The 144,179-nt window shown below is 37.4% G+C and overlaps 2 protein-coding genes, 3 long non-coding RNA genes and 2 pseudogenes across 7 annotated transcripts; 3 read left to right on the plus strand and 4 right to left on the minus strand.

The window, feature by feature from the left end:
- The first annotated feature begins 25,048 nt into the window (after positions 1-25,048).
- On the plus strand, positions 25,049-29,545 carry LOC110934228 (uncharacterized mitochondrial protein AtMg01280-like). The gene is made up of 2 exons (XM_022177409.1): positions 25,049-25,526; positions 29,457-29,545. The coding sequence occupies exons 1-2, from the start codon at positions 25,049-25,051 to the stop codon at positions 29,543-29,545; spliced, it is 567 nt and encodes a 188-aa protein (XP_022033101.1).
- A 2,589-nt stretch (positions 29,546-32,134) lies between these two features.
- On the minus strand, positions 32,135-35,593 carry LOC118491238 (annotated as a pseudogene).
- A 3,480-nt stretch (positions 35,594-39,073) lies between these two features.
- Positions 39,074-40,938, minus strand: LOC110935343. Its single transcript, XR_002589056.2, has 3 exons — positions 40,907-40,938; positions 40,330-40,395; positions 39,074-39,150 (listed from the first exon to the last, which is right to left on the minus strand). It is a non-coding gene; the product is annotated as an uncharacterized LOC110935343 (long non-coding RNA).
- A 9,606-nt stretch (positions 40,939-50,544) lies between these two features.
- Positions 50,545-52,103, plus strand: LOC118491629 (ethylene-responsive transcription factor ERF113-like). Its single transcript, XM_035989543.1, has 2 exons — positions 50,545-50,665; positions 51,901-52,103. The coding sequence occupies exons 1-2, from the start codon at positions 50,545-50,547 to the stop codon at positions 52,101-52,103; spliced, it is 324 nt and encodes a 107-aa protein (XP_035845436.1).
- Positions 52,104-55,190: 3,087 nt separating this feature from the next.
- LOC118491239 lies at positions 55,191-56,156 on the minus strand. Its single transcript, XR_004890923.1, has 2 exons — positions 55,624-56,156; positions 55,191-55,450 (listed from the first exon to the last, which is right to left on the minus strand). It is a non-coding gene; the product is annotated as an uncharacterized LOC118491239 (long non-coding RNA).
- Positions 56,157-61,167: 5,011 nt separating this feature from the next.
- Positions 61,168-69,901, plus strand: LOC110935344. 3 transcript variants are annotated; one of them, XR_002589057.2, is made up of 9 exons: positions 61,168-61,280; positions 61,383-61,479; positions 61,775-61,844; positions 61,914-61,970; positions 62,300-62,389; positions 64,025-64,218; positions 69,136-69,262; positions 69,350-69,448; positions 69,540-69,901. It is a non-coding gene; the product is annotated as an uncharacterized LOC110935344 (long non-coding RNA). The 3 variants fall into 3 exon arrangements; XR_004890924.1 differs by having other exon boundaries at positions 61,775-61,970; XR_004890925.1 differs by having other exon boundaries at positions 61,174-61,280; positions 61,409-61,479; positions 61,775-61,970.
- A 45,636-nt stretch (positions 69,902-115,537) lies between these two features.
- Positions 115,538-117,546, minus strand: LOC118491237 (annotated as a pseudogene).
- Positions 117,547-144,179: the final 26,633 nt, after the last annotated feature.

A 144,179-nucleotide genomic window follows, 5' to 3' on the forward strand; every position in this document is an offset into this window, starting at 1 on the left:
CATAACCACTAGAAAAAGGAAGGGCGAGAGCGGATCTCCCTGCCTCATACCCTTACCACATCTGAATAAAAACGTAGGCGCCCCGTTAACAAGGACCGACGAAGACGCAGATTTGAGAATACCCCTTATCCACTTACACCACCGCTCCGGAAATCCCATTTGGGATAAAATACTTAACACAAAGTTCCAATTTACGTTATCGTACGCTTTTTCGAAATCTATCTTAAGAAAAAACGCTTTCTTCTTACTCTTTTTAATCCAAGAAATGATCTCATTGATGATTAGGGGACCGTCTAGGATGTACCTGCCTTTAAGGAAAGCCGATTGGGAGTCCGAAATAACACCCTCCAGGACCAATCTCATCCTATTCGCCAAAGCTTTAGAGATCGCCTTACTAATCACTCCGATCAAATTGATTGGCCTATAGTTATTGAGCGACACCGGGTCCGGAATTTTGGCAATTAGAGCAATGAAAGACGCACCACAACCATCACTAATATCACCATGATTGAAAAACCAATCAAAAATTCTATTAAAATCCTCTTTGAAAATTTCCCAAAAGTGTTTAATGAATCTGAAGTTAAACCCATCCGGGCCAGGGGCCCGATCGTCACCGCATTCGAACACAGCATTTTTGATTTCAGTCTCAGAAAACGGCTCAACTAACATATTACCTTCCTCTATAGAAATCCTTTTAATATTATTGCACTGTAACGGCGGCCTTTGCATATTGCTTTCTTTGAATTTGTCCCGGAAAAAATTAAAGATCTCTTTTTTAACTCTAACCGGTTTGGTGCACCACTCCCCCTCGATAGAAAGGCCATGGATGTTGTTCGATGCTTTCCTATTGTTGACCATAGCGTGAAAAAATTTTGAGTTCTCGTCACCGTCAATGGCCCACTTTAATCGCGCTTTTTGTTTAATGTCTGCTCTTTTTCTGTCGTCGATCTCTTTAATAATTTTCCTATTTTCCGACAAAACCCATTTTTCTTCTTCCGAAAGCTCCCTCAATTCCATTTCTAATTCCAATTTTTCCATCTCAGAAAGAGCCAAAGATTCACTTTCCCTCTCCTTTTCCAAGAACTCATCTCTCCATGCTTTAAGAGCCTCCCTGATCCGAGCAAATTTGGTCATAAGGAAGGAATCAGGAGGGTCAAAATGCTGCATACCCTCAACTGCCGCTTGAACAGACTCCTCAAATCCTTGCTTCCCAATCCAAGAATTGTAGACTCTAAACGGCCGAGGGCCGTAATTAAGACTGACCAACTCTAAAAAAATAGGGCAGTGATCGGAAAAACGATTGGACACCGCTCTAACACATGCGGAGGGCCACTTATTAAAAAAATCCGGGCACACCAAGAAACGGTCTAACTTGCTTAGTTTCTTACCATTCTCTCTTATGCACGTAAATTTCCTTCCTTGCATCGGATACTCAATCAACCCGTTATCATCAATAAAGTTATTAAAGTTTGAAGCACACACCGGTTTGAATTTCGAACGCTTCCTTTCTTCACTATATCTGACCGCGTTAAAATCCCCAACAATAACCCACTTCCCCAGCGAGTGGTCAATAATGTTCGAGAGCTCTCCCCATAACTGCAGTTTTGACGCCGTATTTTGGGGAGCATACACATTGATAAGATTGATCGGCTCCCCGCTTCCGACCACCGAACCCTTTAACAAAATATAATATCTCTGTTGAATACTGGACTCCAGCTTGAAGATCTTAGGATCCCAAATCCAAACTAGACCGCCCGATAAACCCTCCGAAGCCGAACAAACATATTCAAAATTATTGTTGCCCCAATATTTCGAAATCAAAGATCTTTGAACAGAATTGACCATAGTTTCTTGAAAAGCAATCATACTGATTTTGTTAGACACCCGTAAATTCCTGACCCAAACAGCTTTCGCCTCCCCAGCAATACCCCTAAGATTAAGAGACATGAAATTCATGGTTCCACAACATTCATTCCTTCCTTCCTGACAGTCTCATTAACCAGATCAATGTGGTTTCCCAAATCAACTCCCACAACTTTTCCCAAATTTATCGTATCCCTGACTTCTTCGTGAAAAGACATAGAATGATTATCACTTACCTCAAAGTTCTGTTGGTCGCCCCTGTCTTCCGATCTCGAAGCACCGGCTACTGGGTTCTGAGATAAAGAATCCGTATGAACTTGACGAGCCTGATCGACCTCATGCCCCATGATCCGATTCGTACTAGCTTCGCTCCCGTCACTCTTCGAAGGGGAGTTCTGGCAGCTGACTCCAGCGACATAATTCAGATCAAAAGAGAATTCCTGGTTTTCCCTAATACGCTTCCTTGGCCTTGGATCCGAAGATGGGCTAGCATTGGGCCCACATGCTTGTTTTTTGCTCCTGGGCCTATGCCTTCTAACTTGTAAAGTGGGCCTACCCATATTAAAATAATTACCATTGAAAGAAGAACAATTAACCTCCTTGGGAACCCAATGGTCCCCACCACGATTATCCGGTTCCCCTCCTTCCTTGGAATTGGGAGCACCATTATTCCCACATGCATCGACACACTTATCCAGACCTGAACCGCCGCCATTAAACAAAGCATCCGACTGTTGGTATTCCGTCGCCGGAGGATGACCATCCGGCACCTCATTCCCGTCCCTGACATCTTCCGATCTCACCGGAACTCCCTCTTCTTCTTCGTCCGAACTTTCCTCTCCCTCTATACCATCCTCTACGTTCTGACCTGCCTGCTCGTCCATTACATGCACCTTCTTCACCCTTTCCTCTTCAAACATACAGTCAGGAATCCAGTCTTCAGATTCTTCCGATACCCAAATCTTGAATTTCTTATTTTTCCAAACGATTGAAACCGATTCAGAGATTCTAGCTCCTTGATCCACCAACACACCGACTACAGAAAAAGAAAGATCCCAATCCTCAGGAGAGAGTTGAGACCCCTTAATGACTTTCCCGAACAAGGAAGCAGTGTCATTGAAAACTTTGTTTTCAGCCAAGTGAAGAGGAACACCGTAAATTTTCAGCCAGGCCAATCTCTCATAAGCCAACGTCTGACCGGACCAAATATCAAGACAATCGAACCATTCCTTCCAAAGGTTGACATTCAGAACTAATACAGACGCATCAATGTCATCCTCCAGAGATATCATCATGTTAAGGCCCCCGAGATAAAAAAGTTTGAAACCGTTAATACCAGCCGAGTTGAGGTTAACCTTCAGGTTGATCAGACTCTCAACGTCCTTGGCTCTTCCCACCACCGCTCTGCCTTGCATGTCGAAGAATGCACTTGTCTCACTGTGAACTTCCACCGTCTTATCATTACCTAGCTCAGGGACGTCCAGTTTCGAACTCGTGTTAACATTGTTCATCAAGGCCGCTGAAAACGAACAGCCACTCCTTAAAAAAGCATCCTTCCTGTGACCTTCCATATTCAAGTCTCCCTGTCTCGAGAAAGAATGTGGCTTCTCTGCAGGGCGGCGATGCTCCTCCCCCATGTCATTCTCCCTGGCAAATCTAGCGATGTTAATCTTGAGTTTATAACCTCCCAAGCTGAGGCCCTGAAGGTTCCGTTCCATTTCTTTCCAGTCCTTAACCCCCTTAAAGCTGACAAAGCCAAACTTCAGCCCTTCTTTAGATCTCTTCCTAGCAATGAAAGAGCCGGCAATCTCACCGTAGTTGCCCAGAAAGGTGGCCAAATCCCATGGACGACATCCATCGGGGATGTTTGCCACATAAAACTTAGTTATCCTTACAGCCATAGACCAAGAAAGAAGGAAGAAGACGAAGAAACCGTAGCCGCAAAATCTGTCGCGAATGGATATGTCCGAAAGCCAATCTAGGATGAAAGGTAAAATCCAGGAACACAAACTCAGTGTGTACCGATAAGACCTCGCATGCTAGGTGATTTACGTCGACATCGTCGAGCAAACAGGAAGCCGGCCGGTCAGAGAGAACTACACATGCATACAACAAAATGGGTGTTGTTAAATATATCAAAAAGTCAACTTTTGAGGAGAGAGAAGATGGTAGGAGAGAGAAAACGGCTGTCATTAATTACCCAAATCATTAATTAATATTTCTATTTTATTTTTTAATTATTAATTATAATCATTAGTTTTTACCTTTTATATTATTTTTTAAGTAAACATAAAGTATTTTTTATACAATCAAACTTTTATGTAATTAGTTTTCTTAATCTTTGTTATAACACACATAGTTGACAAATGTTTTTGAATAAATTATTTAACTTTTAAACGAAATGAAGTTGAATAAAATGTGGCCTAAAATGTGTAAAAATATTAAAAGACAACAGCTTATCATATAAATGTTTTAGTTTTTTTAATTTAAGATGGTTAATATATAAAGTTATGGTGCTTCGTATCAGCAAAAACAATTCTAAATAACATTTATAAAGCTATGGTGCTTTGAAAAAAATAAGATAAATGTCTTTGTTGATTATAAAACGTATATGAATGGTGGTGGAGGTGGGTGGTGGCAGGAGAAAGCTGGCGTGGAGGTGGGTGGTGGTGGCGTTGGAAGTCGGTGATGGCGGTGACAATAGTCACTACGGCATCTATAACAATAGTGTTGTCGCCTCTGAGTGAGTAAATAATAATAATAATAATAATAATAATAATAATAACACTGTGTAAAATTAAGTTTTTTATATGTAAAATTCATGGTTCTTTTTTCCTTATTTTTATGTTATTCCTAATGAACCGGTTATGTATATATGCGAATGGATGTATTATCTAGGTATCTACTTTCAAACAACAATTATTAAACATTTCGTCATTATTTTATTTATTAATAAATCCATCTATATGTTGGTGAATAATAGCTCTACACACGTAAATACATTATAATAAATCTTGATTATTTATTTATCAATATTGATATTAATACTAATAATAGTATAACAAAATATAAAATATAAAAAAGTAACAAAAGTATTATAAAATAAAATAACATAAAAAAAACATAATCATTACTTTTGACTTTAAAATGATTTTTTTCCTAAACTAGTGTTGGTGAAAAAAATATTTACCAAAATAGTGTTCCTTGAGAACTATTTACCAAAATAGTGTGTTTTTGTTTATTTTGGGTTATACCACTAAAGATAAATTTGTATTTCATTTAAAAACTATAAATAATTTTGCGAGTTAACACAGCGCAACGTGCGCGTGTGGTTAAATGTTTTTACGTCGTCTATTTTTTTCCATTTCACAGGTTCATCGTAACGCTCGGGTCCTAGATCGACTTACTTATTTTTATATGTTTAACGTTTCGGTTTAATTTTTTCGCATTAACACGCTGCAACTTCAGTGTTAGTGGTCGCTGGTAGTAGTGTGGCATTGGTGTGCGCCCCCGCCTTGTGGCGGGGGCGCTTAATACTAGTTATATATCATTTTGCTGATATTTGAATAACAAAATAAACTGAAAAATATTAATAGGTAATCCTATATGCATCGTGTGTGTATGTATCATTTTGATATCTTTGTTTAGACTTTTCTGTACACCAATTTGATTCTTAAAAAAGAAAATTCACAAAAGCTTAATTAGTAATTAGCATACTAATGTTTTATTTAACATGTACTTGAATTTTTTTTTTTTTTTTAATATCAATTGTGTTTTTATGTGAACTTCCTAGTTTAAATTGCTACTCATTTAGTTGAGGTGCTTGTTTTTCGACATCAATACTCTTTTTTCAAGTTGGTGCATAGATATAAATTTGAATTTATAAAGCATAAAAAGATCTAAAACAGTGAGCTGCAGGTTTGAAAAAAAAAAATATTGCTAAAAAATATAAAGAGTTAGTCAGAAAATTGAAATCATAATTAGGAAAAAACTCCTTTATAATAAAACATAATTATTACTTTTTACTTTATAATAAAATAATATAATAAAGTAGTTAATCATTACAAAATTATTATTAACTTTGACTTTTGGGTATATTAATCCTTGTAATGGGTATATTTATCACACCCCAACAAAATTGTGGTGGCTTGTAGGAAGTCAACAAATATCATCATCATCACGTGGATGAGCAGGGGATTAATTTACAACATAAGACATCATTATAATAATCATCCATCACACTTGGCAGCCGACATTAGCAACATTAATTGTTCTATCATCAATATTAATCATCATTCATTTACCCATTTGAATTGGGCCGCCACACATTGGGGAACATCACATTTTTTTTTTTAAAAGAGAACTTCATTAAACAAACCTCAAGCCCGAAAACAGAGCGGGGACAGAACAAAGCTTACAACAATAAGAAATTACACCAATCCAACCGTGAGATATGGTTGTTTCTAGATCTATGTTTAAACCATAGAGGCTGCCAAAAGATAATAATTTTTGTGAAAATACTTTGGAATGAAGTTTACCTTTCAAAAAAAAAAAAAAAATCATCATCATCACATCATCGTAGAGGCTGCCAAGAGAGAATAATTTTTGTGGAAATTATTTCGCAATTTTCATTATTATTGTTATCACAATAATCCACAAGATCAAGAATATGCCATCAGCCGTATTTCAAGCCTTTGAGGATCAATCAACCGTGATGAGCGGCTAGTCTTTTTGTGGTTTCCTCCGGATGGAGGGTTTTTGTAAGTTAGACAATTTTATGTGTTTGTGACAATCGTATAACTTGGTGATCTAAGCATTCGATGCTTTTCACCTTGATTTGATTTGTTGATTGTAAACGTTGCATTTATTTAAACCTTAATTTCTAAGCATTCAGTTCCCGAGAGTTCTAGTAATTGAGATATATTTGACATGGGGTTAGGGTTTGTAAATTGTAATTGATAATCATTCGATAACCTCCCGTTATGTATTGACCGGAGTACTTAGTCGTTGGTTATCACAATTGATGAATTAAATTAAACACTTATGTCTATGTGAGTGTTTTGATTAAACACATAATTGAATCTAGTTGCAAAACTTGAAATCTGGAGGAACCATCTTTTCTCTCATTGAATTAAAACACAAATTTTTATTCGTTAATTTAGTTATTTCTCACAATCAAACAAACTGATTTTCCAATTCTGTAGTAGTTAATTGAAACTTTTCATTACGACACTTTCCACAATCCTCCTCTGGTTTGATACACTGCTTATTCTATACTAATAGTTTAAATAGGTTTTTGCATGTCACTAACGACAGACATCACATTTCGAACCTTTTCAATCAACTCAACACACATTCAATTCGGAAATAAACCTGTCAAATAACAATTTATTGCTAAATGTATAACAAACGACATTAAATTTCATACATAAGCTACGTACAATTCTAAAATCTATAAATAAAGCTAAACTAACGGAATACTTAACTCCTGAAAAAAATTCGGCATCAACGTCTTCAACAAAATCTCTATATCATTATCTGTAGCCTCTCCTGTGTCATGTCACATCTAAAGAAAGTAAATATAAAAAGTTACAACAAACATCAACGGTAACTAAAAGCAAATAGAAAAAAAGTTTGGCTTTCAACATCTTCAACAAAGTCATGTATAACTAGTAAACCCACAATAAAAATAAAGTTAAGATATGCGTATGAGCATATATAACTAGTAATTACCCCACAATAACAATACAAAAAATCATAACGATCCTAACAACTGCTGTATAAATAATTCAACCTTAATGTTCTTACATATATATATATATATATATCTTCATGGATCTTAACGGAGCTTTGCATGCTGAAAAGGTTTGAGAGTCAACAAGCAAACATATAGTAGTGTTAGATACAACCTAGATGGTTTAGGAACCAATGACCAATCATCATCGCCAATAAATGAACTTATTCATCTCCTATCATATATATGTGTGTATATATTTTGATTATAAGTTCTATTTCATTTAATGATACGGAAATTACATAAAAATGAAAGGTAAACGGGTAACACGACGTGATACGTGTAAAATGACATGTTTAATTACTAAATGTGTATTTTTCTTTAAAACTACTTACACGGTCATATTTATTAAACGGGTGACATAACATGATACGTGTAAAATGACATATTTAATTACTAACTATGTATTTTTCTTTAAAACTACTTACACGGTCATATTTATTAAACGGTTACATGACATAATACATTTTACCTGTCAGTTGAATAACATGAATAAAATGAAACACGACTTATTTACACAATTACTATGTTTTCACAATCTCCTACAATAACACATTGCAGAAGTTAGCTGATATTCCCATAACCGGGAAACACTCTCCTTGCTGCTATGTTTGACAATTCCCACGAGTGACATTTCCCATGTGTGCACGGAACTTGAATAAAAATTTAGTGTCGGCCAGACTCTCAAAAGCCAAATCGGTGTGACTAGACTTTTAAAAATCCAACATTTTACACTATAAAAACAACGTTTTCGATTTTTTTTTTTTTGTAAAATTAGCAATAAAAGCAAAAAAATCGGTAGGGACCGGGGCACCCCGGCCCAATAAAGATCTCCCCTTGCACGTGTGCATGCATGCTTTGTATGGATGCTTCATGCCTGTCACACTTACTTGCCATATTATTAAAAACTAGATTTAATCCTTGCGCGCGTTGCGCTGCGGATACCGTCACGATCACCCGACAATTTAACCCCAGCACACCTCTCATGTTCCATTTCCGTTCACAATAAATTCTGTCACCGGATTCTTTACAAAACCAAAAAGCCCAGGTGCAAATATATTGGTAAATGTATGAGAGAATATACAACATAGTACAAATGATGTTAAAAATGTAACATAGAGGGACGCCTATTAATAGTATAAATCCAAACACCTTTCCATTTACACTAAACTGTAAGGGGTGCCTATTCCTTACAGGCCTGTGAAATTAGTACTAATAAAATAATAACATAGAGGCATGCACAGTTACCCAATCGAAAAGCATGAACCCCAGGTCCAAATCATTGCCATCCACGACCACGGTCTTCGCATAGTACCACTTCCACTACTTCTTTTGCCAAAACATATACGGATATCAACCCTCACCAACCACTGCCACTCTCGTCTTTATATTTTCTTTTCCAACTTTTGATCTTATATTGATCCTGTAGTGAGAATTGTGGAAGAAACATAGCAAGTGATGCAAAGACAACAAATTGATTTTATATAAAATTATAAACAAACAGTATTCACTTTTTGAGTTTGTTATTAATTAGAAGAGAGGAGGTGCAACTTTAGACAACTTATAGAGCCTCGGATTTCGTTTCTTAGATTCAGAAAATGACAGGAGCAATTATAATTTGGTTTCCTCAAATGGTTCCAAGCTGAGAGAGGGTAAGGCTATGCGGTATGGGCCCGTCCCCTCTCCCGTTCCCATCCGGCGACGCCACCTACACCATACCCCCCCCGGTCCCTGTCCTTTTCGTCGCTTCTTGGACGTTGGAGACGGAATCATTTGTGGGGCCCAAGACCAAAAAGTAACCGTTATAAAAAAAATTAATTTCTAATTTAATTTATTTTTTCAAACGGTAATAATTCAAAAAAACACCCAATTCACTCCCACTTTTATAAATACTCATCTCCTGTACACATTTTTTCACAACTTTTCACCCACTACAATCACATATCTCTCTCACATTTTATAACCCCTCTTCCCTTTTTATAAAAACTCATCTATTCTTATACCATTTTTTACCCACTACCACCTCATCTACCTCTAAAAAATTATCATGGCTTCACCTTCTTCCATTTTTTCAATTTCTTCCATTTCTTCATCATCTTCGTCTACGTGGTATTCTTCAACTTCGGAAGAGGATGCTATTATGCATAACATGGTTATGAACGCGGCTCAGGTCATCATGGCGGGTGATGAAGCGTCGTCCCAAAGGCTAACTAGACGAGCAAAATTAAACCGAGACCAAGAAGGTATTTTAGTAACATGGTCATTGAAGACGAAGGTAGAGCGATATGCGAGTACGATGAAAATGCGTCTACTGGAAATTCTGTTCCAGTTAGTGGGGAACAACAAGATTTGAACACGTTCGCTCTACGTAACGAGTACACACATCATAACCTACAAGCGGACTTGGTGGAGTACATTTGGAACAACGCTCAAAACGAACCCGACCACGATATGGAAGACGAAGACTAGTAGCTTATTTTAATATATTAGGATTTAAGTTTATCTTTTTTTTTTAAGTTTATTTTTTTTAAGCTTATGTTTTTTTTTAAATTTTTTTTAAGTTTATGTAATGTTTTTTAATATTAATGAAAATATTTTGGTACTTTATTTGTTAAATGTTAAAAAAAAGTAGAAGATTAAAAAAAACAAAAAAAAAACATAAAAGTGGTGGGGAGGACTATGACTAGGACCATCCTCCCATACAAGTGGACAGAATAACAGAATAAATGGATTGAAATGGTTACGAAAGTAAAACCACATGGACTGAAATAGTTACCAAAGTGAAACCACAGGGACTGAAATCACAATTTTTAAACTAATGGACTGAAATAGTGATTTTTGACAAACCACGGGGACGAAAACAGTAATTAACTCCATAAATTAATAAGAGCATTCACATCCAATCCATCAAATTATACATACATTCCACTAAAAAACAACTCCTATATCAATATATTTCCACTAAAAACAAATACTTTTTCTCTCTCCTTTCAATTAAATAATATTATCATTACCTTTTTCTCTCACTTCCACTCACAACCACTTTCAAAATATATTAAAAAATTATAACGGGTGAACAGTGTCCCCCTAAATATACAGATGAACAGTAACATTTTCTCTCTCATCTACTCACAACCACTTTTTATACCCTTTATAATATAAAAACCTCTCCTCACATAATTTAATGGTTAGGATGTGAATGCTCTAACATGTAATTATTATCAAGTTTAGAGTTGGCTAGAGATAATGATATTTCAACTACATAAGTTGACTACAACTTATGGTCCATAGGCTACACAAAAGATAACACTGGTTGAGAATTGAGGGACGCCAAAATTGTCAAAATTTAAATGATATCGAATGAAAACTAATTACAACTCGTTGTGTGACTCTCTAATTTTTTTTACTCGCTTCATGTTAAAACCATACTATTTGGTAGGGGTGTGCATGGGTCGGTTTGGGTTGATTTTGACTCAAAACCATAACCATAACCGCGATGTCGGTTATTGGATAACCATAACCATAACCGATCGGTTATGGTGGTTATGGTTATTCGGTTTTGATGGTTATAGCGGGTCGGTTATGGTTGGTTAACCGTGTATTTAGCTTAGCTAAAAAAAGCTTAATTTTTTTTAACATGGAATACATTGTTATTGCATATTTATATATACTAGTATATTACATAATATTAAAAAATACATATAATCTATAATATTAATACCAATTATTATTGAATATTCAAATAAAGTGATATCAAACATTCCACAAGTTCAAATAAACATTCAATCAAAACCACAAAATGATATGAAAAACCCATAAGCACTAAAAATCTTGAGTCAAAAACATCAAATATTAAAAATGTGGTGAAAAGTCCTAAATCCTAAAAATATTTATTATATATCGGCTCGGTTCGGTTATGGTGGGTATGGAAAAAAAGATAACCATAACCGAGCCTCTAATTTCGGTTTTCAAAAAAACCATTAACCGACCCACCGGTTTTTACCGGTTTTTTATTCGGTTTTTTTGGTTCGATTTTGTCGATTAATTCGGTTATGGTTCGATTAATTCGGTTTTTTGCACACCCCTACTATTTGGTCGTTTAAAATTAATATGATACATATTACATAGACCCACAATTTAATGGTGGGCCTTCACATGTGCAATGAGTGGGATCACAAAAGCCCATACATGTTGCATGGCAGATTTCAACGTTGAGATGAGCCGCATGGGAGTAGGGATTGGTGACTGATCCACACGCGAGGCCCAACCCAATTTTGAGAATGCTATGGAATTTAAAATACAGGGAACATTACATATATCCTTTTATTTTTAACCCAATTTAAAACTGTATGACGATCATCGGAGAAGAAAAGAAAAGACGTTGACAGTTCGTTTGGAAGAAAACCCTAGATATGAGAGCGATTTTTCGATTGTTATCATTCGGTAAAGGGCGTCGGAAATGAAAGAAATCAAGTACAATAAGCATTTTGAATGTTTAGTTTCTAACTGTAACTATTGCGTGATTCCTTGTTTTTTTGTTTACTTAGATAGTTGAATAAGGGAAGATAGATAAAAACCCCAAAATGTGCAAGTGGTTTGAATGGTATCATTTAGTTTCATCTCTCTTATTTGTTGTTGGTTTTTGCTTTTTCGATGAGATTAGTTATTGGGTTTGATTGTTAGAGTTTGTTAAGGTTATTTGATGTATTGGAAACAATGATTATGTTGTTGACCCCTGTATGTCTACGTTTAAGAGAGGTGGGCGTAATAAATTCAGGGCCGCAAGTGAATCAAACACTTTGATTTTGTCGGATGACACGGATGGGATCACTGGCAAGGTTGAGAGTGATACGTTTGTCAATGTAGATAACGAAATGCAGGTTGAAGGGTTTGGGGCAACCCAACGAACCATAGGTAAGGATATAAAATGATTTTTGTAAAATGCCACTAATTAAAAAAGGACTATTTATTATGTTGTGATAGGCATTCGAAGCTAGGAACATCGAGGTACAAATTCCTAGAGAATAAAGTGTTATCGTTGGGTTTAGAGTGTTAATTTTTATCGATTCGGTGTTTTTAAAAAATATGGTTATGAATGGTGATGATAATTTTTTAGCCAAAAGAATCTTTAAATATTGCTACCACATACCCTAGAATTTCTCTTTACTTCTGACTCTCTTTTTTACATATTATTGATCAAGCAAAACACAGAGCTTTGCTACGTACTTGGGGATGAGCATGTAAGTCAAACTTACCTAACACACACTTATACATGACAAAACAGGTTACCTAGATAAAACATATAAGTAGGTTGTTTCATGTTTGGCTTACTTAAGCAAAGCATTTAAAATACTTATTTATTTTAAATTTATTATTGGATATAACAGTGACGGAGCTTGAACAAAAGTTCAGCGGTATCTCAAAATATTTTTTTACCGCACATTCATAAAGTGTAAATTAAAAAATTACGACAATAAACAGAGTCGACTCTAATAAGAATCCCTAAAAATTCTTGTTGGTGGTGGTGGGGAGGGGTGAGACAAGAAAAAATGCCACCCCCACCCTTCAAAAAAATATATATTTATATAAGCCTATAAGCTACATCAAGCCGGTTTCAGGAAAATAATGAAAGGATCATGAAAATTAATCATATAAGTGGTAAATAAGCAAATAATAATAATAATAATAATAATAATAATAATAATAATAATAATAATAATAATAATAATATAACATAATTAAATAGGCTCATAAAAACAAAACTAAAACTAGATTTTGTATAGCATTATCTAAACTAAAATTTGCAAGCAATAAAATTAAAATATTTAAAAAAAAAGTGAACTTTTTACTTAAATGGACTGTGACCGTAACCTACTTAGAATAGGAGAATAGGAGGAAGCTTAGAAAGGAAAAAATGTTATTCTGTAACCAATTTTGAAAGTAAACAAAATATTAGATTTACTAAGTCTCTTTTAAGAAAAAATCAAGGTACAAAAATGATAGAAAAACAAACAACTATATAAATATTTTAAATCAAATAATATATAATAACTTAAACAATTTAATAATATAAAAAAAATAAAAAATCAAATTCAATATGCATTAAATTAAATAATAAATAATACTTAAACAATTTAATAATATAAAACAAATCCAAAATCAAATTCACATATACGTATCAAATAAATTGAAACCTTTAAATATAATATTTTAAATTTTAGAAAAAATAGTACTTGAATAAATAATATTTACATAAATTAATTATATAAAACAAATCCAAAATCAAATTCACATATACGTATCAAATAAAATGAAACCTCCAAATATAATATTTTAAATTTTAGGAAAAATAGTACTTAGCTTTTAATTAATAGAATACTTAAAACTAAATTACTATACGTAAAAGTAAAAGGTATAAAATATATAATAAAATTGTAGAAATATTAATTAAATATTAAAAGAAGTTGTTTTCCCAGTAAAAATAGTAAAAATACGGGGCATTAAAAGAAGGGTACTCTTCTCAAATATATTAAATACTATAAGGTGCTATTTGGCAACATTTAAATGGTTAAGTGTTGAACCAGTAATAAATCAAATAATATATAATAACTTAAACAATTTAATAATATAAATAAAAAATCAAATTCAATATGCGTTAAATTAAATAATAAATAATACTTAAACAACTTAATAATATAAAACAAATCCAAAATCAAATTCACATATACGTATCAAATAAAATGAAACCTTTATATATAATATTTTAAATTTTAGAAAAAATAGTACTTGAATAAATAATCTATACTATATAATAAAAGAAACCAATAAGAGGACACATGTTATTTATTGAAGCCATCTCTACTTAATTTGAAAATTTAAATAAATATGATAAGTATAAACTAAAATTTACGTTTAAAATAAAAAATGTATTTTTTCAAATATTATATTTTAAAAATATGTTCCCGTCTTCCGTTTATCAAGAAATAATTTTCAAAGGTAATATTTTCAAAATTAATATGAAGGTAAATATGATATGAGTATCTTTGGTTTAATATATGTTGAATAATATTAATAAATTTTCGGATAAACCAAATAAAATGTATTTTTTCAAATATTAATATGGAGGTTTTTTATTTTAAAAGCATGTTCACTATTATCTTTCTCCAAACTTTATATATTTTATTACTTAAAAGTTTACCCATCTTCGTTTTTACGAACAAAATTCCAACCGAAAACTTCGTATTTGATACAACATGTATAAGTTCTTCTTATGTCATTAGTAACTTTTTTTCTTATAATTGTTTTTTATAACTTGAGGTATTAATAGTTATTATTCATGCTGATATTTATTAAACAAATAAAATATTAAAGGAATATTATAAAGTTATTTGTTTGATGAAATTAATAAATACAAAGAGTTGCAGAATTGTGTTTGTTATTTGGTATCAATTAGTCTTCGTCATAAAAACATTTACAAAGCTATGTTATTACACAAATAATCTTATCAAAAAATAATCTTTGAAACGTACAAAGCTACTAGGTGGTTATATGAATTATAATACACTTGTGTTTTGCATTCTCATAATACAAGGAAATGTCAAAAAGACTAAATGCTTAATTGTTCTTCTACAAAAAACCTATCAACGAAGATACCTCAAACTGTAAGTTTTTTTTTATTATCCACATGTTTTATTTGTAAAATATAATGTAACACACGTAAAATAACAAAAATACAATATATGACTAATTCTTTTGTAGGTAACAAGGAAAGAACTTTTTTAATCTATCATTTCAAACCCTACCCTATGATATATATTAATATGTTTTCTAACTTTAACATTAAAAAAATAATTATTTCTTGCATTTTGTACCCTTGGCAATGCTTGTACTAGCGTTGTCGAGAGACCTAAATTTAAAGAGCTGCTTTGGATTATCATAAATCCAATATGATACGTAAACAACAAATTCTAACAAGATATCATCATCAAATAATAATATTAAACAATAATTTAACTAATTTTATATCATCAACGATTTAAATAATGTTTATCCTCATTGTTTAAAAAAGGGTTTACAATGTATTACAATTTATTTATTAGACATTTTCAATCTTGAACATGGTGAGGATTTTATTATGCCTTAAAACTTTAGAGTAGGTAGACTAAAATTGGATTTCAATACATGTTAATTGTATCACATTTTAATTAAGATTGTATTAATAATTTTGTAATTATATTAGGATTTTATTATGTTTTAATTCTTTCATATTTTAACAAATAAATAGCACATCAATGTTAGTTTTTTTTTTAAAACATGTCTTAATGACTATATATGTAATACACAGGTTTATTTAACCCGTGTAATGCAATACACGCGGTTTTTAAAGATATAACTTTTTTATTATTTATTTAGTATATAAAACAATATATATTCAACCTGTGTAATACACGGGGTTTTAACCTAGTATTTAAATAATTTAATTATATAAAACAAATCCAAAATCAAATTCACTATACGTATCAAATAAAATGAAACCTACAAATATAATATTTTAAATTTTAGAAAAAATAGTACCTTAGCTTTAATTAATATAATACTTAGAACTAATTACTATATGTAAAAGTAAAAGGTATAAAATGTATGATAAAATTGTAGAATATTAATGAACTAATAAAAGAAGTTGCTTTCCCAGTAAAAATACAAAATACGAGGCATTAAAAGAAGGGTACTCTTCTCAAATATATTAAATACTATAAGGGGCTATTTGGCAACATTTAAATGGTTAAGTGTTGAAGTAGTAAAAAGTCTGAACTATTAAGTGTTGAACAAGTAAGAGGTCTGAACCATTAAGAGCCTGTATAATGCTTAACCGTTCAGAGGCAAATGTCTGACCAATTCAGATTAGAGGTCTTAACCATGTCTGAACCATTCAGACATTTGCTCGTGAAACAAACAGTCTGAACCATCAAGTGCTGAAACAGTAAGAGGTCTGAATCATTAAGAGCCTTGTTAAGAGGTAAACAAACAGCCCCTAAACCTTCTTCATCTTCCTCATACTTTCCTTCACACACCACCTCCATCGACTTGCCAATATCAAAAAATAAAATCATAGATCGCTACACCTCACAATCCTCTTTTATTTCAGCTCCACCATTGTTCTTTTTTCATCCGGTTCAACACGAACATTAAGGGGTATCCTAATATTTTTTAGGGGTATCCCGTACATAAAACACATGAAACCGAAAAAGAAATTACACTTCGAAGATAAAGTTGAGAGGTAGCACGGTCAACCCTGCCACAATGCTAAATCCGTCCCTGGGATATAGAGTATATGAAATAACATGGAACCAAACCCTAGCACAAACTATGGCATTCTTAGTTAACGATTTTTGTTAACATCTTACACCAGACATGCCGATTCCAGACACAGACACACAACTGAAGCAGAAAATTGAAGAATATGTAAGGTCACCATAAAGGATGCAACATAGTGAAGAGATGAGTATGCAAAGCTGCTTTAAATCTTCAATTCGTTCAGCAGATGGTATCAGACCTTTGATTAGAAACTACTTTTAGACTATTATTTTATTTACATCAAGTTTTTAGTACTAAAACATGAATTTACCTATATATTAAAAACTGAAATTAATGAACAGTAAATAAAGGGCACACAGGTAAATAGAGGTCACACCTCTCCTCCACGTCTGAGAAGAGATTCTGGTCACGCGTCTCATGTGAAGCCCCAGTATAAAACCCTAAACCTTCTTCACCCCACACACCGCCGATTACATGGAGAGAGAATGGTAGCCGGCCATGTCCCGTGTGTGTGCCGGAACGGCGGCGTTGCCTATCACTGGTGGTGTGGTGGTGACTAGAGAGATTATCAGTGTGTGGTGGTGCCGGAATCAGGGTGCGGTTCCGGTGGTGACGAAATCAGGGTGCGGTTCCGGTGGAGATTAGCGGTGTAGAGGAGCTTGCCAGGATGGCTTGGTAAGCAAGCAAGCAGTTATGTAGGCGCCAACTCCTAGTTCTTTCTCTTCTTTCTTTTTTTCTCGGAAGAATAGAGATCCGTTCGCAACAAGCAATGAAATACTAAGCGCACTAGCTCCCCGGCAACGGCGCCATTTTTGACGTGACCGTGTCGTCCCGATCAGTCAAAAACCCAATTAAACCTAGGTAGCTAGGGTAAGTCGGGTATCGAATCCATGAAGAGCAGGTGGTCAGTATTGCACGACCCGTTCGACTAAGTAGACTATTTACAAAAATGTACAATGTGATTATGAAGCTTGCCATAATACCATTAATCCTGTTATTCGAGATGTTAGCGCTTATAACACCATGAAAAAACGATGAGTTTTCATCCCCTTCTAAGGCCCATCGAACCCGAGCTTTTTGCTTTAAATCCAAGGACTTTAATCTATCGAGCTCCTTTAAATAATTCTTACATTGTATGCGCTGTTCCAGTTCAGCTGTGTTTAGAGGTCGATAATCGGCCAAAACCTCCAAATTACCAATTTCTTTCTTAATCCCATCGTACACCCCTTCCACCCTCTTCTTCTCGAATGCCACCCACTCCTATATCCGGTTTTTAAGGAATTTAAGTTTCGTAGCCAGGCCCACGTCGGCCGGGCCGTTAAACTTAAATATCCTACATTTGTCGTTTACAAACTCTACGAACCCCGGCATCGCCATCCAAGAGATAAAAAATCGAAACGGAGTATGACCGAAGTCTGAAGGAGTCGTACTCAACACCACCGGGCTATGATCAGAAACATACCTAGACAAAGCAGTGACGAAAGTCGTCGGCCATTTATCCCTAAACTGCTGACACACCAAAAACCTGTCGAGTTTGCTCAACTTCTCCCCCGAGTCAGACATATAAGTGAACTTGTGTCCACCCATTTGGAATTCAAATAAATCTGCCACCTGAATAAATGAGTTAAAGTGCCACGCATTCAAAGCAACATATTCCGAATTCAACCTTTCTTCCGGCACCCGAACGTTGTTGAAATCCCCCATCATGACCCACATACCCGAAAAACTATCTTTGATCTGTAACAATTCTACCCACAAGCCCCTCCTGCTAACCGGATCATTTGGAGCGTAAACGTTAACAATATTAAGTCGGTCACCTGGACTCCTGGATAGCCAATTATGTGCAGCCCACACAAGTCCAATAAGGTTTTTCGTATGTTGACTTTTGTGTCCCTTATGTCGGCCCATTAAATGATGATGTTAACTTCTTGTTGTGTTGTTCTTTTTGAAAATCAAGGCCCAAATGCCCTCCAACTTCTTCACGTGAATATGTAGGATGATGTGATGTTGTTGACTTGAATGATGATAATTAATTAAAACCCTCCATTCCACATAAATGAACTCTAATGTTCCTTCAATCCAAGATTGAAATTGATGTTGACACCAACAACTTTAGTGCACGTGGATGTGATGTTCCCCAAAAGTCAAAGATGATGATGACTTGATGTTTTCTTTTTTAACTTGCTGACCCTATTACAATCGTAGACTACAATCTCAATTTCATTCATAATACAACTTTCACCAAATCACAATTGGCCCCTAGACTTTATTATTCCATGTTACTTGCAACTCCAAGTTAGAGGTCTACAAAAAAACTGGTTTTAGAACCGAAACTGAAAAAAAAAACCGAAACTGGTTTTTTTTTAACCGGTTTTTTTTATAACTGGTTTTTTTAACCGCCGGTTTTTATACCGGTTACTATTCTTGATTTCAAAAACCGGTTATTAACCGAACCGGTTATTAAAAAACCGGTAAAAAACCGTTTTTTTTTGGGAAAAACCGGTTAAAAACCGGTCCCAACCGGTTATTGTTTTGGACCTCAAAAACCGGTTAGTAACCGGAACCGGTTATAAAAAAAACCGGTTTTTATTTTGGGTGGAAAAACCGGTTTTTTTTAACCGGTTTTTTAAAAACCGATTAACCGATTTGTACACCTCTACTCCAAGCTAGCATTTGGCCCGAAACCAATCCCGTTTAACATGATATCTCTTTAATAATCATCCGTGCTTGCCCCGTTTCATCACTAAACTCTCTAACTTCGTCATGTTACGCGTTTTACCTGTGAAACCACAAACAATCGTAGTCAACATATTCAAGGCACATTATCACTTAAAATATAATAAAACACGTATTATACCCACATTAACACACAAGATTCACACTCTACATCAGAAAGATAGATTGTTGGTATGGCTGCTGCTACCAAAAGCACACTAAGTTAGTCACAGGTAGAAACCTATGAGCTCTACTAGCTCTCCGACTCTATAAACTGAACTTTTATTTCCCGCCGTTTCGCCCCTTTACCCCATCTTTCTTGCTTGCTATGAGCATTACTACTACTCAGAATGGTCTTTCTTTGCCGGTTGCCGAAGGCTCTTAAAACCGACAAAATGACCCGGTAACGTTGCACTCCATCGGCTGATTTAGCACTAGTAGCATCAGCGGCTTGGCTTTTCGGACTGAAGGAAGAATCCTAGGGTGGAAACATGAATAAACGGATAGAACCGATTCAACAGGGACGGAAGCTGACAAGCGATAGCCAAGTTAGGTGTAGGAAGGAAGATAAGCATCCTAATCCTCTTTTTCTTCCTTAGCTTAGTCTGCTCTTAACACTTCTCGGCAAGTCCAATAAAATACAGACTCTTTATGACTCAAAACCCCCAACCCACATCGTACCAGATCAGACTAGTCGCTTTGAGATCCCTTTCGCCATTTGAAGAAGAAGAAAGAGATCTTGCTGTACGAGCTCTATTGCCCGAGATGGATGTGGAAAACCCTGTCTTTCTTTCCATTAGTTCAGCCACTCTATCAATACCTATAGGTGAAGCAGCGGATCGGGCAGTGTATTTATCTTCAAAAAGCCAAGGCGTAGGCCAAGAGCGAACCCTTCTTGATTCATCAGGGTCAGGAAGCCCACATCACCTAAGTCATTTTTCTGATTTGTCTGTGACGGCAAGTCGGGTGGAAGTAGAAGAAAGACGCCCCATAGACTTGATTAGTGAGGTGGCCACCTACCTACTACTAATTATCAAAGGCCAACGCAACGACCAAGCTCAAGATTCAGAATACAAGTTTTGAGCCTGTGAAGAAGGGAAGGGCTGATTTCTGAAAGAGCTCAATCAACGAAGGAAAATGAGCCCCAACCCCCTTGACCCAGTTTAATCGGTGACGTAGGGAAGCTGCTAGAGCCAGGCGAAGACGACCGTGCCTTGAACTTCCTCAAGCTTAGGCCCTAGCCAATACCATGGAATAAAGCAATGGATGGATGAGGGGGCAGGATGGAAGTTGTAAGTCAGTTGAGAGACTCAATAAAAAAACCTCGAAAAGGGAGGGGAAGACATCGAGATTGGTATCCGTACACTGATACTAGTCGGAAAGTCAAGCCCCGCCAACAAAGGCTAATCATCGGCTACCCTGTCAGCCAGATGAGCAGAGGCAAACAAATAACATGCCGTTTGGAGGACATATTCCCTACGTGGATCTATTATAAAAAGAGGGCCCGGAAAGTCTCATCGTCAAGTTTTGTTAGTGAGACCGCGATCCCCTCACTGGAAAAATGAAAGAATAGGCCCCAAGTCGATGATTCATTCAAAGATATAGCCTGTGTGCCGCGAGTAGGTCTTTTTGATGGAGATTCAGCTACAATAGAGAAAATAATTAGCTCTGGTTCACAGCCGAAAGAATCACAAGAAGAAGAATGATGTGTGTAAAATGCAACATATAAATTACATCAAATGAGGCATAAAACTAACCATTTTTAAGTACTAATGTTGGAAAAAGAGTGTTTTTGTCTTCCTTTTGTATTTTCAGGATTAAATGAGCTCAAATTCACAAAAGAAGCAAAAAGACAGCTAAATCTAACATAAATACAAGAAAAGGAACATAAGTGGATTGCCCGACCCCTCAACAGCATCCTCCCAAGCAAAATAGAGAAGGCAGAAGACTGAACACGCCCCGTGCTCAGCCAGCACGGGGCCGTGCCCAAGAAGCAGCAGAAAAGACAAACATATAGAAGCTTCTATTGCCCACCACGGGGCCGTGTCCAGCGGACACGGGGGCGTGGCGAAAGTACAGCAGGCGCATTAATTGTAATTGCGAATTACAATTAATGAAGAGAGAGAGTGTCAGACAAGCACGGGAGCGTGTCCAGCGGACAGGGGCCATGCCCAGCCTTCTGTTCAGCCTATAAATAGGAGTGCTTGGTTTCATTGCAACTCATCCCTTGGCACACCACCTCTCTCACACTTCATCCACCACCCACCACCATCACAACACCATCATCCACCACCATCATCCATTGTCCATCATAGAGTGTGTGAGTCGTCTCGGGATCCAAGATTGATCGTAAGAGTTCTTGACAATCAAGGCCATGTTTGCCTAAGTCTCTTACATCACTTGGTGAAGACAAGTGTTTAGTATAATACTTTTTATTTTCAATCTTTTGCACTTTTTATTTGGTTTTCTATTAATGACTTTAATAACTAGTTGCTTATGTTGAAGGTGATCTTTCCTTATCGTTTGTCCGTGGTGTCTTGGCATTATTTTTCTGTCTATATAAAATAAAAGATTTTCACCATTCATATCTTCACGGTCTATATGGAGGTATGTTGGCTACCTGGTCGGGGGTTAAGGGAACGGTTTGGTAAGGGTCTTGCCCTTGTTCAGCGTTTAGAGGTCCTGCAAGGGACCTGGGTCAAATTTAGTAGGATCTCCTTCAATGCCCATAGGTATTGGATGGCGGGGATCCAAACTCTTTGACCCCATCATAAGTTAACTACTATTAATACTATAACCCGGCTATTTAGGACTGTATCCCTGCTGACTCAGACTACTTAGTCGAGGGTAACGTCACCGCCAAAAGCGGGGCCTACCATAATTTGCATTAATAACTTAATTCATTATCTTCCAATAATCCAACCCTTTAGGATTGTATCCTTGCTGACTCAAACTACTGGATTGAGGGTAACGTCGCCTTCAAAAGAGGGGCCTACTACAATAACTAAGATAATCTCTTAAACAAGTGCAAAAGTGCGAAAATAATCAAAGGTTATACTAATACACGAGTCGGATCCAAGTGATTCATCTTGTCTATCTGTTTTTATTTTTATTTTATTTTTCAGCATTTAGTTAGTTTTATTTTCTTAGTTTAAAAATCTTTTCTAACTTTTTGATTTGATTAGACGTTGAGGATAAACCGGTACTAAAAGCTCTTGTGTCCTTGGACGACCTCGGTATCTTACCAACACTATACTACGTCCACGATGGGTGCACTTGCCCATATGTGTGTTTAGTGTTAGTAAATATCGTGTTTTATAAATGTAAAACTTGGCTAAAAGTGTAAAAAGGGCTTAAAATATACATAAAAAATATATTACACTGACACGCATCAAAGAACAAAATGCATATTCTATCTACCATAGAGAAAAGGACATAGAAAAGGAACTAAAGCCTTAGAAACGTCTGAAGCGTATGCTTTTGCCTAAGCTTCCCAGACTCTCTTTGAGCTTCTTGGCTCCCCTGCTTATTTTCTTTCTTATATAAGATAAGCGTGTTGATCTACCACGCTGCTTTTAACGAGGAGATGGAGATGCATCCTCGAGAACTAATATTGGACCGGGAATCAAAAAGGGAAAAAAGTAAAGTCTAAGCGCATATGGCACGAAAAGGAAATCCGATCTCGGTAAGAAACTATCAATCTATTTTTATTGATATCTTAATATATCTCGTTTTGATTTCTCTTTCGTTGACTCTCATAAAGCTGGGGATACCGATTATGGCTTTTTGTGACTCCGGGGATGTCACGGCCCCCGACCCGGTTTGACCCGTTTCAGGAGCCGCGGGACAGAAATCCCGTGGTATTTAATTTAGGCGACAGCGGAAGTCTTTTTAAAACAGGATCTTTTATTATTAAAACTGCTCGTTTACATAATTTGGGGATAAAATCCCATAATTTACAATAATGTGATTTCACAAGGAAATCTTTTATTTTTCAAAACATGTTTCTTTTATTTATTTACAATGAGCCACTTTTCTAAGCTGGTAGTGCTTCCTGGCACTTTTCTTTGCTCACAACAGATCACCTGAAACATGTTTGAAAAAGGTTTTGTCAGCGGGGAAATACTGAGTGAGTTCATTCAGGTTTTAGGAAATGACCCATAGTTATAAATTACAGCATAAGAGCGATTACAATGGTTCCTATCTTATCTTTGTCTGGCTTTCTGTCACAATGGTGACAGGTCACAATGGTGACGATGGTCATACCACTATTAGGTCAATGAACTCTAATAGTGACGTTGCTCCCTAGTAGGTCAATGAACCTAACTGGGAGAAATAGTAATGTGCACAATACCCCACTAACCAATAAATCAAGATATCCACGACTTAGTCCCTGTAATTATAACTTTTTGAAAATAAATTTGGAGTATTGTAAAACAGTTGATAAAAAGAGAATGACTCACATTGCAGATTTAACGAGCAAGATATAAGCCTTACTGATTTGCCTGTGATTAACCTTATTTAAATAATAAGGCACACACACACAATCGGGTTAGTGATCAATACAGCAGTTACGATAACTCACGAGATCAAATTCTCACAACGAACGACAAAGTGCAATACTTAAACATCCATCGATTTAACGACGAACGACAAAGTATAACCCTATGTGGGCGGCACTTAAACATCCATTGATCAGTCTAAAAATGAATCATAATAGCGACCGAGTTATTACCTTGATTGCGGCAGCACTTCGTGACCCGTGTGTGTTTTAAGAGTATACAGAGTATAACTCAGTGTGTAATTCGACTTTGAACGTCGTTTGAGCAGCATAAACCGACTGCCAATGTCTGCTATTTATACTAATTTTTGGGACTCGCTTACGGACCGTATGCCTGATCCCTTACGGTCCGTAAGCTAAGCAGTCTAATTATAGGCTGCCTAGGCTCGGGACTAGGCTTGCTGAATCGATAATTTGGACAAATCAGATTGTCCCAACGTTTTATTTAGATAACTATTCGACTAGGGTTTGCCACCCTTGAGTTTTAGGGGCCCTGATCCTGATTCCGTTTGTTCTGAAAATTTTAGGGCTAATGCAGAATTACTTGGGTGTCTTAATTAGGGTTTTCTTATTGACTAATTATCGTCCTAATTATTGATTTTAGTGACAGTTGTTACAGGGGATGATTCTAAGATTGAAGGGGGCGGGGCTGAAGCTTCCTCTTCGGCACCACTCCAGCAGGGGGAAGCTTCATCTCATACCAACCCTACTGGTTCACCATCTTTATCTGAATAATTTCCTATTCTTAGGATGGCATCTCCTGAACTAAAAGAAATGGAAGAACATCTTCTGCACGCGAGATGTCGGGCCCGTCCAATGCCAGACCTTCAAATCCGGCGCCTATTTCTATTTCGATCTCTACTATTTCTCAGGATACCATATGGGACAACCTTGTTCAAAAGAATTTTAGCTTGGAAGCATCCCTCCGTAATCGAGTTTTGCGCTTAAAACATAGTCCCTTTCTTCTGGGTAAGACGGTGGATCAGTATTGGTCTGACATAAAACTAGAACTTGCTGAGGCTCCCTCTCAGAGGGAGTATAACCGATTAATCGAGTTTGAGAATAAGGATCTCCTGATCCGCGAACTCAAACATGAGTCATTAACCCTTTTGAATAAAATGCTAACAGAGTATCCCACATTACAGGAAAAGGCCCCCTACAATCCTGAGGAATGCCTCATAGACTTCTTGAACGAGAAGGAAGAGCTGACCCCGGAATGGGATCCCGTAAAAAAGGACGAGCAAAATATATCATTATTGAAGGATATTCTAAGAGATTGTAAGATACATGGCCCTAAATCCTACTATATAAAAGAAATTCTGGATGCACGCCTACCTTGGGAACGATAAAGGATTGTGCCGGGAGAAAGAGTCTTAGGTTGGGTTTGACGACATACATCTTGGTATAGAATTCACTGAGATTAACTTTAGATATCGCGTTTCCGGTATAGCATTTACTTTTCGATATCCCGCTACTTCTGGTACAGCCTTTCCTGAAACAACCAAAACTGATTAAGAAACAGCAGTCGAAAGAGGCCTTCTTCTGCTTATTTATGGAGTGTTGCTTAGTTTGGCTAAGCCTTATATCCCGTACCTGGCCTTGTGATACTATACTTCCTTTCGAGTGCAACAACCTCCTCACCATCCCTTACTGCTTATGTTCTCTCTTTACCTTTACTTACTGGTGGGGCACCTACAAATCTAGTAGGAAGGCTCGACTTAACGTAGACAGATAATAAATCAATAGCTTTCTCTCCACCATTCCTTCATGAAAGGACTAACCCCCTATCCAACATACTCCATTGCGTAATGAGGGTTTAGGTCTAAGGACAGCTAATGAAAGTATTCAACGAAAAGATGTTTGCTTCAAGGGACAGGCCTTTATAAAATAAAAGGACCAAGACGAGAGAGCCCCTTGGGCAAGCAACCGCACAGCATCCATCCTTACCGTGGCACCATAACGCTAAAAGATTGACACTAGTCCGATTTGAGACTTAGGCTTGTGCGCCCTTAAAGGAGTACAGATAGAGTTGGCTTAATTAAGGGAAAGCAGACTCGCCTGCCACAGCCTAGTTAACTATTGGAATCAGGAGCTTCCGATCCCATCCCTTCAATCACCGTTACTCGATCCGAACTGGAACTGACCTGGAACCGAACTACCACACTACGTCCTGCTGCTGCTTCCCTGGTTTGACTGGAACTATTACTAAATGAGATTTCTGGACCACGTTGATGGTACCAGCTTGAGTGAAGGAAGTTGCAGTAGAAAGAAGAAGGCATCGTTGCCCAACCAATCAGATCAGTCACCGGGGAAAAACGTGGCAAGTCCTGATCTAAAGATGTTGCTTGGAGAAGGGCCTGCTGATACGTATGTTTTGCAATCTTTTCATTCAACAAGGAGTAACTCATAATCTGATACACACTTGATGATGCATCTTTGGTTAGAGGGATGTTCGTTTTGATTCCATCTATGTGCCAGCCGTTACCTTCCTTTCAGATAGGTACTTCCCTGCGTACTATACTTATCTAATTCTAGTTTCAAGCCGGACAGGAATAGGAATCTCGATTTCTTACTAAAGCTAACGGCTTGACTTGGTGTGAAGTTTTCATAGCATGGGCATGGGGAAAAGGACTCTTTGCATGAGTAGGCTGTTTTCAAGAACAGGTTTTACATGAATCTCTAGAAGGGCTTTCTCTGTCTCCTTAGGGTGTAGAACTCATCTCGGGCTACTAAAGAATGGGAAGAAGGTAGCTAGCAGCTTCCATAGCTGTCTGGGATAGGCCACAAGGTGAAGCAGAAGGGAATTCATGGACAAATTAGTTGTTCGGGAGTCAATAGACTGTTCGGAAGTAACTGATCCCACATTAGCATTAGTAAGGGAAGAGAAAGACCTGATTGACCTAAGGCAAGAAAGTGTAGCCCAACCAATAGCAAGTGAATCCGAAGAGCTCTTTTGTGTATAGTATAAAGGGCCTCTTTTCGACATGCATCAGATCCGGGCAGCTAGCCAACAGGTTGTTTTCAAATGTGCACATGAAGAAGAAATGTTGGGGAGATTAAGTGCCTAGCCCTAGCCTTAGATGGAGCAAAGCAGACTGAGGGCATTAACTGAGATCCGATTCCATTCCTTCTCTTTCTGTGGCATTTGTCCTGTCTTCTAAAAAAGTAAATTTTCTATCAATCTTCAGATAGAAGTACACCAAGCTAATCTCACTAGTCTTGACTTTAGCATTCTTTTCTTTCTTTTTAGGGGATATCTTAGCTATTGGATTAACAACATCAACAGGGCAGGAAAGCTGTACCAGGAAGCGAAGGGAATGAAGTAATGGAAAACGAATAAGGAGAAGAATGTAATAACTTTTTTGATAGGGAACGAGCGGAGCCACTCGACCTACGGGATAGGGCGTTAAACAAGGTAGGTAGCGAGAGGGTACATAGCGATGTACTAGCTCAACCGAGAGTCCGCGGGTAGACGAACGAAGTCAATCAACCAAGGGAGTTTTAGTGGAGGTTTGAAACCGCCCGCATTAGTTCAAGTAGTTGGACCACGTCTCAATGGCTTCTTGGACTAGCTTTTGACCTCGTTTCACAGTCAGAGCCTTCCCGTGGCACCCTTCGCCCAAGATTTGAATCAGGAGATTCTTTGCAAGCCTTTTCCCCTATAGAAGATCTCCCTTTTCGAAATGCTGAAAGTTCACTTCACCCAACTCTATACCGAGCTCTTTCTTCCCTGTTTCAGGATCGCTTAGAACAACCGGCTTCTTCACTCGTTGATTCCCAGATCTAAAATGCAAACCGGCTGCTTCGCACACCTCTCTAGCCAAAGACCGGCATTCAAGACTTGAAACCTTCACTTCAGTGGTTGTGTGCCCGAAAGTGCCTTTCTTTCCTTCTTGCCTGGGTTAAGCTCACTTGAGTTGAGCAGTTTAACGTTTCCTGGTTCGCTTTCTACCTTTGTTTTCGTATTAGAATCTCCTATTTCAACCTTCATGCCAAGCAAGCTTCATGCTGAAACTATCTTCCTTCTTTGTCTTTGTGCGAGACTGGGGGAGGAGTTGAGATCCGGTGCACGAAAACTCTTCTAAGAAGGAATGAGTTCCCACCCTTGATTGGTAAAATTGAAGCTATACCCCTAAAGTAGGGTTCTTGCCTTTCCGAGCTAGTTAGAAGTTATGCATCGTGAACTGCAGGGTTTATTGAACCCTCTCTTTCTTGAAACCCTTCTTTCTATTCTCTAATCTCGTATGGCAGCTTTCAGTTCCATCTTCAGTTTCGGGACATTGTTCCTATGCCTCTTTTAAGAGAAGCCCTTATATCGAATAATTCAATACATTTTCGATTTTTATATGGAAATGAGACAATACAGCCGAATTGACAGAAAAGAGTCTGAACTTGTTGATCAACCCTCTTTGTTGAAGTTCCTCCCTTAACAGTCGATCATGCGATCACACTCGATCTTTCCATCCGACTACACTCCCCTACTTCAATGAAAAGGGGTGAGGTTGTCAAATTTCAATGATGTGCCGCTCGTTGGCATCTAGTTCCCATTGCCAGCTAGATGTTAAAGAAGAAAATCAAACATTCTTTATTCTTTGAGGTACCATTCTGACAAAAGAATTGAGAATGTATACTCCGTCGCTATAGTTTCCGCTACCCGATTAGAATTAAGAATAAGGTAGTTTACTTGACTGAGAGGAGAGGAATACATAAAGAGCAAGTTTCAATATTAGGTCAAAATGTTCTTTCAACTTATATTAGTTATTAACTCTCTTTGGGAGACTCACTCAGGAGCAGAACGAGAGTTCTTTGATTTGACTTCAAAAGTATCAATCTCGGAGAAGTGCTTTCGTACCTTTAATGGCCACTGCTAGGGAGGAAGCTTCTACTTTTACTGCTTTCACAGAGATATCCTAAATAATGGTTGACATTTAGGTAGCGTATCACTTAGTTGGGAGAATGGCCCCAATCTCTTTTTGCTGAAGGTGTAGAAGCATTACCGTAGCCTCTTCTGTTGCTTGGCCATTTCAGATCGGAGCAAGGGATTCATGGATAGGTGTGTTTGATGCATTTGACGCCCTCCATGGGGAATTTCAATATAGGTGTGAGAGATCTTCCTTCGGTTCTAGTCAAGTATGGTAGCTTGAGGTCTCCTATTTCACCAGCCCCATTCTCATAGGGGAACTCTAATCCACTTTCATTTAACGACAGGCGATAAAGAAGAGGTAGAAGGGTTTTCGTTTCAGGGTTCTTTTGTGGACAGGCCTTTGCCTGTCGTTGGAGTTAGCGGGGTTGGATAAAACCGGTGCTTTTATCTTAAACGAATTTTCACAGGTGAGTGAGATCGGAGCGATCCTACTTTAGCAAATCCTCCGTTTTTTTACTTGATCCATTGACGCAATCCAAGAGGAAATCAAACCGTGATCGGGCTTGCCAAGAAGGCTCTTGTCTGCTATCTCGGTTCTTTCTTTCAATGAAAGTTGACTAATCTGAAATCGACATTCTTAGATGTCCACGTATATTTTGATGTCAGAGACCACCAATGTGGTTTTGGCTTTAGTAACCTTTACTGAGAATTGCAAAACTATCCCTTGGTCGAAGGCAACAATGAAGTTAACGATTCCAATTAAACGCTAGGCTGTGGTTCCTCAGTTCAGCTAATCCATTACGGGTTTCTGGAAGGCCTTTGAAAAGGAGAGGTTAAAAGAGCCCAATCCAGGTTTAGCTGTCTCAGGAAAGAGTTGCTTAAAATGAGTGTTCGAGGCCCTTTTCAGGCGTGTGCTTCTGATTATAAGGGTGGTTTACATGATCTGCTCGATACTCGAGATTTTGAATGGAATTCAATCGATCTTTAGCGCTAGCTAGAGATGACCCTCTTTGAAGATCTAGCCTCACATGGACTGCAGTGTTGAACTGATTCTAATCCTTAAGCTGATTGGAATCCTTGAATTCGACTAGGGAATAGGTATCATCTCATTTTTCGTCTGATCGTCTGCGTCTCGTGCTTAGCTTCCTACGAGCGGAGGAAAAGAGAAGCCTTTTTTCAAGTAAGTCAGGGAAGGAAGAAACTTCACTGCAGGGGAAAGGCTTATGTCACTCTCAAAAGGAGCGATAGACCAGATGATCAGCAATAACCTGATCTTTTCTATATGAAATTTGACGATCATAGCTTGATTATAGTCTGGATCCCATTATCCTTCTAGAGGAAGAATGGAGTCCAGGTTAGAGGACGGGGGAAGATTTATTCTTTCAATAGGCGTAGCTGCTTCGGATTTTACAAAAGAAAAAGGGAGAAACTCTTCTTATTACGATTACGTGAGTTTTGACTATTTGGATTGGGAAATAGCGCACTTCTCGCATTTAATGTGCCGGAGCGTCCCAAACAAAATAGTTGAAGTTGAGGAAAGGCCTTCACTCGCGCATCCATATGGAGATCAGCCTACAGGCAAATGAGAGTCTATGAGCTTGACTTCGCAAAGTTGACAGGAGAACCCAATGTTCATTTTCACCCGTTACCAAATCATGGGTAGGTTGTTAATGCAGGAACTCGTTTTTCGACGCAAACGAGACTTCTCTGTAGTAAATTTCCACATGAAAGCAATGCAATATTGAAAGTTCTGTTTGAAGCAGAAGTTATCCAGCAGGAGTTCCTTGATCCCGACCTCCAGTATTCTGGATATGATCCCGAAGAAGGAAATGGACCTGCCCTAGCAATCTCTTCAGCTCCTTATTTGTTGTTTATTGTTGGGGCTCGAGCTTCCTGTATAGCTTTAGCTCGATTTTGACGGATTTCAATACCCTTCCGATGAACTAGAAAGCCGAGTCTATTTCCAGGGGTCAGCCCTCAGGCACACTTCCTGAAATCGATGTAGATTCGCTGCTTGCCATTTTTCCTTCTTTTGAGATAGATGTTACGGAGCCCTTTCCCAGATAATCTTTAAGGATAAGGATTAGCCCATGTTTAGGGAATTGGGTTTGTTTTGTTCTTGATCACTGCCCTAAAAGAAAACTTTCGTTCAGTGACATCACAAGGGTTGGTTTGAATGCTTTGGGCAATTGGTAGGTGTCATCCGTCATCCGCACTAGAGCGCTTCTTCTTTGGGTCCATATGGCTAGTAGGGGTAGCATTGACTATTGGAGTGAGCCAATCCTTTCTTTGGTTCTTTATAGCAGATAATAAGTATAAACTCTGGGGGTATGATGCCATTGATTGATGCAAGTCTTTTTCCTTGTGTAAGAGATATTCCATCAAGTTTATAGAGACTGAAAGCTGCCTAAACTGGATCAATATTCAGCCAATCCCTTGCAGCTTTATCTCACTTCTACTTCTCGTGGGGCATTGCGATAGGAATGAATGCCCAGTATACTACTTGAGCCGAGTGATCACAGGTGGGGGGACAAGGTACTCAGCTGTGGAAGGGCACTGCCTCACATTAGTCTTTGTTACTCAGAAGTTGCGTCACTACTTCATGTCCTTCACAGTTCATATTGTGATAAGATGTGACCCAATCAAACACTTAATGTCTCGAGCTATACTATACTCATAGGGAGAGCTGCTCGGCGGTTCCTCACTCTAGCAGGCTATGACATGAAATGTGTAACTCCCAACGCAATGAAAAGTAAAGCCTTAGTTGATTTGCTTGCCCATTTCCCGAGTGGAGAATATGAATATGCACCTCCATCAGAGCAGAACTCTCAGCTGCAATATTGGAGGAAGCCAACAAATTTCAGAAAACTTGCCTCCAATGTAAATTCTACCCATGTCCAGCAGAATGTGCCTTAGAGCATTATATTATATTATGAAGACTTGAGAAAGCCCTATATTTATTGTATTTCTTTTCTAGATCACAAAATCCTCCCCTCTGAAACAAAAGATGTAGTTGGAATAAATAAAAGGGCATTTCGCTTCTTTGCTAAGCAAGGATAACTTTACAAGAAGGGCTATAATGGCCATCCTCTCCACCCCTCGAGAGGATGTGCAGCAGGTTCTCGAGGAAGCCCACGCCCCAGGACATATTGGCGGCGCAAAGATATATGATCACCTGATGACCCTGGGGTACTATTGGCCAACTATGGAGATAGATTCAGCAACATTTGTTAAGAGGTGCAAGGTTTGTCAACTACATGGCAACCTCATACATGCTCCAGCCGTGGAGCTCCCTACCCATTTTAAACTTGTGCCCTCGATTTCATCGGGAAAATAACCACTCCCTCGAGGGGAAAATGTTTCATTTTAGTAGCAACAGAGTTGTTCACCAAATGGGCAGAAGCAGTTTCACTACATCGAGACAAAACTCCTTCAAGTTGAGCCAATGCACTTGTAGCTTTCCAGAGCGCTGCTGAAGTCTGGGCGTACTCCTCGAGATGATAGGTATCAAATCTTGCCTTAGCCACTGCACCCAGCCTGGCATGAACCCATCTCAGATCAAACCCAAAGCACCCCTCCATATCTCGAACGTCCTTCTGAATGTCTTCAAAGACATCAGATGGTACCTCCCCCGTTACATAAGCAAAAAGTGTGAAAATTCTTGGGAAAAGCATGTCTACCGCGTATCCTCGAAGTTCTCTTCTCTGGGGTTGGAAAAAGCTTAAGGGGAAGCTGCCCATCCGTTATAGTTGCTTCAGAAAGAGAAATTGGAAGGTTGGGCGATCTCCTATCCTGTCCGGTCATTGTGGCAAGCGAATCTATTGAGAGATATATTGAGCCGGTAAGCGGGATTGACTTGCCGAATAGTGAGATGATGTCATGAAAAACGGCTGCTCATTTCGTATCTTGAAGAAAGTCAAGCAGGAATAGATGGCCTGCCCCTAGCTCTAACTAATCTCTCCACTTTGATAGCACAGGAGTGCTTGCTTTCATTCCCTGCCACCCGCTTCTATAACTGGCTATTCCTTATCGGCATTTCAAGACAAAATCTTTCATGATCCATCCCGGAATTGATAGAGAATAGTTGGGATATTCAACAGGGAGGGAACAGAAGGGGATGACATCAGAAGTAGGATCGTCGAACGGTCTTCTGGCTCCGTGGCTCCTGACCCTGGAAGATGGGATTCCGAGACCAGGACCCTTTTTCATCACTTCTGCTTGTTGCATACCTTGCTCCACTACTGTACGAATATCATTTCCCGCTGCAGTTTGAGCAGCAAACGGTGTCCCTCTTCTTGTACCCCGGAATCCACAAGTACCGACGGAGGCCCAATAAACCACCCGACCCTTACATCTGTAATAGTCACAATGGTATTGTTAAAGCTTGCTTGAACATGAATAAGTCCTTTTTCTACGTGCACTCTTGCGTGAACCAAGACGTCCATTCTTACGTGAACCAGTTTCTTTTCTTTTCTTTTATTTATTTTCTTTTTCTTTCTTTTTTCTTTTTTTGTTCATTCCGGATAAAACCTCCTTGAAGTATCAACTAATGGGGGAGGAATGAGATTATGCAACCCGTCCTTTCTCTTTTTTTCACAAATAGTAAATTTAGGATCTAATTCGGATATCAGAATACCATATATAACACAAAATTGATCCGCCGATTCCTTCGAATCTAGCCTCCCGGTCTGTCATTATACCTCGAGAAGTATAAATAATTACAATCCCCATCCCACCTAAAATTTGAAGATTTCGTTGATAGTTAGAATAGATTCGTAGACCAGGTCGACTGATCCGTTTTCAATTTTGAAAGGTTCTGTTAGGTTCTTAGTAGTAATCGGCGACCTTTTTTTCTTTTACTTCACAGAGCTTTTCGTCTCCTTAATAGCTGGAAGTTCTCCAAAAGTATGAAAAGCCAGAGGACTTTGTACCATCCATTCCGGTGTGGTTGGATTCTGTTCAACAGCCCAAGGACTTGGAGCGCATCTTTTGTTGTTTCCACTGCTTGAAGTGATTGTTACGACCACGAAGAAACGACAAATCCCAACTACATATATATAAGAGCCAGAACTGCTAAGGGCATTCCATCCAGCGTAAGCATCTGGATAATCTGGAATGCGACGTGGCATACCTGAAAGCCCTAAGAAATGCATGGGAAAGAAGGTCGGATTAACCCCGAAAAAAGTGACCCAAAAATGGATTTGACCTAAAGTTTCAGGATATGTTCGACCAAAGATTTTACCTACCCAATAGTGAAATCCTGCAAATAAAGCAAAAACGGCTCCCATAGAAAGTACATAATGGAAATGTGCAACCACATAATAAGTATCATGTAGAGCAATGTCTAGCCCAGAATTTGCCGGAACTATTCCAGTGAGCCCCCCTATGGTGAACAAAAAGATGGACCCTACAACAAATAACATGGGGGTTTTGTATTGTATCGAACCCCCCCCCCCCACATGGTAGCGATCCAACTAAAGATTTTGATTCCAGTGGGGACAGCTATGATCATGGTAGCTGCGGTGAAGTAGGCACGGGTATCAATGTCTAAGCCCACAGTAAACATATAACAAGAGATCCAGGAACACCTATACTGATCATGGCATAAACCATGCCTAGATACCCGAAGACCAGTTTTCCCGAAAAAGTAGAAACGATATGACTTATGATACCGGATCCAGGCAGAATGGGAATATACACCTCTGGATGACCGAAGAACTGAAAGAGATGCTGGTATAATATGGGGTCTCCCCCTCCAGCGGGATCAGAAAAGGTTGTATTAAAGTTTCGATCGGTTAATAACATGGTAATTGCCCCTGCTAGTACCGGAAGTGATAATAAAAGTGGGAATGCTGTCACTAGAACGGACCACACAAATAGGGGTGATCTATGCATAGTCATTCCAGGTCCACGCATATTGAAGATAGTTGTTATAAAATTGATAGAACCTAAAATGGATGAAATACCAGATAGATGAGGACTAGAAATTGCTGAATCAACTGCTCCTCCAGAATGGCTGGTAATACCACTTAAGGGCGGATAAACCGTCCACCCAGTGCCACTACCCACTTTTACTAAGGCTAGGCTTAATAGGAGCAAGAGACTTGGTGGCAACAACCAGAATGAAATATTATTTAATCGTAGAAATGCCATGTCAGGCGCACCTATCAGAATCGGAACAGACCAATTACCAGATCCACCTATCATCGCCGGCATAACCATAAAAAAGATCATTAAAAAAGCGTGAGCCGTTATTAAAACATTATAAAGTTGATGATTCCCACCAAGAATTTGATCGCCGGGTCATGCTAATTCCATACGAATCAGTACTGAGAAGCATGTGCCCATCACTCCAGCAATGGCACCAAAGATGAAATATAGAGTCCCTATATCCTTGTGGTTAGTGGAGAACAGCCATCGGACCGGATTTGTCATAAAATTGAGATTCTTTCTTGTAGTTCCACTTCTTGCTCGAAAAATGAGGAAAGACTTGTCGGAAATAGGTGGCTTGGTCCGACCAAGAAAGGCATGGGAGTTGTTGGGCATGAAAAAGAGCTTTTCGATCTTGTATCCGCTTGCTTCTATCTATAGAAAGATTCTCCTCTCCAACTGCTGACCTATTCACTACCAAGATTGACCTTAGTATCCGCCTTCATGCTTACACAAATCCTCCTTTTCTCCTTTATTCCCTGTTCTTTTTCCTCACGCTTCTGTTCCTAGGAAATTCGGCTTCCTTATAACATAACCTATAGAAAAAAAGTATTTAAAGAAAGTGTAATATTGGTATAGACTCACGGAGACTAGATTCTATTTTTTGCTGGATCAACTGTGCGGGAACTTGAAATGCAATTAACTAGCAAAAAGTGTGGGTTAAGAGCTGCTGTTGAGGCTCTCTGTTGCAAATCCTTTCTATACGTTATTTTTGATCCAATCTCGCACTTGGTCTGATCTTATTCTTTACTAATGGTTGTTGACTAAAGGATGCATGGGACTCTTTTTTCTCGTTGCTAGGCTTTCAACCAAGTGCTTTTCCATCTTAGGTGAACGAGCTACGATCTCGCAAGGCACTACTGTAGAGCTCTTTAGGCCTGCCGCTGTCTCAATCGATAAACTTTGAAGATTAGCCTACTGAACGATTCTATCTTTTATTTAAAAAAAGAAAAAAAAAAAGAAATTTCCTACTGAACGATAGAGATTATTATTATTTAATTTCAAGATTGATTTTCGTTGTAGAGTTCTCTCTGTCCCTCCGTCCCCCAATTAGCTAGTTGTCCCGTCCGTCGTCCAATCCCTCACTTCGTTTCTGATAGTCCATTAGTAGTCCCTACTGAAAAATCTAGCTGCAATCGAGCTAGCATTGAAATGGAAAAAGTAGAGTGAAAGTAGGACGAGGTCTGCCCTTACACTTCCTGTTAGTAGGAGTGGATTAGTTAGAGTCGGTCCGTTCTCTTGTTTCAGAAGCTAGGGACAAGGCTTCCTCCATCCTATTCAATAGGCTATCGAGCCTAGCCAGATCGGCAGCAGTAACAGTCTCTTTCCCAGGGTCAGACTACTCCATAAGATCAGCAGTCTAGCCCAGTTGCTTCCCTTTTAGGCGCTTCATCTAGTTAAAGAGTGAATTCAGGAGTTCCAGGCAGGCGATAGGGGCTTCGGGGGATAACATGAATCGTATAAGCCTGAACCCTATTAGTTATGTGCTTCCCCCTTCAAGAGCTGGGCTACTACCCTAATCAAGTTCTTCCTAGCGTATAGTATTGGGCAGATTGAGTCTTTCTCTAATATAGTACCTAATAGTTAGATTAAGCATTATGCGCAACTTTGATTATAAAGCATCCCGTTAATCTCTTCTCTTTCTGTCTTAAAGCTTCAAGCTTTTGCCTAGGAGCTCGGATTGCAGTCCTATCGTTAGAAGGCAGCATAGTTGGAATTTCTTCCTGCGGCGAATAAAGGAAGAGAAAGGGCTCTCTAATGCCTTATTTGTATGATATGATGCAAGCAAGGAATCCTATTAGAGTGATGCAAGTCAGCCTATAAGATGAAACCGAAGATACTAAGCCTGGAATCAGTCGCTCTCTTTGTCAATTTATCTTTAGCAAGAAGCCCTGTGAAAGCTATCAGATAATGACTTTATAGAGGTCCCTCGCTGACACGTTCATTTTTCTTTTTTTCATCTCTTTATGATGCTATCTTACTTTAGCCAGACTTCCTGCATTACTGTGATCAAGAGGAAGTGCCAAGGTCTATCCTTTCCTTAAGTTAAGAGTGAAGGACGGATACTGGCTCTTTAGGACTGATAGTAGCTGCTCTTCTGGTAGTATAGCTGGTAGCTCTGCTTATGGTAGCTCTCTTCTTTCTTATGAGAGAGATTCGCAATAGGGGCATTTCTCTGTAAGAAGAAGGCCTGTTACAGCGATCAGATATAGGGGATTTACTTCACCTTGAATCACTATCGAAAAATGGCTTTTTTTCAGCCGCTTTCCTATTTCATTAAGGTAGTTTGCTTACTTAGTGCTTTCGCTAAGGTGACGACTTGAATGAAACTTTCATTGTTGATCAGAGGAAAGGGAAGACCTCGATAAGGAAGAAGAACAAGAGCTACATTGGCAGGACTCTCTGCAAGTGGAAGGCCGCGTAGGGGTTCTCAGGAAGCTCTTTCCTTTATACCAGAAGGAAGATGGTCGAGGAGATCAGTAGCTAGAAAGCTCCTTTGGGAGAGCAAGGTAGCAAAAAGTATATTACAAAGTACATCACTATTAAGTCGACTACAGTAGTCTCATGAGCATGTAACTACATCCCCAAGCTTCAAGAGGAACCAAGGAGAAGAATACTCTGTAGTAGCAGCAGCAGTGGCCGAGCATCAGTCATCAAGTGAATCAGTAGATGCCCGCGCACGTGAGCAGCAATCACTCCATTGCAGCAAGACAAAAGTAGCATATGTCACATGGTAGATCATATCCAAGCAGAGGTGCACAAGAACGAGCACAACTTCACTCAGAACTTGTGACAAAGACTTGGTGTGCATCAGAACACGACTGAAAGCCCTTGCTACTTCTTCATTCCAGGCGAAGCTATCTTTATTCAGTAAATTGGTCAGTGGCTTGCTGATAACCCCATACCACTTTCAAAATTTTCGGTAATAGCTTGTTAAACCCAGAAAGCCTCTCAACCCCTTGACAGTATTGGGTTGTGGCTAGCTCAACATGCTGTCAATCTTGCTTTTATCTGCTGATACCCCTTCACTGCTTACCACATGCCCGAAATACTCTAACCTTGCCTGACCGAAAGAGCATTTCGATTTCTTCACAAACAATTTGTGTTGTTTTAAAGTTTCAAACACTATCCTTAAGTGTTGCAAGTGGCTATCTAGGCTGTCACTGTCAATCAAGATGTCATCGAAAAAAACCAGTACAAATTTCCTCATATAATCCATGAAAACCTCATTCATGAAAGCCTGAAATGAGGCTGGAGCATTAGTTAAACCAAATGGCATAACTATGAACTCGTAATGGCCCTGGTGAGTTTGAAATGCAATCTTGTGTATATCATCTTCAAACACCCGAATCTGATTGGTAACCACTTCTCAAATGAAGCTTTGAAAATATCCTGCTACCATGTAATTCATCAAGCAATTCCTCAATGGGGAATTTCTCTTTCATGGTGATGGCATGGAGTGCTCAATAATCCACGCAAAATCTCCAGGTATTGTCCCTTTTTTTCACTAGCAACACTGGAGACGCATAAGAACTCACACTTGCCCTGAGAATTGTAACACTCATCTTATAGTTTCATTTTATAATCATAAAATAGCGGGCTTTTTAAAACGAAATACATAGCTAACAAAAACTTAGTTAATAAACTAAGATGTACTTTATTATAGCATTTAAACATAGTCAACTAACTAGATTAAAATATTCAACGTTTAGAAGTGTTTACAAAACAACATGTTTTAAACTAGATTAGATTAGCGGAAGCATTCAAAACTTGTGTTCGGTTCTTGATTCCATTGCTTGATCAACATCCACAACAAACGAGCATCACCTATGGTCAAAACCACATTAATCGTTAGTTTTGACATCTTAATATTAAGTAAAAACGAGTTCTATTGCTTAAATAATGAAAAACAAACAAATTACTACCAAACTGTGAGCCACGGTTCAGAACCGTGGCCTACGGTTCACCCAGCTCAAAACAGAACTGCTAGACTGTGAGTCACGGTTCAGGACCGTGACCCACGGTTCGCCCAGCTCCAAACAGAATTGCCAGACTGTGAGTCACGGTTCAGGACCGCGACCCATGGTTCGCCCAGCTCAGCCTTCTTATATTTTTTTTTTCGCTTAATTCCTCATAACTTTTTATTTACATATCCGTTTTAGCCGATTCTTTTTCCTACGCGTCCGTAATTAAATTACCAATGCATCTATCAAGATTATTATATCAAAATTTAGATGTACAGGCAGAAAGTCTATAAATGCCTTATGTATTTATTTGACCCGTTTAGCTTTTGCGTTAACTTAACCACTAACAAATTTTTATGTCCGCAAGACGTATTTACCCAACATCCGGGGCTTATGATCATCGGCGTTTCATTACCAAATCTATGGTTTCACGCTCTTGTAATCCGTCATTGCCAAATGCTATTCGAAACACACCTTTACTGCTTACTAAACAATTATTCGACCCGTTTGGCTCTTTATGGAATCCTCCATTTCTAACTACTACCAAACACTTTCTAATCTAATTTTAACTCATTAAATCAACTAGTGAACATTGTCACTCCAACTAATACCAATCTTTATTCTAAAACACAACTTTGAACGATTACAATATCTAATTTGCATAATGTAACGAAACAAGTTACATACTTGCATAATTCATCAACATTAGTCTCTAACCATAATTACCCATTCCCGGGCTTGTCAACCTTAGCGTATCTCGTCCGTTCCATGGCTTACGCTTTTATAACTCAATTTTTAATGAGTGACCTTTTAGTCACTTCAACACTACAAATTCGACCATTGCTCGACCCGTTTGGTTGTTTAATGGAAACCACCATTTTACAACACACCAAACTTACTCTAACCAATATTTGACCTGTTTATTTATCTAGTGATCTTCATCACTTCAACTAAATACCAACTTCATATATTATACTAGTTTTAAAGTCTACTAACGAAAATACATAATTGAGCATAACATAACGGAACCGTAGTTACGTACCTTTAGAGCGCTCCTTTCAACGCGTGTCTCCACCGGCTTGTCCGCTTGAGGATCCGGATTCCTTGCCTATAGAGTTCAACCATATATTGTTTAGAACTCCTTTCACAACATATCACGCATAATTCATATCATCATTCTAATATGCGTTTTTATTCATAATTTTCTATATTTAGCCTTCTTTTAGGCATTTCAACAAACACCTAAAGGGCATTATTTTACATGGTTCATTATCAAGTTCATAACTTGTTATATAGCCAAAATTAACATCAATCGAACTATTTTATACAAATGTTAACCTCGATAAATCTGAAATCACTTCATAAATATCAGATTACACTAGAACAACAATCAAAATCCTAGTGTTTATCAAGTTTCACAAAACCCATTAATCACCTTCATTGGTGTTCATGGAATTTACTAGAATTAAGCATGATTTCAACATATACTTGTCTAGGGTTTACTCCTAGACACTATATTGTTCCTATTTCATCAATATCTCATACATGCATCAACAATTTTCGAATTCTCTAAGTTCATTCAGAAATTCAACTAGAGATTTCCCATAAAATTCACATACCTTATGACTCCTTTTCAATGGAGATCACTATTCCGTTCTCGGATTTTGATTTGGAATTGATCTTGACCTTCAATTTGTGAGATTTAGCATGAACTAGGGTTTGTAAGGGAACCCTTGGTCGCCCTGTTGTTGAGATCGACCAGGCACACACCTAAGTGTGTGTTTGGTGTGATTAATTTTGTTTTAATCATTCAAGTTTCCATTTCAACAACTTAGGTCCCTTAACTATCATTTGGTTTATATTTTTAGTGTTTTTAACCCACTTATAAGTCACTACAAGACTTTTATCTAACTAGGTTATTTTTAATCCTAGTTAGTTCACTTATTTATTTACCGGTCTTTTATTTAAAATAAAAGATTTACATTTTTGGGGTGTTACAAGAATACCACTTAACATCATCTCCTTGACCTGTTTTTCTATCTCAGCCTTTTGGATGTGGGGGTATCTGTAGGGCCTTACACTCACAGGCTCACTACCAGGTTTTAAGGGAATGTGGTGGTCGTGATTCCTCTTTGGAGGAAAAGGTCAGGTTAGTCGCTTAAGGCTTCAGCTTTACTCAAAGAAAAGACTTGATCCAAGGAACTATACAAGTATGGTGGGAGGGCTAAAGTCTTTCACTTCACAGATCAGATAGAGATCTACTTTTTATTCCATGGCCAGCTCAAGAAAGAGGCAGGCTAGAAAGCATACGATCTGAGACTCTTACCTAAAGCCAGTAGGGTGGAAAGAGGGTCTTAGAGTGCTGGCTAGATGAGATAAAGCATATCAGTAAGCGATTGAGGGACGGCGAATGCCTACCCTCAGAATAGTATACCTTCTAGTGATTCGACCAGAAGTTACAGACTTATCTTATCTATAGAAAGAGGTTGGATTCCTTGTCCGACCATCCTATCCTTAAAGACAGCCTTCTAGCTCTTACCCTTCTGCCTTTCGAATACCCCTTCCTACTTCTTCATCCTAGCTCTCCAACTGATTGTCTTACTCCAACTTTCATTTCAGTTACCGATTCGGCTATCCTCTCCCTTCCGGTCGAGCTAGTTTTTATTCCTCTATCTAGGCCAACATTCATTCTAAGACTTCCACCAGCAAGGGCTGAAAGAGAAGAGTAGGGGGTGGTAGGCTGTAACAACTGTCACTAAAATCCCTAATTAGGATGTTAATTATCTATTAAGAAAACCCTAATTGAGAAACCCAAGTGATTCCACACAAACCCTAAAATTTTCAGAATTTTCAGAATCAAGATCAGGGCCCCTAAAACTCAGGGGGGGATAAACCCTAGCCAACGATTATCTTCATAACTAATTATAAAAATCGAATTTTAAGAAACTGACAACACAGCCAGCCTACCTGCACGAAGGGCTACCCTATGAAAATAGGGTGGTCACTCGCGTAGCGCGACGGCTAAGGGGGTACCCCTCGCGCTACGCGACGGTGTCAAAATCTCAGTATAAATAGCAGGGGTTGGGACTTGAATTTTGGCACTTGAACGACGAAAATCGGAGTTACGTAGGTCGAGTTATAAGCAAAACAGTCCAACACACACACACAATTATCGAATCGCTGCCACAGAACAGGGTAATTACTCGATCGCTATTACGATTCAGTTTCCGGAATCAATACATTCAAAGAATGTCTAAGTGCCGCCCACATTGGGCTATGCTTTATCGTTGTCGATAATTTGATAATGAGCCGAAGCATTGTACTTTGTCGTTGTCGATAATTCGATATACGAGTTGAAGTACTATACTTTATCGTTTGTCATTTTGATAAATGAGCCGAAGTATTGCACTTGGACATTCATTGTCAAAATTGATCTCGGGGAATTATCGTAACTGCTGTATTGATCACTAATCCTGTTTTGTGTGCATTATTGTGAAATTAGAAATAATCAAGGCTAATCAGTAGGCTTATACACTGCTCGTTAAATCTGCAATGTGAGTCATTCTTCTTTCAATTGTTTTACAATACTCCAAATTATTTTCAAAGTGTTATAATTACAGGGACTAAGTCGTGGATATCTTGATTTATTGGTTAGTGGGGTATTGTGCACATTACTATTTCTCCCAGTTAGGTTCATTGACTTACTAGGGAGAAACGTCACTATTAGAGTTCATTGACCTAATAGTGGTATGACCATCGTCACCATTGTGACTTGTCACCATTGTGACAGAAAGCCAGATAAAAATAAGATATGAACCATTGTAATCGCTCTTATGCTGTAATTTATAACTATGAGTCATTTCCTAAAAACTGAATGAACTCACTCAGTATTTCCCCGCTGATAAAACCTTTTTCAAACATGTTTCAGGTAATCTGTTGTGAGCAAAGAAAAGTGCCAGGAAGCACTACCAGCTTAGAAAAGTGGCTCAGTATAAATAAATAAAGGAACATGTTTTAAAAATAAAGATTTCCATTGAAATCACATTATTGTAAATTACTGGGTTTTATCCCTAAATTATATAATGAGCAGTTTTACTACTAAAGATCCTGTTTTAAAAAGACTTCCGCTGTCGCCTAAATTAAATACCGCGGGATTTCTGTTCCGCGGCTCCTGAAACGGGTCAAACCGGGTCGGGGGCCGTGACATAGGCTTAGTAGGGCTCGAACCTACAATATCACCGTTGTGAGCGGTACGTTTCAACCAATTAAACTATAAGCCCATACGGATCTCTACATGCAATTCGCTCACTTCGGGAAGAGCGAACGGAAAGAGGAGGCCTTTGCTCTATCTGCTTCTTCCTCTCCCCAGGAATGAACAATTGGAAAAAGAAAAAGATTCTATATATCTTTTTTTTTATAGATAGATATAGAATTCTATTTATTATATATATATATATATATATAATTCTTTTAGAATATAGAAAAATGAAGTTAAGCAAGCGACCCTTTCGCGACTAAAACTGTCGGTACGCTTTCCAGCTCGCAACCGATCAAACGGGTGGAGGATCTCTATTTGCTTGCAATGCCAGCTCTTCGCCTTTAGTTAGAAGTAGAAGTAGAGGGCGCCGTTTGCCCCACACTTCATAAAAAGTAAAAAAGTATGGATGAAGTAAGAAAAAGTACATAAGGAATGAGAAAGGTGGATGTTCTTTAACTGTATACAGTTGTCCAACTACTTTCTTCCTCCGACTTCTTTAGCCACTTCCGGCTTCCCCACTTCCGCATCTGGGGAGAGCTTGCTTCGTGGCGGAGCATTTAGCAATGCCTGGAGAGGACTGGCTGTCTGGGGACATTTTAAGGGCTGGGCTTGCTTTTCATGAGATTGGGTAAAGGAATCGGAAATGGGCTCATAAGGCGGGCTTTTGGGCACACGGAAAAAGGGAAGTGGATGGAGGGTGCTTCTCAGCTAAAGTTGGGGGTGGGGTTGCTATAGTGGCTAGGGTGAGTTTTCCTACACGGCTGGACGCCTGGCTCTAGACGAAGCTAAGGGGGTTACCACCACATCCTCTCCCGATAGACTCGAAGCTCTTTATAGTCAGGCGTGGTAGAAAATCTTCTCTCAAAAAGAGACAGACCAGAGATGACAGAGGAAGGTATTCGGTTCAAAAAAGATACGACAGTCAGAACAGCTTCAGTCCAAAATTGACTAAGGACAGAAGCAAGCTACAAGAATTAGCAACCTCTTTCGTTTAATCTTAAAAAAAAGCAGCGAAGAAAACAAGACAGTAAGTTGTTGCGCTAACTCGCTAGCGCTAGCGCACTACGACTTTTCAGCCTCCTGCAGTTCATTCCATTCCCTTCGCTACACTCGACTTAAACCACCTACGAACTCACCCATAGCGAAACTTGTCAAGTAGGTCTTTCGAGCCTTTCCTTTTTTTTACAAATCCGGTAAGGTGGGGTATTATCCTTAAGTCTGCTTTATAAATCTTTAGTCGTCTTTCAGTACTGGCGAAGCTTTAGTTGAAGACCCTTCAGTGCCGTTTCGTTTGGTCCCCTAGGTACCTTCTCCGCACTTAGCTGTAAGCATTTCAAGTAGATAAAATCATAAAAGAAGAAATGGGAAGGAGTACTTACATTACGCGATGCGCTATTATTTGAATCCGAAGGTCAATCATTCCCAGTGAAGGTATGGGGGGAAGAGGAGTACGTTAGTCAAATAGAGGGCTCTCACGGGGGCGTAGTCCACGACTTTAGCCTTAAGCTTGGGCTGTAGTTCTTGTATTGGGCGAACCAAAGCGTTAAATAGCGTCGTTTAGTGGCGTGCACGGGGTAGTCGTCTTGTTGTGCTGGTAGGTGCGACTATGTGAGTTGAGAAGAATACATTGCGGTATGTGTGAGTAAAGATTTTCCTTAGTGATCCAAAGGAGTAAGTAGAGTTACTGTAGGCTGGCTTCCCCCCGTATACCCCCACGGATGCGGATTTCCTACCATTGAAGGAAATAGATCAAACTGTTAATCCCACCCACGCGATGCCCTACCTGATCCATATCAAATCCAGCCGGAGGTCTTCGAGCCTTGTTACGAACTAAAGTTCTAAAGCAAAACGCCCTCGCCAGCCCAGGTCAAAGGTCTCCCCGCTCTTTTTAGGGGGTTCGTTGCGGTCAGCAAATAAGCCCCGCGTCGTATCGATAGCAATTCAGATCACCTCCCAGAGCCTACCTAACCTAATTGTGTGTGAGCAATCAATCGTGACAAGTCGACCGATCCATAATGAAAGCACTTGTAGATAGAAGCCGTTTGCCGACCGGTGGACTCATCCACAATGCCGTTTAGGCTCCCTAGTTCAGTCGGTTGTCCGCCGCTTTTCTTTCCCATGCCGGGTATGGCCTTATGGGTAGCAGCCTCTCACAGAGATGGCTTTGTGGTCACCTTCTATTATGCTTGTTGGAAGGTTCGTCCGGGCCCGGGTCAACCCACCCTCAACTGAGAATCATGAGAAGTAGTACTGATTGAAGGATCGGCTTTGGAACAGGCCTATGTACGGTCTCTCCACTAAGCTTTGATCTACGCGCGCTAGCTTTCTCGGCGACTAATACCCTTCCGCAAAACACGCTTGAGTGGATGTATAATTTGACAAATATTTTGATCAAAGTTTGGATAAAGTTAAGCATTCGAAAAAAAATCTTGATACAGTGTATACCTTATTATATAACCCTACAAAAAGTAACATAGGATACTATTGACTAACTTAATAGTTGTCTCTTTACATCACACCCTTTAAATAATATCCATGAATCTAAATCTAAATTCTAATCAAAGACTCCTAATAATGCCAATAACTATTAATAATTTTAATATTGATATTAATAACTAAAATTTAATCTAATCCGATAGTATTAAATACAATATAATAATATGATATTATTAAATATAAATATAAGGGTGAATTACTTTTTGAGTTCCTGTGTTTTAGTGGTTTTAACTAGTTGAGTTCAAAAACAAAAAGTTTAACGACCTGAGTCTCTATAAGCATTTTCATTAACCATTTGAGTCCTTTTGAGTCCAAATTTTAACCTTTCGAGTCCAATTTTTTGGACTCAAATCGTTATAAAATGAACAAAATTGGACCAAAACGTTATAAAATAAATGGCTAGGGACTTAGGGCGTTAAACTTTTTGAATTTGGACTCAAGTGGTTAAAACCACTAAAACACATGGACTCAAAAAGTAATTTACTCTAAATATAATAATAATGACATACTTCGCATATCACGAAGACCGATATAAAAACCCAAATTAGTAAGGGATCGTTTAGCAACATATGAATGGTTAAGTGCTGAACCAGTAAGACAGGTCTGAACCATTAAGTGCTGAACCAGTAAGATGTCTGAACCATTAAGAGCCTATATAATGCTAACCGTTCAGAGGCAAATGTCTAACCAATTCTTATTAGAGGTCTTAACCATTCAGACCCTGTATAAATCTTAAATATTCAGAGACAAATGTCTGAACCATTCAGACATCTGCTCGTAAAACAAACAGTCTAAACCATTAAGTGCTGAACCGGTAAGAGGTCTGAACTATTAAGAGCCTCATTAAGAGGTAAACAAACAGTCCCTAAGGAAAAGATATCACTCCTAGATGCGGCAAAAAAATGATGCTATAACTAACCTAACATTAGTATTGCTCCATAATGCTATAACTGGCCTAAGATTAGTAAGTAGTTAATTTTTTTTTTTTGTTTTAATTCAAATTTAACATGTGAAAGACTTTTATGAGAAAAATGTAAAAGTATGTTGGTTTTATGGTATTTGCCTTATATTTATGTGAGAATTTGTAACTAAAAATTACATAAATTGCCTATCATTTTAATACATATGATTTTATTACTTCTTAAAATGGATAAGCATATGGTTTGATTTACTTTATTTGTTTTGCGTAAATCAAATATAAATATAATAAATGATATGTTTGCCTTTGAAAAAAAATAATTGCATTTATATAAGAAATGTGGTGCTACGTTTTTAAAAATACCTTTGAAAAAAATTAATTGGTGTTACGTTATTAAAAATGTTATTTTTTAATTATATACATTAGAGTAAATTACGATTTTGGCTCTTGACCCTTTTCGCCTAATTTTTTTTAACATATGAGCCCTAAACATCTTTATTTCTAACCCTTTTGACCCCTAACGTCTTTTTTTCTAACCCTTTTGGCACCTAACATTTATTGGATGGGGTTAGTGTTAGGGGTCAAAAGGGTTAAAAAAAAGAAGTTCGGGGCTCAGATGTTAAAAACTTATTTTTTTTGGCTAAAAGAGTAAAAGTGATATAACCACAGGGGCTAAAATCGTAATTTACTCTATACATTAATATTTCATATCAACACCACAAAAATATGTAAAATTATAACACTCGGATTTAAGTTTATATATTAGAAAGAGTGAAGTGAAGTGATTATTTCAACTAAATAGTTTTGTGATGTATTTATTTATTAAATCTATTAATTTAAACAAAATTTAATTAATTACTCTATATAATATAACATTTAGAGTATGTTCTTATTAAAAGTACTCAAATTACCTAATTTTTGCAAATTAATTACAAAATTGCCTGGTAATTAACAAGGCAAAATATGAGTAAGAATAGAGTTGTGGACCGTAGACATGGGATAAGAAATGTGGGGTCCAACACAACAAATAAAAGTTACAAACAAATTGTAATTTTGTTATTTTTAGATTTTGACCACCAAAATTTGTTTTTTTTTTTTTTGAATGGCTCAGCGGATAACCCCCTAGACGAATTCCTCTGCCCCCCGAGTTCGAGCCCCCCCCCCCCCCCCCAAGGTCCAGCCCTCACCAGACATGCGCTGGTTAGTACTCGAACCCGTAACCACCAAAATTTGTTTGCCAGTCAGTTTTGATCGCCCATTTTTTTTTGTCTTTTTCTTAAAGTTTTCTTTCATATCCCTTTAAGTTTCAAAGTTGTCATTTTTGTCGTCATTTTCTAAAAACCTAATATTAGTCGGCGTTTGCTTAACTTTACATGGTTTTATGTCCGACGTTGGCTTACTACTTTACACGGTTTTATGTCCTCCATGCGCGCTCTCTCGGGTTTGTCTAAAAACCTTATATTAGCAGTTTTGGGTCTTTAGGTTAAGCTTTCTCGGTAAAAAATTGGGTTTCTCTATGTTTTACGTTTGCTCGCGGTATAAGTTCGTGTTTGTCTTTGCTTACGTTTTACGTCACATGGCACTATAAATTCACATTTTTGTTTTATGATTTTTTTTTCCGATTTTAATCGTCATTTGCTTACTATTTAACACGGTTTTAGGACCATCGTACCCGAATGCAAGACGGGTTAACCACTAATGAATTAACGAACACATGTTTTTCAACCGACTTCATACACTTCAACCCATCAACATTTAAGAAAATAATATATTAACTAAATTAGTTTTTTATATTACAAAACGTTGTAACTGTTTGTTGTTCGATTATTAAATATAAAGTATAATTTCATTTACTACACCCATCGATTCATTAACTTTCCATCAAATCAGAAATTGCCAACATACTTTAGACCATAAGGTATGGTGGGGCTTGGGTTGGGGCATTGGTTGACACGTGGAATGGGAGCCCCCCACCACTCAAACCCACGCCCATGGGGTATGGTGGGGCTTGGGTTGGGGGGCATGAGTTTGGTTTGGCCATTGAGAGCCTGACATGTCACATACTAGCCCGCCCCACGCCCGGCTTCAAACCCACGCCAATGGGGGCCACGCCCAAAACTCACGCCCAACCCAAGCCCCCGGGGTGGTGGCTTGGGCGTTTTCAACCAACCCACGCCCCAACCCAAGCCCCATACCCCATGGCCTTATAACCGACAAAAAACATTACATCCAAATATTATCTATATATTAAGAAACCAACTCAATGAACAGTATATACCACATTTAATATTTTCATCTATATATTAAGAAACCAACTCCATGAATAGTATATACCACATTCAATATTTTCCACCTAGCAATCATTTTTTCATTTATCCATCTTCTATCAGAATCACAAAACGGAAACATGATATGTTTTTTAACACTTTTATTATTTTAATATATATTAATAACGAGTTGATGCTAACCCACGCGTTGCGGCGGGAATTTGATTATTTTCATTTGTCTTTTGTTAGTTTTTTTTTATTGTAGCTATTATATAAAAAAGCATGGTTTCCAAAGATAAAAATGAATGCAAGGTATATTTTGAAGTCTTTTTTGTTGATTATTTTTACCAATGAAAAAATAGATTAAATCCATGTCTTGTTTAAGAAAAGTAAATAAATGATGAAACATGTATAAAAGTTGCTTCAACTCCTGTATGATTACAGTCGTCAAAGTCGTTTCAGGTTTAAAGTTTGAATTGCTATTTACTCTAAATAAAGCGATGACATTCGCGATCATCAACTCTTCCTAAGCCTGTGTGACCTCGCACTTTTACATCTCCATCGGCTTCTAATTTGTTCGCCTATTGAAGCTACACCACCAGCATCTCCTCTGTTCTGACTGTGCTATTCCGTCGCGCAACACCATTGGTGATCACCTTTTCCACAACCGTGTAATCTCGGCTGCGGTTCAACCTTGACCATCAATCGGCTTCAAATCGCCAATGCACAGTTGTGAACTCGGTGGAGGTAAACCAACTTAGCAAAATTTAAACAAATATACATAAATGATCATACAATTTGTAGGTTTTTTATCAACGGGATCCAGACCTAGACATTGTATTAAGTTATCAAATAGAGTGAAAGAATCTTTAAAAATGGAAAATCATCATCACATTTATAAGCAAACATTGGTTATACTTTTAATGTAAACAAACATGTGTTTTAAATACAAATGAGGGATTCCATGCAACTTGAAGACCTATGCCTCTGAATCATGTTCAGCATTCCAGCAGTAGGATATCATTTGATTTTACAAGATAATCGCTTAATTTAGTGAAGTTGCGGAGTTTAAAGAGATGCATACTGAGCCGACAACAAGAGTTGAATGAATGAATTTTCATAAAAAAAAGGGATAAAACTCATCATCATCTAATATCACGTGGACTACTTAGGGGTTTTGGTGGCACCATTATTTTTGAAGCACAACAAAAGTCAACAACATTATCATTAGAATCCTTCACACATCAATATTTAGATGACCTTGGGGGACGCACACATTGACTTGAGAGGTTTCTTTTTGGGAGCATTACGTGGAATATGAGAGGGGATTTTAGCAGCAAGTCACGTGAACAAAGCAACATTATAATAATATCACATCATCACGTGAAGGACAGGGAGAAACAAAAGGTATGGGGCGGCACATGCAAGACGGCAGGAGGCAAGTCAACAAAATATATACATACGCATATTGTGGGCTTGTTGGCCGCCATCTTGACTTGGAGGTTATTGGGTAGACATATTAGGTGTGGACTTCCAAGGCACAAGTGGGCTGGATTGGATGCACTTCCTTCTTGGGGAGCCGTGATATATCATTAGCTCTAATCAAGGATCAACATCAACATTCTCACCTCTCAACCAAGTCGATCATGCCTTCAATCTCATCTCAAGCCGGTGATCGCGTCCACCCAACCATGAACGGCTAGTCTCTGCAGATTCACCCCCGGTGTAGATGTTGTAAGATTTCTAGAGTTTATACATTTGTATTTTAATTTGGTTTTGTGACAAATTGTTTAGTATTTGAAACTTATGATAATTGTCGTGCATTTGAATTGAATTTGTGAATTGTCGAACGACGATAAAGTTATGACTTTGCGAAATGAATTTGTGCACTTATGCCTTATCGTAGGTTAAGATTTACATGTCCGAGGCAACGAAGTGCATTACGGTCCGTTGTCTATGACGTTGATAGCAATTGGCACCTAAGCTTCGTGATAGTAATCCGTTAATCACTATATGCAATTGAATCAAGTTAAAACATGTAGGAACCCTAGGTCTTGCAATTATCGAACCGGGTGTGATCCGTATTCTAATTTCTTGTTTCAACTTTTTAGTTTAGTTTACAATCTTAATTAATCACACATTGTTTTAAGAATAACATCAAATTGTCGGTTCACTCCGATTTATTTTCAAAACCAAACAAATAAATAAAAATAGCAATCTTCATAATCACTTTGTACATTATTTGTAAATAGTCTAACTAATCGAACGGGTGGTGCGATACTGACCATATGCTCTTCGTGGATATGATACCCGACTTACCCTAGCTACCTAGGTTTAATTGGGTTTTGACTGAGCGAGACAACACGGTCACGTCAACTGGGCGGCGGTGTTCCACGCGTGGTGGATGGCCGACAACTGGGCGCCACGTCCCCCCTTAAAGCTAGCCATTAAACTAAAGAAGAATATATATAAAATATTGCTAATTTCAAAAAAAATAGTGTTTAAGCAATATATAATATTATATATTATTAATTCGGTGTCATCAAATCCTAAAGTGGCCATTTGCATGCATGCATGGTTTACTAAGATATTAATTAATCATCTGTAACGAACATGAAATAACCAAAATATTTTTTATAAGTTCTATAACTTATTGTGTGCATGATTTGATAGAAACAACTGTGAAGAGACATTACAGAGGCGTAACACAAAGACCATGGGGAAAATGGGCAGCCGAGATACGCGACCCTAACAAAGGGGCCCATGTTTGGTTGGGCACATTTGAAACAGCCGAGGCTGCAGCCGCGGCTTATGATCAAGCCGCACGTAAGTTCAAAGGGGCAAAGGCCAAACTCAACTTCCCAGAGCGTGTTTAAGGCCGCTCTGAGCTTCGTTACATATCAACAACCACCACAACACAACCGCCCGCTGCCACCTCATCACGGCCTCCAAATCCTACATCACATCAATCTATAGCCACAAATTATCCAGACTTCCTTCAGTAGCCACAACACCAATCTTCTTCACTGACCGTTGGATCGTCGTCAGTGTTTTATATCAGCCACACTACACCAATGATCCGGGCTTGTCATCCGATTTAGAGTCTGATCAACGCGTAGATTGGGGCAAGTGGAAAGTTGCTTTTGATCCCAATAGAAAGTCATGAGTTATGCCAATCAAATGCAAAGCTTGTATTATTGCATTTGGATTTATGAATCACTAGAATATATGTTTGTAGGCTGATTAATTATAGAAATATATGTGAGAGTTTTGCTTGCATTATTTAAGCATGCAAAGCTCCGTTAAGATCCATGAAGATATATATATATATATATATATATATATATATATATATATATATATATATATATATATATATATATATATATATATATAGGACAAAGATCCGTTAGGAACCACCCTTTATTGTGAGAACCGCGAGAACAGTGTGAACACAAACAGTAATAGCTAAAAAAATCTAAAAAACACCCAAAAATTTTATTTTTTATTTTTTTACTATTTTTTATATAAAAATCGCTACTTTTAGTATCCAAAAAAAAAAAAAATTTTTTTTAAAAAAAAAATTTTTTTTTTTAAAAAAAAAAAATTTTTTTTTTTTTTGGCTACAAAAGTAGCGATTTGAACATAAAAAATAGTAAAAAAATAAAAAAAAATTTTTAGATTTTTTTTTGATTTTTTTAGATTTTTTAGGTTTTTTGGGGGTTTAGTTTTTAGCATTTTAGCTTGGGGGGGGGTGGGGGGGGTTTAGGTTTTTGGGTGGTGGGGGAGGGGGGTTTAGGTTTTTGGGGGGGGGGGGGGTGGGGGGGGGGTGGGGGGGGGTTAGGTTTTTTTTAGGTTTTTTGAGGGTTTTAGTTTTTAGCATTTAGCTTGGGGGGGGGGGGGGGTTAGGTTTTTTTTTGGGGGGGGGGGGTGGGGGGTTTAGGTTTTTGGGGGGTGGGGGGGGTGGGGGTTAGGTTTTTTTTTAGGTTTTTTGAGGGTTTTAGTTTTTAGCATTTAGCTTGGGGGGGGGGTTAGGTTTTTTTGGGGGGGGGGGGGGGGTTAGGTCTTTTTTTTGGGGGGGGGGGTGGGGGGTTTAGGTTTTTGGGGGGTGGGGGTGGGGGTTAGGTTTTTTTTAGGGTTTTTTTAGGTTTTTTTAGCTATTTTAGCTTGTGTTCACATTGGTTCTCGCGGTTCTCGCAATAAAGGTGGTTCTCGCATGAACCTTACCCTATATATATATATATATATATATATATATATATATATATATATATATATATATATATATATATATATATATATATATATGTAAGAACATTAAGGTTGAATTATTTATGCAGCAGTTGTTAGGATCGTTATGATTTTCTGTATTGTTATTATGGGGTAATTACTAGTTATATATGCTCATACGCATATCTTAACTTTATTTTTATTGTGGGGTTACTAGTTATATATGCTCATTCTCGTGTACATATAGTTGTTATATATTAGGGGGAGGGGCGCTCCATTAGTGATAGTTTTTCATTACTCATAACATTCAATCAATTTCTGTCACGTCATCGAGCTTGATTTCGTCACCAGTGATAGATTTTACTAGGGATACCCATCACTAGTGATGGTTACTTTTTTATTTTTAAATTATAAATTAACAATAACAATTTCATTTAAATAAAAAAACAATACTCAAGGTGAATTATCCAAAACGTCCACTTCATTGTTTAATATTTTTTTTTCCACAATACAATAGTTTTCAATAAAATCAAATCAAATACAATACTCCTTCGGCCCCACCTCTATTTTTGTTTGTTTCAGTTTCACCATCAAACATTCCAAAAAAAATCCAAATTCATCATCCAATTTGCATGTTTTATTTATTTAACTTGAACCCTTTTCTTCCTACAATTTCTTTATTGCTAATTCAAGATTAATTCGTTTTAAGGTTCGTTTTTTTTTTTAATTTTTAGTTAACAGGGAAGAAGATGAGTGATCATGGAAACGGTAACAAATTCAAGTTTCAACGTGTGATCATGGCAACGCGTCATCAGTTCCACGCGTGATAGAATTGAGCGACGGTAGTATTCCACTGGGATCCATGCATGGTCACCGTGCCACCACGGAGCACCCCGTCCCCCTTATTATGTAAAGTCTTTGTAAATGTGTACTTTTTCATTATGCAAATGAATTAGTCTTTTGTTGTCCTCTTCTTTTCTTTGCATCAACAAAGATATCGTCACACAAAATAGAAAAGTCAAATGTGAGTTCAAATTCAACTATTCAAGCAGGAAAATTTGATGTTTTAAAGAAATTTTATGTAATCAAAATCATTGTTTTTGTGTCTTTAAAAAAAATCGTCTACTTCTTCCCAAATGTATATGTTTACTCAGTTCAAATTCAAGTAGGCAAAATTATGTGTTGATAATAGAAGAAACAAATTTTCAATTATTTAAATTTGTAGTTCTGAAATAAATCTTCAATTATTTAAATTTATAGTTCTTGATCGATGTGAATTCTTTTGGGCATTTGGATTTTCTCTCTGTAGCAAGTGCTCGTTGCGTAAGGAATCAATGTTATCATTTCAACTTAGTCATTCTTTTCATAAATAGTTTTCTGTGACGGTTCGTAACGCGCGTTGGTGATTCAATGTTTTAACGCTTATATTTTATTCGATTTAACAGTCCCACCGCAACGCGCGGGTTCTCGTCAACTCGTTTATTTATAAGAATCAAATTATCATCTTTTAAAGGTTGGCAAATTCATATTATTTGACAACTTTCTTTAGTGTTTGTATTGTAGAGAGTGGCCGTTACATCTGGGCCGGTGTGATATGCTAGGTGCTTCGTACTGTCTAAACTTAGCAACCATAATAGTGTTAACAAAATACTTGGTGAATTTGTCGAGTAGTCCTCAACATATACATAAGAAATAGTCCTAGCTTCAAGGGTAAGTAGACGTGCTTTAGAAGATGTTTCTAATGAGCCCTGCCTGCAAAGCGGCGGGGGTTTATTCTAATTTCCATTAAGTTTTAAAACGAAACACGTTCATAACCTAAACTTCATTCATACAACACAACCGAAATCTTAAAACGAAACAGGTTCATATATAAACTCAAATTTATTCATACAACACATGCACTTGAAAAAGCTATATATTTGTCCCCAGACTTCCCAACTTCAAAAGTCTCAAAACATCCATGATCACCAACTTATTCTGCACTGATTGGAAGCTGTAGAGAAGATACAGTTAGACTACGTACCATTTAAAAAAAACATAATTGAAACAACCGATTTACATGCACAGTTGGATTTTAATTAACTTTAACTTTACATTTTTCATTATTATCATCTTTATGAATTATTATAATACACGAGTTTCTAACCTATAAATAAATAGTAATACCTGAGAGATGAGTTCGTTAGACTAATCAGCAGGAAGAAGAGGACCATATGTGCAAGTCTTAATCTCCTCAAAAAACGATCTATCAACCGTTGCATTTGCAGTAGCAAATGTGAAGTAGAGGTTTTGGCCAACCGCTGTGACGTCGTACATATCTATCCATTCGCCCGTCGGGAATTGATCCTTATGGCCTTTCATCTCGAAAAGTTTACCGAAGGTGATCTTTCCGGTAAACACCGGGTTATAGTAATTGAGGTATACGAATTGTACGTAACATGGTTCCTTAAAGCGGATGGTGAAGTCGAAGGTGGGTGGCAAAAGGCCTGCAGGGGTTATAGTGAAAGAGTCGATGGGATCAGGTATAAGGCCGAGCGGAAATCCAAATAGTTGGAAAAGTTCGTGTAAGTTTAATACGTTTGGGTTTGGGGATGCAGCAGCTGAGGTGGTGGAAGGTGTGAGTGCTACAAGGGCAAGGAGGAGGAAGAGGAGAGACATATGAGAAGTAGTAGCCATGGTTAAATATATGTATTGCTTCTTATGAGGACTTGATAAAATGAGAGTGTAGTATATATAGGCAACAAAAGCAAGCTACCCTATGATCCATTTCAAAAATCAATATTTTAATAAGTATTATAAATCTATATAGCCTATGGCTTTAATAAGTATTTTAATACGTATTATATAGCCTATGGTTTTATAGCCTAGTGGCATCTTGGGGTGGGATAAGACTTTGGGACCAATAGGTCCTGGGTTCGATTCCCACAAATGGGGTTTTTCCCATATTTATTGGGTTTACTCCTGAATTGGTGTATAGGCATTATGCCTAGTGGAGATCGATATGATCGGGTGGTTTTTCCCATATTTATTGGGTTTCCTCCTGAATTTGTGTATAGGCGTTATGCCTAGTGGAGATCGATATGATCGGGTGGTTTTTCCCATATTTATTGGGTTTCCTCCTAGTGGAGATGGATATGATCGGGTGGTTCCGATGGTGGCACGATGATACTCCAGTGGTCCGTCAGTGATCCAACTTTCCCGTTCAAAAAAAAATTATAATCACGTTTTTTAATCTCTAACATATGTTTTAAATAAACTACAATTATGAAACAAGATCTGATATTCTGATATTTCCATATTATAAATTAACAACATGTATGTGCTTCATGTTGTTGTACCCTAGGTTTAGGGGGTATTTCAAAAAAGTTTGTAATATTTTTCACTTCTAACCCAAAATATCTTATTTTTGCAATTTAACCCCTTTGGTTTTTTACTTTTAACACAAAATTTTTCATCTTTTACAATTTAACCCCAATACGTTTTTACTTTCAACTTTGTCCCCCATAGTTTTCATCTTTCGCAAGTTTTTTTGTTTTACGTTTCGTTCAAAATTTTGCAAGTTAACACGCCACAACGTGCGTGTGGGGTTCAAAGTTTTTTCGTCTATTTTTCCCATTTGAGAAGTTTGTCGGAACGTACGGGTCCTAGATCGACTTAGGTATTTTTCTATGTTTTACGTTTCAACCTAAATTTTTCGCATTAACAGGCCGCAATGGGTGTGCATGGTTCAACGATTTTACATCTGCTTTTCATCCAGTTTTATTTTCTCCTTTTCTATTTATTTTGTTTTCATGAGTTTTTCGGCGTTGATCGCTGGTAGTGGCGTGACATTGGTGCTACTTTGCATGGTTTTATGTCCCCGCCTCAACGCGGGGGCCTTAATACTTTGCATCGTTTCCGTCCAATATTTTGTTTGGCCCAGTGGCCGCCCCTTCATATCGTCGACGACGCTAGTGACGAGTGCCATTTCTTCTTCATGGGTCCAGGATGTCATAGCGGAGGGGAACAGAGGCTTAGCCGGTGGGGTTGGGTTCGTTGGATGGGGGCGACCAGTGGGTTAACGTTGGGGTTGGGTTCGTGGGATGGGGGGACTAGTGGGTTGGGGTTACAATATATAGGGGGTGGTTGGGTGACCGGGTGGCGGTTTGGTGTCCCCAAACCGTTTGAATTTTAAATTCAAATTTTGAATGTCCGCTATGACGTGGCGGGTGAGCGAATGAGAGGCAGCCAGCTAGCATGGCCATACCGCCCCACGCCCAGCTTGAAAGCCAAGCTCCAAGGGCCACGCCCCAACCCAAGCCCACCCGAGATGATGACTTGGGCGTTTTCCCCCAACCCACGCTCCAACCCAAGCCCCATAGCCCATGGCCTAACAAGAAGAAATCGTTTTATATTGAAATTCAAACTAAAAAAAAATTGCAAAAAGTCAAATTAGTTAAAAAACCGTCTGACCTGAATTAGTTAAATAGTATTATTATTGTTCCAGGTCAAATATATTACTTGGTCAGCAATGTTGGGTCAAAGGATCATGTCAAATATATTACTTGGTCAGCAATCTTGGGACAAAGGATAAAAGTCGTCATCTTGGAACGAGCAGGAATTAAAAATATTAAAGTGACAAGTGCAAAGGTTCTTTTAATTGGCAACCATCTCCATCGTTTACTAATTTGGCTTTATAATTGAGGATTTAATTTCTTTTGATTTTGAATCTCTCTTTTTTAATTTTTGAGAATAATCTTAACCTAACTATCATATCTTAAAAACGCGTCAGAGTCGCTACTAGGCAGAAGAACCCAGTTGAGGAGTATGACAATTTTGGTAGGATAGAAGATCGACATATATGAGACACGTGCCTTCGCTTTTTGGGGGCACGTGTTAGATAGAAGATCTATAAGGCTATGCGGTATGGTGATAGTCCTCTCTTGTAGGATGATCCATCACGTAGGATCCACGTAGGATGGGTGTGAGGATGGAGAAAAGAGGATGGAGGTATGGAAATGAGGGGATGGACCTAAAATGTATATGTATATATTGTATGTATAGGTGTGTGAGAGAGGGGAAGGTGTGGTTTTTGTCTTCATATGGATCGGCTCCAGCGTCCCATACTCGACGCCGAGGACGAAGACGGTAGGGGGGAAATGGTTTTCCAGCGGTGTCGGACCGAGGATGAAGGGGGACGACCCCCCATACCGAGTAGTCTAAGGTTGGAGGGTGTGGTTGAGGCTCATCCTTGGAGGATGACCCGCCACGTAAGCGTCACGTAGATCGGGTGTGAGGATGAGGCAAATATACTACTACAAAACAGAGCTTTAGACGGGGTGATATGGGTTTTAAGACGGTGTTCAACACCGTCTTAAAGTACAGTGGTTTAAAATCATGTCTTATTAGACGGTGTTCAAACTAAACCCCGTCTTTAAATAAATGAACCCCGTCTTTTGATCCAAAATTTACCAAATTTATATTCAAAAAATTATTAAAATTAATACGATTAACACCGTCTTAAAAGGCAAGCTGGAAGGGTTTTTCTTTTTTTTTTTTTTTTTTTGCAGTTTTGTGTCTACTCCAATCCTATCCGAATCAAGCCGATATATACACCATTTCGAACCTTTTCAATCAACTCAACAGACATTCAATTCGGAAATAAACCTGTCAAATTACAATTTATTGCTAAATGTATAACAAACGACATTAAATTTCATACATAAGCTACGTACAATTCTAAAATCTATAAATAAAGCTAAACTAACGGAATACTTAACTCTTGAAAAAAATCCGGCATCAACGTCTTCAACAAGATCTCTATATCATTATCTGTAGCCTCTCCTATGTCGTGCCACATCTAAAGAAAGTAAATATAAAAAGTTACAACAAACATCAACGGTAACTAAAAGCAAATAGTAAAAAAGTTTGGCTTTTAACATCTTCAACAAAGTCATGTATAATTCGCAATGTTTGCTTGTTGACTGTCAAACCTTTTCAGCATAGCTTCTAGCTCAGCCTTTTTTCTTTAACAGTCCTATTCAATTTCTTTTCGTATTTAAAGCAACCATGTTTTTTCAACTTCAAATCTCGCTTTGATGTTTCCATAAGCACTATGTAATTCTAACTTGAAACATAACATTTATCCTATATTGAGTTTGCCCACACATACCTGAGATTGAATTAAGAGCACATGTCGAGAAAATGTGATTTAAATATGCAATTTGTCACAAGCCACCCAGAGTCTTAAAACCTTTAAAATAAAAATTGCCCCTGTACAGAAAGTTTTTTTATTTCTAATTAGGTTCGGGTCGAAATAACAACAAAGTATACGGTACAAATGTTCTGTTGGAAGAAATTTGGTTGATTTCATAATTTTGTTCAGCGATCTTTATACAATAGACAAGTTAGGAGGATCCTTGGTTTCTAGCTTCTTCTGTGTTGGAGGTTGCCTTTACATGTCCTATCACAAAGCCAGATGACCAATTAAGCTATTATATAACACAACTGATGGATTAATCATAAATAAGGTAAGCTCACATTAGGTTCAGGTAGGTAATCAGGCATCATAATTATTTGATCCTAACAGCTGCAGAAGCAAAACTGACACCATGAACCAGTTGATCTTTAGAATTTGATGCTTTTGAAAACAAGCTGGTATTAGAGGCCATTTTATCAATTCCACTGTACTCACATGTGTGCATTTATTATATATCATCATAATATTTTCATCATAAATAAGAATCAATATTTAAACCAATGCCCTTCTGACTATAAAAAAAACAAAAAAACAAAATTTAAAGCATATCTCCTCTCTCTAATATTTCTTGGAGTCTAACCCGCTTAAATGGTCTCTATCATAACAATTATCAAACATATACATTATAATATGTCAAACGTAAACATGTATGATTAAATATTTCTTAGTTAGACCATCAAATAAACAACAAACACTAGTTTGTTAAATTGAACATAGAATAGGGAATTATCATACTAATATCAAAACATAATCAAATATTTGTAGCTTTGTTCTAAATAAAGTAGCCCTTACATTATCATTATGAGCAATTTATGGTAAATGGGAAATGTTGTATAACTGGTCTAGAACAAGTGATTTCAAAGAAATAAACAAACCTAGAACCCGAGTTGAAATTGCAAGTTTTGTGATTGAAACCTGGATTAACCTCTGAATCGTATGAGAACTATCAGATAAACCTATTTACGGGTTCCACGCAATGATTTGTCAGATTAGACGGAGATCACTCTTGTTGGAATTGGATTTGGTTGAATCTGTGAATGAGAATACTCAAAACTCTTGTAACCGTATGCCTTTTTGTTTTAGTATGTTCCCTGTGTGTACGATCGAGAGTATCAGCCCCCCAAAAACAAAAAACTGAACTTCATATATGTGGCCAATTATTAAAATAGTGTGCATGGATTTATAATTCCATCATGGCCCAATTAAAACAGACCAAAAACAAAACTTCATAATATATGGCCGTTTTAAATTGACTTCATATATTAACTTTTGTTTTCAAAATAATCTATACAACCTAATGAAAGCCTTAATTAGGGGACACATGTCACCCATCTAGAGCCTCTATTCCTCATTTTCCCGCCAAAACACAATTCTCTTTGATGCATGGGTCATACGGACCCGTTTTGTAATATGGGTCATAATCACAGGTGCCTATATATTGTTATGACCCAAATAAAAACTTCACTTCTCATATTGCACTAGGGTTTCAGCTTCTTCACTACGCTTCCACCTCCCTCATTCACATTCTGCCTGCCTCCATGAAGAAACCCTAGCCGCCTCCCTATGAAGGAACACCACGAAAAAAGTAAATTAATTTATTCATCTTCTTTTTGTATAATTCAGTTCTAGATCCAAATGAATCAAGTTTTTTTCTTTTTTTTTTTCATCTGCCTTCTGCTCATTCAAGCTCACACTTGGGGGAAGAAATTTTAGGGTTTGTTAAAGGAGATGGTCAGAACTCAGAACGACGGCAATGGATTGGAATTTAGGGTTCTTCGATCTCGGTAAGAAATTCTAGGGTTTCGATCGAAATAACGTTGGGTAAGGAATTATTTGGATCGCTGTCTTTTCTATTTAAGGTTAGGCTAGCGTTGAGAAAATCGTAAATAAGATCACTATCTTCGATCTCTAAAGCTTATGAAACCTAATTCTTTCTCTTTATTTCCTAATTAAATATTGTTTATGGTTGGATGTGCCGATTTATTGTTGATTTTGTTAATATTTCTTTAGATTCTAACTGTTACAATTCTAAATAACAATGGTTATCCAATATTACGGTTGTTGATTCGCATTTCGCAGGTTTTAGGGTTTCGTGTTAACCAGGTAACTTCCTGGTCTGACTCATTTGTGTTTCATCAGGATCCAACAGGTGCTCTCTAACCCTAAAATTGATTGGCCTTTAATCAACATTAAGATTTTGATTTGTTTTTTTATGCAGGACTCAAGGCGCTTAATCTATCTGAATGAACGATTGAGGGAGAAAGCTCTTGAAAAGGTTACTTTTCTAGCCTAATACAATGCTAATTAGAAGATTTAGTTATTTGGTTTATTTAATTTTGTTGTATATATAACATACTGACTTGACTTTGGTAGTAGGTTAGAAGTCAATTTGGATTTAGTAGGGGAAATGTTCAAGTACACAGTGTTTTTAAGAATTATTAAGTTATTGTATGTTACAAGGCAAATGTTTGAAAGAATTATCTTTCTAGATTTATTTTGTTTATTCATGTTGCAAGCTACATTATATAATTTTGGTGTTGATTTGGGCTGTAGTGAAACTCAAAATATTATATTGATCAGTTCGTGTTTGCCCTTCTGTTGTAGAAACCTAAAATCTGGGACATTTTGAAAGCTAATGCATCATTCCAACAAAGCATTAGTGGAAAAACCATCCAATCAGTTGCCAGAATCAAGGTAATAGATAGTGCAATTACTTTAATGTTCTTAATTTTGATTTTACAATATTGTTTTGGTAAATATTATTATCTGTTCTTTGAATAAAAAAGGTGTTTGTATTCATGAAAATAACTTTTCCAAGACATTACGATAAGTAGACATGTATAACTGTAACACATGACACATCCTTTTTGGTTAACTATTTCTTGGCTTTTAAAGGCATTAAATATGATTACATATTGATAATATAGTTAGCCTTACGTATTTGTAGCTGAGATGGAAATTAGAGAGACAACATCATATGAAATGACATCGAGGTTAAAAGTGCGCTTGATCCTTGTGAGTATGATAATGTGACTTTGGGAGGTGACTCAATGCAGCAATATCGAGATATTGAAACTGATAGTGAGGTAGAGTACCCAATATATTGTGTTAATCTATGACTGACCCACTACATGGATGCAAGGGTCAAAAGTTTTGATTCAATTGTCCAATACATATACATGACTGACCCACTATATGGATCCATTTATTACGGTCATAATTTCTCTTTTTGAAGTCTATTTGCAATTTATACATTACTATAATTTTATTATATAAAATAATCATCATACAACCGTGAAACCATCCGAACCGGTCATCGGTTTGATTTCACGGTCGGTTTTTTTAAACTTTTGGTCGGTTGGTTTCAAAAGTTTAAGGCCGTAGTGAACAGTTCGGTTTACAATTTATACCCAAAACCTGTCGTAAAAACCGGACCAAACTGTATCTTTAACTATATTGTTGGAATGTATGAATTTATTGTATTGATTCTTATATACTATTTTTTTTTTCAAACGAGAATGTCTCAAATGGAATCCATTTTATGTAATAACTTTCTGGTTAAAATAATCATATGGATATGGATGTCTATTAAGTGCTGCTTAGGATCTTAACTTTCTGTTATGGTAGTTAAGAAGGTTATTGCACAATTTAATGTAAAATGCAAACTGAAGATTTTAACATTGAAATAAGCTAAAGGCAATTAATTATATGGGAGCACTAACAGAAGGGGCAATTACCACATGTAAGCATTACAAGAAAAGCTATATGTATGAAGAATGATCAACAAGAATTGGCCGGAATTGGAAGGGATTCTTTGTTCAATCATTTAAAAATATGCGTGGAAAGAAACAGAAGATCATGGACCTCTTTTATAATTTTAGTTTATGCATTTTATATAGAGGGCCAAACAAAGCTCAAAACCGTAAAATCAAAACGAAACCAAACCGTTAGCAACGATTTGGCTTGGTTCGGTTTTAAATTTGAACGGTTCGGTTTTGGTTTTCAATATTCAAAAACCATTACTAACGGTTTGGCTCACGATTTGACCTAAAAACCGTCAAAACCAGACCGTGAACACCCCTAACCATTCTGGTAACAGAGGGTTACGTGGTGTACTGTCTTTACCCGACTGTCCCTTTTCAGTGGCCTAGCACATGCTGGTAAAATTGCAGTCGGGATATTCATAATTATATTTACCTATAAAAGAAGACAAGGTAGCGATTAGAACTTTGCTCTTCCTCCCAAGTTAGTGTCTTAAGTTGAATTTCTTCGACTCTCATGGTTTCTGTATTTGAAAAATGGTCTCTTTTGACATGTATTTTTTTTCAGCTCTTGCTGCAGAGAAAAAAAATTATTTGACGCAAAAGTCGTTAATGGCTCTTGAAATGGAGAGCCAACAAGCCACCGAGTTCATTCCCGAGTTAGAGTTCACATTTACTTATCCCTTTTAGTCGAAGAAAGCAGTGCAGGTTGCGAGTCTAGCCAACAAGTGACTTTGAAGCTAATCATCAATAGAATGCTAGGTAGTATCATTTCTCTATATAAGCATATTTTTGCATCCATATATACTATTGCACATTACATTTCTTGAAATTAATTAATTGTTGAATCACATTTTTTTCGAAACATGAACTTTATTAGAATCCACCACACAACATGGATCTAAGGGTAAGGACAGGGTTGCCAACAAGAAAAACTATACAAGATTAAAACGACCTGACTATTAAGTAATTCATTCATTTAAAGGGACTGGGGTATAACTCTTATCGACATTTTAAGTCCACTGTTCTAAAAATCGATATTAGATTTTGGAGTTTGATTTTATAATCTTACACATATCAATCTTTTCATTCTGACCAAAATCTTGGAAAAGGGGCTGAAATAAAATGATAATTCGCCACATGCTATCTTATTCATGATATAATCCGCTCTTGATATTATAAGTTTTTCCCTCTTAATTTCCGGTTTTATTCACACATGCCTCGAGCGCTTTGTAACTTCTGTTATATTATATAACCCTACAAAAAGTAACTTGAGGTGTCTTAGAGTAACTCAAAAGTTGTGTCTCTTTACACATAACCCTTAACTAATACTCTTGCCTTAATAAACACATAACCCAAACCAACATGTCTCAATATACACACCCACTAATTATTACCTCCCAAACCAACATGTCCCAATATACACACCCCTTGAATAATACATTTGAATTAGTTAACACTTTTTTATGCTTATATATAACCCTACATTACATCACACCCTTAACTATTACCCATCCCTTAGGTTGCCTTATTCACATCATCGCATCCTTTCATAAAAGCCACCCATTCAAAATTTAACATACATCGATTCATTCAAAATGGAATAATATGCTTATAATAACTGATAACCAAACCGATGCGTCAATTAAACAAACCGACAACATTAAAATGAACATATACAAAGGCAATTGATGTTTTGTTTAAAACACTAAAATGAAATATTATATTAATAAACTACAAAACTAAAATTAATAAACTATGAACGCACATTATCAACAGAAATTAGAAGAAACATAATGAACGGAATTCGGATTTGAGTCGATGAACAAATTAACCGTCAAAAAAGTTACGAATATTGCTTTGTTATTTTTTTCAGAAGGTGACGTACAGAAATGCCCTTGAAGTCAAAACGACATGCCCCTACTATTATGTCGATTGTCGGATAACCGTCATCAAAATCCAATCAACCGGTGTGGATACACCAAATGAAACCGCCACAAACATTTAACTATTGGCGTCGCTTCATCACAGTTACCGACCAAACCGAGGCGTCTCCTCCTATCACTACTGTTTCCCGTCGTTCGCCATATATTCATCACTCTATATAACCATCGCCACAACCACAAAATCCACCGCTCATGTGAAATTTTGTTCTCCTTCCACGCCCCGAATACATTTTTTGGCTTTCTCCCCTCAATAAGTCTATCCCATTTGTCTTCATTTTTCTCACTTTCGAATTCATTCCACAGGTTTGTGTTTGTGTTTTTATATTTCTTTGATTGATTTTCGATTGCCTCATCCCTTCTTTGTTCATCGGGTTGGAGATTGCAGATGAAAACGAAACGATCACCGTTGGGAAGGCGTTTGGAATTGGGAACCGTAGATCTGAGGAAGACGGCGATAGGCGTGTCATTGTGAGAGACGGCCAAAACAATGTGCGGTCGTTGGAGATTTTACTTTCGTTGATTGCTTCGTCGTCTCTGACTTCCACTGTAATTTCAATCGCTAAAATGTCTGGTACTCCGGTGGCTGTGGTGGATATGTTGGTGAAGGGATGAGATGGGGGAGAACACAAATGGTGGCGGTTGTTGTTGTTGATTCAACCTTCTCCCATACATTAAACTTAATTGAAGTTTCCGAAAAAACAATGTTTTTTAAATTTTGTTGTTGTCTTCAAATATGTTATTATTATTATTATTATTATTATTATTATTATTATTATTATTATTATTATTATTATTATTATTATTATTATTATAATTATTATTATTACCATATTATAAATTATCAACATTGTTAGGCTATATATTGTTGTAATTAATGCATAGGGAGTTTTTCAAAAAAATTAATTGATTTTTCACTTCAAACCCAAAAGTTTTTATCTTTTGTAGTTTAACCCCTTTGATTATTTTACATTTGACCCAAAGCTTTTTATTTTTTGCAATTTAACCCTAACACTTTTTTATTTTCACCTTGGGTCACCATACTTTTTATATTTCGCAAGTTTTCGTTTTACGTTTCCTTTTAAATTTTGCGAGTTAACACGCCACAACGTATGTGTGGGGTTCAACATTTTTTTGGTCTATTTTCCCATTTGACAGGTCCGTTGTAACGCGTCTATTTTTCCCCGTTTGATAGATTCGTAGCAACATGCGGGTCGTAGATCGAGTTAGTTATTTTTTTCTACGTTTTTACAATTCAGTCTAATTTCTTCGCATTAACACGCCACAACGAGCGTGTGTGGTTCAACTTTTTTACGTATGCTTTTCGTTCGGTGTTATTTTTCTTTTTCTGTATTTTATTAATACGAGCATTTCTGATGTTGGTGGTCGTTAGCAGTGGTGTGACATTGGTGCTACTTTGCGCGGTTTTACGAACTTTTTTAACATATTAATTTTTTACTAATAATTTGTTTAGAATTTACCCTATACTTCCTTTACTTAAAAAACAAATTATTTACGTGCATATTTTTATGTACGTGTTTGTATAAATTTGATTTTCTCTACGTTTAGACGTAAACATTTTCCGGAAACGAGTTACCTCAAATATAATATATTTTCTTAAAAAAAAAAAATAATTTTTACGTGCATATCTTTACGTACGTTTTGGTATAAATTAGAGTTAGTCAACGATTCGACGTAAAATTTTTTGGGAAACGAGTCAGGTCAAATAATATGTTTTCGTGCTTATTTTATGGATGTTTCGAAATTTTGTTTCAAACTGAGTGGAGTCGAACTGTGGTTTCCTTTTTATTTTTTATTTTTTATTTTTTCAAAAGCTCTAATTAATCGCTTTTGGTTACACGTGTCAGTTTTTTCCTTTATACCCGTTACATTTTCTGTGTATGAATCGGGTCATATACACGTGTTAGTATTTTCTTTTATACCCGTTATGTTTTCTATGTACGAGTCGGGTCACATATAATACGTTATGATTGTACGTTATAAACTCGATTTACTTTACGTTTTGATACAATCGCAATGCATAGGTTACATTGAGTTCAATTGAATACGTCAAAATGAGTGTTTTCATATGGTTAACGCATCGCATACCGATTGAACTAATCGATTCGATGTTTATGATGTACCGCGTCGCAACGCGCGCGGCTGTTATTACTCTTACTAGTTATTATTTAATTTAGTCATTATGATGTAGCATGTATATAACTTCATTTTCGCCATTGCATTCAATGAAATGTGTAATTTTTTGGTTTATTTTAATATTTTTAATTCTAAAAATTAGTTATCATCAAGTAGCATGTACGTAATTTGGTGGAATGGATGTGAATGCTTTTAAAAAAAAGGGGTTTTTACATATTTCCCCCTCCTAAGAAGCCTTATTACATATTTTCCCAAACTTTAAATTTAATTACATATTTCCCCTTCCTAAAGAAACCTTATTACATATTTCCCCTTACTAAAGAAACCTTATTACATATTTCTCCAATCCCTAAATTTAATTACATATTTCACCTTTCTAAACCTCATATATTACATATTTATCCATTTCATTAAAAAACTCTTATAGAATTACTATTTTAACCTTAATGAGTTTATTAAATGATTAATTACATATTTCTCATTCTAATAAAATCAAATACATAAAAAATATAACATTAAAAATATGTTTTTTTTTTGCTTTTTTTTATTTTAACTCTTTATTAAATTTGAATTTAATATTTTTCGTTGGAACCATCTAGAAGTTTATTTTCACATTTAATTTAGAAAAAAACAAACAAACTCTAGTCGATTCAAGTACAACTGAACTATGTAACTTGAATTTAATCAATTTGGTAGAACCCTACAGATTCCTAACTCGAATAAAAAAAAAGAGATAATTTGATTTCAAATTTTAATTAGTAAACAACTAATATAACCCAGCAAACCAAAAATCAAATTTGCGTCTCGTCCCGATTCCGATTTATATTCAATTTACACAAGGAATAAACTTAAAAAGCAAAAGAAAAAAAAACATATTGTTAATCTTATAATTTTTTTAATAGATTTTATTTGAATGGGAAATATATATTTAGTTATTTAATAAACTCATTAAGGGTAAAATAGTAACTATATATGAGTATTTTAAAGAAATGGACAAAAATGTAATATATGTGCTTTAGCAAGGTGAAATATGTAATTAAATTAAGGGATTGGGGAAATATGTAATAAGCCTTCTTTAGGAAGGGGAAATATGTAATTAAATTTAGGGATTGGGGAAATATGTAATAAGGCTTCTTAGGAGGGGGAAATATGTAAAAATCCCTAAAAAAAGTTTTGTATGCTAGAAATAAAAAATAAAGTTGGTCAACCATCATCTCATCAAATACACAATTTCTTAAACTTTACAAAAAAAAATGTCATAATATTTTGGTCATGGTCATTGAACAGGAAAACCAAACATTAATTGTGACAAAATAAACGATAGCATTTTTTGGTGTGACTGAAACTGAAAATAATTTTTTAACTAATGTGCTTTAGTATAGTGTTGTAAGCTAGAGGTTAGGCAAAATGAAAAGAATGTGCTTGAACTTAAAAAAATCCGCATCTCATATAATGATACCAAATACATTCATAATCAACATCCCGCTGCAACGCGCGGGTAAGCGCTCACTTGTTTATCTACAATATTCAACAATTTAATATACAATATTAATATGCATATGTTTTTATGTTATTGTAGTGTATTTCGATCAATATTGTTAGGCTGGCTGGAGTTGAAGATTTACTAATTTTGGCTATCAAAACAGCTGAACAAGAGGTTAAGTGGCAGATAGGTTTCGTGTTAAATGTTCTAGGTCACACAATAGGTATTTTTTGCTGTCAAGTTTGACCAGAAAATTTACATATTTTTAATCTATATTATAATGTTTTAATCTATATTTTTTGCTATCAAGTTTGACCAGAAAATTTATAATGTTTTGCTATCCATGGACTTTCACCAACAGTGAAGTGAGGTATCATACAATTTATTTCCAAAGTTAGGTCATCTGAGGGTATTGCTGATAAGTAAAGGCTTGCACTTATGAAAATACTATGGTATATAAAGAATAATTTGTGTATCTTAAATTGTTGATTTTGTTATAGTTAGATGCTGGAAAAATGGTACTCTCTTCTTAGTGGAGGAAGTGGTTGATCCAAATAATACGTCTCGAAAATTTCTAGAGCACTTGATTGGTGGAGAAAGCGCATTACTTCGTGGAGGTTTTTGGTTGATATGGAGAATAACAGGGAGAATGTAAAGTAACCGAAAAGAGCGTATAAGGTCGAAGCAAAAGATGCAAGCGAACCGTTTTTGAAAGTCCATGGACGTCTATAGATCTTTTACATTTGGTTATGAGTTCATATGCTTTCATTATTCGCTTTTAGACCTGGGTCGAAATTACCAAGTAGTTTTCAAGTTGAAAGATTCTTTTCAAACGAGATAATGTATTTCCTTCATTTACTTATCTTTTCGGTTTTGTTAGATCTATAGTACGATGCTTCGTTGTATTTTAATCTTCAACTTCAGATTTCCATAATAAGTCCATACGTGTTTCTTTATGATCAGTGTAAACGTAGTTTTTTTTATAAAAATAAGAAAAATATCATTTCTCAACATCGCGAAATTCGCGGGTATTAGCACTAGTTAATCCAATAAATTGTTAATATAACAATCCAATTGTTAACTACAAGGCCCATGTAAATTAATTACATAACAAACTCAAATAATATTAGGATTAAATCGAGCCCGCACTCCCGCGTCACCTAACTCGTTTAGTCTCTAACATTATTTCCTCGATCAACGAGTTAATCTAATACCCTAAAATCCGTTGATAACAATCCAATTGTTAACTACATGGCCCATGTAAATTAATTACATAACAAACTCAAATAGTATTAGGATTAAATTGAGCCCGCACTCCCGCGTCACCTAACTCGTTTAGTCTCTAACATTATTTCCTCGATCAACGAGTTAAGCTCAGATCTAACAAAAACTCAACAGATATCACCCCATTCATGATTAATTCTCTAATCATACTATGTCTAACACCTTAGTGTCTAGACTTCCCATTGTACACTTGACTATATGCCTTAGCCAATGTAGCTGCACTATCACACCTGATAGAGATTGGTGATATCGGTTTCGACCATAATGGAATCTCATAGATTAAATTTCTGAGCCACTCCGCTTCTTTACCAGCTGCAGCTAAAGCCACAAACTCATATTCCATAGTTGAGTCAGTGATGCAAGTTTGTTTCTTTGAAGCCCAGGAGATAGCACCTCCACCAAGTAAGAACACCCATCCACTTGTGGAGGAATGATCTTCCTTATTGTTTATCCAACTTGCATCAGAGTACCCTTCTATAACTGAAGGAAAACCTGAATAGCATAAACCAAAGTGCATGGTTCCTTTTAGGTACTTAAGTAGTCTGTTCACTGCTTGCCAGTGTTGAGCGCTAGGGTTACTAGTAAATCTGCTCAACTTACCCACAGCATAAGCTATGTCAGGCCTTGTGCTAATCATAACATACATCAAGCATCCAATGACCTTAGAATACTCTAACTGTGAAACCGAATCACCAGAATTGGGCATCAACCGGATGCTAGGATCTAGAGGAGTGCTCACAAGAGAACAATTATAATGATTGAATTTCTTCAACACTTTCACAATGTAATGAGACTGTGTCATGGTTATACCATTGTTACTCATTTTAATCCTTATTCCAAGGATCACATCCGCCTCCCCCATATTCTTCATTTCAAAATTCGAAGACAACAATTTCTTTGTCTTATCAACCTGATCTTGGTCAGTGCCAAAGATCAACATATCATCTACATACAGACAAATAATCACTCCTTTACTAGAAGATTCAAATCTACTGTAGACACACTTATCAGCCTGGTTTAGAAGAAAACCATGAGATAAGATCACGTCATCAAATTTTTGATGCCACTGCTTAGGTGCTTGTTTCAAACCATATAATGATTTGATGAGTTTACACACCTTGTGCTCTTGTCCAGGTAATATAAAACCCTCAGGTTGTTTCATGTATACCTCTTCATCCAATTCACCATTCAAGAACGCGGTCTTGACATCCATTTGGTGAATTACCAAGTTATGAATTGATGCAAGAGCTAATAGAAGTCTTATGGTGGAAATTCTTGCAACAGGAGCATGTGTATCAAAGAAATATATTCCTTCCTTTTGTCTAAAGCCTTGGATAACCAACCTGGCTTTAAACTTATCTATGCTACCATCAACTTTCATCTTTCTTTTAAAAATCCATTTGCAACCCAAAGGTTTGCAACCAGGAGGCAAATCAGTCAATTTCCATGTATTATTATGCATGATAGAATCCATCTCATCTTGGATGGCTTCTTTCCAGAAAGCAACATCCCTAGATGCCATTGCCTGACTGTATGTCTTAGGGTCCTCCTCAATATTGAAACAATTTTGATACTGATGTTCAACCCCATTCCTGGTTCCTTCCATCAAATAAAGATGAAAGTCAGAGCCAAAAGACTTGGCTTTCCTGACCCTAGTACCCTTCCTAGGTTCGGTACTAGTAGATGGTACATCTTTGGTACCAACAGAGTTATTACCAAACTTAGTTACAACTGATGTTTTCAAACTATAAGGCATGTCCTTTAGTCTAGGCACAGAAGAAAATCTATCCTCATTGCCAAAATCAGCAGTTCTTGACTCAATCACAGTGTGAACAGAAACATAGTCATTTGGTTCTGTGACATAGAACCTATGAATAGGGAATGCTCACCATACCCAATAAAGATGCAATCAATGTCTCTTTCGCCTATGTTTCTCAATTTTGGTTCAGTTAGCTTTACAACAGCTCTACAACCCCAAACTCTAAGATGACTTAAGTTTGGTGCCTTTTTGTACCAGAGTTCATGTGGGGTTACTTTGGACTTTTTATTGGGAACTCTATTCAACAAATAACAGGCTGTTAACATAGCCTCACCCCAAAATCCTTCACTTAACCCAGAATAGGATAACATGGAATTAACCATTTCTTTCAAAGTCCTATTCTTCCTCTCTGATACACCATTTTGTTGTGGTGCATAGGGAGCAGTGGTTTGATGTATTATACCAGTAGACTGAAAGTAAACTGGATCATAATACTCTCCACCTCTATCAGTGCGAAGGTTCTTTATCAGACAACTTTGATGTCGCTCTACCTCTTGTTTATAAATTTTGAATTTATCAAGAGCTTCATCTTTTGAATGCAATAAATAGATATAACAAAACCTAGAGGCATCATCAATAAAAGTAACCGCATACTTTTTATTTCCAAGTGAGGGCATACTATGAAAGTCACATAAATCAGAATGAATTAATTCTAATACCTTAGAATCCCTTTTAACATCTTTAAACGGTTTCCTAGTAATTTTAGTCAACTTACAAGTATGACATTTACTAGAGTTTTGCATGTCAAAGGCAGGTATTAGGCTCATTTTAGACATATCTTTCATCCTGTAATAATTAACATGTTCTAATCTAGCATGCCATAGACGTGAATGATTCTCAACATTACTAGAAGATATAGATGCCATCCATACAGATTCAATAGCAGACGGGACATTAATATTAAGCATGAACATACCATTACATCATTATCCAAATCCAACAAAGGTTCCATGTCGGGACAAGATAAACTTATCCGACTCAATGACCTGTTTATAACCACAATTGTTTAATATAATTCCAGATAAGAGATTCTTTCGAATCCCCGGTACATACAACACATTATCTAACAATAAGTGTTTTCCAGACGTGAATACAAGTCTAACTTTTCCAACTCCTTTGATGGGCTCGGTTGCAACATTTCCCATCCTTAGTACAGATCCATCTTCAATTGGTTCAAATTCCTCAAACCATTTGAGATCCTTGCAAACGTGACTCGTAGCACCCGAGTCAACCCACATGCAAGCATATGATCTTGTACATAAAAGGATTCAGAAATGAACGATACATAATTCTCAACCAAATTATGTTTAAAAACCATTGGACTTTTTGAGTCCAATAACAAACCCGAAGACCGGGTTTCATTTATTTCATACCCCAATGGGATTTTTCCGACTTGTACACTTCTTGTGTTGGTACCATCACAGCTAATAGGCTGCACCTTTGTATTGAATTTGTTTGATTCAAAATTATTACTTTTTATTTGTTTATTATTCAAATCACAAAATAAATTTTGTTTCTTTAAATCAAATCCAATTTTTGTGTTTTGTGAATAATTACAATGTCCCGAATGACTAAGTGAATCAACTACAAAACTCATAGGTTTTGTCAAACTTAAATTGGAACTAGTAATCCTACCTTGTGAAGCATTCATATCTTTCAACCCACTTGGACCCGCTAAGTTAGCTTTGTTTCCACTAGTAATCTTCACACGACAATCTTTCTTAAAATGTCCTGGTTTGCCACATCTCTAACAACCTCCTTTTGGTTTCTTGTTGAAATTAATATCGTCCGAGTTAAACTTTCTTTTATTTCCCATCAACTTTTCTAATTTAGTAAACTTACTAGAAATATTACCAACCTATACACCGTGGCTATACGAACCAATGACTGGCTTTGAATTTGTTGATGATAAAAAAAGACGAATCAAAATTCAAGAAAATAAAGCCAATACTATTAATAGGTCCTGAATTCCAATAATTTAATCCATAAATTCCAAGATCCTAAAATCAACCTTCTTTTTTTTTTTTCAATTACAACCGTGAACTTGTAAATTCCAAATCCAATCTTTGCAACCAAAAATTCAATTTTAAATATAAAGCAATAGATTCAATCCCCAAAACAAATAATGATTTAATTATTAAAAGTTAAACTTTGCAAATTAGGGTTCTCAGAAAAACCACAGACTAAAATTCACGGCTAGAAAATCAAAACTTATGAACCTATAGTTCTAAAATTAAACTTGTGAAATCACGATAAACAAACCCAAATTAATTACTAGAACATGTGAATTAGGGTTAGTTCACAAACTACAGAACAGAAAAATATTCACTGTATAATATTTTTCAAACTTGAAATCACAACCAAACCAATGACCAAATGTAACCCGCAAATAGGTTTATCTTTGTTGTATAACTGGTCTAGAACAAGTGATTTCAAAGAAATAAACAAATCTGGAACCCGAATTGAAATTGCAAGTTTTGTGATTGAAACCTGGATTAACCTCTGAATCGTATGAGAACTATTAGATAAACCGATTTGCGGATTACACGCAATGATTTATCGGATTAGACAGAGATCACTCTTGTTGGAATTGGATTTGGTTGAATCTGTGAATGAGAATACTCAAAACTCTTGTAACCGTATGCCTTTTTGTTTTAGTATGTTCTCTGTGTGTACGATCGAGAGTACCAGCCCCCAAAAAACAAAAAACTGAACTTCATATATGTGGCCAATTATTAAAATAGTGTGCATGGATTTATAATTCCATCATGGCCCAATTAAAACAGACCAAAAACAAAACTTCATAATATATGGTCGTTTTAAATTGACTTCATATATTAACTTTTGTTTCCAAAATAATTAATCCAATAAATATATCTAATAAAGCAAACCATTAGGGGACACATGTCACCCAATGGTTGATGCCAAATAAGAAGCCATGTCATCATCCATGTGGCACACTTCATAGTTGAGGATTGAATGTAGCTTCTTTGGTAAGTTTTTAATCTCTCTCTCTCTCATCAATCATTTGCACTACCGTTTCAACCAGGATTAGAGAAGGCTTCTATTGTACGCTTCATTATACTCTCTCTCTCTATATTTCTCAATCATCGTTCCTCTCCTCAAACAAAACCCTAATCTGCCTCCAGGATCTCAATATGTCTCTTCTGGATCTCAGTCAACAATCGACGGTAATGTCCGAATCGTTGATCTTTTTTTTATGTTTGAGTTTGAATAGTTTGCCCTAATCGGTTTTGTTATGTATTGATTAATGTTATTTGAAGATCGATATCAGATTTCCAAAGCATATTCAAAGACCATCCAAATCAAAGGTATCAAAATCTTATTCTTGATGTTTTAGTTTAGATCTTCTTTGTAAAATTTTGATTTTAAACAATCAGTGTGTTTCATCGATTAGGTTAAACTTAAATGATATTATTTTATGATAGCCGAATCTTCTCCACTTCTCTCATCCCAATCATTGTTGCAAATGCTCAAGAACGATTCTTGCATATCATCAAGAACTATCCACATAATCAAAGGTAAGCACTTCAGTTTCTTATTTGTCATCTCTTTTTTTGTTCTTATTAATTTAATTTGTTTCCCAACCGTATTTTGTTTTGATCAGTTAGGTTAAGGTTGAAGCATAGATGTTTATATTCAACTTTTAAAATATGTGTTTTTGTTTGGATTTGATTTGATTCCATATCTATGTTATGATGATTTGTAATTATTATTTTATTTTTAATATTTGAAAGTTGAAACGCTTCTTCACAGAAGCATAAATTTTAGGTTTTTTTTTCAAGATTTTTGATGTAAAAGATAATGATATGATGTTTCCTTAGAAAGTAGTTTTTCTTTTTTTTTAAGAAATCATTTTTTTTGTTTGTTTGGATTGGTGTTGATAGTTAAAATTATGTTTCATTATGTTTGCAGGTTATTATTAAGAAAATATCATTTATCATTTTCAGGCGTTTAGAGAACCCGACCTGGTCAGTTGCATCAAAATTCTCTGCTCCATTCCCTTTTCTTCATCCAAATCCTAATGCTGATTTGAGTATATATGCAGCGCTCTGTTTTGTTCCGTTTTGTTAGCAATTTACATCTTGCTATCTGAGGTTGGGTATGTAAGGCTCAATTGTGGAGACGATCCACTCCACTGTAAGAATTTCCAGTCTTTCTTAGTTAGTTGTTCATCAATTTGTCTCATGCTCCTGTTGTAAATTCCATTAAATATACCTCTAAGATGATTATTAGGATCAATTACTAATAATTAATTTCTATTTATATCCTCTAAAACGATTTTTGTATTATCAATTTATGTTTCATTAGGCTTGATTTAAGTTGAATTTGTCGAATCAATTTAGGGGTTTTAGAGAATACTATTGTTTCTGGTAGATGGGAGCAATTTAAGTTCTTAAGCAGATTTAGATCGCTTATTTCAAAACTCATTGTTCTTGTGTTTTTATTGCCTTTTTGCCGTGATTCGTTTTGTTAATGTATGTTATATGTTATGTTTTCTCATTCATTTGTTCATATATCATCAATCTGTTTTGACCTGATTCCGTCTCTTTATCTATGTGTTTGTTATCGATAATTTTAGTTTTGATATTTTTAACACATTTTGTTTAAAAGTTTGCCTTGTGGATGTTCATGGTATGTTTGATATTAATGGATCTATTTTGAAAACCCTTTCAATCTACTGATGTGCAGGGGGGTCTCATGGTTCGTTTCATGGCACCCTTATAGTGATACCATCTTGGAATTCTATCTTCTGATTCAGCTTTCATTTCTACACTCTGACCAACACTTAGGTTCAGTTTTCACATCTTATTATTACGTTTTTAGTAGTAATTTGTGAGTGTATCATTTTTTGTAGGTTTTATTATTTTTCTTCGGCTATTGAGCAATTGGAGCAAGAGTATCATTCATAACCAGTTACACGTGAATGTGAACAACTAGGATTTAGTCTCCGACCGTGATGCACCTTTAATTACTAAACAAAATTGAAATTGATTATATAGGTATTATCATTGATCATTCATCTATATAAAAACCTAAACAAAATTGAATTTGAAATTGAAGTTGCTTAGTGATCATATAGGTATTATAAGGATCTTGATTGTATTTTTGATGGTTTGATTGCTATTTTGATGGTTTGGTATCCATATTGTTCTTGATTTGATATTGTGATAGCATCTTTAATTTTTGCTAAAATGGCACATTTTGAGTTCTTTTTTTTCTTTTTTTTCAAGCCAGGTATTGTAATATGTTCCAAATTAGGTGACTTTTAATTATGTAATTTGTTAGACAATTTGTATCAAGTTTATGGATTATCTGATTAGCTAAATTTGTTTGTTAACAACCTAAAGTTGCAAGCTATGAATCCTAATCTGTCAGTAAGCATAATTCTTGATTTTTTTCTTTCTAGTTTCTTGAAGTTACCAACACGGTATACGATCGTCATCCTTTCCTCCATCACCGAATCTTTCACTCCGATTTGTTCATGAACTTTGAGATACGGTTCTAACTCTTAAGTAATATTTATTGCTAATTTTGTTAATATTTATTTCAATTCTAACTGTTTCGTTAGGGTTTTCTTTGATCCCTTGCTCAATATGTTATGTTTTCATTGGTTTCTACTAGAATGTATTTGATTTTTCAAAGTTGCTAATAATTTTGATTCAAAAGTATCTTTTTCTGAATTTTATGTTTTCATGTATGGTATACATTTTCATTTGTTATTGTACTTTTAATATTGTTTTATTGAAATAACGGTTTTGACTAAAATTATAATCATTTATTTCCAAATTTAATAGATCTTCGGCTTAATTTACTCTTATTTCTGTTAACATATGTTAAGACTTTACTAAATAATTTATTTCATTACGTATGTTTAGGATGATTTAATATTTTCCATATATATGGTATGTAATTTCAATTATTGTACTTTTAATATTTTAGTTAATTATTTATATTTTTATCAAAATAACCTTTTGACTAAAATTATAATCATTTAATTCCAATTACAATCTTTTAATTCCAAATTCAATGAAAATCAAACTCTTTTTGTGTCAACAAAAATTTGACATGTAACTTATTTCATTTCATATAATATTTATATAATATTTAGTAAAGTTTTTATTTTGTAAAGTCAACAACAATTAACAATTTATGATATTTTAACTCACCTAATTTCCTTGAGTCATACCACATATTATTATGGTAATTATTATTTATTTTTTGTAAAATTTGTACTAATATAACACATAGATCGGAAGCCTACATTAGTTGTATAGACTTAATAGATAAAATAAAAATTATCGTAACACAAAATATATGGAAAAAATACAAATAGAAAATAAGGATCATGAAGTTTCATAATGAAAGAGGTGTATACTTTAAGGTGCCAATTCAACGGTCAACATAGTACACCTAACAAATATATAATTAAATAACCAAGTCCATATAGGTATTATAAGGATATGGGGAAGGTTATTTTGGTACAATTCTACGTCAACCTTTTAATTTGTGAGTATAGAGTCTATAGACAATGTAGCATATTATATCTACTTTACCGTTTATGTTATTGAACATGAATTTGTTTATAGAACTTTAATGCTTATATCATTATTGTCATAAACACATAATAACCACTTTGTACTACAGCGTATCGTATGCATCTATATATATATATATATATATATATATATATTTAGTTTAGTTACATGCTGGTGTAATGGCTTAAATAGTCAAATACGAATAGGTAATTACTGCTTGACTAAATAAGAACGGGCCATGCTATATACACACATAAGCAATATGTATGCAATATGTATGGTGTGTAGAAGAATATATAGAAGAATTGAATAGTAACGCTATCCGTAACATAATCACCACATATTTGCAGATTACAAACCTTTGCCATTAATACTATTTTACCAAGTTAATTGAGTTTGAAATGTGGTGAAAAATTATTTTGCTCAGGTTTAAATGGGTTGATTGGATTGGTCCAACCGACCAAGGAAATATATATTATAAAATTTAAACTCAAAATTAAAAAAAAAAAGTTTAGAAAATCAAATAAAAACCATGAGTATCATGAAAATGTTATTAAGGAGCATCACGAAAATGTTATTAAGGAGTATTTTTTGTTGCAAGGCCTCAGGTGTAGGTGTTAATGAAGATTAATCACAATTTCATTATTTTTTTAAACTGACATGTAAGGCGAAGATTTGAGGTGTATTATATGGAAAGTAAACAAATGAGAGAATGAAAATAGTAGTATAAAAATGGAAATGGTTTTTACATGGGTCTTATTTATTAAAAAAAATAGTTTCAGTTTGAGTTTGTTTTTAACTTTGCTGATTGCATTTACCGATGGCAAACGTCTTTATCGAAAGAATATTTTTGACGCTTCTATCAAAGTTTTGGTTTTGGTCATTCCCACATGTTTTGATCAAGATTTTTTTTTTTTTTTGTGTTTGTGTGTTCAAGAAACAGCCACCAACATGTATTTTGACTATCTATCCTTCTCTCAGGTACCTTCAACTACATTTTGATCTAGATATTTGTTGTGAGTTGTTCTTATTTTGTAAGTTTTTTTGTCATTTAAAATGTGATATCCTTTTCAGTGTGATTTGATACATCATACAGGTCAAATGGGTAATTTTGGGAGGTCAAAATGGGTTGGGTTGCTTAACTGCACCAGGGGCACCCCTATACTTGAGCAATGGCCACGCACTTTATTTTATACCTTGACTAATTCACATGATTTGCTAAATTTTGAAGCCTTACAAAAAGATTAAAGAAGGTATATTCTTTTTGGCATCTTTTTTATATGTTTTTATGTTTGGATTATTCTGTTAAAAATTGTTTGTACTAAACGGGCCAAGATTGACTGTTTGATGCTTAATGGATACAACTGGTCATCCTGGTCGGGTTGGTTATATATCACGCTGGATCTTTCGGGTTGATGCTTGATGAGGACAACTGATCATTTGGGTCGGCTCGGGTATATGATTGGATCATTCAAGTTGATGCTTGATGTGTACAAGTGGTCATCTGGGTCGGGTCGGGTTGGTTATATTACGCTGCAACTTTCGGGTTTGATTTATTGTTCTTCTGAATTGATTACTTGCTCTTGAATATCAAATTTTTTCGTTTTATTATTTCTTTTAACTTTCAGGATTAATTCAGTTGTGTAGCCATCTTAATCGACATCTAGGTTTCAGCTGCGATTTTTGGGAAATGATATGCAAGTCCTTGGAACATTTAATTTTTTTTATTCATTTACCTTTCATTTCATAGATTTCTTAGAATTATAAATTCAGTTTATTTATATGACTAGATTCATTATGTGTGACATTTATTTTGTTCATATTAGGTACAAAGAAGAAGCCGAATGATCTCAAATTGTTAAGATGTTCAAGCAACTAGCAAGTGTTTGGATGATATTCATGCTCTTAAGCACTTTCTATAACAATTATTACTTAATATGATTTGTGTATTCATTCTCTAAAATTACTTGATCAAATTTGCGATGAATGATTAGTCCCTTTTACTACTTGATTTGAAAATATATATAAGTTAAAATTTCTATAGTTAGTTGTTATACATGAATAAATGACTTTATCGTTTTTAAATAATGTTCTTTATTTTCAACCATATAATACATTCACATTTTATTACATTTGGTTCATATTTTGATATTTTCTTTTTTACTCGACCAGTTATTGATCAACAAAATTTTTTATGCAACAGTACAAGACTACGTATTAGTAAACTTTACACACGTGTTATAGAATATGAGATTATATATGGATTTTAATAGGTTTTTATGCGTTTGTACAAAATATTATATTTCAAAGTAAATAATATGGTTTTAGATGAAGCCGCGCATCGCGCGGGCATTAACCTAGTTGTTAATATAACAATCCAATTGTTAACTACAAGGCCCATGTAAATTAATTACATAACAAACTCAAATAATATTAGGACTAAATCAAGCCCGCACTCCCGCGTCACCTAACTCGTTTAGTCTCTAACATTATTTCCTCGATCAAGAATTAATTCAATACCCTAAAATCCGTTGATAACACTAAAATTACCAACAGGAAATGATCATGAAACAATATAAAAAAAAGATCCCACTGAGACATTTCATCAAACATGTAGAGTGCATGACTAAATCTTGCCAAAAATTAAACTTATCTTGGTCAGTGCAGCCACAAAATCGCAAATACCAAACAAGATTCGTAATGTGTGATCCGGTTCTAAATCAAAGGTATAAGAGGATCACCTACACGCATCGTAGTTTCAAGAAACGTCCAAAACTGGGTAAAGTTTATGATGAGTATCAATGAAAATTACTACCTGAGATTATAAAATTAGCATTGTTTTACTACCTGAATTCATAATGTGAAGTTAATCTAACCAACACCAGGCATGCTACACTCCAGGTAACAATGTCCTCAAGTTCTACTAACAATAACATATTCTCCAATCTCACACCTAAATATCACTACAATTCACATTAATCATACATACAAAATTATCACTAATACACTGAATAACAACCCTAGACCCAATACATTCATCAATTTATATTATTACCAACTAACTACAAACTGCACAACATAACTTACAAAATGCATACTAGATCTGGAATGCATACTAAATAAATGACCAAGATTTAGGGGGGAACGATTAACGATACCCATGACAGCTTGAGAGATGAGACTGGCACCAGATGATTTGATGTGTTACGGACCAACAGCATAGAAGACGCCGTGGAGTCCTCTGAGACGCCACCAATGATGCATTGTGGCCTTCACCACCACTATACATTGAAGTTCAATTACATACATATGAGTTGAGCTGTAGAAGATTCTCTAGAATCTGTGTGTGTGTGTGAAGAGAATGAGAGATAAATTAGGTTTTTTTATTGACATATAAGACGCGGTTTGGTGATAACCCCGTCTAAAGGTTCTTAAATTTGTATAAGATGCGATTTGAGTATAAGACGGAGTTATTTTGAATTTTTTTTTTTTTATATTTTATATAGTTATTGATTTTAAGAGATGCAGATTCAACTCCTATTTGGTGCAGAGTAAGGCACTCGTAGGCAATGATAGGAGACCCATGAAAATTTGGGTTGGAACCTTGAGCCAAACGAATTTTACCGGTAATTACACTGTCGTGCCTACGGGCAGTGGGTTATCGAGTTTTCCCCGGAATTGGTGGTGGACTCGGTTACTCTCGAAGTGCTCCGTTTGTCCAGTAGATGTCCCAGAAGTGCTCGCAATTTATTCTGTTGGCCTAAAAAAACAATAATTAGTACATGCATTTATTTTTCTAGGAACACATGCTTATTATGCTAGAGTTCAATTAATTGTTTGATTAATAACATAGTCATTGCTGTTAGAAAAATAAATAGTTTATTATCCTAGTTTGTGGTTTTTGCGCAGATCCGGTTCGATCTTGTTTGATTTTTTTTTCTTGCACGACTCTGGTTTCCGATGGTAAATCTCCTGTTTTCATCCATTGTTTTGTTGTATTCAATTGCCGAAAATATCAGGATCACCAGCAGGTTTGGCAATGGAATTGCGAGCGGTGATCTCCACCTTCACAAATGGTTAAAGATGAAGGGTTTGAATGTTTGATTACTATGCAACTCCATGAGAGATAGATATTTTATACATTTTTTAGTATTTTAATTAAACAAACAAAACTTGATTTTGTGCAATTCGACGAGTTTATGTGCAACTCACTTTTAATTAAACAATACAAAGAATATATAATTTTAAACTTTTATTAACTTATCTTCTAACTGTATTTAACTAGTATTTTTGTCCCGTTGAAGCTGGAACAATAATTTTCAAATGAGAAATCAAATTACCATAAAAACAAATAGAAGGGTATAATGCATTTATGAAAATCCAAACGCCAATTATTTTTCTAATAACTAGCAAGTGGCTAGACCATGCTCGCACTAAATACAATCAACAAGACTTCTAAATTTAAAATTACACCAATCCTTCTAATACTACGGATCCAAGAATTTTTTTCTAAGAGGTTCCTTTTGGTAGATTTTCACTAATTCTCACTATTTTTTTCAAATCACATAAGGTTTCCACTAATTTTTTTCCAAATCGAGAAGGTTCCTGGGAACCCCTAAATACCCCCTAGATCTGCCCCTGCCTCCTAACGAAAGGATTCTAACTTCCACTATGTTTAATCCGCAAGATATTTCAATTTGTTTAATGACCATTTTTTGTTATTGAAAACGGTTCCGTTTCTGGCTCGCCTAATGCACCAACACGTTCTAAGAATCATCATGTGAAGCATCTTATGAGTCATGGACTTGTTCAAGGTCTTATGTATGACTTGACAGTATTGGGTCGTCGGGGCACGTCCACACACGCCCCAAGCCCCGTCTCGTCCTCATCGTCCCTCCATTGTAGGTGCCGATGGTCCTCCTCTTTCTTATCCCACACACGCATATACATACATAAATCTTGTATATAGTAATGGGGCTCATCCTTCACACCCTTGACCCATCCCTTGGGACTTATCACCCTCACCTGATGATGTGGTCGCCTATGTGGCGAACCATCCCATATGATAGACCTAAACCACACCCACCCGCCTAAAAAGAAAGTGTCATAGACCCACCGCTTATGGGTGGGCCTCCACGTGATTGCAGTGAAGGGGTCACAAAAGCCAATACATCTTGCATGGCAGACTTTAGCGTTGAGAATGGGGGATATAAACCCCTTAAAATGTTCATGTAATGTTTTAATGTTAGAGAATGGGGATATAAACCCCATAAAATGTTCATGCAATGTTTTAACCGCGGGTAAAATTGACTAAACCAATCACACCCATAATTATCATTGCGTCATTTGATGCTAATTAATTGACCCTAATCCATTTACATTATATCTAATCATATATTGTACTGATTATATGATGTATAAAATCTAGCTAGGAATATCATATTCCAAATTTGCCGTTCAAAAAAAAAATATCATATTCCTAGCTAGGTTTTACGGGTACCATATAGGTAAAATCAGTACGAGTACTATAAATACCATAATACGTACGAAATAAAACATAATACAAAAAAAAAACTTTTAAAGGTCTACATAAAATTCGGTATCAGTACCCGTTTTTATCCATACCCGTACCCGTACCAATACCAAAAGTACCGAATACCAAAATCAGTAAAACCGAGTACCGATACATGTACCAAATACCTAAAATCAGTACAGGCACGGGTACGGGTACGAGTACGGGTATTTGGGAAAAAAGGCCTCTCTCAGCTTGGAACCATTTGAGGAAACCAAATTATAATTGCTCCTGTCATTTTCTGAATCTAAGAAACGAAATCCGAGGCTCTATAAGTTGTCTAAAGTTGCACCTCCTCTCTTCTAATTATAACAAACTCAAAAGGTGAATACTTTTTGTTTATAATTTTATATAAAATCAATTTGTTGTCTTTGCATCACTTGCTATGTTTCTTCCACAATTCTCACTACAGGATCAATATAAGATCAAAAGTTGGAAAAGAAAATATAAAGACGAGAGTGGCAGTGGTTGGTGAGGGTTGATATCCGCATATGTTTTGGCAAAAGAAGTAGTGGAAGTGGTACTATGCGAAGACCGTGGTCGTGGATGGCAATGATTTGGACCTGGGGTTCATGCTTTTCGATTGGGTAACTGTGCATGCCTCTATGTTATTATTTTATTAGTACTAATTTCACAGGCCTGTAAGGAATAGGCACCCCTTACAGTTTAGTGTCAATGGAAGGGTGTTTGGATTTATACTATTAATAGGCGTCCCTCTATGTTACATTCTTAGCATCATTTGTACTATGTTGTATCTTCTCTCATACATTTACCAATATATTTGCACCTGGGCTTTTTGGTTTTGTAAAGAATCCGGTGACAGAATTTATTGTGAACGGAAATGGAACATGAGGGGTGTGCTGGGGTTAAATTAACGGTATCCGCAACGCAACGTGCGCGAGGATTAAATCTAGTTTTTAATAATATGGCAAGTGTGACAGGCATGAAGCATCCATACAAAGCATGCGTGCACACGTGCAAGGGGAGAGCTTTATTGGGCCGGGGTGCCCCGGTCCCTACCGATTTTTTGCTCTTATTGCTAATTTTACAAAAAAAAAAAAAAAAAAAAAAAAAATCGAAAACGTTGTTTTTATAGTGTAAAATATTGGATTTTTAAGAGTCTAGTCACACCGATTTGGATTTTGAGAGTCTGGCCGACACTAAATTTTTATTCAAGTTCCGTGCACACATGGGAAATGTCACTCGTGGGAATTGTCAAACATAGCAGCAAGGAGAGTGTTTCCCGGTTATGGGAATATCAGCTAACTTCTGCAATGTGTTATTGTAGGAGATTGTGAAAACATAGTAATTGTGTAAATAAGTCGTTTTCATTTTATTCATGTTATTAAACTGACAGGTTAAATGTATTATGTCATGTAACCGTTTAATAAATATGACCGTGTAAGTAGTTTTAAAGAAAAATACACAGTTAGTAATTAAACATGTCATTTTATACGTGTCATGTTGTGTCACCCGTTTAATAAATATGACCGTGTAAGTAGTTTTAAAGAAAAATACACATTTAGTAATTAAACATGTCATTTTACACGTATCACGTCGTGTTACCCGTTTACCTTTCATTTTTATGTAATTTCCGTATCATTAGATGAAATAGAACTTATAATCAAAATATATACACATATATATGATAGGAGATGGATAAGTTCATTTATTTGCGATGATGATTGGTCATTTGTTCCTAAACCATATAGGTTGTATCTAACACTACTTTTTTTTTTGAACGTCCAACATAAGAATCGCCGGGTACTCCGTACGCGGCACCCATTGGCCGAAAGGTAGCCCGCGGCAGCCCAACCTGCACGCACGGAGCCCCTAGCCCACCATGCCACCAGTTCCGGGGAAAACCCGACCCTGCACCCGCCCGAGGGCACGACAATGCAAAGCCGGTAAAACCCGGGTGGATCAGGAATCGAACTTGAGACCTTTCGGTCAAAAGTCTTCCCTCATTTCCATAACCACTGAGCAATAAGCCCAGGGTTGTGTATCTAACACTACTACTTATTTTTATACATATTGAAGCACATGATACCGTGTAGTCTAGCTAGCAACTAGCAAGTAATTGAATTGTTCTAACTACAATAAGTTGAATTGTTCCGTTTATGTAGTAACTACAAGTAATTGAATTGTTCCAACTATAAGTAATTGAATTGTTCTAACTACAAGTAATTGAATTGTTCTAAATGGTAACATGTAATTATTAACTTGTTTTGAGCCGGAGATAATGATGCTCTAACTACAATAAGTTGAATTGTTCCGTTTATGTAGTAAGTCTACTATGAACAACTATTAATTATTGTATGTGTACGTAAGTAACATATTATAAAGCCTCTAAGCAAATGATCGATAGCCTAACTATTCATAAATTAGAGTTAATTACTGTTTTCGTCCCTGTGGTTTGTCAAAAATCACTATTTCAGTCCATTAGTTTAAAAATTGAGATTTCAGTCCATGTGGTTTCACTTTCCTAACCATTTCAGTCCATGTGGTTTTACTTTCGTAACCATTTCAATCCATTTATTCTGTTAGTACAGAGACTGAAATGGTTACGAGATGGACTGAAATAGTTACAAAAGTGAAACCACAAGGACTGAAATCGCAATTTTTAAACTAATGGACTTAAATAGTGATTTTTGACAAACCACATGGACGAAAACAGTAATTAACTCCATAAATTAATAACATGTAATTATTATCAAGTTTAGAGTTGGCTAGAGATAATGATATTTCAACTACATAAGTTGACTATAGTTGACTACAACTTATGGTCCATAGGCTACACAAAAGATAACACTGGTTGAGAATTGAGGGACGCCAAAATTGTCAAAATTTAAATGATATCGAATGAAAACTAATTACAACTCGTTGCATGACTCTCTAATTTTTTTTACTCGCTTCATGCTAAAACCATACTATTTGGTAGGGGTGTGCATGGGTCGGTTTAGGTCGGTTTTGACTCAAAACCATAACCATAACCGCGATGACGGTTATTGGATAACCATAACCGATCGGTTATGGTGGTTATGGTTATTCGGTTTTGATGGTTATAGTGGGTCAGTTATGGGTGGTTAACCGTGTATTTAGCTTAGCTAAAAATAGCTTAATTTTTTTTAACATGGAATAAATTGTTATTGCATATTTATATATATTAGTATATTACATAGTATTAAAAAATACATATAATCTATAATATTAATACCAATTATTATTGAATATTCAAATAAAGTGATATCAAACATTCCACAAGTTCAAATAAACATTCAATCAAAACCACAAAATGATAAGAAAAACCCATAAGTACTAAAAATATTGAGTCAAAAACATCAAATATTAAAAATGTGGTGAAAAGTCCTAAATCCTAAAAATATTTATTATATATCGGTTCGGTTGTGGTGGGTATGGAAAAAATGATAACCATAACCGAGCCTCTAATTTTGGTTTTCAAAAAAACCATTAACCGACCAACCGGTTTTTTATTCGGTTTTTTTGGTTCGATTTTGTCGATTAATTCGGTTATGGTTCGATTAAATCGGTTTTTTGCACACCCCTACTATTTGGTCGTTTAAAATTAATATGATACATATTACATAGACCCACAATTTAATGGTGGGCCTTCACATGTGCAATGAGTGGGATCACAAAAGCCCATACATGTTGCATGGCAGATTTCAACGTTGAGATGAGCCGCATGGGAGTAGGGATTGATGACTGACCCACACGCGAGGCCCAACCCAATTTTGAGAATGCTATGGAATTTAAAATACAGGGAAAATTACATATATCCTTTTATTTTTAACCCAATTTAAAAGTGTATGACGATCATCGGAGAAGAAAAGAAAAGACGTTGACAGTTCGTTTGGAAGAAAACCCTAGATATGAGAGCGATTTTTCGATTGTTATCATTCGGTAAAGGGCGCCGGAAATGAAAGAAATCAAGTACAAAGTAAGCATTTTGAATGTTTAGTTTCTAACTGTAACTATTGCGATGATTCCTTGTTTTTTTGTTTACTTAGATAGTTGAATAAGGGAAGATAGATAAAAACCCCAAAATGTGCAAGTGGTTTGAACGGTATCATTTAGTTTCATCTCTCTTATTTGTTGTTGTTTTTTTGCTTTTTCGATGAGATTAGTTATTGGGTTTGATTTGTTAGAGTTTGTTAAGGTTATTTGATGTATTGGAATCAGTGATTATGTTGTTGACCCCTGTATGTCTACGTTGAAGAGAGGTGGGCGTAATAAATTCAGGGCCGCAAGTGAATCAAACACTTTGATTTTGTCGGATGACACGGACGGGATCACTGGCAAGGTTGAGAGTGATACGTTGGTCAATGCAGATACCGAAATGCAGGTTGAAGGGTTTTGGGCAACCCAATGAACCATAGGTAAGGATATAAAATGATTTTTGTGTAATGCCACTAATTAAAAAAAAGGACTATATATTATGTTGTGAAAGGCATTCGAAGCCAGGAACATCGAGGTACAAATTCCTAGAGGATAAAGTGTTATCGTTAGGTTTGGAGTGTTAATTTTTATCGATTCGGTGTTTTTAAAAAATATGATTATGAATGGTGATGATAATTTTTTAGCCAAAAGAATCTTTAAATATTGCTACCACATACCCTAGAATTTCTCTTTACTTTTGACTCTCTTTTTTACATATATTGATCAACCAAAACACAGAGCTTTGCTACGTACTTGTGGATGAGCATGTAAGTCAAACTTACCTAACACACACTTATACATGACAAAACAGGTTACCTAGATAAAACATATAAGTAGGCTGCTTCATGTTTGGCTTACTTAAGCAAAGCATTTAAAATACTTATTTATTTTAAATTTATTATTGGATATAGCAATGACGGAGCTTGAACAAAAGTTCAGGGGTATCCCAAAATATTTTTTTACCGCACATTCATAAAGTGTAAATTAAAAAATTACAATAATAAACAGAGTCGACTCTAATAAGAATCCCTAAAAATTCTTGTTGGTGGTGGTGGGGAGGGGTGAGACAAGAAAAAATGCCACCCCCACCCTTCAAAAAAATATATATTTATATAAGCTTATAAGCTATATCAAGCCGGTTTCAGGAAAATAATGAAAGGATAATGAAAAATAATCATATAAGTGGTAAATAAGTAGTAGTAATAATAATAATAATAATAATAATAATAATAATAATAATAATAATAGTAATAGTAATAATATAACATAATTAAATAGCTCATAAAAACAAAACTAAAACTAGATTTTGTATAACATTATCTAAACTAAAATTTGCAAGCAATAAAATTAAAATATTTAAAAAAAAGTGAACTTTTTACTTAAATGGACTCTGACCGTAACCTACTTAGAATAGGAGAATAGGAGGGAGCTTAGAAGGGAAAAAAATGTTATTCTGTAACCAATTTTGAAAGTAAATAAAATATTAGATTTACTAAGTCTCTTTTAAGAAAAAATCAAGGTACAAAAATGATAGAAAAACAAACAACTATATAAATATTTTAAATCAAATAATATATAATAACTTAAACAATTTAATAATATAAAACAAATAAAAAATCAAATTCAATATGCGTTAAATTAAATAATAAATAATACTTAAACAATTTAATAATATAAAACAAATCCAAAATCAAATTCACAAATACGTATCAAATAAATTGAAACCTTTAAATATAATATTTTAAATTTTAGAAAAAATAGTACTTGAATAAATAATATTTACATAAATTAATTATATAAAACAAATCCAAAATCAAGTTAACATATACGTATCAAATAAAATGAAACCTCCAAATATAATATTTTAAATTTTAGGAAAAATAGTACTTAGCTTATAATTAATAGAATACTTAAAACTAAATTACTATACGTAAAAGTAAAAGGTATAAAATCTATGATAAAATTGTAGAAATATTAATTAAATATTAAAAGAAGTTGTTTTCCCAGTAAAAATAGTAAAAATACGAGGCATTAAAAGAAGGGTACTCTTCTCAAATATATTAAATAATATAAGGGGCTATTTGGCAACATTTAAATGGTTAAGTGTTGAACCCGTAATAAATCAAATAATATATAATAACTTAAACAATTTAATAATATAAAAAAATAAAAAATCAAATTCAATATGCATTAAATTAAATAGTAAATAATACTTAAACAACTTAATAATACAAAACAAATCCAAAATCAAATTCACATATACGTATCAAATAAAATGAAACCTTTATATATAATTTTTTAAATTTTAGAAAAAATAGTACTTGAATAAATAATCTATACTATATAATAAAAGAAACCAATAAGAGGACACATGTTATTTATTGAAGCCATCTCTACTTAATTTGAAAATTTAAATAAATATGATAAGTATAAACTAAAATTTACGTTTAAAATAAAAAATGTATTTTTTCAAATATTATATTTTAAAAATATGTTCCCGTCTTCCGTTTATCAAGAAATAGTTTTCAAAGGTAATATTTTCAAAATTAATATGAAGTTAAATATGATATGAGTATCTTTGGTTTAATATATGTTGAATAATATTAATAAATTTTCGGATAAACCAAATAAAATGTATTTTTTCAAATATTAATATGGAGGTTTTTTATTTTAAAAGCATGTTCACTATTATCTTTCTCCAAACTTTATATATTTTATTACTTAAAAGTTTACCCATCTTCGTTGTTTTTACGAACAAAATTCCAACCGAAAACTTCGTATTTGATACAACATGTATAAGTTCTTTTTATGTCATTAGTAACTTTTTTTTTCTTATAATTGTTTTTTATAACTTGAGGTATTAATAGTTATTATTCATGCTGATATTTATTAAACAAATAAAATATTAAAGAAATATTATAAAGTTATTTGTTTGATGAAATTAATAAATACAAAGAGTTGCATAATTGTGTTTGTTATTTGGTATCAATCAGTCTTCGTCATAAAAACATTTACAAAGCTATGTTATTACACAAATAATCTTATCAAAAAATAATCTTTGAAACGTACAAAGCTACTAGGTGGTTATATGAATTATAATACACTTGTGTTGTGCATTCTCATAATACAAGGAAATGTCAAAAAGACTAAATGCTTAATTGTTCTTCTACAAAAAACCTATCAACGAAGATACATCAAACTGTAAGTTTTTTTTTTATTATCCACATGTTTTATTTGTAAAATATAATGTAACACACGTAAAATAACAAAAATACAATATATGACTAGTTCTTTTGTAGGTAACAAGGAAAGAACTTTTTTAATCTATCATTTCAAACCCTACCCTATGATATATATTCATATGTTTTCTAACTTTAACATTAAAAAAAATAATTATTTCCTGCATTTTGTACCCTTGGCAATGCTTGTACTAGCGTTGTCGAGAGACGTAAATTTAAAGAGCTGTTTTGGATTATCATAGATCCAATATGATACGTAAACAACAAATTCTAACAAGATATCATCATCAAATAATAATATTAAACAATAATTTAACTAATTTTATATCATCAAGGATTTAAATAATGTTTATCCTCATTGTTTAAAAAGGGTTTACAATGTATTACAATTTATTTGTTAGACATTTTCAATCTTGAACATGGTGAGGATTTTATTATGCCTTAAAACTTTAGAGTAGGTAGACTAAAATTGGATTTCAATACATGTTAATTGTATCACATTTTAATTAAGATTGTATTAAAAATTTTGTAATTATATTAGGATTTTATTATGTTTTAATTCTTTCATATTTTAATAAATAAATAGATGTTAGTTTTTTTTAAAACATGTCTTAATGACTATATATGTAATACACAGGTTTATTTAACCCGTGTAATGCAATACACGCGGTTTTTAAAGATATAACTTTTTTATTATCTATTTAGTATATAAAACAATATGTATTCAACCTGTGTAATACACGGGGTTTTAACCTAGTATTTAAATAATTTAATTATATAAAAGAAATCCAAAATCAAATTCACTATACGTATCAAATAAAATGAAACCTACAAATATAATATTTTAAATTTTAGAAAAAATAGTACTATATGTAAAAGTAAAAGGTATAAAATGTATGATAAAATTGTAGAATATTAATTAACTAATAAAAGAAGTTGCTTTCCCAGTAAAAATACAAAATACGAGGCATTAAAAGAAGGGTACTCTTCTCAAATATATTAAAATACTATAAGGGGCTATTTGGCAACATTTAAATGGTTAAGTGTTGAAGCAGTAAAAGGTCTGAACTATTAAGTGCTGAACAAGTAAGAGGTCTGAACCATTAAGAGCCTGTATAATGCTTAACCATTCAGAGGCAAATGTCTGACCAATTCAGATTAGAGGTCTTAACCATGTCTGAACCATTCAGACATTTGCATTCAGACATTTGCTCGTGAAACAAACAGTCTGAACCATTAAGTGCTAAAACAGTAAGAGGTCTGAATCATTAAGAGCCTCATTAAGAGGTAAACAAACAGCCCCTAAACCTTCTTCATCTTCCTCATACTTTCCTTCACACACCACCTCCATCGACTTGCCAATATCAAAAAATAAAATCATAGATCGCTAAACCTCACAATCCTCTTTTATTTCAGCTCCACCATTGTTCTTTTTTCATCCGGTTCAACACGAACATTAAGGGGTATCCTAATATTTTTTAGGGGTATCCCGTACATAAAACACATGAAACCGAAAAAGAAATTACACTTCGAAGATAAAGTTGAGAGGTAGCACGGTCAACCCTGCCACAATGCTAAATCCGTCCCTGGGATATAGAGTATATGAAATAACATGGAACCAAACCCTAGCACAAACTATGGCATTCTTAGTTAACGATTTTTGTTAACATCTTACACCAGACATGCCGATTCCAGACACAGACACACAACTGAAGCAGAAAATTGAAGAATATGTAAGGTCACCATAAAGGATGCAACATAGTGAAGAGATGAGTATGCAAAGCTGCTTTAAATCTTCAATTCGTTCAGCAGATGGTATCAGACCTTTGATTAGAAACTACTGTTAGACTGTTATTTTACTTACATCAAGTTTTTAGTACTAAAACATGAATTTACCTATATATTAAAAACTGAACTTAATGAACAGTAAATAAAGGGCACACAGGTAAATAGAGGTCACACCTCTCCTCCATGTCTGAGAAGAGATTCAGGTCACGCGTCTCATGTGAAGCCCCAGTATAAAACCCTAAACCTTCTTCACCCCACACACCGCCGATTACATGGAGAGAGAACGGTAGCCGGCCATGTCCCGTGTGTGTGCCGGAACGACGGCGTTGCCTATCACTGGTGGTGTGGTGGTGACTAGAGAGATTATCAGTGTGTGGTGGTGCCGGAATCAGGGTGCGGTTCCGGTGGTGACGGAATCAGGGTGCGGTTCCGGTGGAGATTAGCGGTGTAGAGGAGCTTGCCAGGATGGCTTGGTAAGCAAGCAAGCAGTTATGTAGGCGCCAACTCCTAGTTCTTTCTCTTCTTTCTTTTTTTCTCGGAAGAATAGAGATCCGTTCGCAACAAGGTAGCCATAGGGAGAACCTGTGGCTGGATTAAATCCTAAGCCCTCAAGTTCTTCAAGTCCGGATTCATGGATAAGCCTTCAGCTAAGAGAAGGAGAAATGCTATAAGTCAAAGTCAACTTCGTTCACCACTACATTCTTTCACCCCTGAAAGCTAAGATGTGGAATAGCGCTAGCTAAAAAGTAAACGAGTGAATCTTGCGTAAGTGAACAGAAGCATGTTCGAGCTAAGCAAGTAAACTACTTCTCTTCGTTACGTAGGCGAAGTGAGTTGGTTGTTTCGAGCTAGGGCTAAGCAAGCCAGAAGTGCTGGAAGTGAGCCGGAGTTCGTAGGCTATGGAGCAACGGCTGATCGAAAAGCAAAGATAGGCGCATAGTTCAGTCATCTACAAGAGTAGTGGAGGTCCCGATCAGGTTGTTTTAACAAGCTAGTTAGGCCGGATAGGCTAAACTAGTAGTTCGTAGTTCCCCGGGTAGGTGCTTAGCTTGTTAGGAACCGAAGGCTGTTTGCGTACTTGCTGGTTAACTGAAAAGAAGCCAACAAGGTGCAGTTACAGCTACATTGGATAGGGAAAGGGTTGAAGTTGCGAAATCAGGCATAGGGTGTACGAATAGCACTGATCGTAGACCATCCAGATGCTTATGGGGCAGAACAGACCGATTGATTAGTTCCCGTGATCGTAGATCCACTTTAGCTAATGCAACTCGGGAAGAAGCTGCTAAGATCCCGTCGCTTACAAATGCTCCAGCGTGAAATAAAGACTTTTTAGGTACAGGGAGAAATTCGTACAATAGTGCGAGGACGGAAAAGAAAATGATCTTCTTTGACGCATGTTCTCCCAATAGTGCGAGTACTAACTTGTTCGAAGAAAAGAAGAGTCCTTACTAGTATACCGTCTGCTATTCTTACTAAATCTCAAGATTGAATTGGTAGTTGTACAATTGAACACGGTATGGGTAGGAGTCAAGTGGAACATAGAATTGTTTGTAGTCAAATTGAACATACAATTGTTTATTGACAAGTTTGTGGGTATGTGGTTTTTGCATTTCATTCAATAGGGGGAACACGAGACCTGTAAAGAAAGGGGAATACAAATCAATTTTTTTAGATTTTGACGCATTAGTAGGATTCATTCTTTTCCTCTCCACAGATACCAAGATCTATCCTTAGATAAACACACTAGAAAGTTGAACAGGAAAGTTGAGACTGGCTTGTTCATGAGGCTAGTTCAGGAATGGATGTTTTCTAGTTTCAATCTATAAATACCGTTTAGCCCTCACTCACCGGTGGGTTGTGATTGAGCGTAGCTTAGCAGATCTCGCACCGTAATGTGAGTGCTTATTTACGAAAGATAGATTGTTGGTATAGCTGCTGCTACCAAAAGCACACTAAGTTAGTCACAAGTAGAAACCTATGAGCTCTACTAGCTCTCCGACTCTATAAACTGAACTTTTATTTCCCGCCATTTCACCACTTTACCCCATCTTTCTTGCTTGCTATGAGCATTACTGCTACTCAGAACGGTCTTTCTTTGCCGGTTGCCGAAGGCTCTTAAAACCGACAGAATGACCCGGTAACGTTGCACTCCATCGGCTGATTTAGCAGCAGTAGCATCAGCGGCTTGGCTTTTCGGACTGAAGGAAGAATCCTAGGGTGGAAACAGGAATAAACGAATAGAACCGATTCAACAGGGACGGAAGCTGACAAGCGATAGCCAAGTTAGGTGTAGGAAGGAAGATAAGCATCCTAATCCTCTTTTTCTTCCTTAGCTTAGTCTGCTCTTAACACTTCTCGGCAAGTCCAATAAAATACAGACTCTTTATGACTCAAAACCCCCAACCCACATCGTGCCAGATCAGACTAGTCGCTTCGAGATCCCTTTCGCCATTTGAAGAAGAAGAAAGAGATCTTGCTGTACGAGCTCTATTGCCCGAGATGGATGTGGAAAACCCTGTCTTTCTTTCCATTAGTTCAGCCACTGTATCAATACCTATAGGTGAAGCAGCGGATCGGGCAAAGTATTTATCTTCAAAAAGCCGAGGCGTAGGCCAAGAGCGAACCCTTCTTGATTCATCAGGGTCAGGAAGCCCACATCACCTAAGTCATTTTTCTGATTTGTCTGTGACGGCAAGTGGGGTGGAAGTAGAAGAAAGACGCCCCATAGACTTGATTAGTGAGGTGGCCACCTACCTACTACTAATTATCAAAGGCCAACGCAACGACCAAGCTCAAGATTTAGAATACAAGTTCCAAGCCTGTGAAGAAGGGAAGGGCCGATTTCCGAAAGAGCTCAATCAACGAAGGAAAATGAGCCCAACCCCCTTGACCCAGTTTAATCGGTGACGTAGGGAAGCTGCTAGAGCCAGGCGAAGACGACCGTGCCTTGAACTTCCTCAAGCTTAGGCCCTAGCCAATACCATGGAATAAAGCAATGGATGGATGAGGGGGCAGGATGGAAGTTGTAAGTCAGTTGAGAGACTCAATAAAAAAACCTCGAAAAGGGAGGGGAAGACATCGAGATTGGTATCCGTACACTGATACTAGTCGGAAAGTCAAGCCCCGCCAACAAAGGCTAATCATCGGCTACCCTGTCAGCCAGATGAGCAGAAGCAAACAAATAACATGCCGTTTGGAGGACATATTCCCTACGTGGATCTATTATAAAAAGAGGGCCCGGAAAGTCTCATCGTCAAGTTTTGTTAGTGAGACCGAGATCCCCTCCCTGGAAAAATGAAAGAATAGGTCCCAAGTCGATGATTCATTCAAAGATATAGCCTGTGTGGCGCGAGTAGGTCTTTTTGATGGAGATTCAGCTACAATAGAGAAAAGAATTAGCTCAGGTTCACAGCCGAAACAATCACAAGAAGAAGAACAAAATGCATATTCTATCTACCATAGAGAAAAGGACATAGAAAAGGAACTAAAGCCCTAGAAACGTCTAAAGCGTATGCTTTTGCCTAAGCTTCTCCGACTCTCTTTGAGCTTCTTGGCTCCCCTGCTTATTTTCTATCTTATATAAGATAAGCATGTTGATCTACCACGCTGCTTTGAACGAGGAGATGGAGATGCATCCTCGAGAACTAATATTGGACCGGGAATCAAAAAGGGGAAAAAGTAAAGTCTAAGCGCATATGGCATGAAAAGGAAATCCGATCTCGGTAAGAAATTATCAATCTATTTTTATTGATATCTTAATATATCTCATTTTGATTTCTCTTTCGTTGACCCTCATAAAGCTGGGGATACCGATTATGGCTTTTTGTGACTCCGGGGATGATTCTAAGATTGAAGGGGGCGGGGCTGAAGCTTCCTCTTCGGCACCACTCCAGTAGGGGGAAGCTTCATCTCATACCAACCCTACTGGTTCACCATCTTTATCTGAATAATTTCCTATTCTTAGGATGGCATCTCCTGAACTAAAAGAAATGGAAGAACAATGGAGAGACGAAGAAGATGAAAGATCATCTTCTGCGCGAGAGATGTTGGGCCCGTCCAATGCCGGACCTTCAAATCCGGCGCTTATTTCAATTCCGATCTCTACTATTTCTCAGGATACCATATGGGACAATCTTGTTCAAAAGAATTTTAGCTTGGAAGCATCCCTCCGTAATCGAGTTTTGCGCTTAAAACATAGTCCCTTTCTTCTGGGTAAGACGGTGGATCAGTATTGGTCTGACATAAAACTAGAACTTGCTGAGGCTCCCTCTCAGAGGGAGTATAACCGATTAATCGAGTTTGAGATTAGGGATCTCCTGATCCGCGAACTCAAACATGAGTCATTAACCCTTTTGAATAAAATGCTAACAGAGTATCCCACATTACAGGAAAAGGCCCCCTACAATCCTGAGGAATGCCTCATAGACTTCTTGAACGAGAAGGAAGAGCTGACCCCGGAATGGGATCCCGTAAAAAAGGACGAGCAAAATATATCATTATTGAAGGATATTCTAAGAGATTGTAAGATACATGGCCCTAAATCCTACTATATAAAAGAAATTTTGGATGCATGCCTACTTTGGGAACGATAAAGGATTATGCCGGGAGAAAGAGTCTTAGGTTGGGTTGGACGACATACATCTTGGTATAGAATTCACTGAGATTAACTTTAGATATCGCGTTTCCGGTATAGCATTTACTTTTCGATATCCCGCTACTTCTGGTACAGCCTTTCCTGAAACAACCAAAACTGATTAAGAAACAGCAGTCGAAAGAGGCCTTCTTCTACTTATTTATGGAGTGTTGCTTAGTTTGGCTAAGCCTTATATCCCGTACCTGGCCTTGTGATACTATACTTCCTTTCGAGTGCAACAACCTCCTCTCCATCCCTTATTGCTTATGTTCTCTTTTTACCTTTACTTACTGGTGGGGCACCTACAAATCTAGTAGGAAGGCTCGACTCAACATAGACAGATAATAAATCAATAGCTTTCTCTCCACCATTCCTTCATGAAAGGATAACCCCCTATCCAACATACTCCATCGCGTAATGAGGGTTTAGGTCTAAGAACAGCTAATGAAAGTATTCAACGAAAAGATGTTTGCTTCAAGGGACAGGCCTTTACAAAATAAAAGGACCAAGACGAGAGAGCCCCTTGGGCAAGCAACCGCACAGCATCCATCCTTACCGTGGCACCATAACGCTAAAAGATTGACACTAGTCCGATTTGAGACTTAGGCTTGTGCGCCCTTAAAGGAGTACAGATAGAGTTGGCTTAATTAAGGAAAAGCAGACTCGCCTGCCACAGCCCACTTAACTATTGGAATCAGGAGCTTCCGATCCCATCCCTTCAATCACCGTTACTCGATCCGAACTGGAACTGACCTGGAACCGAACTACCACACTACGTCCTGCTGCTGCTTCCCTGGTCTGACTGGAACTATTACTAAATGAGATTTTTGGACCACGTTGATGGTACCAGCTTGAGTGAAGGAAGTTGCAGTAGAAAGAAGAAGCCATCGTTGCCCAACCAATCAGATCAGTCACCGGGGAAAAACGTGGCAAGTCCTGGTCTAAAGATGTTGCTTGGAGAAGGGCCTGCTGATACGTATGTTTTGCAATCTTTCCATTCAACAAGAAGTAACTCATAATCTGATACGCACTTGACGATGCATTTTTGGTTAGAGGGATGTTCGTTTTGATTCCATCTATGTGCCAGCCGTTACCTTCCTTTCAGATAGGTACTTCCCTGTGTACTATACTCAATGTTGTAGAAGGCGCTAGGCGCTAGTCGGGCGGTGAGGTACAGCCTAGGGATTAATCGGGATTAATCGGAATGGGATTTTTTATATGTAATTTTTCAAATTTATATATATACACACAATAATATAAAAATAATACTTCAAAATTCACATAAATACTTCAAGTTTCAAATAGTATGGTTCAAACATAAGCAATTAAACTTAAACATAACAAATCAAATAGTATGGTTCAAACATACGCCCAACTACAAATGTATTCTTTTACCTTGATCAATTGTTCTTTTCGAATAACATTGTTGAGATTACTTTGTTTGCCTTTCGAAGTTGAATATCTATCAAATGCACCAAAAGTACGAGGTTCCTTTAAGTCTCCAAAACAATCATCGAGGTCGATTGTTTCATTGTTACCAATGTCCACCTCGGCTCGCAAAGATTCATCATCCTTTTCTTTTGCCTTTTTTTTTGTTTTTGACTTCATTAAGAGCATTCCAAACCCTCATTTGATCATCTTTGGTTGCTTTTTTACAACATGCAACATTTCCCCCTACGCCCGCAATATGTTGCTTTAATCTATAAACTCCCCCGGACATAAGTTTGCCACATAAATTACATTGAGTTTTGTCTAAATTAGTTGCATCCACCAACTTTCCAAATTCCCATCCAATATCATCCGACTTTCGTTTAAGATTTTGACTAGCATTAGCGGTTGATTCCTATGATTCCATTGATGTCATGTAACTAAGCACAGAATAATCAGCAAGTTCACATTAATTTCCTATTGTTGCTGAAACATCAAACAATCGAAAAATTGGAACAATTAAACCTACTGTTGCTGAAACATCAAACAAAGAAACCTACTGTTGCTGTAAATCAGAAACAATCAAAGATTCTAACCCACATTATAATTTATAATAATTTATAACCTACTGTTGCTGTAATCAGAAACAATCAAACAAATGATAACAAACAATCGAAACAATCAAACAATCAAACAAATGATAACAAACAATCGAAACAATCAAAGATTCGAAGCCGTTAATCAGAAACTTACCTTGAAGGCGGAGCTGTGGATGAACTCGGATCTGCTGGTGGTGTGCGGTGGTGTGCGGCGGAGCTGTGGATGAACTCGGAGCTGCTGGTGGTGTCGTGGTGTGCGGTGGTGTTGTGGATGAACTCGGACAGTCGGACTCAGAGCTGCTTGTGGTCGACTGTCAAAGAGACAAAGATTCAAAACATATGTCGCCTGAAGTTGAAATAGGTTAAAAAGGTCAAAAATAGGTTAATGGGCTGTAATATATTGGGCCTGCTTTAAAATATGGGTTTAAAAGGTCAAAAAATGGGTTTAATGGGCTGCAAAAGAGTGGATCGATTAGTCCGATTAATTCCGCCTAAGACCGATTTTTACCGACTACGACCGCCTACGACCGACTTTGACCAAAACCGATTAATTCCACCGACTAGGTAAAAATTAGTCAGTAGTCAACCGCCTAGCGCCTAGGCGGCCGATTAATCGCCGCCTAGGCCGATTTCTGCAACCATGACTATACTTATCTAATTCTAGTTTCAAGCTGGACAGGAATAGGAATATCGATTTCTTACTAAAGCTAGCGGCTTGACTTGGTGTGAAGTTTTCATAGCATGGGCATGGGGAAAGGACTTTTTGCATGAGTAGGCTGTTTTCAAGAACAGGTTTTACATGAATCTCTGGAAGGGCTTTCTCTGTCTCCTTAGGGTGTAGAACTCATCTCGGGCTACTAAAGAATGGGAAGAAGGTAGCTAGCAGCTTCAATAGCTGTCTGTCTGGGATAGGCCACAAGGTGAAGCAGAAGGGAATTCATGGACAAATTAGTTGTTCGGGAGTCAATAGACTGTTCGGAAGTAACTGATCCCACATTCGCATTAGTAAGGGAAGAGAAAGACCTGATTGACCTAAGGCAAGAAAGTGTAGCCCAGCCAATAGCAAGTGAATCCGAAGAGCTCTTTTGCGTATAGTATAAAGGGCCTCTTTTTGACGTACATCAGATCCGGGCAGCTAGGAAGGAAAACTCTGAAGCCAACAGGTTGTTTTCAAATGTGCACATGAAGAAGAAATGTTGGGGAGATTAAGGGTCTAGCCCTAGCCTTAGATGGAGCAAAGCAGACTGAGGGCATTAACTGAGATCCGATTCCATTCCTTCTCTTTCTGTGGCATTTGTCCTGTCTTCTAAAAAAAGGAAATTTTCTATCAATCTTCAGATAGAAGTACACCAAGCTAATCTCACTAGTCTTGACTTTAGCATTCTTTTCTTTCTTTTTAGGGGATATCTTAGCTATTGGATTAACAACATCAACAGGGCACGAAAGCTGTACCAGGAAGCGAAGGGAATGAAGTAATGGAAAACGAATATGGAGAAGAATGTAATAACTTTTTTGATAGGGAACGAGCGGAGCCACTCGACCTACGGGATAGGGCGTTAAACAAGGTAGGTAGCGAGAGGGTTCGTAGCGATGTACTAGCTCAACCGAGAGTCCGCGGGTAGACGAACGAAGTCAATCGACCAAGGGAGTTTTAGTGGAGATTTGAAACCGGCCGCATTAGTTCAAGTAGTTGGACCACGTCTCAACGGCTTCTTGGACTAGCTTTTGACCCCGTTTCACAGTCAGAGCCTTCCCGTGGCACCCTTCGCCCAAGATTTGAATCAGGAGATTCTTTGCAAGCCTTTTCCCCTATAGAAGATCTCCCTTTTCGAAATGCTGAAAGTTCACTTCACCCAACTCTATACCGAGCTCTTTCTTCCCTGTTTCAGGATCGCTCAGAACAACCGGCTTCTTCACTCGTTGATTCCCATATCTAAAATACAAACCGGCTGCTTCGCGCATCTCTAGCCAAAGACCGGCATTCAAGACTTGAAACCTTCTGATGTGTGTAAAATGCAACATATAAAACACATCAATTAAGGCATAAAACTAACCCTTTTTAAGTACTAATGTTGGAAAAAGAGTGTTTTTGTCTTCCTTTTGTATTTTCAGGATGAAATGAGCTCAAAATCACAAAAGAAGCAAAAAGACCCCTAATTCTATCATAATTACAAGAAAAGGAACAAAAGCAAACTGCCCGGACCCTCAACGGCACCTCCCAAGACAAAGAGAAGAGAACAGATGTCTGAACACGCCCCGTGTCCAGTGAACACGGGGGCGTGCCCAGGAAGCAGCAGAAAAGACAAACCAGTAGAAGCTTCCATTGCTCACCACGGGGCCGTGCCCAGCGGACACGGGGGCGTGTTGAAAGTACAGCAGGCGCATTAATTGTAATTCGCAATTACAATTAATGAAGAGAGAGAATGTCAGACGGGCACGGGGCCGTGTTCAGCGAACACGGGGCCGTGTCCAGCGTTCTGTTCAGCCTATAAATAGAGGAGCTTGGCTTCATTCTCTCTCATCCCTTGGCACACCACCTCTCTCACACTTCATCCACCACCCACCACCACCATAACACCATCATCCACCACCATCATCCATTGTCCATCATAGAGTGTGTGAGTCGTCTCGGGATCCAAGATTGATCGTAAGAGTTCTTGACAATCAAGGCCATGTTTGCCTAAGTCTCTTACATCACTTGGTGAAGACAAGTGTTTAGTATAATACTTTTTATTTTTAATCTTTTGCACTTTTTATTTGGTTTTGTATTAATGACTTTAATAACTAGTTACTTATGTTGAAGGTGATCTTTCCTTATCGTTTGTCCGTGGTGTCTTGGCATTATTTTACTGTCTATATAAAATAAAAGATTTTCACCATTCATATCTCCACGGTCTATATGGAGGTATGTTGGCTACCTGGTCGGGGGTTAAGGGAACGGTTTGGTAAAGGTCTTGCCCTTGTTCAGCGTTTAGAGGTCCTGCTTGGGACCTGGGTCAAATTTAGTAGGATCTCCTTCAATGCCCATAGGTATTGGATGGCGGGGATCCAAACTCTTTGACCCCCTCATAAGCTAACTACTATTAATACTATAACCCGGCTATTTAGGACTGTATCCCTGCTGACTCAGACTACTTAGCCGAGGGTAACGTCACCGCCAAAAGCGGGGCCTACCATAATTTGCATTAATAACTTAATTCATTATCTTTCAATAATCCAACCCTTTAGGATTGTATCCTTGCTGACTCAAACTACTGGGTTGAGGGTAACGTCACCTCCGAAAAAGGGGCCTACTACAATAACTAAGATAATCTCTTAAACAAGTGCAAAAGTGCGAAAATAATCAAAGGTTATACTAATACACGTGTCGGATCCAAGTGATTCATCTTGTCTATCTGTTTTTTTTATTTTATTTTATTTTTCAGCATTTAGTTAGCTTTTATTTTTCTTAGTTTAAAACATTTTTCTAACTTTTTGATTTGATTAGACGTTGAGGATAAACCGGTATTAAAAGCTCTTGTGTCCTTGGACGACCTCGGTATCTTACCAACACTATACTACGTCCACGATGGGTGCACTTGCCCATATGTGTGTTTAGTGTTAGTAAATATCGTGTTTTATAAATTTAAAACTTGGCTAAAAGTGTAAAAAGGGCTTAAATATATATCTAAAATTATATTACACTACACGCACATCAAGTTTTTGGCGCCGCTGCCGGGGACACAAGGATTTTAAGAAAGTTAGGAATCAACGGCCTAATCATCTTTTTATTTTTCTTTAATTTTTAGGATTTTTTTTTAGATTTTTCAGCTTCTGCAGAGCTCAGCACGGGGCCGTGCCTGGTCGGACACGGGCCGTGCTCAGCAACATTACTGGCAGTTTTTGTTTTTCAAGTTAACAGAAGGCTGACCACGGGGCCGTGTCGGTGCAACACGGGGCCGTGTCCAACTTCCAGTAACTGGGATCTGAAAAACAACCACTGTAACTCCGACCACGGGGCCGTGTTCGCTGGACACGGGGCCGTGGTGAACCTTCTGACCAACATTCTTTTCTGTTTTTATTGCAGGACTTGGAACCCGACGCCAACCTCACGTAGTGTATGAGCTCCAGTTCCAATAAAGACATAAAGGAACCATTAGAAGAACCCGAACGCTTTCTCAGAAAAAGGTTAAAAGCCAAAAATCAAGAGAAAGTTTCGGGTGACCCAACCCCAATGGCGGACCAACGTACTCTCATGGATTACTTACGGCCCACCGTAGGTAATCTCGGCGCCGCTATCAATGCCCCGAATGTCGAAGCCAATAACTTCGAACTTCGACCGCACTTGATACAAATGCTCCAAAGCTCCGCAACCTTTCACGGGCTCGCGGACGAGGATCCCCATCTACATATAACTAATTTCTTAGAAATATGTGATACATTTCGGATCAATGGAGCATCAAACGACGCCATCCGCCTTCGTATGTTTCCATTCTCACTGAAAGACCGAGCGAAAGCTTGGCTCAACACCCTCCCAGCTGGATCGGTAAACACCTGGGATGAACTAGCCCAAAAATTTCTATATAAGTATTTCCCTCCTTCTAAAACTGCTAAATTAATGGCTGAAATTAACACATACTCACAAGAGGACGGGGAATCCTTATATGAAACTTGGGAAAGGTTCAAGGAGCTATTACGCAAGTGTCCCCATCACGGCCTCGCAATATGGCAACAAGTATCCACTTTCTACAATGGGTTGTTGCCACATACTAGGCAGACACTTGATTCTAGCTCCGGGGGACTTTTAGGTAATCGACGCCCACATGAAATATATAATCAAATTGAGGAAATTGCTCAAACCAATTTTCAATGGCACACTCCCCGGGGAAATAAAACTATTGCTCCGGGCGCCCATAAGGTAGACGAAAACACCTCTTTACAAGCCCAAATCGAGGCCCTTTCTTCAAAAATAAAAAAATTAGAAATGACAAAAACAGTCTCGGTCATGGCTTGTGAGGGGTGTGGTGGGTCACATGAAAATTGGAGTTGCATGAAAGAAACGGACGATCAACAAGAAATGGTAAACTACATTGATAATAGACCTAGGCCGTCGGGTCCTCCAACGGGGACCTACAACCAAGGATGGCGAAACCACCCAAACCTTGGTTGGAGGGAGCCCGGCAATAGTAGTAACCAACAACCACAACGAACAAACTTTCAGCAATCAAGAAATGAGTCACAAAATTTCACTCAACAACAAAGTGGGAGAGAAAGGCTCGAAGATACTATATCTCGCCTCGTCTCTGACACTGATAAGAAAAATTCGGAAAGATTCCTACAATTAGAATCAAACTTTAGGAATCAACAAGCTAGCATTCAAAATATAGAAAAACAAATAAATCAACTAGCTCAAAATTTTTCCGAAAGACCACAAGGCGCGTTACCTAGCAATACCGAAACCAACCCGAAGGCACAAGTTCACCTCATCACGCTACGAAACCGAACCGTAGGGCCTGCAGAAGTACCTCCAACCGCGAAAGAATCAATGCCAACACATCTGCAGGAGAAGGACCCTCCCCCATCAACAGAGCCTACCAAGGCTCCTCGAGTTCCGTACCCCGGTAGGTTAATTCGTCAAAAAACCAACGAGCAATTCGCAAAGTTCGAAAGCTTGCTAAAACAATTGCATGTCAATATTCCTTTTATCGAAGTCCTAACCCAAATGCCCAGATACTCTAAATTTATGAGGGACTTCCTTACACATAAAAAGAAAATTGAGAATTTGCAATTAGTTAATTTAGGCGAAGAGTGCTCTGCCCTCGTACTCAATAAACTACCCCAAAAGAAAATCGATCCCGGAAGCTTCACGATTCCGTGCTCAATAGGGGAATCTCCCGTTCGCAATGCCTTGGCCGACTTAGGGGCAAGCATTAATCTCATGCCCTCTTCAATGTTTAAAAGGCTTGGCTTGGGAACCACAAGCCCCACAAAAATAAGCATACAACTCGCAGATCGATCGGTCAAGTTCCCGCAAGGTGTCATCGAGAATGTCTTGGTAAGGGTAAGCAGGTTTGTTTATCCTGTTGACTTTGTCATACTCGACATGGAGGAAGACAACGAGGTCCCCCTTATTCTAGGGAGGCCTTTCCTTGCCACCGCACAAGCAGTAGTGGACATGAATGAAGGGACACTAACATTGAGGTATGGGGACGATGAGGTAAAGTTCGGAGTTGGGAAAAGAATAGAGGATGACGACCCGGTCCACTACATGAAGGTTATCGACTCAAGCTTGGATGCCGCTCTCCGACGGTGTAACTTGGGAGGCAAGGCACCCCAATCAAATGACGTATAACCGGGAATTGGGTCTAGCCAAGGACCCTTATAAACGTGGCGCACCACGGAGGCATTCCGCGGACCTATCCTTAGTTTAAATTTAATCTTTTAGTTTTTGCAGAATAAAACACACTCATGGTGGTAATGGATGAAAAAGGGAACGAGAAAAAATGGAACCATGCAGAAGAACAGAACAAACCGACAAAAATCTCCATAACAGAAGGCTCCACACGGGCCGTGCCCAACCAACACGGCCCCGTGCTGAGCCCCCTGCAGGAAATCTCCCAGTTCAGGTAACTGGACACGGGCCGTGTTCAGCGAACACGCCCCCGTGTCCAGGCTTCTGTTTCATTTCTATAATTTTTGTTACTGGCACTTGACCACGGGGCCGTGCCCGGTCAACACGGGGCCGTGTCCAGAGTGCCAGTAACACAAATCTTTGTTTTTAAACACACTTTTACATATTCTAATCAACCAAAAACTCTATTTTTGGACACATTGAGGACAATGTGTAATTTAAGTGTGGGGGGGATGCTAAAACCTTGGAATTTTGCAAAATCCTAAAACAAGCCTTACACAAAACTCTATTGGAACCGCTAAACACCCCAAATTTTTTCAAAAACTTTTTCATTTTTTTTTTATTTATTTACTTGTCTTAGTTTAAGTTGGGAATAACAAGTTATAAAAGGGTTATATTTTTACAAACTTACAACCGATAGCGTCGTGATAAAAAGAACTAACATAAGAAAATTATGAAACGGTATAACAAGTCTAGCTAAAATTCGATTATATATGCTTGTTCACATTAAAAAAAAAAAACCCATTCCCACAAAAAGTGAGTTTTGAGCCTTTATTGAGCATAAAAATACACATATTTTAGATTAAATGCTCATTTTTCGTTTCTTGTGTGAATAGCCGCTCGGTTTTTACAAATCTAGAACTTGCCACGACGATACATTCCCGGTCCTTACCAACTTAAACCCAAGTAAGTAAATGATGGAGGCATTAGGGCTAACTATTTTTCTTTCAAAACCATTATTTTTCATTTTTTTTTTTACCTACCCAAAATCCCCCTAGAAAACCCCTTTGAGCCTAAACCTTTCATTTCATTACCCCCAAAACAATTTTTTTTTTACCCACCAAAAACCTTTTTCATTTTTTCACCTTTATTTTAGTAACATACTCGGTTTTTCATAAACATACCCTTTACGTGACGGAAAAAAAAAAATGTTGAAGTCAAAAACAAACATAAGCTACAAAAAGCTTGTTTGGAGAAATACTTCAAAAATAAATGTCACCAAAAATAAGGTATTTCACGAAAAACCGACACTTGTTACAATTTTCGCCCTTTTTACTAACCACTAACCAACCACCCACCTTTAAACCCAAGCCTTCACCCCAAAAGACCTCTTGATATTTACAAAGGTAAAAGTTAAAAAGGAGGAGGATTGATCGCTTGGCAAGCATATGGAAAATGTAAATCCGTGCCGCTCTCGAGCGATTCACTTAAATATACACCTTCGGCCGAGTGATTGAGTGATCTCCCGTGAGGTATGTGAACTTGTATATAAATGGAATTTTAATAAGGCATGCTATGCCAAATTAAGTAGTTTATCTTATGAAAAGTTCAAAATAAACCATGACGAATAAGATTGTAAATAAAATAAAAATAGAACCTATACAAACCTTGGATTCCCGACACTCTAGGACAAGTTAAAAAACTTCTCTTCTACCTATTCCATTTGGGAGTGTAAGCCACATTAAAAGAGTTTTGCTTGAGGACAAGCAAAAGTTCAAGTGTGGGGGTATTTGATGTGTGTAAAATGCAACATATAAAACACATCAATTAAGGCATAAAACTAACCCTTTTTAAGTACTAATGTTGGAAAAAGAGTGTTTTTGTCTTCCTTTTGTATTTTCAGGATGAAATGAGCTCAAAATCACAAAAGAAGCAAAAAGACCCCTAATTCTATCATAATTACAAGAAAAGGAACAAAAGCAAACTGCCCGGACCCTCAACGGCACCTCCCAAGACAAAGAGAAGAGAACAGATGTCTGAACACGCCCCGTGTCCAGTGAACACGGGGGCGTGCCCAGGAAGCAGCAGAAAAGACAAACCAGTAGAAGCTTCCATTGCTCACCACGGGGCCGTGCCCAGCGGACACGGGGGCGTGTTGAAAGTACAGCAGGCGCATTAATTGTAATTCGCAATTACAATTAATGAAGAGAGAGAATGTCAGACGGGCACGGGGCCGTGTTCAGCGAACACGGGGCCGTGTCCAGCGTTCTGTTCAGCCTATAAATAGAGGAGCTTGGCTTCATTCTCTCTCATCCCTTGGCACACCACCTCTCTCACACTTCATCCACCACCCACCACCACCATAACACCATCATCCACCACCATCATCCATTGTCCATCATAGAGTGTGTGAGTCGTCTCGGGATCCAAGATTGATCGTAAGAGTTCTTGACAATCAAGGCCATGTTTGCCTAAGTCTCTTACATCACTTGGTGAAGACAAGTGTTTAGTATAATACTTTTTATTTTTAATCTTTTGCACTTTTTATTTGGTTTTGTATTAATGACTTTAATAACTAGTTACTTATGTTGAAGGTGATCTTTCCTTATCGTTTGTCCGTGGTGTCTTGGCATTATTTTACTGTCTATATAAAATAAAAGATTTTCACCATTCATATCTCCACGGTCTATATGGAGGTATGTTGGCTACCTGGTCGGGGGTTAAGGGAACGGTTTGGTAAAGGTCTTGCCCTTGTTCAGCGTTTAGAGGTCCTGCTTGGGACCTGGGTCAAATTTAGTAGGATCTCCTTCAATGCCCATAGGTATTGGATGGCGGGGATCCAAACTCTTTGACCCCCTCATAAGCTAACTACTATTAATACTATAACCCGGCTATTTAGGACTGTATCCCTGCTGACTCAGACTACTTAGCCGAGGGTAACGTCACCGCCAAAAGCGGGGCCTACCATAATTTGCATTAATAACTTAATTCATTATCTTTCAATAATCCAACCCTTTAGGATTGTATCCTTGCTGACTCAAACTACTGGGTTGAGGGTAACGTCACCTCCGAAAAAGGGGCCTACTACAATAACTAAGATAATCTCTTAAACAAGTGCAAAAGTGCGAAAATAATCAAAGGTTATACTAATACACGTGTCGGATCCAAGTGATTCATCTTGTCTATCTGTTTTTTTTATTTTATTTTATTTTTCAGCATTTAGTTAGCTTTTATTTTTCTTAGTTTAAAACATTTTTCTAACTTTTTGATTTGATTAGACGTTGAGGATAAACCGGTATTAAAAGCTCTTGTGTCCTTGGACGACCTCGGTATCTTACCAACACTATACTACGTCCACGATGGGTGCACTTGCCCATATGTGTGTTTAGTGTTAGTAAATATCGTGTTTTATAAATTTAAAACTTGGCTAAAAGTGTAAAAAGGGCTTAAATATATATCTAAAATTATATTACACTACACGCACATCACCTTCACTTCAGCGGTTCTGTGCCCGAAAGTGCCTTTCTTCTCTTGCCCGGGTTAAGCTCACTTGAGTTGAGCAGTTTAACGTTTCCTGGTTCGCTTTCTACCTTTGTTTTCGTATTAGAATCTCCTATTTCAACCTTCATGCTAAGCAAGCTTCATGCTGAAACTATCTTCATTCTTTGTCTTTGTGCGAGACTGGGGGAGGAGTTGAGATCCAGTGCGCTAAAACTCTTCTAAGAAGGAATGAGTTACCACCCTTGATTGGTAAAATTGAAGCTATACCCCTAAAGTAGGGTTCTTGCCTTTCCGAGCTAGTTGGAAGCTATGCATCGTGAACTGAAGCGTTCATTGAACCCTCTCTTTCTTGAAACCCTTCTTTCTATTCTCTAATCTCGTATGGCAGCTTTCAGTCCCGTCTTCAGTTTCGGGACATTGTTCCTATGCCTCTTTTAAGAGAAGCCCTTATATCGAATAATTCAATACATTTTCGATTTTTATATGGAAATGAGACAATACAACCGAATTGACAGAAAAGAGTCTGAACTTGTTGATCAACCCTCTTTTTTGAAGTTCCTCCCTTAACAGTCGATCATGGGATCACACTCGATCTTTCTATCCGACTACACTCCCCTACTTCAATGAAAGGGGGTGAGGTTGTCAAATTTCAATGATGTGCCGCTCGTTGGCATCTAGTTCCCATTGCCCGCTGGATATTAAAGAAGAAAATCAAACATTCTTTATTCTTTGAGGTACCATTCTGACAAAAGAATTGAGAATGTATCCTCCGTCGCTATAGTTTCCGCTACCCGATTAGAATTAAGAATAAGGTAGTTTACTTGACTGAAAGGAGAGGAATAAATAAAGAGCAAGTTTCAATATTAGGTCAAAATGTTCTTTCAACTTATATTAGTTATTAACTCTCTTTGGGAGACTCACTCAGGAGCAGAACGGGAGTTCTTTGATTTGACTTCAAAAGTATCAATCTCGGAGAAGTGCTTTCGTACCTTTAATGGCCACTGCTAGGGAGGAAGCTTTTACTTTTACTGCTTTCACAGAGATATCCTAAATAATGGTTGACATTTAGGTAGCGTATCACTTAGTTGGGAGAATGGCCCCAATCTCTTTTTGCTGGAGGTGTAGAAGCATTACCGTAGCCTCTTCTGTTGCTTGGCCATTTCAGATCGGAGCAAGGGATTCATGGATAGGTGTGTTTGATGCATTTGACGCCCTCCATGGGGAATTTCAATATAGATGTGAGAGATCTTCCTTCGGTTCTAGTCAAGTATGGCAGCTTGAGGTCTCCTATTTCACCAGCCCCATTCTCATAGGGGAACTCTAATCCACTTTCATTTAACGGCAGGCGATAAAGTAAAGGTAGAAGGGTTTTCGTTTCGGGATTCTCTTGTGGACAGGCCTTTGCCTGTCGTTGGAGCTAGCGGGGTTGGATAAAACCGGTGCTTTTATCTTAAATGAATTTTCACAGGTGAGTGAGATTGGAGCGATCCTACTTTAGCAAATCCTCCGTTTTTTTACTTGATCCATTGACGCAATCCAAGTGGAAGTCAAACCGTGATCGGGCTTGCCAAGAAGGCTCTTGTCTGCTGTCTCGGTTCTTTCTTTCAATGAAAGTTGACTAATCTGAAATCGACGTTCTTAGATGTCCATGTATATTTTGATGTCAGAGATCACCAATTAGGTTTTGGCTTTAGTAACCTTTACTGAGAATTGCAAAACTATCACTTGGTCGAAGGCAACAATGAAGTTAACGATTCCAATTAAACGCTAGGCTGTGGTTCCTCAGTTCAGCTAATCCATTACGGGTTTCTGGAAGGCCTTTGAAAAGGAGAGGTTAAAAGAGCCCAATCCAGGTTTAGCTGTCTCTGGAAAGAGTTGCTTAAAATGAGTGTTCCAGGCCCTTTTCAGGCGTGTGCTTCTGATTATAAGGGTGGTTTACATGATCTGCTCGATACTCGAGATTTTGAATGGAATTCAATCGATCTTTAGCGCTAGCCTTACATGGACTGCAGTGTTGAACTGATTCTAATCCTTAAGCTGATTGGAATCCTTGAATTCGACCAGGGAATAGGTATCATCTCATTTTTCGTCTGATCGTCTGCGTCTTGTGCCTAGCTTCCTACGAGCAGAGGAAAAGAAAAGCCTTTTTTCAAGTAAGTCAGGGAAGGAAGAAACTTCACTGCAGGGGAAAGGCTTATGTCACTCTCAAAAGGAGCGATAGACCAGATGATCAGCAATAACCTGATCTTTCTATATGAAATTTGACGATCATAGCTTGATTATAGTCTGGATCCCATTATCCTTCTAGAGGAAGAATGGAGTCCAGGTTAGAGGACGGGGGAAGATTTCTTCTTTCAATAGGCGTAGCTGCTTCGGATTTTACAGAAGAAAAAGGGAGAAACTCTTCTTATTACGATTACGTGAGTTTTGACTATTTAGATTGGGAAATAGCGCAGTTCTCGCATTTAATGTGCCGGAGCATCCCAAACAAAATAGTTGAAGTTGAGGAAAGGCCTTCACTCGCGCATCCATATGGAGATCAGCCTACAGGCAAAGGAGAGTCTACGAGCTTGACTTCGCAAAGTTGACAAGAGAACCCGATGTTCATTTTCATCCGTTACCAAATCATGGGAAGGCTGTTAATGCGGGAACTCGTTTGTCGACGCAAACGAGACTTCTCTGAAGTGAAGTTCCACATGAAAGTAATGCAATATTGAAAGTTCTGTTTGAAGCAGAAGTTATCCAGCAGGAGTTCCTTGATGACCTCCAGTATTCTGGATATGATCCCGAAGAAGGAAATGGACATGCCCTAGCAATCTCTTCAGCTCCTTATTTGTTGTTTATTGTTGGGGCTCGAGCTTCCTGTATAGCTTTAGCTCGATTTTGATGGATTTCAATACCCTTCCGATGAACTAGAAAGCCGAGTCTATTTCCAGGGGTCAGCCCTCAGGCACACTTCCTGAAATCGATGTAGATTCGCTGCTTGCCATTTTTCCTTCTTTTGAGATAGATGTTACGGAGCCCTTTCCCAGATAATCTTTAAGGATAAGGATTAGCCCATGTTTAGGGAATTGGGTTTGTTTTGTTCCTAATCACTGCCCTAAAAGAAAACTTTCGTTCAGTGACATCACAAGGGTTGGTTTGAATGCTTTGGGCAATTGGTAGGTGTCATCCGTCATCCGCGCTAGAGCGCTTCTTCTTTCGGTCCATATGGCTGGTAGGGGTAGCATTGACTATTGGAGTGAGCCAATCCTTTCTTTGGTTCTTTATAGCAGATAATAAGTATAAACTCTGGGGGTATGATGCCATTGATTGATGCAAGTCTTTTTCCTTGTGTAAGAGATATTCCATCAAGTTTATAGAGACTGAAAGCTGCCTAAACTGGATCAATATTCAGCCAATCCCTTGCAGCTTTATCTCACTTCTACTTCTCGTGGGGCATTGCGATAGGAATGAATGCCCAGTATACTACTTGAGCCGAGTGATCACAGGTCGAGGGACAAGGTACTCAGCTGTGGAAGGGCACTGCCTCACATTAGTCTTTGTTACTCAGAAGTTGCGTCAATACTTCATGTCCTTCACAGTTCATATTGTGATAAGATGTGACCCAATCAAACACTTAATGTCTCGAGCTATACTATACTCATAGGGAGAGCTGCTCGGCGGTTCCTCACTCTAGCAGGCTATGACATGAAATGTGTAACTCCCAACGCAATGAAAAGTAAAGCCTTAGTTGATTTGCTTGCCCATTTCCCGAGTGGAGAATATGAATATGCACCTCCATCAGAGCAGAACTCTCAGCTGCAGTATTGGAGGAAGCCAACAAATTTCAGAAAACTTGCCTCCAATGTAAATTCTACCCATGTCCAGCAGAATGTGCCTTAGAGCATTATATTATATTATGAAGACTTGAGAAAGCCCTATATTTATTGTATTTCTTTTCTAGATCACAAAATCCTCCCCTCTGAAACAAAAGATGTAGTTGGAATAAATAAAAGGGCATTTCGCTTCTTTGCTAAGCAAGGATAACTTTACAAGAAGGGCTATAATGGCCATCCTCTCCACCCCTCGAGAGGATGTGCAGCAGGTTCTCGAGGAAGCCCACGCCCCAGGACATATTGGCGGCGCAAAGATATATGATCACCTGATGACCCTGGGGTACTATTGGCCAACTATGGAGATAGATTCAGCAACATTTGTTAAGAGGTGCAAGGTTTGTCAACTACATGGCAACCTCATACATGCTCCAGCCGTGGAGCTCCCTACCCATTTAAAACTTGTGCCCTCGATTTCATTGGGAAAATAACCACTCCCTCGAGGGGAAAATGTTTCATTTTAGTAGCAACAGAGTTGTTCACCAAATGGGCAGAAGCAGTTTCACTACATCGAGACAACTCTCCTTCAAGTTGAGCCAATGCACTTGTAGCTTTCTCGAGCGCTGCTGAAGTCTGGGCGTACTCCTCGAGATGATAGGTATCAAATCTTGCCTTGGCCACGGCACCCAGCCTGGCATGAACCCATCTCAGATCAAACCCAAAGCACCCCTCCATATCTCGAACGTCCTTCTGAATGTCTTCAAAGACATCAGCTGGTACCTCCCCCGTTACATAAGCAAAAAGTTTGAAGATTCTTGGGAAAAGCATGTTTACCGCGTATCCTCGAAGTTCTCTTCTCTGGGGTTGGAAAAAGCTTAAGGGGAAGCTGCCCATCCGTTATAGTTGCTTCAAAAAGAGAAATTGGAAGGTTGGGCGATCTCCTATCCTGCCCGGTCATTGTGGCAAGCGAATCTATTGAGAGATATATTGAGCCGGTAAGCGGGATTGACTTGCCGAATCGTGAGATGATGTCATGAAAAACGGCTGCTCATTTCGTATCTTGAAGAAAGTCAAGCAGGAATAGATGGCCTGCCCCTAGCTCTAACTAATCTCTCCACTTTGATAGCACAGGAATGCTTGCTTTCATTCCCTGCCACCCGCTTCTATAACTAGCTATTCCTTATCGGCATTTCAAGACAAAATCTTTCATGATCCATCCCGGAATTGATAGAAAATAGTTGGGATATTCAACAGGGAGGGAACAGAAGGGGATGACATCAGAAGTAGGATTGTCGAACGGTCTTCTGGCTCCGTGGCTCCGGACCCTGGAAGATGGGATTCCGAGACCAGGACCCTTTTTCATCACTTCCGCTTGTTGCATACCTTGCTCCGCTACTGTATGAATAGCATTTCCCGCTGCAGTTTGAGCAGCAAACGGTGTCCCTCTTCTTGTACCCCGGAATCCACAAGTACCGGCGGAGGCCCAATAAACCACCCGACCCTTACATCTGTAATAGTCACAATGGTATTGTTAAAGCTTGCTTGAACATGAATAAGTCCTTTTTCTACGTGCACTCTTGCGTGAACCAAGATGTCCATTCTTACGTGAACCAGTTTCTTTTCTTTTCTTTTATTTATTTTCTTTTTCTTTCTTTTTTCTTTTTTTATTCATTCCGGATAAAACCTCCTTGAAGTATCAACTAATGGGGGGAGGAGTGAGATTATACAACCCGCCCTTTCTCTTTTTTTCACAAATAGTAAATTTAGGATCTAATTCGGATATCAGAATACCATATATAACACAAAATTGATCCGCCGATTCCTTCGAATCTAGCCTCCCGGTCTGTCATTATACCTGGAGAAGTATAAATAATTACAATCCCCATCCCACCTAAAATTTGAAGATTTCGTTGATAGTTAGAATAGATTCGTAGACCAGGTCGACTGATCCGTTTTCAATTTTGAAAGGTTCTGTTAGGTTCTTAGTAGTAATCGGCGACCTTTTTTTCTTTTACTTCACAGAGCTTTTCGTCTCCTTGATAGCTGGAAGTTCTCCAAAAGTATGAAAAGCTGGAGGACTTTGTGCCATCCATTCCGGTGTGGTTGGATTCTGTTCAACAGCCCAAGGACTTGGAGCGCATCTTTTGTTGTTTCCACTGCTTGAAGTGATTGTCACGACCATGAAGAAACGACAAATCCCAACTACATATATATAAGAGCCAGAACTGCTAAGGGCATTCCATCCAGCGTAAGCATCTGGATAATCTGGAATGCGACGTGGCATACCTGAAAGCCCTAAGAAATGCATGGGAAAGAAGGTCGGATTAACCCCAAAAAAAGTGATCCAAAAATGGATTTGACCTAAAGTTTCAGGATATGTTCGACCAAAGATTTTACCTACCCAATAGTGAAATCCTGCAAATAAAGCAAAAACGGCTCCCATAGAAAGTACATAATGGAAATGTGCAACCACATAATAAGTATCATGTAGAGCAATGTCTAGCACAGAATTTGCCGGAACTATTCCAATGAGCCCCCTATGGTGAACAAAAAGATGGACCCTACAGCAAATAACATGGTGGATTTGTATTGTATCGAACCCCCCCCCCCCCACATGGTAGCGAACCAACTAAAGATTTTGATTCCAGTGGGGACAGCTATGATCATGGTAGCTGCGGTGAAGTAGGCACGGGTATCAACGTCTAAGCCCACAGTAAACATATGATGATGAGCCCAAACAAGAGATCCAGGAACACCTATACTGATCATGGCATAAACCATGCCTAGATACCCGAAGACCAGTTTTCCCGTAAAAGTAGAAACGATATGACTTATGATACCGGATCCAGGCAGAATGGGAATATACACCTCTGGATGACCAAAGAACCGAAAGAGATGCTGGTATAATATGGGGTCTCCCCCTCCAGCGGGATCAGAAAAGGTTGTATTAAAGTTTCGATCGGTTAATAATATGGTAATTGCCCCTGCGAGTACCGGAAGTGATAATAAAAGTGGGAATGCTGTCACTAGAACGGACCACACAAATAGGGGTGATTTATGCATAGTCATTCCAGGTCCACGCATGTTGAAGATAGTTGTTATAAAATTGATAGAACCTAAAATGGATGAAATACCAGATAGATGAGGACTAGAAATTGCTGAATCAACTGCTCCTCCAGAATAGAATGGCTGGTAATACCACTTAAGGGCGAATAGACCGTCCACCCAGTGCCACTACCCATTTTTACTAAGGCTAGGCTTAATAGGAGCAAGAGACTTGGTGGCAACAACCAGAATGAAATATTATTTAATCGTAGAAATGCCATGTCAGGCGCACCTATCAGAATCGGAACAGACCAATTACCAGATCCACCTATCATCGCCGGCATAACCATAAAAAAGATCATTAAAAAAGCGTGAGCCGTTATTAAAACATTATAAAGTTGATGATTCCCACCAAGAATTTGATCGCCGGGTCATGCTAATTCCATACGAATTAGTACTGAGAAGCATGTGCCTATCACTCCAGCAATGGCACCAAAGATGAAATATAGAGTCCCTATATCCTTGTGGTTAGTGGAGAACAGCCATCGGACCGGATTTGTCATAAAATTGAGATTCTTTCTTGTAGTTCCACTTCTTGCACGAAAAATGAGGAAAGACTTGTCGGAAATAGTTGGCTTGGTCCGACCAAGAAAGGCATGGGAGTTGTTGGGCATGAAAAAGAGCTTTTCGATCTTGTATCCGCTTGCTTCTATCTATAGAAAGATTCTCCTCTCCAACTGCTGACCTATTCACTACCAAGATTGACCTTAGTATCCGCCTTCATGCTTACACGTCCCCTTCAATCCTCCTTTTCTCCTTTATTCCCTGTTCTTTTTCCTCACGCTTCTCTTCCTAGGAAATTCGGCTTCCTTATAACATAACCTATAGAAAAAAAGTATTTAAAGAAAGTGTAATATTGGTATAGACTCACGGAGACTATATTCTATTTTTTGTTAGATCAACTGCGCGGGAACTTGAAATATAATTAACTAGCAAAAAGTGTGGGTTAAGAGCTGCTGTTGAGGCTCTCTGTTGCAAATCCTTTCTATACGTTATTTTTGATCCAATATCGCACTTGGTCTGATCCTATTCTTTACTAATGGTTGTTGACTAAAGGATGCATGGGACTCTTTTTTCTCGTTGCTAGGCTTTCAACCAAGTGCTTTTCCATCTTAGGTGAACGAGCTACGATCTCGCAAGGCACTACTGTAGAGCTCTTTGGGCCTGCCGCTGTCTCAATCGATAAACTTTGAAGATTAGCCTACTGAACGATTCTATCTTTTATTTAAAAAAAAGAAAAAAAAAGAAATTTCCTACTAAACGATAGAGATTATTATTATTTAATTTCAAGATTGATTTTCGTTGTAGAGTTCTCTCTGTCCCTCCGTCCCCCAATTAGCTAGTTGTCTCGTCTGTCGTCCAATCCCTCACTTCGTTTCTGATAGTCCATTAGTAGTCCCTACTGAGAAATCTAGCTGCAATCGAGCTAGCATTGAAATGGAAAAATTAGAGTGAAAGTAGGACGAGGTCTGCCCTTACACTTCCTGTTAGTAGGAGTGGATTAGTTAGAGTCGGTTCGTTCTCTTGTTTCAGAAGCTAGGGACAAGGCTTCCTCCATCCTATTCAATAGGCTATCGAGCCAAGCCAGATCGGCAGCAGTAACAGTCTCTTTCCCAGGGTCAGACTACTCCATAAGATCAGCAGTCTAGCCCAGTTGCTTCCCTTTTAGGCGCTTCCTCTAGTTAAAGAGTGAATTCAGGAGTTCCAGGCAGGCGATAGGGGCTTCGGGGGATAACATGAATCGTATAAGCCTGAACCCTATTAGTTATGTGCTTCCCCCTTCAAGAGCTGGGCTACTACCCTAATCAAGTTCTTCCTAGCGTATAGTATTGGGCAGATTGAGTCTTTCTCTAATATAGTACCTAATAGTTAGATTAAGCATTAGGCGCAACTTCGACTATAAAGCATCCCGTTAATCTCTTCTCTTTCTGTCTTAAAGCTTCAAGCTTTTGCCTAGGAGCTCGGATTCCAGTCCTATCTTTAGAAGGCAGCATAGTTGGAATTTCTTCCTGCGGCGAATAAAGGAAGAGAAAGGGCTCTCTAATGCCTTATTTGTATGATATGATGCAAGCAAGGAATCCTATTAGAGTGATGCAAGTCAGGCTATAAGATGAAACCGAAGATACTAAGCCTGGAATCAGTCGCTCTCTATGTCAATTTATCTTTAGCAAGAAGCCCTGTGAAAGCTATCAGATAATGACTTTATAGAGGTCCCTCGCTGACACGTTCATTTTTCTTTTTTTCATCTCTTTATGATGCTATCTTCCTTTAGCCAGACTTCCCACATTACTGTGATCAAGAGGAAGCGCTAAGGTCTATCCTTTCCTTAAGTTAAGAGTGAAGGACGGATACTGGCTCTTTAGGACTGATAGTAGCTGCTCTTCTGGTAGTATAGCTGGTAGCTCTGCTTATGCTAGCTCTCTTCTTTCTTATGAGAGAGATTCGCAATAGGGGCATTTCTCTGTAAGAAGAAGGCCTGTTACAGCTATCAGATATAGGGGATTTACTTCACCTTGAATCACTATCGAAAAATGGCTTTCTTTTCAGCCGCTTTCCTATTTCATTAAGGTAGTTTGCTTACTTAGTGCTTTCGCTAAGGTGACGACTTGAATGAAACTTTCATTGTTGATCGGAGGAAAGGGAAGACCTCGATAAGGAAGAAGAACAAGAGCTACATTGGCAGGACTCTCTGCAAGTGGAAGGTCGCGTAGGGGCTCTCAGGAAGCTCTTTCCTTTATACTAGAAGGAAGATGGTCGAGGAGATCAGTAGCTAGAAAGCTCCTTTTGGAGAGCAAGGTAGCAAAAAGTATATTACAAAGTACATCACTATTAAGTCGACTACAGTAGTCTCATGAGCATTAACTACATCCCCAAGCTTCAAGAGGAACCAAGGAGAAGAATACTCTGTAGTAGCAGCAGCAGTGGCCGAGCACCAGTCATCAAGTGAATCAGTAGATGCCCGTGCACGTGAGCAGCAATCACTCCATTGCAGCAAGACAAAAGTAGCATATGTCACATGGTAGATCATATCCAAGCAGAGGTGCACAAGAACGAGCACAACTTCACTCAGAACTTGTAACAAAGACTTGGTGTGCATCAGAACACGACTGAAAGCCCTTGCTGCTTCTTCATTCCAGGTGAAGCTATCTTTATTCAGTAAATTGGTCAGTGGCTTGCTGATAACCCCATACCACTTTCAAAATTTTCGGTAATAGCTTGTTAAACCCAGAAAGCCTCTCAACCCCTTGACAGTATTGGGTTGTGGCCAGCTCAACATGTTGTCAATCTTGCTTTTATCTGCTGATACCCCTTCACTGCTCACCACATGCCCGAAATACTCTAACCTTGCCTGACCGAAAGAGCATTTCAATTTCTTCACAAACAATTTGTGTTGTTTTAAAGTTTCAAACACTATCCTCAAGTGTCGCAAGTGGCTATCTAGGCTGTCACTGTCAATCAAGATGTCATCAAAAAAAACAAGTACAAATTTCCTCATATAATCCATGAAAACCTCATTCATGAAAGCCTGAAATGAGGCGGGAGCATTAGTTAAACCAAAGGGCATAACTATGAACTCGTAATGGCCCTGGTGAGTTCGAAATGCAGTTTTGTGTATATCATCTTCAAACACCCGAATCTGATTGGTAACCACTTCTCAAATGAAGCTTCGAAAATATCCTGCTACCATGTAATTCATCAAGCAATTCCTCAATGGGGAATTTCTCTTTCATGGTGATGGCATGGAGTGCTCAATAATCCACGCAAAATCTCCAGGTATTGTCCCTTTTTTTCACCAACAACACTGGAGAGGCATAAGAACTCACACTTGCCCTGAGAATACTACTTAAAAGCATCTCCTTGACCTGTTTTTCTATCTCAGCCTTTTGGATGTGGGGGTATCTGTAGGGCCTTACACTCACAGGCTCACTACCAGGTTTTAAGGGAATGTGGTGGTCGTGATTCCTCTTTGGAGGAAAAGGTCAAGTTAGTCGCTAAAGGCTTCGGCTTTACTCAAAGAAAAGACTTGATCCAAGGAACTATACAAGTATGGTGGGAGGGCTAAAGTCTTTCACTTCACAGATCAGATAGAGATCTACTTTTTATTCCATGGCCAGCTCAAGAAAGAGGCAGGCTAGAAAGCATACGATCTGAGACTCTTACCTAAAGCCAGTAGGGTGGAAAGAGGGTCTTAGAGTGCTAGCTAGATGAGATAAAGCATATCAGTAAGCGATTGAGGGACGGCGAATGCCTACCCTCAGAATAGTATACCTTCTAGTGATTCGACCTGAAGTTACAGACTTATCTTATCTATAGAAAGAGGTTGGATTCCTTGTCCGACCATCCTATCCTTAAAGACAGTCTTCTAGCTCTTACCCTTCTACCTTTCGAATACCCCTTCCTACTTCTTCATCCTAGCTCTCCAACTGATTGTCTTACTCCAGCTTTCATTTCAGTTACTGATTTGCCTATCTGTAACACCTCGAAAAATTTCGTCCAATAATGTCTTGACACGTGTCATAAGGTTCCGGTATGGGAAAACAAACTTTAGAGGGACTAAAAGTGACAAACGGTGAAAACTATGGAACGTAAGGGTCCAAAGTGCCAACAATGGATAAATAGACTCTATGATAACCCTACATAATGTTCATAACCTTAAACGGATGGTTCATGGATCATACGAAGCGGAAAATGCCCAAAAGTGAGGAATTACAAACTATAGGGGCCAAAAGTGTCAACATGTTGAATTTATACCTCTGAGTGAACTTTTGGCAGACCCGAAGCTTTATAATGCTAAAATATACTCACTAGAATATGTGGTAAAAATTTCGTGAAGTTTCGATAACGTATGAGAAAATTATGGCCAAAACCGTACTTGAGGGGTTAAAAGCGTCAACGTCGAATTTCATGGCTTTTCGGTTGAGCGCAAAGTTATCCGAGGACATTACCATGTTGGTAAATGTCCCAAGGTTCTTAAAAACCAAGTTTGGGGGTTTACGAGTCAAGATAACTAGCCGAATCATCGCGTGCGAAGACAGGGACCAAAACTCCCAATAATTGGCAAAGTTTGACAGCAGCAGAAGCCAGGCGGCCCGCCTGGACAGGCCTAAGCGGGCCGCGACCCAAGCCCAGTAACAGAATTCGCGAACTGTTGTGATTTGGGTCCGAATTTGAGTGTGTAACAGCTGTTTTCACCTCTCTAATGCTCCAATAAACATCCATGCATGCCTAGTGCAACAGTGTGCTACCTCCAACCTCTGAATTCATCTTTAAATCAGATCATCCTTCACTTTCTTGGCACTTGCATTGTATCAAGAACACTCTCAATTTGCAAGAACACTCTCAAGACTTTCTGGAGCATTTCTGAACATCAAGGCCGACTCCAAGTGCTTGCTAGGCTTCATTAGGACCTTGGTAATCCTTTATATCAACCTCTAATTCGTTCTAGCATAGATTAATTGCTAAAAGTTAAACTGTTGTTCTTATACTTTGACTTTCTGATTAAACGAGTTTTACTCAGTCATTTCTCAAATTGAAACCACATATATGTTGGTATTTATGTGGGAAACAAACCCTCAAAAGGGTATTCTCTGATTCCCACTTTATGCATGCTAATTGTCGAGTCAAAGTTGTTTCTAAAAAGTCAACAGAAATGGTTTTTGTGAAAAATAGCTTAAATGGTAATGTAGATGACATGCAATCCGTTTGATCATCAAAAATAACTTATAATGGATATAAGAATGTGTTTTATCATCATCAACTCGACAATCTTTATTATAAATACGAATCGGAACCGAAAGTCTTGTAAAACGACTTTTTCGTAGACTATCGATTCGGATCCGTACATGCATGTTTGAGATCTGTATTAGAGACTATTTTTGACCATTTTTATTTTGGTAAAACTCTCTGGAATTTTTATTGCTTGAGTCTATGTTTAGCCGATTCATTTGCATGTTTCCGATTTATGCTTAAAGTTGACTATTTTGCCCTTTTTGATATAAAACGTGATTTTTGAAAAAGTGAAAGAGTAGAAATCTTTATTTCTAATATATAAACTTGCACCGAAAATTTGAGATCACTTAGTGGTCCAGAATTTGAGTTATGGCCGATATCGTAAAACTATATCTTATTATTACATAAGCGGCGCATTTCGCGTATAACCCATTTCAGGCCACGTTTTGATACAAAACTTTTTACCCACTGATGTTATATATTATTTTGGGAATTTTGATGATTTTTATTTAATTTTTGGCTGATCGGATCATAGATCGCTAAGTCGATTCGGTTAATGCCGGTTTTGACCGTTTAAGCCATAAAATGAGTTTTATACATTCTTTTGACCCGAAACCTTTTTCTACTGATTTTATATGTTAAATAAATTATTTTGAGCATTCTGGAAATGTAAAAATCTCAGCTTTCTTATTAAAACCCGGAAACGGCTCTAAATCGCATTTTTTGCATTTTTAACGCATAGTAAGCGTTATACTCATTTTAAACATATAAGATTCATATCTACTGATGTATTTAGTATATTTTCATATAATAACAGTAAGTATACGTATATGAACCCAGATTTCCAGTTTTGGCATTTTTAGCCCTTGTGAAATTACTAAAATACCCCTACGGTGCATAGTTTATTTCAAATGATAAGTTTGGTATACGGGTCATACCCTACTGTTATAATATGTTAAATGAGGTATATTTGTTGTATAATTCAGACCTGTAACTCAGATTTCTAATTTGACTCTTTTATAATCTTTTAAATGACCAAAATGCCCTTATAAGGCATAAATTGAGTTTAAAATCATTCGGGGCATAATAGAACATAACTTACTGATATTATAGCATATTTAAAGCATATTATCTCAGGGAACTTGCATTTGACTCTTTTGGCTACCCGTAACGCCCTTTTTGCGTTCGGTTCGGTTTACGTAACTAGTTTGCGTAAATTGACCGAAACGGGTCAAACGTTATCATTTTTATCTCAAAATCCAGAATGTATTTAGTATACCCATATTATACAAGTATTCAAACTTGTCGGGTCTAAATCACATTCTATCCGGTCTTTCGCTTAATCGTGCGCTTGTACCGTAGCGTTCTTAAAACTAACCGGTCAAAGCTTAGGCTTAAATAAAAGACCCGTTAGGAATCTAATAGGTTATTATAAACCTTTGTTCCAGATTAGGAGGCCCAATAAAAGCTATCTACACTTACCGTTTGTGATTCATACTTGCTCAGGTAAATACATTTTGACTTATTTTCCCTATACGGGCTTGGGGTACGGTATTTAAAATACCGCTTGATCGGGCGCACAAGTCCTGCACCTTATGGGTGTACAGTCTTGAATAGCTTGTGCGACTTGTTTAAACAGTCTTGTCTTACTTTAGGCTTTGGGGGGTTATTGACCGTGTCCCGGATATCCTTGGCATTATCTTACGAGATGGCCACGACCAGAGCACGGGGTGTAGGCGTACACCCGGCGTGTATAACTCTTTAATGTGGTGTGTCATTTAACCTTTAGCCCGGACAGCAGATCCCGGGCCACCATAAGTACGGGTACATGTAAATCGTTCACAAGTTTATATTGCATAAATATCCCAAGTTAATAAAAATATTTATGCCTTGTGCATTTAAATCAATTTTCAATCATTTTCAAAATGAGTCAGTCGACTTGTATTTACCAGTGTAAACTGACGTATTTTTCCCAAAAGGTTAAGTGCAGGTACTATACGAACTAGGCTGGCTGTTTCCTAAGAGCGTCCACTATAGTCTCGCAAGCTCGGACGACAAATAACTGTTGAACAATTTTATCTTATTTTATTTGATCCGCCTGTGGATCCGTTTCAACTACTTATGATGTTATTATGTCATTTTAATTAAAGTTGAAATGTATCTATTCTGCTTCCGCTGTGCATTATTATATTGTGTTGTTTGTCTATGACGATGCCAACTACGTCACTGTACCCCACACCGGGCCCACCGGTGACACGAGGAAATCGGGGTGTAACACTATCCTCTCCCTTCCGGTCGAGCTAGTTTTTATTCCTCTATCTAGGCCAACATTCATTCTAAGACTTTCACCAGCAAGGGCTGAAAGAGAAGAGCAGGGGGTGGTAGGCTTAGTAGGGCTCGAACCTACAATATCACCGTTGTGAGCGGTACGTTTCAACCAATTAAACTATAAGCCCATACGGATCTCTACATGCAATTCGCTCACTTCGGGAAGAGCGAACGGAAAGATGAGGCCTTTGCTCTATCTGCTTCTTCCTCTCCTCAGGAATGAACAATTGGAAAAAGAAAAAGATTCTATATATCTTTTTTTATAGATAGATATAGAATTCTATTTATTATATATATATATATATATATATATAATTCTTTTAGAATATAGAAAAATGAAGTTAAGCAAGCGACCCTTTCGCGAATAAAACTGTCGGTACACTTTCCAGCTCGCAACCGATCAAACGGGCAGAGGATCTCTATTTGCTTGCAATGTCGGCTCTTCGCCTTTAGTTAGAAGTAGAAGTAGAGGGCGCCGTTTACCCCACACTTCATAAAAAGTAAAAAAGTATGGATGAAGTAAGAAAAAAGTACATAAGGAATGAGAAAGGTGGATGTTCTTTAACTGTATACAGTTGTCCAACTACTTTCTTCCTCCGACTTCTTTAGCCACTTCTGGCTTCCCCACTTCCGCATCTGGGGAGAGCTTGCTTCGTGGCAGAGCATTTAGCAATGCCTGGAGAGGGCTGGCTGTCTGGGGACATTTTAAGGGTCGGGCTTGCTTCTCATGAGATTGGGTAAAGGAATCGAAAATGGGCTCATAAGCCGGGCTTTTGGGCACACGGAAAAGGGGAAGTGGATGGAGGGTGCTTCTCAGCTAGAGTTGGGGGTGGGGTCGCTATAGTGGCTAGGGTGAGTCTTCTTACACGGCTAGACGCCTGGCTCTAGACGAAGCTAAGGGGGTTACCACCACATCCTCTCCCGATAGACTCGAAGCTCTTCATAGTCAGGCGTGGTAGAAAATATTTTCTCAAAAAGAGACAGACCAGAGATGATAGAGGAAGGTATTCGGTTCAAAAAAGATACGACAGTCAGAACAGCTTTAGTCCAAAATTGACTAAGGACAGAAGCAAGCTACAAGCATTAGCAACCTCTTTCGTTTAATCTTAAAAAAAAAGCAACGAAGAAAACAGGACAGTAAGTTGTTGCGCTAACTCACTAGCGCTAGCGCTCTACGACTTTTCAGCCTCCTGCAGTTCATTCCATTCCCTTCGCTACACTTGACTTAAACCACCTACGAACTCACCCATAGGGAAATTTGTCAAGTAGGTCTTTCGAGCCTTTCCTTTTTTTGCAAATCCGGTAAGGTGGGGTATTATCCTTAAGTCTGCTTTATAAATCTTTAGTCGTCTTTCAGTACTGGCGAAGCTTCATGTAACATCCGTCAAATTGGATTCCCAAAATCCGACCCGTTTTGATATTCGGATCCTAATCCTTGAAACTCGAAAAATTTTTCGCGAATTAAATGAACGTCGAAAGATTTTATTTTTTCTAATTTTTAATATAATTATCAATATGGTTATTTATTTATTAGTTTAATAAGTTAAATAAAAGTTCTATTCTTTTTATTTTTATAAAAATAACTTAGTTGTTAGGCTTTAATATGGGTTTTTAAGTTAATCTAAGTTAATAACTAAGTTAACTCAGTTACTATAACTAAGGGGTGCTAATTGTAAATTGTGGCAACCTTCAAACAAAAAAAAAAGGAATATAATTGGGCGCTGCCCAGAATCGAACCCGGGTCCACACGGTTCAACAGCAACAACTTAACCAGTGCACCACTGTCTTGATATCGGAAGAAGAATATATCCCTTCGGTTTTAAATGCGCGATAATTTCGTTTTCCTTTACAGACTTGCCGCCAAAAAAAAAAAACTCCAGCCAGTAAACAGCCTTGTTTCCTTTTATTTCATTGATTGAAGTTTACTTTTGGGGTTCCCGCTGATTGTTCGAAGATGGATTCTCAATTACGCGTTTCCTTTTTTAATAACAGTCACGAACAAATACAAAATCATGTTCACATTCATCGGCGATCATCACGTCTTACCATGTTTCGGTTTCGGAAAGTTTTATGTTTACCAAAAATCAAACATCGAAGGATCTATAAATTGAAGAATCAAGTTCTTGTACTCCACAAAATCCCTTGACACTTTGTTTCTTTCTTGCAACCTATTCGACAACCATCACTAAATCACAACCTCATTTCGAATCACTCGGGTCGCCAAAGAAACTCGTATCTCTGCCGGAGTAATCGACGTCGGGTAACCAAGCTTGCCGGAGTTCGAAGCATTCCCCGGAGTTTACAACGGAACGCGGGTAGTTGTATTCGGTATACGTTTCATGCGTCTTTTATTCGTTTATTATTCTGAGCGTACTTGTAGTGTGCTATTTTGCAAAACATCACAACTTATGTTTCATCAAAATGTAACAGTAAGTTCCACATAAAGAAGATGGCCTCGTTACGTTTGGTTTCGCGTCGGAGTTTAACTCGCCAGTTTCGGTATACTCTTTTCTCTTTCGTAAATCCTTTCGGTCTTATTTCTTTTCGTGAATTAAATAAAGAGTTCAACCATTATTAATCATGCTAAAAAAAATTATAACAGTGGAGTTCTGTATATGAAGATGACAACTAAATACCAACCATTCAAATGGGGTAAAAACATAACTAACCTCAACAAACAGTTGTTCTTTTTTTGTTGTTAATATGTTGGTGTGAACCAACTCACGAGTTGTTTTTTTTTTAAATAATAGAACCTTAAAATCCAATCATGACATTAATCTGTTTTAATTGGTAAATAATAACCTGAATTGTTTTAAATTGATTTCTTTTTTTTATAATTATAAAAAGTCAATAATAATATTAACTAAGTTATAATTAATTTCCTTTATAAATCTAATTAAATAAAGGGGTAATCAAATTGTAAACCATGTGAGTATAACTAAATCACCCCTCGTGTGGCATTCCATATTTAGGTTAGTCGCTCTTGTTCGTTCTCTTGGATTGTTTCATCCTACTCGTGCGTACTTACAAGAAATCCGCAACGCAACCAATGTGAGTATACATGACCCATTTTCGTTTTACACTTTTGGGTGCAATATGTATTACATATCAAACATCACAACACATTAAACATTTTATGCACACTCATTCCATATTCTGTGACACACTTTACTCATGTTAGACATGTTATGCTACTGTAAACACCTAATGACTATGTGTTCATTAACTTCGTACAAGCCTCCCCTAACAATGGTAGCGCTATAGGTTGAGAAACGCCCCTCCTGTTCTATGAGCAGGTATTGTTAGGTTAAACTATGTCAACATACTCAAACTCGTTTGGGTACACTTTAATTGCGTTAAACTTTGGTTTGGGCACATAGAGTAACATCGTTTCGAGTATATACTGTTAACATGATATTGTATTTCACATTTGGATATGAGCAAACATTTTAAACACGTATTATGCTATGTATGAAAACTTGTATACTCGCCAACATGTTTTTGTTGACTTTATTTTAATACATATTGCAGGTTGATTGATCAAGATACAAGAAAACAAGCTAGGATGGCTTAGAAACTCATTCTAGAAATAAACTATTGTTTGAATTTATATTTGATTGTTTGAAACTTTGTATTATCCTTTAGAATTTAATAAAATGATTTAATTTATATTGTCACATTTAGTGTTATGTTGTTTTGAGCAATTTGTTCGTCTCATCCCGATGTTTCCGCCATCGGTTGGGGTGTGACACTTCAGTTGAAGACCCTTCAGTGCCGCTTTGTTTGGTCCCCTAGGTACCTTCTCCGCACTTAGTTGTAAGCATTTCAAGTAGATAAAATCATAAAAGAAGAAATGGGAAGGAGTACTTACATTATGCGATGCGCTATTATTTGAATTCGAAGGTCAATCATTCCCAGTGAAGGTATGGGGGGAAAAGGAGTACGTTAGTCAAATAGAGGGCTCTCACGGGGGCGTAGTCCACGACTTTAGCCTTAAGCTTGGGCTGTAGTTCTTGTATTAGGCGAACCAAAGCGCTAAATAGCGTCGTTTAGTGGCGTGCAGGGGGTAGTCGTCTTGTTGTGCTGGTAGGTGCGACTATGTGAGTTGAGAAGAATACATTGCGGTATGTGTGAGTAAAGATTTTCCTTAGTGATCCAAAGGAGTAAGTAGAGTTACTGTAGACTGGCTTCCCCCCGTATACTCCCGCGGATGCGGATTTCCTACCATTGAAGGAAATAGATCAAACTGTTAATCCTACCCACGCGATGCCCTACCTGATCCATATCAAATCCAGCCGGAGGTCTTCGAGCCGTGTTACGAACTAAAGTTCTAAAGCAAAGCACCCTCCCCAGCCCAGGTCAAAGGTATCCCCGCTCTTTTTAGGGGGTTCGTTACGGTCAGCAAATAAGCCCCGCATCGTATCGATAGTAATTCAGATCACCTCCCCAAGCCTACCTAACCTAATTGTGTGTGAGCAATCAATCGTGACAAGTCGACCGATCCATAATGAAAGCACCTGTAGATAGAAGCCGTTTGCCGACCGGTGGACTCATCCACAATGTCGTTTAGGCACCCTAGTTCAGTCGATTGTCCGCCGCTTTTCTTTCCCATGCCGGGTATGGCCTTATGGGTAGCAGCCTCTCACAGAGATGGCTTTGTGGTCACCTTCTATTCTGCTTGTTGGAAGGTTCGTCCGGGCCCGGGTCAACCCACCCTCAACTGAGAATCATGAGAAGTAGTACTGGTTGAAGGATCGGCTTTGGAACAGGCCTATGTACGGTCTCTCCACTAAGCTTTGATCTACGCGCGCTAGCTTTCTCGGCGACTAATACCCTTCCGCAAAACACGCTTGAGTGGATGTATAATTTGACAAATATTTTGATCAAAGTTTGGATAAAGTTAAGCATTCGAAAAAAAATCTTGATACAGTGTATACCTTATTATATAACCCTACAAAAAGTAACATAGTATACTATTGACTAACTTAATAGTTATCTCTTTACATCACACCCTTTAAATAATATCCATGAATCTAAATCTAAATTCTAATCAAAACTCCTAATAATGCCAATAACTATTAATAATTTTAATATTGATATTAATAACTAAAATTTAATCTAATCCGATAGTATTAAATACAATATAATAATAATGACATATAATTTAATCTGATATGATATTATTAAATATAAATATAAGGGTAAATTATTTTTTGAGTCCCTGTGTTTTACTGGTTTTAACTAGTTGAATCCAAAAGCAAAAGGTTTAATGACCTGAGTCCCTATAAGCATTTTCATTAACCATTTGAGTCCTTTTGAGTCCAAATTTTAACCTTTCGAGTCCAATTTTTTGGACTCAAATCGTTATAAAATGAACAAAATTGGACTCAAAACATTATAAAATAAATGGCTAGGGACTTGGGACGTTAAACTTTTTGAATTTGGACCCAAGTGGTTAAAACCACTAAAACACATGGACTCAAAAAGTAATTTACTCTAAATATAATAGTGACATATTTCGCATATCACGAAGACCGATATAAAAACCCAAATTAGTAAGGGATCATTTAGCAACATATGAATGGTTAAGTGCTGAACCAGTAAGAGGTCTGAACCATTAAGTGCTGAACCAGTAAGATGTCTGAACCATTAAGAGCCTATATAATGCTAACCGTTCAGAGGCAAATGTCTAACCAATTCTTATTAGAGGTCTTAACCATTCAGACCCTGTATAAATCTTAACTATTCAGAGGCAAATGTCTGAACCATTCAGACATCTGCTCGTAAAACAAACAGTCTAAACCATTAAGTGCTGAACCGGTAAGAGGTCTGAACTATTAAGAGCCTCATTAAGAGGTAAACAAACAGTCCCTAAGGAAAAGATATCACTCCTAGATGCGGCAAAAAAAAAATGATGCTATAACTAACCTAACATTAGTATTGCTCCATAATGCTATAACTGGCCTAAGATTAGTAAGTAGTTAATTTTTTTTTGTTTTAATTCAAATTTAACATGTGAAAGACTTTTATGAGAAAAATGTAAAAGTAGGTTGGTTTTATGGTATTTGCCCTATATTTATGTGAGAATTTGTAATTAAAAATTATATAAATTGTCTATCATTTTAAAACATATGATTTTATTACTTCTTAAAATGGATAAGCATATGGTTTGATTTACTTTATTTGTTTTGCGTAAATCAAATATAAATATAATAAATGATATGTTTGCCTTTGAAAAAAAAAATGATTGCATTTATATAAGAAACGTGGTGCTACGTTTTTAAAAATACCTTTGAAAAAAATTAATTGGTGTTACGTTATTAAAAATGTTATTTTTTAATTATATACAGTAGAGTAAATTACGTATTTGGCTCTTGACCCTTTTCGCCTAATTTTTTTAACATATGAGCCCTAAACATCTTTTTTTCTAACCCTTTTGACCCCTAACGTCTTTTTTTCTAACCCTTTTGGCACCTAACATTTATTGGATGGGGTTAGTGTTAGGGGCCAAAAGGGTTAAAAAAAGAAGTTCGGGGCTTAGATGTTAAAAAATTATTTTTTTGGCTAAAAGAGTAAAAGTGATATAACCATAGGGGCTAAAATCGTAATTTACTCTATACATTAATATTTCATATCAACACCACAAAAATATGTAAAATTATAACACTCGGATTTGAGTTTATATATTAGAAAGAGTGAAGTGAAGTGATTATTTCAACTAAATAGTTTTGTGATGTATTTATCTATTAGATCTATTAATTTAAACAAAATTTAATTAATTACTCTATATAATATAACATTTAGAGTATGTTCTTATGAACAGTACTCAAAATACCTAATTTTTGCAAATTAATTACAAAATTGCCTGGCAATTAACAAGGCAAAATATGAGTAAGAATAGAGCTGTGGACCGTAGACATGGGGTAAGAAATGTGGGGTCCAGCACAACAAATAAAAGTTACAAACAAATTGTAATTTTGTTATTTTTAGATTTTGACCACCAAAATTTGTTTTTTTTAATGGCTCAGCGGATAACCCCCTAGACGAATTCCTCTGCCTCCCGAGTTCGAGCCCCGGGCCCCCCCTAAGGTCCAGCCCTCACCAGACATGACATGCGCCGGTTAGTACTCGAACCCGTAACCACCAAAATTTGTTTGGCTATCAGTTTTGATCGCCCATTTTTTTTGTCTTTTACTAAAAGTTTTCTTTCATATCCCTTTAAGTTTCAAAGTTGTCACTTTTGTCGTCATTTTCTAAAAACCTAATATTGGTCTGCGTTTGCTTAACTTTACATAGTTTTATGTCCGACGTTTGCTTACTACTTTACACGGTTTTATGTCCTCCATGCGCGCTCTCTCGGGTTTGTCTAAAAACCTTATATTAGCAGTTTTGGGTCTTTAGGTTAAGCTTTCTCGGTAAAAAATTGGGTTTCTCTATGTTTTACGTTTGCTCGCGGTATAAGTTCGTGTTTGTCTTTGCTTACGTTTTACGTCACATGGCACTATAAATTCACATTTTTGTTTTATGATTTTTTTTCCGGTTTTGATCGTCATTTGCTTACTATTTAACACGGTTTTAGGACCATCGTACCCGCAACGCGAGACGGGTTAACCACTAGTGAATTAACGAACACGTGTTTTTCAACCGACTTCATGCACTTCAACCCATCAACATTTAAGAAAATAATATATTAACTAAATTAGTTTTTTATATTACAAAATGGTGTAACTGTTTGTTGTTCGATTATTAAATATAAAGTATAATTTCATTTACTACACCCGTCGATTCATTAACTTTCCATCAAATCAGAAATTGCCAACATATTTAGACCATGGAGTATGGTGGGGCTTGGGTTGGGGCATTGGTTGACACGTGGAATGGGAGCCCCCCCCCATCACTCAAACCCACGCCCATGGGGGTATGGTGGGGCTTGGGTTGTGGGGCATGAGTTTGGTTTGGCCATTGAGAGCCTGCCATGTCACTTACTAGCCCGCCCCACGCCCGGCTTCAAACCCACGCCAATGGGGGCCACGCCCAAAACCCACGCCCAACCCAAGCCCCCGGGGTGGTGGCTTGGGCGTTTTCAACCAACCCACGCCCCAACCCAAGCCCCATACCCCATACCCCATGACCTTATAACCGACAAAAAACATTACATCAAAATATTATCTATATATTAAGAAACCAACTCAATGAATAGTATATACCATATTCAATATTTTCATCTATATATTAAGAAACCAACTCAATGAATAGTATATACCACATTCAATATTTTCCACCTAGCAATCATTTTTTCATTTATCCATCTTCTATCAGAACCACAAAACGGAAACATGATATGTTTTTTTACACTTTTATTATTTTAATATATATTAATAACGAGTTGATGCTAACCCGCGCGTTGCGGCAGGAATTTGATTATTTTCATTTGTCTTTTGTTAGTTTTTTTTATTGTAGCTATTATACAAAAAAGCATGGTTTCCAAAGATAAAAATGAATGCAAGGTATACTTTGAAGTCCTTTTTCTTAAGTCCCCACCCAAAGTACTCATTCAATCAAGTCCGATGATCGAAAACTTTTTTGTCAGTTTATAAAAAATGTTAAATTACCAGATGGGTTTGGATCTAATATCAGTAAGAGGGTGACAGAAAACAATGCTAACATTACCGGGTTGAAATCTCATGACTGTCATATCCTCATGCAATGTTTGATACCGATTGGGGTTAGAGGGCTTTTGACTAAAGATACATCTACACCAATAGTAGACCTTTGTATGTTCTTTAAGCAACTTTGCTCTAGAACACTATCGGTGGATGATATGAAGAAAGCAAAGGATGACATTGTTACCATCTTATGCAAGTTAGAGATGATCTATCCACCTGCGTTTTTTGACATTATGGTTCATTTACTTGTGCATTTACCTGATGAAGTGATTGCGGGAGGTCCAGTAGCTTTTAGATGGATGTATCCATTTGAAAGGTACATGAAAAAACTAAAGAACTATGTCAAAAACCCGGCAAGGCCTGAAGGTTGTATAGTTGAAGGTTATGTGTTTGAAGAAGCTCTAACATTTTGTTCAATGTACCTTAAAGATGTTCAGACTAAGTTCAATCGCCCAGATAGAAACGATGATGTCGTTATTGAAAAAAGAAAGTTATGGGTGTTTGAGTCCAAATGCCGTCCTGTTGGCGCAACAAAGGACAAATATCTATCATTCATCGAAAAAAGCAAGATGAAATGGTTTGTCCTCGAAAACTGCGCAGAAGTTAGGGAGTACATGAAGTGAGTGCTTCTATCTTTAACTTTTCATAATCTGTTAATTGGTATTTTTCATTCCTTTCTTATATTTGTCATCAATGTAGTGAATTCAAACATACACATCCCCAAGATGATCTTAAAACCAAATTTCCGGGATGGTTTCTCCATAAGGTATAATACATATATAACACTCATTACTCTACACTTGCTAGGTAATACACATATAACAAACATTATTACTCTATATTTGTTAGGCCCATTCGATGAAAACACAAAATTCTCCAGAATTCCACCCGGAGTTGTATGCTCTTTCAATTTGTGCGAAAATGACTGCTTACACTTACACTGCTTGCATAGTCAACGGTGTTAGGTTTAAGACACTTGAACGTGATGCAAAATGCGCAACGCAAAATTCTGGGGTGGAAGTGGTTGGAGAGAACGGTGTGAAATTTTATGGCCAATTAGAAGAAATTATTGAGTTGCGTTATACAAATAATTATTCCACTGTCCTATTTCGGTGCAAGTGGTTTGATACTCGAAGGGGTGTAAACCATGACAATAATATCACCAGTATAAGCACTGAACATGAATGGGACAAAGACGATCAACTCATATTTGCTTCGCAAGCCAAACAAGTGTTCTTCATCCAAGAAACGTCTCGAAACCAAAAAAACAAACATAGGTGGGTAGTCGAAAATGTTAATCATCGAAGAATTTGGGATCGGCCATTAAGTGATGATGACCGCGTCAATAAGGTTCAAAGTGTTGACAAAGGCTTAGAAGATAATGACGTTGTTGACAACAATTCTTCATCTGACTGTCCACTTGTCATTGACTTGACCCAATACTTTCAAATTGGATCTTCTCATGTTACTGCGGGTGAGCCTTCAATTGAAGTTGATCCCCCAACGGCTACCGTCGACGAAATGTTTGAGGTCAAGTCTGATTGTGATGAGGTCGAGGCTGATTGTGATGAGGATGATCCCGATTATATGGAGTCTGACTAAAAGAAAAGTTATTGTAATTTATATTGATTTGTAATTGATAAACACTTGTTTGAAATATTTATTTGAATTTGAGTTACACTTGTTGTACTTTCCCTTAATTTCTATTAGATACACATGCTGTAACATTTGTAACTTTATAGGGATTATGTTTTCGGTATTGCTGATATTCGCTTATTTGATGGCGGATGTGGCCCCCTGGGGACATGGGGGTGACGGTGCCGGTGATCCACCGCTTCCTCCTGGTGGGATTCGTGGCACACACGAGACAGACGGTAAGTCTTTTACTAAATTATTTTGTAGTCCTTATATTTTATATATTATAAATGTTGTTACTAATTATTTTTGTTTTAATTGCAGCGGTTCCCCCAAAGAAGGTTAGGGGGAAAGCTAAAAACGAGAAACTACGACGTCTAGTAAAAGCGGGGGGGGGGCCTGTGTCGCTTACGTTTGATCGACAGGTCACGTTTACCCCTGTTAGTAAATCAAGAGACATGTTTTCAAGGGAGGCCGGCCTGTATATGTGGCGGACCGCCCCATTTGATAAAATTGGATGGGATAATGTTGAACAACATTACAAGGATGTCGTCATGAACCACTTACGGGTAAATAAGTTATATGCATAAAATTTTATAGCACATGCAAATCTAATTTATATATGATATTTTAACTTTTTATTTAATTTGTAGGAAAATTTCAATCTTGATGAAGTGGAACGTGATTATGAGGCGAAAGACTTGAAGGGTGGTATGAGGACTGTGCTTATGAAGCGGTACTCTGACCGCAAGTATGAAGCTAGACAATTATTTGATAGCCAGGGAGGTTACTATGATCTTGAGAGGGCAAGGGCATACCATCCCGTGGATATGCCCTATGAAAACTGGTTGAGAACCATCGAAGGTTTCCGGCAAGAAAAATATATTAAAAATAGCAAGGCCTATAAGCAAGTACGCGAGAAACAACAATTCCCATACCGTGGGGGGACATCTTCGTACGGTAGCACCGCCTATAAAAATGTAATGTTTTATGTATGTGTGCGTGTGTGTAAGCTTTTGTTTATTTAATGTCTAATCTAAGTGACAGAATTTGGATTGGGTACCTACGTATGCTAAAACCCACACGGACAATCAAGGGAATTGGGTTGATCCGGCTGCTGAACAAAATTACATAAGTATTTCTTTTAAGTATTATTTTCTATAACAAATATATATATATATATACACATATATATTTAATCATCATCTTCGTAAAATACAGCGAAACATACAACAGGCCACAGATGAATGGAGCGGCGATGGTCCTCCAATTGCCCCGTATCAAGAAGCGTTGGGAGAACGGCGAGGATGGTACCGCGGATGGGGCCTAAACCTTCTTCCAACACGTACTCGAACACATCCTCAAACATGTCGTCTTCGCAAGCTCGGACGCAAGAACCCTTTTCCGAGATAAACTACGCAATTTATAATTTATAAAATGACAAACGAACGCATGTTTCCTTGCTAAATATATGTTGGTAGCGTTAATTAATATGCTAATATACGTTTTGATATCTATTATTGTAGGATTTTGTTAACAGCTTGTTCCAAACTCCGTCATTTTTTAGCCAACTTAACAACTATCTTGCTTCACAAGGGAAAGGAAAAGGAAAGTTAAATGACTACGATTCTGACGACTTATACGATAGAGAATCCGAGGAAGATTGACTTGTTTTAATGTATGATTTTTATTTAATTAAACGTTGTAGGATTATAATGTACGACTAAAACGTAGTTTGCGTATGTTTGCGTTGTTTTAATTATATTACCTTTAGTATATGTTCGTGGCGTATGTTTGCGTTGTTTGAAATAGGCAGGTTCTGTTTTTTCGGCCGAAAAAATGGCTGGGTTAAAAAAAAAAAAGCCTTTTAGCGGCGACACGTGTCGCAGCTATTGACATGTACTCTTTAGCGACGAAGACCAATACCGCGACCTTTTAGCGACGACGCCACCTTTTAGCGACGACAGGTAGCCAATAGCGGCCTATCAATACCGGCGACCCTTTAGCGACGACAGGTCACCGGTAAAGGTCAATAGCGGCGACAAATTGGACCAATACTGGCGACACCTGTCGCCGCTAAAGGTGTCCTTGTAGTGTTATTTAAGCATGCAAAGCTCCGTTAAGATCCATAAAGATATATGTAAGAACATTAAGGTTGAATTATTTATTTTTATTGTGGGGTTACTAGTTATATATGCTCATTCTCGTGTACATATAGTTGTTATATATTAGGGGTAGGGGCGCTCCACTACTGATGGTTTTTCATCAATCATAACATCCAATCAAGTTTCGTCACGTCATCGAGCTTGATTTCATCACCAGTGATAGGTTTTACTAAGGGTGCCCATCACTAGTGATGGTTATTTTTTTTATTTTTAAATTACTTCGTATAAATTAACAATAACAATTATACATATATTAAAAAACAAAGCTAACGAATAGTAAATGCTCATTAAAAACAAAGCTCGATTTTTATACTGCATATATTCAATTTCATTTTATAGTCCAACATAATTTGGCTCTTGGTTTAGTGGTTGGTGTGTTGTGTCTTCACAGCTTTGACGCTGGTTCAAATCTTATCCCATATCACTTTTTTTCCTTTTTATCTACCCCAATCGTGTGTATACGAAACATATTTCTTCACCCCTACATCACCTGATCACCACCATCATCATCCCCTTTTTCCTCAAAATCAAAACCCTAAATCTTACCAAATTCACCTACGATTTCACTCCACAACCACCCCAATTTCGTCACCATGTATAGCAACTTCAAAGAACAAGCAATCGAGTACGTAAAGCAAGCCGTACAAGAAGACAACACCGGAAATTACGCAAAACCTTTCCCTCTTTACATGAACGGATTGGAGTATTTCAAAACTCACTTGAAATACGAGAAAAACCCTAAAATTCGAGAGGCTATTACGCAGAAATTCACTGAGTATTTGCGCCGTGCGGAGGAGATTAGGGCTGTTTCTGTTTGGTGGTATGATTTCATTAATCTCGGAAAACTGTTATTTATTTAGTCAGAATTGAACGTTTTTTAGTTTTTTTCTGTGGTTATATGTCAAATTATAAAACTTGATTCAAAGTGTTTGTTCCATTCCAATTTAGTAAATTTGCAGTTCAACATCCTATTCCCTAATCTTCGTGTCAGTATAATTAATTCGCTCTTGGAAACTAAATATGTTGTTTGATTGATTATTCAGTAAAAAGCACTTGAATTAGCTACATCTCGGATTAAATTGATGAAAAAATAACAAAGGAGTCCATATATCTACTGTTATTTTGATCTGCTATTGCGTTATCGATTGTGGAATTGGCGTTACGAACCGCCGGCGGCGGTGGTGATTGCTATTGTTGGTCGTCAAAGGCTCATACGCGTCTGAAACACTGGTGGTGGCGTTGTGCTCGTCAGAATTGATAGCGTCTGAGGTAAGTTGTAGGATTCTGGCAGCCGATCAATTTTCCAGCGACGCCTAATTACTATAGATACAAATTACAACCTTATATTAAGGGCGGATCTATCCGGACACCTTCTCCGCCTAATTTCACACGTTTTGTGCCCTAGACGCCTCGTATAGCTCTATACGAGGCGTATATGCACTGAATTCAAGGTGGTCTCAGAGGGTGTCAGGCACGACGTTTAAGGAACCCTATACGAAGGGTACAGCCCTATACGAGGCGTCTAAACTTGGTTTTTTTTTTTTGACTGAAATGAGGGGTGTTTTGGTGGGTTTTGGTATGGTTTTTTGGATAGTTTTGAAGATGTGTTTATTTGTTAGAAAATTTTTCTGGTTTTAAAAAAAAATTCTTTTTTTGTTTTTTACACTATAAAAAGTTTTTGTTTTTTAAAAATCAACTATTTTAAAAATCGGCTCTTTAAATATATTATATCGATTAAATATTATATTGTTTTTAACATTTTGCTTTTTTAAATATTATTCTTTCGATTAACATTTTATCTCTTTCAAATATTGTTTCCGTATTATATTCAAGGGATATATTGTTTCCGTATTATATTCAAAACATATTTTGTTTCCGTATTATATAAATTTAAGACAACAATCATTAAGTAACCGAATAACTGAAAACAAAAATAAATATGACATATGTAAGATAACTTTTTACATCCATAACAAAAATATATAAGATAAGTTTGTACATCCATAATAAAAATAAAAACAGCAACAGGTCTATGCATCCAAATCCGAATCCGAATCCTGATGCTGCTGCTGCGGCTGGTGCTGCTGATGTGGTGCTTGAACCGGTGGAAGCGGTATCGGGGGTAATCCCTCTCTCTCTCGTCTATCCTGCTCCGCCCGTACCAGCCAACCTACCAAATCGTTGAGCATGTCAAGCTCGGCTCGTACATCCGGATGTAGCGCAGCTCCGGGGGTATGACCTGGAATAATGTGTCGTGGAAACTGAGGTGCCCCGGCAGGTGGCGGTGGCTGTGGCACCGCTCCACCGTCTACATCCTCCGGAGGGTCCTCCACGGGCACTGCATCAGCAGGATCTGCAGGAGGATGAACGGGCTCGAAATGCTCTGGTAGGGCCTCCTCTGTCCATACGCCCCCCTCACGGTTTTTAAACCGCGGGCCAACGGCGAACCTCTTGATTACCTTCATCCCCCACAGCGTCTGAAAACCCATCCGCGTCGGCATGACTGGCGGCGTCCGTAGATGTGGGTCCTGGTGTGGTACGAGGCCCAATGAACGGGCAATGACGGTCACGTACGCGCCGCCATACAAAAAACCGCGCTCCTGCCGGTGATGGCGGAGGCGTAGTACTGGGCTAGACCGTGTGCTAGCGCGCACGGCCTCCTATACAACAAACAATAAAGGAAAAAAAGATCTGTGGTCGTACACCACTCACGGCTGTAGCCGCGCGCTGAAATGGAAGTAGCGAGCAAATGGTGCAGATACCTGCAGATAGTGTTAGCGAAATACAAAAAACAGAGATTAATAAACAGTGCATATAATCGCAATAATTGCCATAATAAACGTACATACCTGTACAGTGGGTCCCTAACAAACGACACCCTCCCCTTCGACTTCTCGTGCTCCCAATGATACGCCCCCGCAATCACCTGCCAAAACCCTACAATAGTGGGTTTTTCAACCACCACTAGCCCCGCTGTGTAAATCTCAGTCTCGATCTCCTCGTGCATGTATAAACCACAATGCACCGCAAACTCTGCTAGCGTCATCGAACGCATAACGCTAGCAAGCCAGAAAGAAACCTCAGGCGGAGGAGGAGCACCTGGGTGCGGGAGCGGCACTGGGACCCCAGGAGGGTAAAATGTGAATGACGAAAGGAACTCGACCAGCAGCTCCCTGTAGGTCGGCGTGTGCGCCAAATCAAAAAGACGATACCACGGCGAATCGACAGGTATAAACCGACGCACTCTCGGCGTCTCAGCAATCCCGTCCATCGCATCCCAGTCGATCGCTGCATGCGATCCAATGTACATCCTCCTAAGCTTCTGGCAATGACGGGCGGCCTCGGTGCCGTCGGGAACTCTAGATATGGATGCCCCTGCAGCGTATCCACAGGCGGTCGCCGTCTCCGTCGTGAACCCTGCTAAACCGGCTCTACGTGAATGTCATCGCCCGGAATCAGATCGTCCTCCATAATCAATCTGCAAATAAATACCGTATACGTATAAAAACAATAATAAATAAATAAATAAGTAAATAATTAATTAAATAAATAATAATAATAATAACATTAATAATAATAATAATATTTAATAACAATAATAATAATGTTTATAATAATAATAATTAATAAATAATAATAATATTAACAATAATTAATAATAATAATAACAATAATAATAATAATAATAATATAATAATTAATAAATAATAATAATAATAACAATAATAATAATAATAATATTTATAATATAATAATTAATAAACAATAATAACAATAATAATAATAATAATATAATAATTAATAAATAATAATAATAATAATAATAACAATAATAATAATAATATAATAATTAATAAACAATAATAATAATAATAATAATAATAACAACAATAATAATAATAACAATAATAATAATAACAATAATAATAAAAAGAATAATAATAACAATAATAATAACATTACCAAAAAAAAAAAATCAGAGCCTCGTATAGCCCTCGTATAGGGCTATACTCGGCGTCCTGTTCCTACTGGTTCATCTTCAACATTATAGTCAAACCCCCAAAACCCAACAAAAATCAAATTTCAGGGCAAACCTACGGTCTAAAGGCAAAAACGAGGCAAAAATACTTAACTACGGGATGAAATACGTACCGGTGATGCTTCAAATCTTCAAAAATACGGTCGAAATACGTACGAGGCGTATAGCTCTGTCTTGTCCGTATGTGTGTGTTTTTGTTGTTTGGGGGTGTAATCAGTGTCGTCTAGCCCCCCCCCCCCCAGACTTATACGAAACATAGACGACTCGTATAGAGCTATACGAGACGTCTATACTTTTTGTTAAATGACTATTTTGCCCCTGTATAGCCCACAGTATAGGCATTTTTCAGGGGCAAAATGGTAATTAACCAAACCAAAAAGATATTTCTGGAGTGGTTAATTACCATTTTGCCCCTGAATAATGCCTATACTGGGGGCTATACAGGGGCAAAATGGTCATTTAATAAAACTTTTTTAATAATTAAAAAAGGTAAAGGTGTTAAAGTTGCCGCCTCAGTTGTACTTCTCGTATAGACCTGTACGTGTCGTCTAGGCTTCTAAATTACCTTTAAGCCCCTGTTAAAGGGCTATACTGGGGACTTTCAGGGGTAAAATAGTAATTAACATAAAATATTTTCAAAATTCAAATTTAAAGTAAAAGAATTGTTACCGCTCAAATAGACGACCCGTACAGGTCTATACGAAGCGTCCATTTTCAAAAAATTCAAATTTTGAAATTCAGATATTCAAAATTTAAATTTTCAAAAACCCGCTCAAATAGACTACCCGTATAGCTCTATACGAGGCGTCTGGTTTAAGTAAAATTACCTTTTAGCCCCTGAAATAAGCCTAGCTTGGGGGCATATCAGGGGCTAAATGGTCTTTTGGTCAACCATATACGACCCGTCTAGCTCTATACGAATCGTATACTTGTATTTTTTTATTAAGATTTTATTAACCTGTTTTAATGAATTCTAATTATAGAATAATGATAGAAATTATAATAAAAATTATAGAATTTGTAGAAAATTATAGAAAAATACTATTAATTACAAAAAATATACTATTAATTATAAAAAAATAGTATTAATTACAAAAAAAATACTATTAATTACAAAAAAATACTATTAATTATAAAAAAATACTATTAATTACAAAAAAATACTATTAATTACAAAAAATACTATTAATTACAAAAATCATTCTTCCGTATAACTATCTATGTAATTAAGACTCGGGTTTGATCTTGGCCGAGGATTCATTATCGATGTATACCATTCTAGATGTGGCAAGTACATATCTTCCCATTGTTCTGTATGGGGTCTTCGGTGGGTCAACCATAGCCCGTGTGCTGGTGGCATAGGATAATCCCCTTCCAGCTTAACATGTATGAAGTGGTTCTCGTTAACATGTGTAAGCGTTATGAATAATGGTTGTTGATTAGCCGGAGGACTTATTATTGGGAAGTAAGTGGAACTCGCACCCATGGTTGTCGTTAACAGGTGCACCTCGATACCGTACGTTTGTGCAATAAGAAGTCCTGCAAAGGGGAAGTCCATCCAGTGATTCTCCCCACAACCGGCCACTGAATCCCAAATTAGGCCCTGACGATGCGTGTAAAAATAACCTTCAGCCCATGCTTCAAATATTGGGAACCAGATCGATTCGTTCTGATCCATTTCTTGGACAAGGTCCCTTCGAATAAGCCCCCATGAACTCTTATCCATCCCTAAGCCCACAGCCACAGACCGAAACCCACAATGACCGTCCGGCATCACATCTGGTATGCACGAGACGTACGGATGGAACACTGGCGGAATGGCAGACTTAAACCGTTCGATGATTCCCACGTACTCGTCCCCAATGATTAAAAGAAAACCGTGATCATCTCGTGTCTCTTTCTTCTTAGAACTCTTTGAACGGCTTAGGCTAGCTTTGGGTTTTTGGGACCTTATAACCGACTGTTGTGAGGCCTGAGACGGAACGTACGAGCTGTGGCAAGGTTTATCGTACTTACTTTGTCGTGAACCTTCAAAGCACGTGTTTGCATCACCGAAGGAGCTTCTCCTCAATTCTTCATCTATACGAGAGGCCTCGTCCAACCTTTCTTGTACCTGCTTTGTTGTTGGTCGGCCACGAGTATTTTGTTGGACAACCGGTGGTTTCTTGGTAGATTTCGTTGGAGTTAACACCGCTTTCATCTTTGAAAGCAGGCTTTTTTGCTGAGCTGGGGGGGTGCGACTGTAATTGTTGTCTAACAACATCTAGCTCTTCGACCACGTCAACGGAGTCGTCTATCAATTTACAACTTTGGAAGTTAAGTTTCCGCCAGAAGACGTCTATGTCTTCGAGTTGAATCGGACGCTCTGCACGGTTAAAAACAATATTGTTTAAGTAAAATGAAGAAAGGAAATATATCACACAAGTGTTGTACGTTTAACAATTATTACATTCACGCATGTACTTTTCTATCCTACAAGCACAGGGCAACCCACAGCTGTGCCACATTTGGCAACCACATGATGAATTAAAGCGCTCCAAGACATCTAGCTTCCTAATTGCCTCTCCATGCAACAAGTCAAGGGCTGTATGGGATACTTTTCCAAGTAGGTGTTGAAACATCGGGTGTTTGTGGTGATTCATTGTTTTTTCGATGCTTTCTCGAAAAGTCTTCCTTATTTCACCGAACTGTGTCTCAACTATATCCCGGACACAACCAACTACACGGTCCAGCGAGCTCCTATCTAGGACGTATCTCTTTAAGTTGGCGTGTTGGCTCTCAACTCTGTTTGTAGTACGATTACCAAAGTTGCGCCTCTTATCAGTCCACGCAAAGACAAACATCTCCTTATAGTCTTTTAGCCAGTTATCGTACACGTATTTGAAGACTCCTAAAAAGTAAAAATAATTTAATAAAATTTGCATAGGTGAGTCGTATGTTATT

The sequence above is a fragment of the Helianthus annuus genome, chromosome 4, assembly GCF_002127325.2.
Source record: "Helianthus annuus cultivar XRQ/B chromosome 4, HanXRQr2.0-SUNRISE, whole genome shotgun sequence".
Lineage (NCBI taxonomy): Eukaryota > Viridiplantae > Streptophyta > Magnoliopsida > Asterales > Asteraceae > Helianthus > Helianthus annuus.

What these genes read in the sequence shown, in the direction of transcription:
- LOC110934228 (XM_022177409.1), top strand. Translation starts at nt 25,049, where the DNA reads ATGTCGGGCCCGTCCAATGCCAGACCTTCAAATCCGGCGCCTATTTCT. An exon ending in GAAGGATATTCTAAGAGATT is followed by an intron (nt 25,527 to 29,456) that starts GTAAGATACATG and finishes ATTTAACGACAG; the next exon opens with GCGATAAAGAAGAGGTAGAA.
- LOC118491629 (XM_035989543.1), top strand. Translation starts at nt 50,545, where the DNA reads ATGAGAGGGGATTTTAGCAGCAAGTCACGTGAACAAAGCAACATTATA. An exon ending in CACATGCAAGACGGCAGGAG is followed by an intron (nt 50,666 to 51,900) that starts GCAAGTCAACAA and finishes ATGATTTGATAG; the next exon opens with AAACAACTGTGAAGAGACAT.